The 136,768-nt window shown below is 41.1% G+C and overlaps 1 protein-coding gene across 11 annotated transcripts; it reads right to left on the reverse strand.

Annotated features, from left to right (window-relative positions):
- Positions 1–18,330: 18,330 nt before the first annotated feature.
- ZPLD1 (zona pellucida like domain containing 1) lies at positions 18,331–121,573 on the reverse strand. 11 transcript variants are annotated; one of them, XM_084508628.1, is made up of 15 exons: positions 121,476–121,573; positions 49,031–49,099; positions 48,745–48,861; positions 44,081–44,186; positions 41,400–41,489; positions 40,714–40,827; positions 34,377–34,597; positions 31,511–31,692; positions 30,780–30,852; positions 28,038–28,135; positions 27,275–27,355; positions 26,263–26,434; positions 24,779–24,887; positions 21,980–22,009; positions 18,331–20,146 (listed from the first exon to the last, which is right to left on the reverse strand). In XM_084508628.1, exons 5-15 carry the CDS (start codon positions 41,428–41,430, stop codon positions 19,971–19,973), a joined length of 1,287 nt encoding a protein of 428 aa, XP_084364754.1. In that variant the 5' UTR covers positions 41,431–41,489; positions 44,081–44,186; positions 48,745–48,861; positions 49,031–49,099; positions 121,476–121,573; the 3' UTR covers positions 18,331–19,970. The 11 variants fall into 11 exon arrangements, with proteins under 11 accessions (XP_084364754.1, XP_084364747.1, XP_084364756.1 ...); XM_084508621.1 differs by lacking the exons at positions 41,400–41,489; positions 44,081–44,186 and adding exons at positions 73,434–73,543; positions 104,651–104,851 and having other exon boundaries at positions 48,745–48,858; positions 121,476–121,570; XM_084508630.1 differs by lacking the exons at positions 41,400–41,489; positions 44,081–44,186 and adding exons at positions 73,434–73,543; positions 104,651–104,851 and having other exon boundaries at positions 121,476–121,570.
- Positions 121,574–136,768: the final 15,195 nt, after the last annotated feature.

The raw sequence follows: 136,768 nt of genomic DNA on the forward strand, positions 1-136,768 counted from the left end.
AAGCTTGCTGATGCAAACTGGATTGGTTAGCTAGCTCAGTCTGCCATGGAAATACACATTGTTGGTCCTTGATAAAAGAGAAAAAACTTACCTGACTTCTGCATGAAGCCTAGGTGAGGCTGGCTACCAGGCAGGAGAGAAGTATCTTGCTGATACCATGCACACATGGCCTTACCTCAGCCAGGGAGGGCAGCCTCTGATTCAGCTCCATAGGTGAGGCAGGCGGTTCCTCAGGGAAGGCAATGGAAGCTCTGAGGAACATTTTCAGCTTCATTCCCAGGGCCCAGCACTGGAGAGTGAGTTAGGAAAGAGCCAGGCTGACTCTTCTGAAAGGCACATTACAGGTAGGGCTGTAGAGACAGAGCATTCTTGCTGTTCTCAGTGCAGCCTGAGAGCACTAGTCTCTTACAGGGGACTGCAGTGACTCCCAAAAGCTCCCACGCAAGCCTAAGTCACCTTGCTCCTCACCTTCCCTACCCTTGCCTACAGGAAACCTGGGGAGGGACTGTTTGTCAGGGAGTGGAGTGATAGGACAAGGGGCAATGGCTTTAAACTAAAAGGGGGGGATTTAGATTAGATATAAGGGAGAAATGCTTCCCTGTGAGGGCAGTGAGGCACTGGCATGAGCTGCCCAGAGAAGCTGTGGATGCTCCATCTCTGGAGGTGTTCAAGGCCAGGCTAGATGGGGCTTTGGGCAACCTGGGCTGGTGGGAGGTGTCCCTGCCCGTGGCAGGGACATGACATTGGAACTGGGTGGTCTGTAAGGTCCATTCCAACCCAAACCACTCTATGATGCAAATCTTATCATCTTTGTATTGTGGTATAGGCTCACATTTCAGGGTTTGGAGTTATGAAGCATTATCTTGCTGCTTGGTTTGTCATTCTCCTCCTGATCCAAAACCAGTGGAGCCTTTCTTCCAGCCCCAGTGCCACATGGATCAGACCCGCGCAGCCCCTGTGTGGCAACATCTGCCTAATTGCTTGGTTCTTTAAGCAAACTGTTATCAAAACGGAGTTCAAAAGGAAACAGAAAAGAATATTTGAAGGCAGGGGCAGTGCTATGGTACAGAAAAAGAGTGTGAATTTAAAAAGCACTGCAAGGTAGAAAGCAAGAGCTCCCTCAAGTGTTTCAGACAACCTTTGCAAGGAGATTTAAATACAAACAGCACTACTAAATATATGTCCAGCTTGGCTGAATGAGCACAGAAGCAACAAACCAGGTAAGAATAGAGGCAAAACTAGAATGAAACGTAGGACTAAACACCAAGAAAACAAAATTTCCCCAAACATATACTTGCTTTGCTCCTTGAATACTCCCCAGTAGAAATTAATGCCACGCTAACACTTGGTATATTTAAATGCAGATTTGGCAAAGCACCAGTAAATACTCTATTGGGAACAATTGTACAGTGGCAAAGCTATGGATGGTCTACAAGGACTTTTTCCAGTGCTAGACTTTGTGGTTTTAGAATACTAAATAGAAAAATGACAATCCTTCCTTTCTGTGAGATAAAAACCAAAGAACTCATGCCAAAATATTGTACCATATATGCAAATAGCTGAATACAAATTATGCTGTTATCCTTGTCTATACTCCCAAGGAGCCATAGCATCTTTTAAGCTCTTTCTTCTTCACATACAGTGGATGCAGCCGTCCGTGACAAATTTGTGTTTTCTTTTCTGAGAAGTAATATACCGTATTCCTCAGTGGCAGAGAAGTGAATGGAGCTGCCATTGAGGAAATTTAAATGTTTACACCCAGAGGGCAATTAAGTCAGTTTTATATGATAATGTTATAAATGAAATGCTAATAAGTACTGTAAATGGCCGTGTAATCACACCCCGTCATTTGCCAATTACTACAAAAAAAGAAACAGCCGAAAGCCAGCTGTAGATGACATACTACGTCAAATGAGCAAATGCAGGTACTGTACAATGTGAAGCCCTGACAGTGGCATTTTATAGCAGGAATTCAATTTTCTAAGCAATGTCTGATTTCACCTTTTATTATCATGTCAGCAGTAATAATAATTTGCACTGACACAAGCATTTTCTCACAAGGATCGCCAAGGGATTCATAAAGCTGAGGGTTGAGATTTCAAAGGAGCTGGAGGGCATACCTACATCAGCATCTGTACAGTGCTTACCAGGGCTCTGAGGCTGTGGGATGCAGCCGTGCTCTGGAAATCATTTAGATGACTTCTTGTGTGATTGCATCTGAGCGAGACATCCTTAAGCAGAATTTATTTGCTATACCCTTGTATATACATGTTTTGTGGACCATCCCTCCTTCCAAGACCTCAAGGGGGGAGGTTTAGATGGCTCATAATAGCTATAGAGACATACCTTAATTAAAGGCTCAGACCCCACTGAAATTCAGCAAAGTTTCAGGAAATTTCATTAAAGTTTTTCTGATCATAGATTAAAACAACTTAGGCTTCAGTTCTGTCAACCATCTTGTATGTGAAGCCTTCTCAAATGAGCCAGCCTCTGGGCATGAACGCCCTACCTCATGGAAAAGAGCACAAGCCAAACATCAAACTACAGGGATAGACTCTTGGCCCCATTACATACGTGGGTAAACAAAAAGTACAGCCCATATCTGACCTCTCTTCCATATCATGCCTCTAATGAAGAGTCAAGCAGAGTCCTGAGTCACTTTTTCTAGGACCAGTCAGGTGCTACAAAAGCTGAATATTGATTCAGTGACCAAGGATCACAATTTCACTGTCTTTTCACAATATCCATTACAGCTGATGCAGGAATTTGCCATGTTGCCAAACAATATTCTGGGAGGTGGGCAGCGAATTTACTGATTAGCTGACAAGAGCAAAAGTATCAAGGTTGACCAATGGTTAAATGAATGCATCTCACCATATCTATTTTAGCATGAGGTACTTTAGTAGAGCAGAAATTACTTTGTCAGTCCTAAAGCAACCCACATGTGAAGACATTTTGTCCCAAAGCCAGTACAATTGGCGGGAAACAACTGGCAGAGAAGGGAGAAACACCTCCCACATCGGTGCAGGATTACATAATTCCAGACAATTTTGCACCCAAAATGCAGATTCATGAGCCATAGCAATAAAGGCAGATTGGCACTAACACCACAAAATAACTGTCTTTTCATCATAACAAGAATCGGATCAGGCATTTTAAGGTAGTACTGCCTTCCTCAGGCAAAAACAGGGAAAACACACATCCCCCATTAGCATGCACAAAGTTTGAAAAATAATATCTCGGACACCCATTCTTTCAGCCTTCAAGCCCTCAGGAAATCACATTTTCAAAATCTGCTCTACCACTAAGACTACCGGGAACCTTCTAAGCCGAGTCCAAGTTTCTCACCTAACCATAAAACTCCAGGAAAAGAGATTTCTTAGCAACAAATACAAGTGGATGTATAGCAACACAGAGCTGGCAAAACTGCCCGTGGGTAGAGACCAGGAGTGAAAAGGAAGACTCATGTTCAGAGCTACCAGAAGATAGCAAATGAAACATGAATTTCAACACTATTCCTGAGAACTAAACCAATTTTATATTTTTATATTTTTTCACAAGCTAAAGGCCTTCAGATACTCAAGAGAGTTTTATACCTGAGAACCCAAGACAAAGCTGAAAGTACTATAACATTACATTTCTTAGGCTGAACTCAACTACAGTAATTCTGACTGTGCTTTGCTAGTCAGACACTGACTTTTCTACATCCTCTTCCTTTATGGGTATTGATCATGAGCACTGGCCAGAAGAGTACAATAAACATACATAATAAACAAATATAACTACTGTATAGGAGAAAATGACTTGATATTGATGGTAATTAGCTGGCAATTTCCATGCTTATATTTGGTTTGAGTAAGACCATGAAACATTTTCTGTTTCTATTGTGATAGATGAAGCATGACAAAGCAAGTCAAGAGCTTCACTTCTAACTCAATGCAAAAGGAAACAAATGGAAAAGTTCTGCAATCCACTGCACAAAGCACATTTATTTTTTGCACAGCTCAGTATAGTGTAGGGGGAAATAGCATTTAGCAAATATTTGAAAAACAGAAACTACAAATAATGTCAGAGGAGTTCACCTGTGTGCTGACACCAGGTGAGTAAGAAGTTGGTAGACACCAGCCACAATGACTCATCTATTTTAGCAATGATGTAATGAAACCCCCAGCCCTTGTAGTCTCAATGAGTAAGGAAAGTGTGAGCAGGCCTGTTGCAAACCAGACTTAAGTCTTAGATTGAATTTGACACCACGAGCAGGGAAAAGTGGGGAGTAAAAGGCTTAAAATCCACATTTGCGTTTTGTCTCCATTCACACACACACCCTAGACACAGCTGAAGGCTGTGCACGGTGCCTCAATTACACTGACAGGCCATGACTTGAATGCACATTTGATCTTTCATTTTTACCTCCTAACAAATAAAAGGAAATACCTTTCTTCAGTGGACTCCATAAATGTGCTTGCTACCGGTACTACATGAATCCATGAAATATTCAGATTTTCCTTTTTCCTTCCAAACCTGCTCAGCTTTAATTCACCACCTTCTCTCATCACCACGAAGAGCAATACAACCATCTAAAGAGAAAAACAAAAGCAAGTTCAGACAAGTACTTGGCAGACCAGGACACATGACCAACTAATCAGTATGCCTAATATGCTCTCAAGTGGCACACTGCTTATGTTTGTGGATCAAGCTCTGTTTAAAGAGCACAACTCCACAAAGCATTAGCAAAGACTTCTTTAGCAGCCTTTGGAGGCGCAGGGATTTTGGAAGGCACCACCTGGTGCTGCTCCTCAGAGCAGGTACTAGAAAAGAGAAAGTCTGCTGAGGAAAGGAGCTGCAGGCTGCATCCATATCTACCTGCCACAGCTCAGAGGAACACCAACAAGCGAGGTAGTGGTGGTGTCAGAAAACAACAAACAAGAAGTGAGAAAAAGCAAGGGCAAAATTTCCACTGTAGAGCTTTTGCTCACATTACCCTCAGCAACAGGTTTTTCAAATCCTTCATCTCACTGTAAAAGCAACCCTACTCAGGTTAGCAAGAGGAACTAAAAATTCACCAGCATTTCTCATACAGAGTTTAATAGGTCCATTACCCATGTCGCTCAAGCAGTATGTGGATTGGTTTTCTACTTGAAAGCTTTCCAATATCATCCTGCAGGAAATACTAGTAAAATTACAGAAATAAGCAAATCCCAAGGACTTCACACTAGCCGTGCATATTAGAAAAAACATGTTAAATAGGGTAACCAAAACTGCAGCACAGATATCAAACAGCAGATTTGCTTAAGCAACAGAAAACAAATAGGAGGAAGTCTCAAATGCATCGTGCATATGTATTAGCACAGCTAGAAAGGATGGTTTAACACTGCTCTCATGCAGACATGGGAACTGAACAGTAGTTTTTGTAACAGTGATCCTGTAGGAGGCCTTCCCATCTAAACTCAATTCACAAATTAATTCTGACATATTTACAAGATAGGGGAATTCCCCTTTGACCATTTTCCCCTACCTTTCACAGCCTCCAGCCAATGGGTATCCAAATCCACCTCAGGATTCAAAGGCTAAGCAAGCTCTTTTCAGTCAACACGTTGTCAGCAAGGCTTCTGAAAACTGAATTCAGTAAAATGGCTTGAGCCAATGGTGCAGGAGTGAGAAAAGGGTCTGGCTCAGCATTCAATGGCTTTTTCTGCAACATTAGCTGCAAGTAAAAGAAATAATAGCAATAACACTCAGTATTACTCTCAGAAGGAAATAAATATGGCTGGGCACATTCAAGGAACAGAACTGTTACATGAAGAAATGTTATTTCAACATATTGCTTTTACTTTTCAAAACAACTATTTTTAATGGAAAAATGCAGAAAAGTAAGATATGTGTAATATACATAAAATGCTTAACAGATATGTATTTTCAATGGTTGAAGAGCCATTCAAAATCATTTTCACATTTCCTGAACTAGTTCTAGAATAAGTGGAAAATACTTCATGCACTCCGAATACATCTATGCTCTGTAACACAATCTGCTCTAGGTCTATGTGTCAAAAGGAGTTATAAGGTGAGCAATTATAACTGAGCTGGTAGCTAAAGTACAAAAACATGCAAGACTACAGGGTTTTAGAAGGAGGGGAGAAATATATTGTTTTTATTAGAATGCATTAGGATCTCATTTGTCTAATTCCCGGTCTAATGATGCAGCCTCTTGGCAGAAAAATAGCTTTTATATTATTTAACTTGAGTCCTTTGAGGGTGGATTTTTTCAACTCAGAAAAACTTTGACATCAATTTGATTTTTTTCCTCTATTCAAATGAACAAGCACAAAGGATTGTTGTTGTTGTTTTTGGTTTTGTATGATTATTTTTACTGGGGAGAAGGATTTTGTCTGTCCTGTTTTGGGGAAAGGTTGTTTTTGTGAAATGGATCATAACTAACCTAAGTTACTTCTAATTGTAGCAGCTTATTTCCATGAAATTATTCCTGAGTGAAATGTAGCTTAATTTCAATGGAAAAATAACTGTGGAAATGCCTCATTTATTCCTATTGATTTGAAAAGCAGCCAAAAGATCATTGTCTTAAACCCACTGCATTTTATTTTTACGTAGAAGTTAGTTATTGACAAAAACAGCCTCAATTTTAAACTACTAAAAAGGTAATTTTAGGAAGACCTATTTAGCTTTTTTTGATTAAAAAAAAAAAAAAAAAATCATGACGTTGGGAAAGTCCAGATTTTATATGCTCAGCTTTTCATTATTTTGCCTGTAACCTATTTAATACATTTTCTCCGTGTTGTAGTTTCTCTCTACACAAAGCAATTTCTAGATCATGTTTTTCATCTCAAAATTAAGACAATTTAAAGTTAGCAGTAAAGGAACAAACTCATCTTTACACGGGGTTTGCAGAAGCAGGGAAGGCACATTGTTTAAGAGAGAAGAAAAGGGAAGAAAGCAGGGAATGGAAGAAAAGGTAAGGGAGAAGAAAACAATGAGGAGCAGGAAGGTGGGAGGAGCAGAGCTGGAAGCTGGCAGCTGAGGAACTTCTCCAAACCAGCAGCAGAAGACAGAAGCAATCTGAGCAGAAATGATGTGTCAAGTCCCAGACACACACACCACCACCTCTGTGCCCAACTCTAATGAGAGTTAGCGCAGTGTGACATGATCGCTTTTCTCACGTTTTGACTTATTAGTCAAACACGCTTCCTGTGCAATTTAACTAATTTCAAGCAGTTTTGTAGACTCACTCACTGGGAAATCTTTATACTTTCACATGTTTTGTTAGGTAGGTAGGGGCAGAGGTTAGATTAAAATTCCCATGAAGCACATGTTTTTGGAAGATACAGCTCTTCAGAAGAGCAATCCATTATGAAGCTTCTTATCAAGCTATTATGAGAAGTAGGTCACTGCAGCTCTGACTATTCAAATGTCACTCCTTACTTCCAAGTATCAATCACTGCCAGGTCTTGGCTAACATAAAAGGAATCTCTCTAGCACAGGGAAAAAAAAAAAAAAAAAAAAAAAAAAAAAAAAGCAATTTCCTAAGACATCAATGCTTTATCACAAAAGAAATAATGAATTTGATATATCTGCCAATAGATCATTGTTATAAGAAATAAGAAGAGTGAAGATATTTAAAAAAAAAAAACAACAACAACAACAAAAAAAAAAAAAACCTCTCCTGAGTTTCTCATAAGTTGATGTTTCAGGAGGTTAGTGAGCTTATGTCATTTATCCCTAGGATATTTCTATTTTTTCCTTCTACAATACATTAAGTCTGTGATGTCACTGAGGCTTTTTGTTCTCCTACTCTTCCCCTCTCACCATCTTACAAATAAAACAATATTCCTGTCTTCTCTCACATGGAAGGAGATGTTCCCTCTTTTGCAGGGAATGTCTGAAGATATTAACAGGTCTCCTCACTGTACTTTTTTTCCTGCCATTCTCACAGAGGGCATCAAGAATATGAGCAAAGTAGTGTGATTTGCAATAAACTTGTGGGTTATCTATGTCTTTCAAGGTCGAACAGACAAGCACAACACCAAACCAGAGATTATCACCCAATGTCCCCGAGGCTCTCTGCTTATATTTTAAGGAGTTCAGCTGTCTGTAGCTCCTTGCTCTGCACAGCCCAGTGACTGCTGTGGCGAGCTGCTTTGCAACAATCATATCTGATAACACAGTAGAAAACTGAGTTGACCCTCAGTGTCCGGGCATGTGCAGTAGCACTTCTCTTAATTGCTGAAAGTTCCTTACCATTCTGCCTCAAGCATCTCCTTGCTCCTGGAGGCACTCCACAACACCCTTTAGACTTGCAGTCTAAAAAGGCCAAATGCACTCTCTAATTGACCCTGAAACGAATAAGAAAGACAAGAACAAGAGTGTAGGAATTCTCTTTGTGTTTTTTTTTATTTCATCAGTGCTTTGCACTGAATTCTATTCCATTCTCTGTTTCAAGGTAAATAATGAATGCTTTTTACATCCTCTGACATGACTATACACAGCCCTTCCTATGCTGCTTGTCTTTGTGACCTCATGGGGATGAGCATGTATGTGGTGCCAGTATCCTTCACTGAACTGAGAATCAGCACTCTCGATATCTGCTCATGCTGCTCTTTAGCAACTGAACTGTAATACGAATGAAGAGCTGGTGATAGTCTCAGACAGTTAAACATCCACATTTAGTGCACTAGTGTGAGCAAGACATCTGCCACACAGCCTACAGGAGATGATCATCTTTATGGAGTGGAAAACAGAGACCAGGAAGAATATTCCAGCATGACTAAAATGTCACTAGAGGTCTAGGCTTAGGCACCTGCACATCATCCTTAGTCACTCCTTCAATTTGAGTACAAAGGGATTATTAGTCTGACAGTTTCAAGATTTCTTCAGCTTCCTCTAAAGTTAAGGGAGGTTTAGTAAATCATTTGAAAAAAGCGTTTGAATGTTTAGTAAACCATTTGAAACTTTAGTAAACCATTTGAAAAAGCATCGCACAAGAAAAAAAAATAAATGCAAAACAAAAGTGCTTAAATCCCATAGACAGTTAACTAAACTATTTGGTGGGTACAGGGGAGCCTTCTGAGAATGAAAGATCTTGCTTCACTTCTTTGTATAACTTCACTGGTCCTGAGTCTCACTCCCACCAGAACATAAAGCAGAGAAAACCAGCAGAGATTGGTTTTGGACACCAGGCAAGCTCCATCTGCAACAGAACAGTCAAGAAGCTGCTGCAACTACTAGATTTCTGACAGATTTCTTTTTAACCTAAGGCATGGCAGCAATTCTAAAACACTAACATAACACTGATGCTACATCCCACTTGGTCTCAGACAAGAAACCTGACTTCGGAAATCGTGGTCAGACCTGAGGCTCTGCAAGACAGATGCAGGGAGCACCTGGACCCAAAGATTTAGGTGTGAAACAAGGGAATTGCTGCTCTTGTTGTCCAAGTCTGTCAAAAACATGATCAAGCAGACCACAGGCCATTCTGTGCACATAAGCACATCAACAAGTCAAGTTTCTGTACTAACTAAAGGTACAAAGCAAACACCTTCACAGATTATTGATAGCAGATCAAAAAATCAAAACAATACAACTAAGTCATCATAAACCTGTATTCATTGAGGGAGATCTGCCAAGGAGCTCATACCTGCCACTTATCAGTATTTTGTTGGCAGTTACTTTCAGCAGCTCCAGCAGCAGCTTTCCTGCTGTTACTCCAAGCCAGAGTGATGCCTACCTTGAAAGAGTTTGCTCTAGGGGCCAATTTCAGAAGGATGGGCCTGAACGTGAACATATTCTGTGTAGACAGTCAAAATGGTGCTGTTCACTTCAAAAGGCTTCCTAAGATCGCCTCTTTTGAATGAAAGTACTTAATATAAAAGGAAGCACCTTTTTGCACTTGCTGCTGGCTTTTTAACTGCTCTGTCACTATCCCTGAAAAAGCAGTTTATTCCTCCTTGCCACCACCAAGGAGCTTATTATGCAGGTAATAAAGGGCATCTGCCTGGTCTTTGACCACTGGAAAAAAAAAAAAAAAAAAAAAATGTTGCCATGTCATAAGAGAAAAGATTCTCAAAATATTGCAGTACAACGTACAGTATTATAAAAGCAAAGTGTGATACTACTCTGCAGCACAAAGTCATTTTCTCAGAACTCATCTGGGTGATGTGAAATGGCCTTGTTCAATACTCTAATGATTGACAGACATGATATAAATTACCAAAAAATATATATAGCTGCAGGGCTCAGAATCCTCCCACCGCTCGTGGAATGAGCCAGTCCCAGTAGAAAATAGGCATTGAGTTGTTGTTGGACTGCAGGACAACAGTTCCACATCTTTCAACAGAAGCCAAGAGATAAAGTCAAGAATTTTAAGTCATCTCTTTATGTAGAGATACATAAATTCCTGATATGCCTAATTTTTACTTCATTTTCAGTGTGGATCTAATCTCTCTAATAGCCCATCTGCTAAAATCTGACTGTGGCTGTGTAGTCAATCATAATATTGCTAGCTTACTGTTGTCACACCTTCCTCTGTAGTCAGGAAAATAAACACGTAGACTTAGAGCACTGTTGTCCCTGGCTATAACCTACCTCTCTGACATGCCTGTAGCTGGAAAGTGCTGTAGCACATGCTTAAGGCAATTCTGGTCTGGATTCAGAAAAAGTATCTGGGCCTGATGCGTTTTCATCCTTCACTTCCAAAACCTCTCTTCATTCTCGCTCATTAATCTTAATGCTGATTCCTTCCCACTTTTCTGTCATGTTCTGATCCAGTGCTAAGCATTCACTCTCCTTGAGATATGTTTTTCAAGGAAGATCTGATTTATTCAAGTGTAATACAAGGTGTAATAGACATGTACTCAGGAAAGCAGGCAAGATGTCCTCATGTGGCTTCAGGAGGACTTCACACACTAGGCTATTTTTTTTTACAGCATTTCAGTTATCATCTGGTAGCTACCCCATGCCAGGTGTCCTACCCAGCCATGGGAGCTGAAGGCAGGCAGTCACCACAGCACGGCTCCCAAACAGCAACCTTATATCTTAGCTTTCCTTACAGACACTCAGCTGAGACATGCGCTACAATATGCAGAGTAATCCTAAAACCATCTCCTACTCACCCAAACCAGACTATGAAATCCCTTGTCTCTCCATGATTTTGAAGCAGCATAGCTTGTCGGATGACTGAGTGAACGAAGTGAGAACAAACTTCTCTGAGCTGCCCTTAAAATCTTCACAATTCATGTGTTTGCTGCACACCAGTCCTCCACATTCATCTTTCAGTAAAAGAATCCCTGACTAACTAAGTCACCAAGTTACAGTAAAATGTAAAATGCAGATAGACTTTAGTCCTAAAGCATGCTTTATAGTCTAGGAAAGCAGAAGAGGTGTTTCAGCCAAGCTCGAAGGATGTACAATTTTTTTTTCCAAAGAAAAACCTACCCAAAGACTACTTTGCAAACACTGGCTTTCATCGAGACACCTTCAGCAAATACATAGTCAAGGGACATCAAGCAACAATGAAATAATTCAGATTGCTGCTTATCATTTTCCTTCTTAGGTACTTTTCCAGCTGCTCCATAACTTCTTTAAAAACAGTGGAGAATCAGAAGCACTAGGGACACCAATAAGCTGTAGCACAACTTAGAGGGTAAAAAGCTTTAACAATGCTGCTGCAGATCTTGAAAGGTGAATAATAGAGAAGGAAAGAGGTTTCAGAGAACTTCTGAGATAGGAAACTGAAGTGTCAGAGGAAAGAGAATTATTAACAGAATGAAAAGAATGAGGAAAAGCAAGCATACAACTTGCACCGCAAAATTTACATGTCTCTGTAAAATACATGTTTCAATGTTTCATTCAGCCATTCAAACAGGATTCATTTGTGAGGCAACTATTTCAGAGGCTGCTCTTTTTTTACCATGTTGAATCCATGGCTATGGATACCATTAGCTATTCCGTTGTATATCCACTGCCTTGCAGTCATTACAGATGTATTTCTCACAGGGGAAAGCTATTTTGAGAGAGTACAAACAGCAGCAAGCCTCAGCTTCTTTGTCTGCAGGCAGGACAAGACAAGCGATCTCCATACCCACCTTAAAGGAGATTATTGGCAGCCCCAGCACACCTATAAGTGGAATTAAGCCAGTCAATCACAGAAACAGAAACAAGAAGCAGGATGTAAGAGTCTCTTCAGATTCTCTCCTCTGCAAAACTCATAAAACAATGAGAATAGCAAATAGCCTCTGCAGCATTAAAGGAAACCTTTACAAATCATATGAACAAACAGCTGAGGAAATACATAAGAGGGCTGTCTTCTGAGAACGCAAGTATCCTGCTTGCTTTATTTTGTTAAATGTAAAGGGCCTTCATGCTGGTTTTACATCCAGGTAAATCAAAGGATATTTCTGTGCAACTTTTTTGTGCAACTCAGTCCAGAACAGAATAGACAAAAATGATACTGAAACAAACTGAAATCAGTTTATTTTCAATTTTGAGGTAAATGCAAAAACATTAGCATAAGGTTGTGCTGTGGCTTAAATTTTAGTTACTTCATGCTCCTATTTCTTCCCTCCAGTATGATGACAACAGCAAATCCAGGTTCAATATATTGAGCATCAGGATTTATTTGCTGAAAACTTACCTGGAGGAGCAGTAAGTTTGAAATGTACCAAAATGAGAACTTATTTTCTAGACTGTTAGTCACTGTACGCTTTTGTTACCGTCAGTCTGCTCCCATGTGCCCCATCCTGGGTAAATAGAAATTGAGAAAGCAGCAGCCACCAGTTTGGCATGACCATTCCCCACCACTGAAGGGAGGGCACTGGCATTCAGACATAGAAGTACAGCAAAGGCAGAGCTGTCACAGCTCCCTTGTTGGCCATGACCCAGGGTTACACCAGGACTGCTGGACAGAAACAGCAGAGTGATGGCCAAGGCAGGCATCCACCCCCCCCATGGAGCAGCAAGAGCTAACTGTACCCATGGGAATACCTGAGGTTACAGTGCCAAGTAATCCTAGAGAAGCAGGCCAGGTCAGAATAATGTCAGATAGACACAGTGGGGCAAAGCCGCACTAGGAATAGTGCCAAGGATTAAACCTTTGGTTTGAGCAGACAGGGTTCATCAGCAAGGCTAAAAATTAAGGCACAGAGCACATGCTCTCTTGAATCTGTCGGTTCAACCCAGCTATGTGCACGAAGGGACTGATCCAGAAGCACTGTCTAAATTGTCAGGCCAGAGTCAACTGGTTGAACCACACAACCATTTCAAATCATCTCCCAACCTCATTTTTACAGTATCAGCATTCTGTCAGAACTGGATTTTTGATGTAATTTCCTGATTAAATAAACTTTTACTTCACAGCATCGTTGTCCCTATCATACATGAACAGTGGGACATGAAACTTAAACTGACAGCAAAATCTCTCTGAACAAATGGAGAAATTTTGGACTGCAAGGGCAGTCCAAAGCAATGACGGATGGGAAACAGACTTCAACCACAAGCTTCATAGCTACTTGCAGGTAGCAACCCTCAGGCCTTCTGTGTTGAATCCCAAGTGCTTTTTGGCATTTGAAGGAATCACACAAGAAACATGGAAATCATTTCTTAGCACAAGAAAAAGTTGGTGGTGACTGGGAATAGTAAATGTGGATTTACCAAGGGTAAAATTGTGCCTGACCATCCTGTAAAAATGACTAGATCTGTGATTGAGTGCCAAGCAGGTGTCATTTACTATTAGCAACTTTCCCAAATCATCTCCAACAGTATTCTTCTAATTAAGTTAGATTGTTGTGGTCTGGGTGGGTGAACAGCTTGCGGGGGAGGAGGGGTCTGTATAACCAGGAGCATGGCCAGCAGGCTGAGGAAAGCATTTTTCCCCTCACTACTAACCACTCGTTGGATCACATCTAGTATCAGTCCTCCCAATGGTAGGAAAACAACAGTTGACTGGAGCAAGCCCAGTTGATGGCCATGAAGATGGCCAGGGGCTGGAAAACTTGTCCTGGGGGGATATGCTGAGGGAATGAAGGTTGTTCTGCCTTGAGAGAAGCCTTTGGGGGACCTAATACATTTAAAGAGCTTGCAGATAACTGAAAAAAATGTTTGTTTGGTTGTTGTTGTTTTTTTTAAAAAAAAAAAAAAAAAGCAAAGGCAGAGCACCAGCATGAGTTCATAGCACTTTCTGTTCTACAAAGTAAAAATTAGAGTAGTGATTGAAACAGAGCCCTACTCCAATTGTGTCTGAGTTTTGTTTTTAAATCATTTAATATAAGAGCCAAGCCAAATCCACAGATTTGGCCTGATATACTAGAAACACCTTTATTAAGTGCAATTTATTTAATAAAAACTCCAGGAAGAGGTTCTTATCTGAGCTGTATACCAATGCAGTCCTCTGAAAGTATTGATAAAAGATTCTGCAGCTAGCAGTGCTGAAAATATTGAAATGTCACCAAAGCCTATTCCTACTGCAGAAGTTATCTGAACAAGAGGAAAGCACGTGAGTGCTTAAGATCTTACTCTGTCCACTTGTGATCTTGTTTCAGGCTCAGTATCAAAACAGGATGCTTTCTAGGATGGGACAGAACTTCCTAGGTTACACTACAGAGCCTGCCCTATGCAGTAACCACCTCAGGACAAGAACAGACACATGGTTGCCCCAAAAGCACCACAAAAAATGCAACCAAGTCTAATCACATCACACAGCCTTAGAATCCCAAGTGGCAGGGAATAAAGAGCCAGGTCTCTTCCCTGTACCCTGACACTTTGACACCTCAATCTGCAGGGGCTGCCTCTCTCCTGCCCTATTCCATAGCGCCACTGCCTCCTGCTTTCACGGCTCTGCCTTCCTTTATGGAAGGAAACACAATTACCCAGAGAGGAGATTACTCACTGATTTCCCACTAACTCATATACCTCTGTTGGTTTGTGTAATCAGCATTCCCATCAGGTCACGTCTGCAGTGTTTGCCTGTAGAACAAGCTACTCAGCAATGTCAATGGGTAGCAATACAACCGAACAGCAAAAGCATTACGCAGGCTATGTCCTTGCTTTGCCAAGTTATAAAGCACATACAAAGTGCTGCTGGAGTGGGCCACACAGCCTATAAGGCACCCATTACATGCCTCTGTCCACGCTAGTCACGGTGCTGGTCCATGCTTTGCAGGGAGGGAAGCCTTGCAGGCATTACTCCGTTGCATGACACCGACTCAGCCACTGCCATCCAGTAGCAGGGTTTAACACTGCAAACAAGATGCTACCCATGAGCATGCTGCGAACATTTATCCCAACACAGCACACAGCGTACACACCTGGTGAAGGTGCATACCTGTATGTGCCAAATGAAACAGCCAGTGCAGATCCCACACTCAACTTGTCCGCTTACATTCATTTGAAATCAGCATTTGAATCAACAGACTTATCCTCATTCACTGCAATTTGGAGAAGAAAAAAATCAGGAGTATCTGCTACATAAATTAACTTGTGAACACACTGATGAACCCAAATCACTGAATTTTACTTACTTCATAAGCCATGAAAAAAAAAAAAAAAAAAAAAAAAAAGCATTCTGAACAGTTTAAAAAGCACAAAAACTCTTCCTGTCTCTCAAAACAGCTGCTGGGTAGACAGATGTTACCACCCGCTAAGAATAATAAAGCAACTAAACGGAGACAGACATCAGTTTGAATTAAGAGACACAGGATTAAAGCCCTGGGTAGAAAACAGTCAGTACAGCAAGCATTGCCTTGCTCACCCTGAGCAGTACCTGTTAGTGGGTATCACCCAGCCTCTCCATCCTGTCTGGAAGCCTGGTGCGCTGTTGGCAGGAACACCAAGTCTCTTCCCATTAGTTCTCCAGTCCAGGGAAACTGGCTGAAAACATGCTGAAGGAAGCTTTTTCTTAAATGCTTATGCAAAATAAGCAAGTTTAATAAATGCACCTCAGAGACCTAAGTTTTGAGCATAAATAAACCAGTTAAGGATGGGCACCATTTAATGGCCGCTCAGGCTAGGATGCTGTACTTCTGGAACCGCTATCATGTCAATCCAAAGCACTGAAGATTTAATTTCCCCTTTTAGCTGTAAGTTGCAAGCAAAGTTTCAGAACATCTGAGCATTTCTTGGTCACAAGGACTGCTGTGGGTCCTGCTTTAGCAGAAAGTGCTTTCCACACTGTACCACAAGTCCAAAAGCAGAGGTTACAAAAGTAATATCAGCATTTCAAATCTGCCTGGCCAGCAACCCTCCTCAGTTTGCCAGCAATGACTAGCTTACCTTCTGCATGTGGAAAATCACTTAATGAAGAATATTCCTCCCTTACACTTTCAATTCCACCACCTCAAGGATCTGTTCCCAAATTGTACAAACATTCTCCTAAAGAATGGGAAAGACTGACTGTGTATCAAATGATCAGTCTAGTTACTAATAACTCTGCAGAGCTACTCTGCTGTGTCCCTTCTACCTCCATACCACCAGAAAAGTGATGATCTTTCTTCCTGAAATGTACTAGAAATGTCCAAGTGGCAAAATAAAGACTAGGTGTAACCTAAGGCAGGACCAGTTTGCCACACTTGCAACATTTCCTAGTTTATCACAATGCTTTTGCCTGTGTCTATTCCAGATGAAAGGAGGAGTAGCTTAACAGGATAAGGCTGCTGCTTCTGAAATATTGGTAGAGCCTAAGAGACACCAAAAGTAAGAAATATTGCCTGACAAATGAGGTGGAAAACCTGATTAACTTCCAGCTTACCTTGCCAAGACCTGTTAGTCAAGTATCAACTGAATTTATCCCAAGTACCAGTGTGCTTAGCTTCAGCTGGGTATTCCTTTCATTTCTTTCAAAGCCAGGAAGTATTTCCATGCTGGTACAGATTAAGTTCTACTGGATTTAAACCAAATTTAAACTCATTTGATGTCTGTTCTCTTTGCCCCATTTGGGTCACCAACCTAGGAACTGTTCAGTACATTGTGCTTACCTACAGAAACCTGGCCTCTGTGCAAAGTGCTTAAGCATGGGTGATGGGCACCACTAATGGATGGGGTTCTATTAGGGGAGATTATATATTTATTTTTTTTTTTTACTAATTTAGTTTCACTTAACCTGTGAGACCCACATTATGTATCTGAGTGGATTAGGCACCTGGATTAAAAATTCCTTCATATAGAGCACACTTTTTAATTCACTTCTCCATTTAAAACCCAATATCTCAAGAACCAGGAGTACATAATTTACACTTTCAAGCCACTTAGCCTCCCCTCTCACCTAATGTTCTGCCTTCGAATAAGTAAGATGCAGCCTTTGTGCACATCCACCCCGACTCTGCTTAAACTGTTTCTTGAAACTCAAAGGGGTAAGGTCATTGGCTGTGGTCTCCACATGCACCTCGATGCATTTATCTCAATGAGTTATGAAGATGCATCGTGTGATCATAAATCATTAAGATAAAGATGCATCTGCTCCTGCAGATGACTGCAGTAACCCTCCTCACTAACTCAACCGGTATGTGATCTCCTTTTGGTACCTAAAAGTTTCCACATGAGAAAAGTTAAACAACACAGGACGCCACCTAATCTGTTTCTTCACAGGAACAAACCACTCCAAAAATTTTACCTTACATAAGAAAAACACAGTTTGCATATTACATTATCAGGTAACGAAATTTTAGGAGCAAGCTAATGAAACACCTTTACAAGTTTTATGGACATCTTTGTTAATTACAGTAAGTTACTTCTATCTATATAAAAGCAACACAATTTATTTCCAGAAATAGGAACTGAAATAGGACAGGTGTGGTACTATACCAACAGCTTTTGTTTTTCAAATTTTTGCAGCAACATTTACTATTTTCCTGCAGTATTAAGCAAATTATGTAATATTTCTGTTAGAAAGGGGTCTCCCTCAGTCTAACCAATGCACAGCAGCTTCTAATCACTAGAAAGTTAATCTGGGCATGTTCACATTTGGAGGAGTCTTTTTAGAAGTACTAGGGACAGTAATTAACTGTTGAAAAAGCTCACTGAGGATGGTATCTAGTTCCATCACTGGAAACTTTCAACTAAAACTGCTTATTCAGAAGTATGAAATACATTTATAGAATTTGTGGTTGCTTATGAGTAAATTAAACCAGATTATCTGAGGTTTATTTCTATCCAGAGTTGGACATTAATCTCTAGAGTTCTGTCACTGCATTCTAAGGGCCAGTAGGCCTATATTAATTTATCCTTTATATTGAAAGCTCTTAACCAAACTGACTTTTCATGTCTGTAGAATGAGGTTACTGCATGCACATATAAACAATTTAAAAGAGGGGGGAAACCAATTCAGACAAAGCATTCATTCTGAAGTGTTTCAAATACTTTTATTAAACAATCATGTTTTACATGTCATCAGACCTAACCCCTGAAGTGCAAAAATGTTTCTGAGGTATTAAGACGGGAGGAAAACAGGTACAGTGTTGGTTGTTAGGGATACCAAACTAGAGCACAGTTGACTTTGCAAACAACAGGCCTTTATACAGCATTTGCAGGATCACAAAACTGAGAACAAGTCTCTATATATTTAGTCTTGAGAGCCAAGAAGCCCTGATCATTAGCCAGTTGTGTCACATTAATGAAAACACAGACATTGTTAACACAGGACGATGATCATAAATATTAATGAGGTGTTTCTAGGTCAATATGTACAGTACATGAAAAAATGAAATTCCAAATTAACTGCTGAATCTGTGACCAAAATCCCAACTGCCTATCCAGTCCAGCTTAATGTCAAATCTATTTTGGCCTCTCTAGTACTAGGATTTTTTCTATTCTACACAGCTGCACCTGTTTGAAGACACCTGGTAACTCACACTCACTTCAGTCAACAGTAAAGTACTGCTTCTGACCTGTTATTTTTCTAGTTGCTTTCTTCCCTTTATCCATACAATGAAGAAGCCTAATCCATGGGGAAAATCTGCTGAAGAAATAACCATTGATCTACTACTCTTCATGTAGACAGGAAAGTCAGAACTACAAAACTCACGGGACAAAACTGGACCTTACAAATTGGGGTGTTAGAGTTCTACTGCCAAATTAGGCTCGAAATATAATTTCAGATCCAGAAAGTTCTGGCACTGGTTGTTTGTATTTGCAGGGGCTAAACAAATACTTTCTCCCCTTGGAGCATTTCCCAGTGTTAAAATTTGACTGAAGACTGTGGTTGTGGAGGTTCTGAGCAAAATTAGCTTTCTTCTGAATATTAGGTTTAGAATTTGCTCATGTTCTCAGTGATTTTGTTGGAAAAAAAAGTTTCTCAACCTCAAAAACTGCCACATTGTTCCTGACCAACTGCAATTTACCCTACACTCAAAAGATAGCAGCCAAATTCTGTCCTGTTTTACTTCATGATATCAGCACAAATGAACTGAAGACATATATTAAGAAAATACTTTCAAATTAATAATAAACAAAATTCACTTGTTGTTCTAAGTCTCTCTGTGGTTCTTTTTAGCCACGGCAGATAATAAGTTCCTCCTGAGCTACAATTGTTTTTTCAAATCTGTGACAAAACATGACAAAATAGAAGTGATCCTCATCTTCGTAGGTGTATATGAATTAAGGAATGTTTCTGAATGTGTCAGGTTTTGTGTAAGAATGGCATACTTGGAAAGATTCTCACCTCAAGCATCTTCAGCTTGAAGAACTTACCAGGAAGCTGGAGACACAAGCTCTATTGTCAGCACACCCATGGGCATAATGTCACATAGTCTGATCACAAACACAATTGAGATTCTTATAATTTCCTAGGACTGTTACCAATACCACTGCTTCCTACCTACACAACATCTAACAAGTCTGCAGATAAAGAATAGCTGGAATAGCAGCTGGATACAGCTGGAATTATGCCTTTTTTTTTTTTTTTTTTCTTTTTTAGTGGCAACGTATTTCATGAACAAGAAAGGTAACCCCAAAGAAAAAGTGCAAGTAAATCACTTTTAGTTGAAAACTGGGTTTCGGATGCCACTCAACATTGAACTGTTGGGCCAATTTCTGTGCAGAAGTGTTAGGGACCGTACAAAAAAGAAAATGCTTGTGATTCCTAGAATGACCACGCCAGAAATCAGTGCACTGGTGACTGCATTCAGCTGGAAAGGAGCTCCATTCAGATGAGCTGCAAGAATAAAAATGCACAGGGAAGGTCTGGTTAGAATTTCTCAGCAGTGTCAAACGTCCATCTTTCCATTACAACATTATATATCAACAATAATTACAATGGAGGGACTAAAGCTGCTTCAGATCAAGTACCTGTCTGCTTCGATAAAATATAAGTATACTTTGAAAATAGTCATTAGTTCTTTCAATACGCATTGTGCTGGGGAATAAAGACAGTAAGAATACTTCATGCATAAACCCCTCACATTGGGTGACCAAACTTGACCTGTCCTATTTAAAGCAAGACAGTTACTGCCCAAAAACTATCAAGGTGAGGCATAAGGATTTATGGCCTAGGCAAATTAACAAAATGATTTCTTCCCTGATATCCTTAGCTACATCTCAATATGATGGATATAAAAATCCTTAACGGGCATATCTAGAATCAGATCTCAGATACTCTAAGCTTGTCTGCACACCTTTACAGGAGGCCCCTTAACATTTTTATCCAGTCTCAGAGAGAAGATACAACACATGTATTTACTATTTAGTGTAGCTCAAAAAGGCTGTTCATGGACCTAAGCCTGAACACTACAATGCACATATCCAGCCCGTACCATCTTTTACAGCAGAGGACAAAACATTTGAGTGGTAGGTACTACCCAAAGCACCAATCAGTGTTTGCCTGAGCTGTTTTCTTGCACTACCAGTGCTGGACAGTCCAGTGTAATTACAGGGCAGCTTCTAGGTGAGAAGCCACACTGCTCTTCCCAGAAGCAGCCTGCACATCACCAATCCCCCCCTCCTTAAAGCTGGAAAAATTCAGCTCTCTGTTGTTCAGGTGGCCATCTCCTTCTCAACCCTGTGATGCTTTCCGACCCTACCCATCATTCTCCCTACTACAGTAGTAATCCTACCTCACTACCTCTGTGCTCCCCTCTGGGAGAACAGGTACAGGAAGGCTGGTGCTGTGGAATGGTAAGAAGGCTGCTGTTTTCTTTGGATGGGAAGGAAAGGTAGCAGCCATTACAATACCAAGCTGTGTGCAGCAAATGGAAAAATTGCCTTTATTATTTTAATGACACCCATAGGTAGGAACAGACCAGTAAGTAGTTTTAGGGAAAACTTGTTTCCATGCCAGAAAGGAAAGGTAGCTGCTTCTAAAGGGTCTAAGTTGAGAAAAGAAGAGAACAAATAGCTACTAAAGTTCAGAGGAGACAGTAGGTTGATTGTGCCACTGGGTCCTGTTATGAGCAAGTAAGAAGTAGGATGGCCCAATGGACCACCTGGGTGCCCAAGCTTGAACAACCTTTCCTAGTCATTAGCTACTCCTCATTACCAGCAGAATAACATACAAGCTGAAACAAGTCTTCCAAGTGCCCAAAAGAGAATCACTGTAAAACTTAAAGACCAGATCTCTCCTGCAGCATATTTCAGAACAAGAGCTGAAGTGGGACTCCTCTGACTTTGAGCTGTGAACTGAACTGGACTACACCATAACAACAATTTTGCTGCACAACTCCCAGATGGCATGAGCAGATTTTACTACTTAAGTTTAATTTTGCTTCTGGCAGTTGCAATGTTTCTTCACCCTTGTATGTCATAGAAGCAGATTTTCATTTCAAAGCCAACTCAGGAATTAGAAGTTACTGTGTTGGTGGGGCTGGGTATACAAATTAAACTGAGCATTCTCGATTTACCAATTGCTTGTTTTCTTTATGGTGCGTCAGCATTTACTTATTTAAATGACAAAAAGAAAAAAAGAAAAATTCTAGCTCAGTGAATAGAGCTGAATCAAAATGGTTCACTCAAACCATCTCTTCATGCTTTCTCAGAATTCTGATCAACTTACCAAGCTGTGAATTGTTGGTTGGTGTTTCATCTGTATAAAATTAAAATAGAAAGCATTACATTTTTACAAACACCTAGTGATCACACACCCCTCCTCCCCACCATGCACACACAAGTCCTAGCTTCATTTTCAAAGTACATCAACTGTATTTGCAACACTGACTAGCTTCTTCTAGTATCTCTGGTAAAATGAGGATGACAACATGACTTTCATGAAGTTCCTTCATTTTTAAGGTGAGTGCACCAGTATGAAGTTACCTAGTATTCTGTGGAATATATATATATATATATATATATATATATATATATATATATATATATATATATATAATATTATAATATATATAAACCATCTTAGTGCAGGAACACTTCATTTAAAAAGATTTGCAGTTCTATTCTTTTCCTTTTAATACAAAGACAACCATGATATTATACACAAGTCCCTTCAACAATAACCATTTTACAAGAGTATCTGTATATGAAAAAAGGTTTAATGTGACTTTTTTTAACCTGACTTTTCCAAGGAAAACACAGTGACCTTAAATGTTTACCAAAAAATGCCCTTACCCAATGCACACATAGTTACATAGTGACATCATATTCAAGGAAACATTTATATTTTGTCCTCAATTTTATCTTTAAGTTACTTACATTGTCCATCTCAAAACTACATTTCTTGTCATTGTTTGTGCTTTTCTGGGGCAACCTGTAAGCACAGCTCTTGTATACATTTATACTGAGCAGCTGTCTTCTATGTTTAAGTGAGACAACTTTCAAAATCTGTGAAATTTCACCTACACAAGTAGATACCTGCTTTGTCTCTAAACACGGAGACCAAAATATTTTCTTCTGTGTATTCCTCCTACAATGATTTTTTAGATTAACAAACAAGCATGAAGCTTCTCTGAAACGGATACAATGTCAGAAATATGAGTTCAGAGATACACAGGAAAAGGGACATTATTCATTTGCAGTAGTGCTATTCAGTTCATAGTAGGGAAACTACGTAAAAAGTGCTGTTACCAGAACAACTGTGTGATGGGAAGACCTGGCTAACTACTTGAGGTGCCTACACAGACACTGACACACACAGGACCAGCCCCAGGACAGATGCAGCACAAACCCAAATGAGATGAGGAAAGTGAGGGGTTGCACATCTACGCAACTCCAGCCACATGATATAATACAGACAGACATACTACAGTCAGCAAGGTGCAGCAGGTTTTATGAGTGCTGTACAAACACATCTGTACTAAAGCTGGACCAGTGTCTGTCTTGAAAATACTATAAGCACCTTTGCATAGCTTCATGTCAGAGTAAGCCAGTACTGCCACCTATGGCACTCTTTGTCCACAAAGTCACTTCTCTTCAACTGAGTTGTTTTCTCATCACCTTCCTCCTTTTCTTTGACTACAGTATTCATAAATATCACATCATTAATACACTTACTGCTACAATGGTGAGGGACAGTGAAAGGAAGTATTAATTGCCTCTTTCTGCTCCAGAAGAAAAACTGAAGCTCAAGTCAGATTGACTTGACCAACAGCACTCAGGAAATTGGTGGCAGAGTTCAGAACTGAATCACTGTTTTTTGAAGTACTTTTATTATTTTTATATATATACATATATATATACATATATATATATATATATATTCACAGCATTTGAATCAAAGTATATTACTTAACAAGGGCTGCTCACATAGCAAGTTCTATATAGTTCCCATTCCTTGCTCAAGGCAGCATTTCTCTAGCATAGATGTTTAAGCAAAACTGTCATTTGTTTTCAGTAAGCATTCACGGATGCAAATTTGAAGTTAGTTCTTTTCACTTTTTGTTGACTAATCAGATGACAGCAAGGGTGTTCAATTGAGACCATGTATAATGCAGAAAAAAAAAAAAAAAAAAAAGTGACTTTGATTGCAAAAATAATGCTTGTAACTGAGAGTATTTGTTTTAAGATGTCTCTTGGTAGATGGTTCTCAGTCCTGGAGGATCGATTGGTCTTTGTACATGTGAGCAGAACCACTTTGCATGTAAAAAAATATTTTATTCTCAAATGTTTCAATTATTTTTCCTAGACAAGATTCAGTCCTGTTCTGAGGTTCCTAAATCTAAGACTGCTGAAATATGCAAAACAGAATTTCTTAAATATTTTTCATTTATTAAGTTATCAACAGCAGTCAAATAATTTTCAGAGACTACAGATTGTGTTTTTTTTGTGTGTTTTGGGTTGTTTTTTATTTGCTTTACTTTTGGCAATTAAAACAGAAATCCATGACTCTGGATCTAAAAGAGTAGATTTTAGTCTCTTACAACTTGTGATATATTTGTCCTACTACCTTCTTATAGCTGAAGGCTAAGTATAGCATGTATTAACATTACTCAACACAAATAGAAACACATGTGAAACTGGAAGAAATGGTGAATAGAAAGTGACAGTGAATATCTATTAGCTGTCCAAATTAAATTGTGATTGTGAACACAGTACCATAAATTCCAATATCTTCAGTGAAATCTGAAAAAAGTCAACCAACTGAGTTTGGGCTTTTAAAATGGGTGTACATGTGTAATAGTATCTCACAGAGATTTTCATGGGGTCAAGAGGAATCATGTGAGCTGAGCAGAAATATTAGTTCAAAATTTCTAACAAAGACTTCAATAGTTGAGGAAAAAATACCCAAATTCATGGAGAAACCACCCTTTCTCTAAGTCATTGGAAATTTTAAGTTAAGTGTAAAAACATTTCCCCAGGTGTTTGAGATTCTTGCAGTACACAGAAAAAGTTTGCTTGTTCCTACCACTCCTCGTAATGATGGGTCCAGCAGTGATTACAGCATTGCCAGTGGTGCTCTGAGGACTCCAAGTTGTTCTCCTACCAGTGTCTCTTCTTTCTCTGTTACTGCAAATCTGAACAGTTAATCAAAACAATCACTGTTTCAGAGTGGAATAGAATTATTGCCCTTCTGTGCTTCCTTTTTTAATGGAAGCTCTTTTATAAGCAATACTACAACTTCAATTTTATTTCTTAGTATGCATTAAATTACTCTGCAATAAAAACTGCTGCAACATTCCCTAAAAGTATATCTTGTAAATGCCTAGCTTCCCGTTGCATTTTGCCTCACTTCATTTACAGAACTACATTGCTGTTGTGTACAAGATCCATCTCCTATTATATTAAATTTTCAGTAGTTAATTTCCCAAAGCTTTGTTTACAGTCACTTTTCCCAACAAATGTGTTTTGCTTGAATAGGGATAGACAACATGCTACAGTCCCTATTCCAGTGAGCTTCTTAAGTTAAATTTCATACTTTTCCATGGAGTTCTAAACAGCGATGACACACAAAAACAATCCTCAGCGCTACCATCTGGAATCCACCTTTAATTAACATCTCTAACGTATCTACCTTAATCTTGTGCACACAAGAATAAGAGCATTTCTTCAATTTCAACTTCATGTGAAAGAACTTCAAAACCCTCAGAACATGCACATCCATAAAAACAATAAATTATTTAAACAAAATTAAGTATAACATAAAGCATGAAAAGAAAGAAGTATACAGAATTGTGAAGTGCTATCAGTTCAAAGTGGAAAGCCATTCAGCAGGAAAGCTACACTGCATTTTGAAGACTTCAAAGAATATTGCATTTATATGCATATTCAAGTGTTTCAGTTTCCCAGACATACTTCTTGTTCTTTATGCTCCCAAAATGAAATAACATTTGAATTTACACATCTTCATTAACTTCAGCAAAAAAGCAGTTTCCAAACTATAAGGGAAGGTGATAATAAACAAAAGAGGAAGTTATAATTCCCCCACCCCCGTCGGAAACACTTTCAAATTTTCTTTGTCAGGGTAAGTGTGCTTACTATAGCTTTAAGTTTTCAATTTATACTATTCTAAGATATTTATATTCCATCCACTATGATTACGAGTACTTTGTTTCTTAGACACTACATTAAGATTATCAGCTCTGAAGCTGTCTAAGAGTCATTACTTCTAATAATGAGTTAAGGATCAGAAGGCAAAAAGATCACTTCTTGCGTGTTCAAAAACCTGTGCTTTGCAGGTCTGGTATTATTCTACCTTTAGGTGACAACATGCATTTCCTTATTCATCAGTTGGTTTACGTTCTTTCAGACACACAAAGAACATCCTTTCTCCTGACTCTACAAGTCGTCTTCATTACGTCATCCAAATATCCAATACATTTGGATGCAGAATGATTCCGGTTTGACTTATATCCAGATAATTAGCAGCAACTTCTATCCACTGACACTTACTGGCACAAGAAAGGGACAGTCATCTGCTCTGCACAGCTTTGTCACGCAGTGAAGGAAGACTGTAGACATCTTCTGGTTTTTGTGCTTCACAAAGCGGAATACCTCAAAAGAAAACCTTCCCATTTGGCTCTTGCCATTTTCAATTATAGTTGTCTGTGGGTCTTTGTCGCAACTAGATTTTGTTGAAAAATAAAAATAAAATAAAAATAGGGTGAGCAGATGTATGACTAGCTTTTTAAAGCTCTCAGTTAAGAATAAGATAACTTAGGCAGCAGTTCAGTGTTTTAGGTCCTTGAAAAGACCACAATGCCATGATGTCCAACATGTGCAGCCACAATCTCCCTGCCAGGCTGCACAGTCCTGCACTCGTTGCTACAAAAACACTATGATTTGCAACATCTCAGCTATATCCAAAATACCATTTAACTCCAGTGGCCCCCAAAACTTCAGTGCTGAAACAAAAAGTAATCATGTGTGCTAACCAGCACAGACGGGTAACTCAAAATGAAGACAGCCTCTCTCCAAGCAACCATCATGGATGAGACTTGGTATGAGATACTGCCAAGATACTGATATGTTTTACAGAGTTCCAATTCAAGTATGTATTATTACCAGGACTAGCAGGAGCATCTAGAAATCTTTAATCATTTGCTTAACTCCTTGCCTGAACTACAGACCATGATGTTTTATATCATTGTCATTGACCACAAGGGTATCTTTATTAAAATAAAGGCCAGTTTAACCATTCAGTTTTAGTGTTTCTGATCTCTAGTATGGCCATTTTGGATGTATGCTTCTCCACCATAATTCTCATGACTTTGAGCTTGATTCTATATTTACGCTCACAAACAAGACAAGACCTGGCATGTTATACATGTAAATACAGCCCCCAGGCCAAATGCTAACATTACTTAGAGTTTTCAGGCAGTTTTAGAACACTACTAACAGGGAAATTTATACCCGTGTTTTTTAAAAGAAGTAACCACAAATACTGGATTTGCATAGGATGTACCTGAGAAAAAGATCATATCGAAGATCGTCACCAGGATTACCAGATGGCGTGGTGTAACAGTAGTCCATCAAGACATTCCACCTGTACAGGAGGCAAAGTGATAGATGAAGAAGTGAACTGGCAACATAAGAGTAGGGGTGGAGAGTAAGGGGGATAAGATGAAAGGACAGTACAGGCAAATGTATAAATTAACAATGCAGGCCATTACACTGAAGCTGAGTTACTGTGTTTAAAAGCTAAAGTACTGGGTTCCAACTATACCACTTGTTTCTTCCCAGCTTAAAGAACTAAACAGCACACACCATAGCAGCAGAACTTTATAACTCAAATCATTTGGTTTCATGTGAGACAAAAAAAATGCCAATCCATATGTTGCATACCTCTTCTCAGAAGTGATGGCCACATATACCTAGAAGCCAAAACCTTCCCACTTTTAAAAGCCCAGGAGTTTCTCATTTGTTCCTCATTTTACCCTTTCTTAAAAACAACAGCATAGGATGTAAAGCATGATTCAGAAAGAACTTTCATTATGATGACAGCAGCAAGATATGCACTCAACATCAAGGACTTGATAACCTCCAGCTGAGGGCAATGAGCTCAAACATTAAACATCCTTCTAACACCCCCCCCCCCAAAAAAAAAAAAAAAAAAAAAAAAAAAAAAAAAAAAAAAAGGAAGAAGACTGATGCTTCTAAATCAGAATAATTTAGAAACCCAAGAGCTGAATAGCCAACAGGATAAGAAATAACATCCATTATGGTACCTGCCATCAAGGTTGGTTGCTCTCACAGCTGCATATATTTTAGTTTTCAAAGGTAAACCTGTACTTGGGATAAGGAGCTGCTGGCTGTAGGTTGAGTCCTGAAAAACAAACATTGCCTCAACGTACAAGAAATCCCACTGTGACAATTCAGGTGTACCCATCTGCATTCACAAACTGAACTCACATCTAGTTTCTGACTCATATAGGACAACTATTTACTTAGTCCTTCTTCTGGGAGGAGATAGAAAGCAGTTCCAGAGCATTTGCCTACAAGTCTGTCTGTAAAGATCAACAACACTTGACTTGTCTTACCATATGCAACTATTTGGGGGAACCTATTTATCATTTTATGAAGTGGCTAGATCGGTAATCAAAGAAAAGGTATCATTTATGAACATGTTTTCAAGTTAACACCTTAATGTCTCCCAGTGAATACAAGCGAACAGTGACTGCTGTAGTTTTCTTTAAAAAAAGAGCTTAACTAGGTTGTCACAGTGCAGTCTTGCCCAGGAAAGGTTCTTACTATTATTTGGTTTAGTGGAGATAGCAATGCCTCCAGGCATTATTCATCTTAAGCTTTAGACATATTCCAATATCCAAAATGTAGTTTTCATGGAATTTGTTTTGTTGCAGGTTTTACATAACAAATATTTTCATTTAAATTCTAGTATTCCAAAAATTCTGTTTCAAGAAATTTGTATGTAAAAAAAAAAAAAATAATTCACATATATAACTACATAAATATAGCTGTTTTGTTAGTTTCTTTGTTCACAGGATGAATCATTAACGTCACTTGAGCAATGACCCACAGATGCCATGAAACAAATACAGAGTGACAGATGCTAATTTAGCGTATCAAAACTCACTCACAGGTAATATCTATGTCAAATAAGTTACTAATCCAGAAAGCACGGGGATTCAGCATGTTGAGACCTCCTGTGAGAGGTCAAAGCACTTGATACATAAGAAAAATTTTGTTAAGTGAAATTTTGACAGTGCCACAATAATACCAGGTTCATTGTGGCAGGCAAGAGCAGGAGCTGACAGTAATGAGAAAGATTAAGTACATAAATCAAGTGATTTTTCCAAGGGATTGATGCCGAAATTCACAGCTTGCCAAATGCATACTCTTTTCATTACTGGAGGACTTGGGAGCCACGCATGCACACACAGACCAGCTCCCTGACATGCACAGAGCAAGTCTTAGCAGATCCATTCAAATGAGATCATTTCTTAAAACAGCATAAATATCCTGCATTGTAAGATCCTTTAGGATGCTAAACTGGTATGTTTGCCTTCTTTAAATTCAGTTATACATGTACATTTCTCTGTTACCTAACTCTGTCAAACTTTGCAAGCTAATAAAAAATTTTCCACACTAAGTTCCTCGTTCCATCAGTTTTAGAGGATGAAAGCCTAACTTTCCAGGTGATAACTGAGAAACAAATGCACTCTCACTACAAGCATTAATAGCATTTTTAGCTGAGCGATTGCGAAATTAAGCCGTGAAAGGCAGCAACAAAGAAGTGGTGGTCAACTCCTGTGTTTAGAGAAGTTTAGGAACTTTTCCCATCCCCATCCTTTTGGTCACAGGATTATTTAAAAATGAGAGAAGTATAATCTTCATTTTAACAGATTACAGGTTGTTATTCAGAGTTGTTCTGTCAAACAAACATGATTTTTTAAAGAATGCCTTTGGAAAATGTCCTGTTACAATATTTATAGCTCATTATGTTCAAAGTTTAAAGCATTGACTTTTAAATCAGTTGCATGAATTATAACTCAGCGTCATGATGGCATGAATAATAATGCAAAAAATCAGAATCATAATTTACAAAAATGTTGCTTGATAGATTGAAAAATGATATTTAAATCAGGTATTTAAAATGTATGAATAAAATTTTTAATCAACACGAAAAAATCATTTCAGGGACTAACGTTGTTGTTAAGTAGAGGTCCACACATTTTTCACATTTTACTGTCACCTTCCATATTTATATAGCAAAAGCTTATACAATAATGCATATCCAAGTTAAATTATCTAAAAGGTATGATAGAAGTGTTAGTTGAAAGCTGTTAAAATTATTAACCCTTAAAATCTTGAAAGTTCATACACCAAGATAACAAGTACTGTGGGCTTTAGGTTTGGAACAAATCCACATGCCTTACAACAATTAGGTGATCAAAACGCTTACAAGGTTTGAACATAAAAACACCCCAGCAAAAAATGCTACAGTTTATTTCTAAGGGAATAGATCTATATATATTTATTTTTATCACAGAATTCTACAGACCATCTGCATCAGTACAATGCATCTATTCACATATATACATAGATGCATATGGATATTAGAAATATGCACATAAACATAATAAATGCAAACAAGTATGCACTCTGGAGTATGATTATTATTACTACAACTGATTATTTGCATTGCAGTAGAATCTAAAAAGCCAGAGCTGCAAGCTGAGGGACTGTATAAATACAGAATAATGACTCTGTTTGTCCTCAAAGACCAGTCATATAAATACAAGACAAGAGGTACATGCAAACAAAAAGGACAAGGGAATGTAGATGAAAACTGCCCAGAAGGTGGTCTTGGTCCAATTCTTGGGAGAAATAGGGGAGTAATAACACCAAATGAAGCAAAGTCTACATTTTGCTGTGCTAATCCAGCTTGCACTCACAGAACAGAAATGGATTTAGTCTATTTAGGTCGTGTTACTGTGTTTTATACTCACATTGTAAAGCAACAAGTTCAAAGTACTGATAAATGTACCATTGTTCTCTCTTACAGAAATAGCAGCTGATGACCTACAACAGAACCAGAAATCATTGTGAAGATCAAAGAATACAGTTTGTCTTTCCACACTTCTGTGTTCTTTTTTTTTTTTTTTATCATTAAAAATCTCAGTGAGCTATATCACAAGGAGTTAATTTACACATTTGTGTTATAAACTTCAGAAATAGAAATTTATAGTGGAAACACTGTCAGAACCTTAACTATATGGAAAATAATAGATACTGTTGAACACATGAATCAGAAAAATAATTAGCAGAGAGGCCAAGTGACAAAAAGGAACCCACTTTTTGTGATATATAGGGTCTACTCATGAAAATATTTCCTCTATATTCACATGCTTACAAACTATTTCATGAAGAATTTTTATGTTTGTTGCTACCATTTTGTCATCAAAAAACACAATTTTAAGGCAACTTCTGCATCAACTAAGACAAAAGCAGGTCTTCATTAATGTATATTATCTTACAGAGTTACATTACTGAAGTTTTTCTGCTTTGTGCCACCTCTTCTTTCCCTTCACTGTTTTACAAAGTCAAGTATTGCTATTGTTGACTGTACTGCTATAGCATGCATATATTCAGGTGTGCACATCTGTATATGTATGCATATGCACACATGTGGGCTTATGCAGACATGGGAATGAAACATAGGAATGAAAAGCACACTTACGAAGCAAGCTGGGTATTGTTAACCAGGTATTCCAGTGGATAGCTACAGCTAAATTTATACAGAAGCCCAGGTAAATAGCTGATAATCGTTGGTGGGTCTGGTGTATCTATATAGCCCGAAACATTACCTATCTGTATCACTGAGGTATTCCCATAAGCATTGATACCTCGAGCTGAAGACACCTATTGAGGGAGATAGAAAAGAAATATTACCAGAAAGTTGAGCGTGGAACAAGAGATATGCCAAAGAATACTGATGCCTTAGACCATCATTTACCCAGAAATACCTTCAGGAAGATCTTTCAAAAATGAATTTGGTTTATTAACACCATGTTGCCTGTGTTCTGTTTCTCACCTCCCCGAGATCAAGCATATACAATTCACAGGGGATACCGCTGATCCTAAAACATGGGCTCAAGCAACATTTCAATATAAAACTAATGAATCCAGGTGCATATTCCCAATGAATTCACATGACTTATTGGGAAAAGCTGAAGGAACTTTTCTATTATGGTTAAATAGCATAAAATAAGCTTCTGTATGCAACCATGAAGTTGATACACAAACAATTTTATTTACAGAAACAATACCTAGTCACTCAATCTTTATTTTTGACAAAGCCAATTTACTTTATAAGCAGATACAAACCAAGCAGCTGAACTTTGCATCTGTGTTTTTGCCTACATTATACATCCCTAAATGATAAACTAAGGAAAAAAAAAGAAACACACTGCCAGAAATGCAAGTTAGATATTTAATGTAAAATCAGATAATGCCTCATTTGAGGATGCCAATACAACTCTAATTCAGTCCCTGGACATGTGTTCTGGTGCATTGCTCAGGCTCACAAACTGCTGAGCCAGTAAAAACAAATAGCTCTCCAGAAAGCCGACCCTTTCCTCCTGGTAGCAACCTGCCCCACTCTATCTAATCTGGATGAAGGGATGGTTTGTGAGAACAGTAAATAAATATGTCCCAAATTACTTTCTCATTAGGCACAAACACAATAAAGCCAGATAAACATGGCACTGGACTTCAGCTGTAGCATTGTATTAACTTCTGCACTATATCAACAAAACAAACACTTTCCACAGTTTTATAGCATGCAATTTCTTTAAAAGCCATTTCATCACTTAGAGGAGTCACCCTGAGGTGCACATGAGCTGCAACATTTTGTAGTAGCACAGGATATGCAGCAGGTATATTGATTGTTTAGCTACAGGAAAGTCTGGTGGAAGATATACAACCATGCACTTTGCCAATGGCATGTGGCTAGCCATTCCCTAAATTGCAGGAAAATACTTAATATCAGATTACTAGGATCTGTCCCTTGCCTAAGAAGCACAGTGTAGAGCACAGGAGCAACTAGCGACTGCTGTTTTGCTTTCTTCCCACCCCATCCCTTCAAAACAAAAAGTTTTGTTTCACACATTGTAGACCTGTGTTTTATCTGAGTTCTGCCTAAAATGCTACCTTCCCTTTGTACTACACCATCATAAGAACTTCCTGCTCCTTCACTGTCTTCTTGGCACAGCATACAAAAAATTAGACGAGGTGAGGGGAAATTCTTGTCAGATTTTTAGTAGCTAATACTTGATCTCCATATCCCGTGCAGCCTTGTGGGAGCCTCAATCTGTATTTAATTGGACTGATCACACAACAAGCTCTTACAGTTGTAATCAAACAGCAAGCTCCCGAAGGTTATGACCAACTCCACAGGAAGAGCAAAAGGTTCCTTCCTGCCAAGCTCTCCTACCTCAAGTCATGGTAGCTTTTCAGAGAGGCTGGGAAAAGAATCTTGAGCTCACTGAACTGCTTTTTGTTCAAATAGCAAACAGTTCAAAATAAAACTCAGCCTGAGGCAAACAGGTCAGAGAGCATATTGAACAATTCAGCACGATTTGAAAAAATTATTAGTACCTGAAAGCAGCAGGGTTGTTATGAAAACTGACAGGTAACTAAGTATGAGTATGAATTCCGGATATCATATGAACCTCAAAAAGAATACATTTTTGCATATTTTTATAAGTCATTCATAAATAGTTTGATACAGTGATCAAAGATTGAAGCTGAATGCATAAGTCTGAACTTCAGTCCCACGTCTTGCTTTTTTCCTCATGAGCTAAGCACAAAGGTAATATTTTTTGTTCTGTAGGTGTTTGGTTTTTTGGTTTTGTTTTTTTGGGTGGTTTTGTTGGTTTTTTTTGTTTTATTTTGTTTTGTTTTTGGGGGGTCAAACATTCATTCAAATTTTGCTTGAAAACCTTGGTTTGTTGCCAGGCAGTTCTAAATATAGCTGTGATTTTACACAGAAAGTACTACTTGCAAAGATGCCTACTGTTAGCTTCCTCTCTTGGGGTTGGGTCCTCTGGCTGGAATATTCCCCCTGTGACTTTCAGCCTGAAATCCCTGCCTTATCACAGAGTATATAGTATCACTCAGCAAGTCCTCTCCCATGAGAGTGCAGAAGTACCCATTCTATAACTCTCACCTGATCAACCAACTCTTAAAAATATTTTTCTTTCATTTCACAAGTAGGTATTTGAAAAGTTTCAGCAAAACAAGATGCACTCAAAGGTTTTAAGAATGGCTTGCAAAAATCCCCTTTTCCACTGAAAAAACTACTGCAATAAAAAAGTGTCTGATGTAATCACAGGGCAAGCCTGTCCCACCACATTTTCTAATTAGAAATCAAAATAAATTATTGACTTTGTTTTTCTTGTGAAGAAAATATAATGTACACATTATATTGCTAACTAGGAAAGACAACTTAAGCATTATCTGTAAAATATACAATGCTGTCAGGGCTTTCGCTTGATCCTATGCATAAACATCCATGCTACCATTTCACTTAGATCTCATCTTACCACTAAAGTGTTTCCACAGGATTCCAAAGTACTCAGATTGATGATGAAAATGACCACTGCTGGAAAGGTGTTGTTGTTGATGAACCCCCTGCAGTGAGCATCCCCATGTTTCCCATTCAGAGCTAGATCTGTTTCAGAATAACCAGAGAAAAGAACTGTGCAAAAATTTATCTTCATAGTAATGGTCTGCACTCCACAGAAAACATTGATATCTCGTTCAGCTGCACAAAAATAAGACAGGAAAAGAAATAAGAAGATGCATTTCAACAAATATAAGTATTGCAGCAATTAGTCTTGTGTTGTACCTTCTGATCAAATCGATTTTTAGTCCCCAGTCACAGCAAAATATTAGAATATAAGGGGTTAAAGTTGCGTTATTCTGAAAAAATAATATATTTGAATCTACTCACTAAAGAAAAACAAGAAATAATACAGTAAACATACTCTACCATGCAACAAAAATAGTACTCCAAAATTCCCCAACAAGTCATTCAGTACTACATCCATAAACCAAAGCACTGCAAAGGACTGGAAAACAGCAAGTAGTTATTTATTTGGAGTTTGATTAAACAGCCCTTTTCTGAAACAGTAATTCCCAGCAATTTTGAGAAAGTTGGGAGGCTGAGTTCTGCCCTCCAGCCTGCTCCAGATGACATCTGGCATGGAAGTCATGTGCACTTGAGGTTGTCTGGAGTCCACTTTGTACCAGACCAGTCTCAGGCTGTGCAGAAGACAATGACTGAAACCACAAGGTGTCCTGCAATCTGTCATTCTGTACATTACAACAATTTAAAAGGACCTAGAAAATAGCAACTGTTACAAGTTGTGATCAGTTTTTGAACAGCAGCAAAAAACCTCCTTGGGATGAATTTGACCCTTTATCTTAAAATTCTGAAGACTTTTATGTATTTGAGTAGAAAAGAATCAGGTTAGGATATAGGAAAAAGTAATAGTTTGAGTCCAGAGCTAGCTATTATATAACTTTTCTATAAGCAAGCTCTTCTCCTTGCATTTACAGAATCACAGAATCACAGAATTTTCTAGGTTGGAAGAGACCTCAAGGTCATCGAGTCCAACCTCCAACCTAACGCTAACAGCCCTCCACTAAACCATATCCCTAAGCTGTACATCTAAGCGTCTTTTGAAGACTTCCAGGGATGGTGACTCCACCACTTCCCTGGGCAGCCTGTTCCAATGCCTCACAACCCTTTCTGTAAAGAAGTTCTTCCTAACATCTAACCTAAAACTCCCCTGGCTCAACTTAAGCCCATTCCCCCTCGTCCTGTCACCAGGCACGTGGGAGAACAGGCCAACCCCCACCTCTCTACAGCCTCCTTTAAGGTATCTGTAAAGAGCAATAAGGTCACCCCTGAGCCTCCTCTTCTCCAGGCTGAACAAGCCCAGCTCCCTCAGCCGCTCCTCGTAGGACTTGTTCTCCAGGCCCCTCACCAGCTTCGTCGCCCTTCTCTGCACCCGCTCAAGCACCTCGATGTCCTTCTTGTAGCGAGGGGCCCAAAACTGAGCACAGTACTCGAGGTGCGGCCTCACCAGAGCTGAGTACAGGGGGACGATCACCTCCCTAGCCCTGCTGGTCACACTGTTCCTAATACAAGCCAGGATGCCGTTGGCCTTCTTGGCCACCTGAGCACACTGCTGGCTCATATTCAGCCGACTGTCCACCATCACTCCCAGGTCCTTCTCTGCCTGGCAGCTTTCCAACCATTCCTCTCCCAGCCTGTAGCTCTGCTTGGGGTTATTGCGCCCCAGGTGCAGGACCCGGCACTTGGCCTTGTTAAACTTCATGCAGTTGACCTCAGCCCATCGGTGCAGCCTATCCAGATCCTCCTGCAGAGCTTTCCTACCCTCAAGCAGATCGACACACGCACCTAACTTGGTGTCATCTGCGAACTTACTGAGGGTGCACTCGATGCCCTCGTCCAGATCATCGATGAAGATATTAAAGAGGACCGGCCCCAGCACCGAGCCCTGGGGGACGCCACTAGTGACTGGCCTCCAACTGGACTTGGCTCCATTCACCACGACTCTTTGGGCCCGGCTATCCAGCCAGTTTCTAACCCAACGAAGCGTGCGCCAGTCCAAGCCAAGAGCAGCCAGTTTCTTGAGGAGAATGCTGTGGGAATTTAGATGATGGGAAAGGGGGGAATCATTTATTTTTTCACCCTAGTGTTCTGCGAAAAGGTGTACTGCATCATGTTCAACACAGACATTACTCCTTTATAATAACAACTCATTTATTACACCTGCTTAAAGATTAAGTGCTATTAAAAATTGTAAAAACAACTTCAGTCAATACCATACCATTAAGCCTGCTGAAATGAATTGTTTCACTGCACTGACACAACAGAGAGGAAATGAAATCTCTATTACAATGAACTAGCTCTTCCCCCGTGGTACAGGAGCACAAGCAGTTTAATTTCGACAGCTTTAATTGTGGCTTTAAAGCCAAAACAATCAAGTACAGGAAATAACAGGCTAAACTCTGGCCTTAGCTAATGTGGTGATAAATGTTACTTGCTGGGTGTAAATTTGGGCAGAAAGATACTGGAGGCAAGAACTTAAGTTGAAGTGACGCAGCATGATATTCTCTTGGTTTGTACGTATACTTATTTCCAATAAAATAGTGTACAAAGATCAAGATGCACACTTTGGTATCCACTAGTAGAGGGTTGTTATAACCCACTTAATGGGTATGCTAAGGTAGAGGGAATAGTACAAAAAAGGTAAATAACAAAGAACATGCTTTTACGCTTGCTCAAAGCAATGAACAGATTGTAATAAATCGCAGGATGTAATATAAACTAGCTCACTTAATTTTATAACTCACTTCAAGCCTTTTAAAGAACAGGGTGTTACTTTTCCTGTTAAAGTACCTTTACCACTTGGCAAAATTCTCACTTGACACTAATGAAATGAGAACTCTACAGCACAAAAGCAACCTTAGCACTATACAGGAGAATAAGCTGCTTTCTCAGACTGAAGTATTGCTCATGCTTTACAAGGAAGCATTATTATCACATTTATTCACTCTGCATCTCAAGCATGGTATTTGTTCAGAAGTGAATCTGAAACTAGATGCAAACAGATCTAATGTCTCTTAAGATTATCAACACACAGCAAATTTCTTCTGAATTTAGGAAGTTAAACATTATCCCTATCTATGTACATTTAAACAAAAATTAGCTTCATTCCCACAGTAAAAGCTTCTGGTTTTCTGAGTCAACATCACATGCGAAACAGAGCATAGCTCATGAGGTACGCAGATACTGCAGTAACAGACACCGTCGAGTCACGGGTGGACTCCTGGCAACACAAGCCAAATGCTGACAGCTCTGCTGCCTGGTACCCCTCCGTGTACTGCCAAGATTTGCCATAGAGAAGACAGAAATACCTGCAGAGGATAAGAGTTTGCCAGAACACTGTTGACAAAAGTCATTTCACCAGAAGTATTTTATAGGACACTTATAGGTCAAAACCAGCCTCTCTGCACAAGCCTCCTCTTGATCAAGTTCCTGCTTCAGTGGTGAATTAAAATGCACAGTGCGTGAGAAGTGGCAGTATATTCTGGAGATGAACTAGCTTTACTAAGTTTCGGTATGCACTTACGGCAAGAGCCCCTGCATCAAAGCTGTGTTTCCCATCTGAAGACAGCTGTACTGATGTGGCTGTACATGCCAAAAGCCTTCTAAAAGCTATGCTCTACTGCAATGCAGAACTAAAGCTTTTCATCCAGTCAACTCTCTGAAGGATGGCAGGATTTGACCTTATTACATACTGTAGAATATGCCTGCCTTTCACTACAAAAAGTCGAAGTACTTTCCATCTACCAAACACATTTTTTTTCTTCAATCCTTTTAATTATCTCGTACTTACACTGCAAAACCTGCAAGCTGCAGGAAGAGCCCTGTCTGATTATTTATCAATCTACTTATGCAGCATCATCCCTATGCAAAAAGTCACCTAAGCAATAAATGATAAAAGCACAAACAAATGAAAAATGGATGAGCTCTAAGGGTCCTTCAGGAAGGCTTAATTCCTCATCTTCGCTGAAGACAAGCTTCCTAAACTTCTGTTCCTCACAGTCTTAAGTAAAAGAGCAAACAAGTTCAAAACAACAACAAAAAAATCAATGGCTTCTGTGGACTTGCACACCACAGGCCTCATCTGCAAAGTCCACTCTCACCCTACATTTGGAACTTCAGCTGACAAAAACATTTCTAATGGGGAACAAATAAGGAACAGAAGAGAAAATTCTATCTATAAGCAGGCCCTGCAGGCAATATCTGAATCTCAGAGATGCTTGTTTGAAACATTCTCCTTTTTGACCCCCTCTTTCCCTGCTCCCTGTTGCATTCGACCTCAGAAGGCAGTGAGGCCTGCACATACAAAAGCCACAGGCTAAGCCACACACCAGGGAAGTGACCCCAAGTGACCAAGAGCAAGTCCCCTCTCTCAGCAGAGGCTCTCACCCATCCTCTGGGCTTCTTGAACCCATAAAAAAAAGAGTTCCAGCACGCTCCACTAAACCCTGTATGTTACTTAGCAGTCCCTCCTGAACACCGAAAATACCTGCCAGATTTGAGGACAACAGGGTTTTTTGTTTTCTGGGTTTTTACCTGTAACTCAAATGAATGGCTAATATAAGCAGAGTTTTTTCTTCAGCCCTAAGAGTTTTGATTAAATTCCAACCTTTGAATCTGTGCTGTCTGAGATCACAAACAAGAAAGAGCAGAACTCAACTCTCAGCTGCAATGTGCAGAACAGCATGATTAGAATTGACTTTAAAAAAATCTGTGTACTTGTAGCCTAAACAGATGTGCCCCTGACTCCCTGAGATTCATCAGGCATGGAATCTGATATAACCATTATTATGAGACAGAACTGCAAGTGGCCCCTAAATCTCCAAATAAGAGCTGGATTTAATTCATGGGTATCACATAGCAAATATAAAACCTTGGCACAGGCTTAGTGCAAAAAGGTGACCAGAGAAGCTTTTGCAGAGCACAGAAAGAATCTAAGCTTCCCTCTAGTGGTTGCAATCCTCTAAAGAAGCCTGAAACAAGGGAAAAAAGTTGCTTGAAAATCTATGTAAGGCAGATCTGAGGCAGGTGGGTCCAATTCACCCACAATTTTGAGGCAAGTCTGCAAAGCTCTAAGAACAGAAATATAGAAGTAGCTCATGAAATAGTCAGCTAAACAATGGTTTGTTTTTTGTTTTTTGTTTTTTTTTTTACCACACAGAAAAAAAAAAGAAAAAAAAAAAAAACTATTTGATCCTTTTCACATCTTGTATTTCTTTATTTTTCATATTCACAACAATCAAGGGAAAGATTTAAACCCACTGTTGGTCTTCATGTCAGCAAACCACCTAGCAGTGTGATGTAATAGGAAGCTGAAAACATGTATGCTTTCTATCATCTTAAATTGAATAAAAAGGGATGATCCTTCCTGAAGTAAAATCAGCACTATAATTATTTGAAAACAACACTGAAAGGCATTACAGCATAATACTAAACTGAGAGATCATCATAACACCATTTGATTCAATCACTATCTCAGAAACACAAGACGTGAATCAGTCAAAATCAGCCTCGTATTGTTATTATTCTGTCCAAGAAACAATGGAGGCAGGAAGGATAAGCCATATAACAGACTAAAAACATTCTTTAGCTAAGTAAACTTATATACATATTGCTAAGATCAAAATGTAATTTTATTTCTGACTGTATTAACAGCTCCAGACGTCTGATGTCCCCAGAAAAACTTAATTCCCATTTTCTTAAGGCATGAATGTAGGTCATCCATAGCTAAGTCTCATTGCTTCACCTGCTCTTAACCAAGAGCTTAATGTTGAAATGAGGCACTGAATTTTACCATCAACTTTATTTTGTTCAAAAATTGGCATATATTCCTGTATTTCAATAAAAGTACATAAGTAACTCATACAGGCAAAACATGAAAGAAAACCCAGTTAGAAATGTCAAACTCTTAACCCTATAAAGAACATTCAAAACACCATGACCTCTGATAAAATTATTGGACAGGACAGAGCCCTGGAAAAAGCATGTCAAACCCAGCTCATGTGAGAGGAGTTGTATTTGTTAATACTAGGCTGAATTTGACCCATTGTGCAATTAAAAAGAGAGTAAAACATAACAGTAGAGCAATTTTATTGTCACTCAGATAGTTAACACTCTCTTAATGTGAAGCCCTACCCCCAGGCTTCAGACAGATTTAAAGCTCTGTATTTAAAAATAAGCACTGCTTTGAACCAAGACAATAAAGAAGCCATTTAGAAAAAAGTCTATTAAACACTTACCAGGAAACCTGCTATGGAGGTTAGCATCACAGTTGTATCCATTGAACTGAGCAGTCACCGAAAGCACTTTAATCGTCAGCAGGAGCAGAAACCATACCTGTTCCATTGCAAAACCTAGCAAAACATTAGGTGGTTATTACACACATCTGCTCATTGCATTCAAGATGCTTACTGCAGACATTTAACTACTAGGGAGGTGATGGCCTCCAGCAAAGGAATCTGGAATAAAGCTCACAAATGTATGGGAAAGAGGCCACAGGCAGCTGGGCCCATTTCTCTACTTCTGAATAATGAATAATTTCTATTAACTTCTACAGATTTTAGTCATAACTTGTGGCAAAAGAGATACTAAAGGATGGTATAAAAAGGAAAACCTTCCCTAAAATATATTGATAGATTAGAAAAGTGCTTACGTATTTAAATGCAGGGTGTTTTTTAAAAAAAAAAAAATTCAATGTAAAAAAGCCATTGAGAAAGATAAATTAAACAGAACAATAGTTTTATTTCAGCCAAGTCCTTGAAAACTGTATGGATAAATGGCTTGTTGAACACTTCTCAGGCTCAAGGTCTTCGAATGAAATCAGTCCATATCTAATTGCCAAAAATCTGTTCTATGAAGCATGCATACAATTGTATTGAGCTCATGTACAGAGTTGGCATAGAAATTACATCTACTTGAATCATACCTGACAACCAGACTAGAAGGTCAGAATGCATGAATTTTTAATGTCTCGAGTAATTACTCTTCCTGGGAGGAAACCTCCAAGGTGTAATACCTATGATATTTAGCAAAATGAAAAAAACATCTGATTCACACATCTGTCAAAAATATCCCAGAATATCAAATATCAAGGATTTTGTCCACAAACCTAAGTCTTATTGCTTGGTTGTTTTTTTTTGCTTTTCTTTTTTTCTTAAATGATCATAAAATCCATGCTGGTCTGGAACTCAGATTCACCAATACTCTTTTCATACACAGGAACTAAGCAATTCTGAGAGAGTTTTAGGAGGTTTGCTTCCTCTAACACCACAGCTAGGGACACCAATCACCACCTTTCTCCAAAAGGACGAAGAACATTCATCAACTCCACAGACAAAACACCACCTCCACGCAGGCATGGAAAAAGCTGGCTCAGGGAAAGAATATTTGAGACAAACCCCAGCTCTTGTAAATGGATCATTTGTGCAAGTACAGTGGCCTGAGCTAAAGCCTACTCATATTAATGCAAAGGCTTCCCCTAATTTTCAAACTGGGTTCCTGGAAAATAAACCTGGGATTTAAGTCCTGCATTGAGAAAGGGACCCACGCACAACACTCCCAAATGTTCCTTGGCAGCAAACAAACCAGCAAGAACAAAGCAGTGAGTCACAATCTATCTAAGGAAGCCAAAGAGATGTCCGTATATCACCAGGGGAGTCTAGCCATTCATTCCTACACAGTTCTGCTTGGGAGTACCTGGGATTTAAAAAAAAAAAAAAAAAAAAAAAAAAAAGGAAAACACCAGGGCCTTTGTAAGCATGCATGCTGCCACTGAGACTTGGCCTTTCTATATCCCATCCAACTGGAACTATTCTCTTCTTTATAAGTCAGGTGCAACTTCTGCTATCCTATCCAAAAGCAATTTCACTATGTAACACCTGCACTACTTCCCGATCCAAGTGTGACCTATAGCAACCTCCTTTTAGTTTCAGGGGGATAAAAAGCTAAATGAAATGACTCTTTGACCCTCTGTTCTTTTTCAGTTAGACTTCTGTGGAGGTTAACAGCACACACAGCTAATGCTGATGAAGAATTAGGAGTAAAAAAGAAATTAAAATTCTGAACTGGTTTGCTATGAAACCTCTGCATTTTTATGAACTCCTTACCCTTTCCTCAGAATAAGTTGTGTTGTTTTGTTTTTTTAACCCAAGAAGATTCAAACTATTTTGAAAGAAATGTTTTTAGTTTGGAAAACTGACATTTCTCCAGTGTACTGGAGCCTCACCTCTGCATGTACAACAGATACTTGGATAAAGTGGTTATTACTGTTCTGTTCTATGTGAGCTAGTTTCTGATGTCTGTTACAACAGTATAAATCAAGGGCAATTTACTAAGATCTAAATCTGACTTCAATTTTCTAACTGCTACAGTATTTTTTGCTACCAAAAAAAAAAAAAAAAAAAAAAGCCATTTGAAAAAAATTTAATGAAAGATGACACTGACAAAGCTGTAGCTTAGCTATTATTTTAGATGAAAAGCAGAGCTTATAAGTAAATTCTAAAATTTTAATTATTAAACTTGACTGCTGCTGTGTTTCAGAGGAAGGAGAGATGATTGCTAAGGACCAAAACTGAATTAAGACATTAAGTATTTATAGCATTAGTTCTCTAGCTGCATTCAGAGCAAGTCAGATTTTAACACCGCCGCTTACGTCTAACTTGCTCCCCAACTACTCACTCATCTGCAGATGGATCATCATGCAGATTCTACACCACCAGTTGGGCTGACTCCTGCTGATTTCAGTTAAATAAGTAGTAATGTGCCTTTACTATTATTATTGTTATTTCTTGTGAGAGAATGCAGGACTAGAAAAACACCCAAGAAGTCAACTTCACCTATCCATTTACTTCAGTATGAATCAAGGTAGATGTGTTTGCTCATTCTACTTGCTCTTAAATGTCTCTAGCAATTTCTCAATCAAAAATGCTAAATTTCATCTGAATAAAAAATCATAAAGTTTCATCAAAATGGTATTTCTTGTCTGTACACACATGAAATGAAAAAACCTCCACAAGAAAAAGTAAAACAAGTGTCAGGAATAGGGCAGTTTACAATCCATCAGTCAACATGCCTATGTGAAAGATTCACGTTTGCCCTTTTTTAATTCCTCTTATAAAGGCACGGAGTTCTTGGAGCCATTTTTGAGGTATACAATTCTAGGTGCTTTCCAAAACAGCATGCTTCTCTGGTCCAGCAAGCAGCAGTCATATTTGGCTCTTAAAAAGACATTTTCATGATCCCAAAGACACCAACACACACAGCAAGGGAAAAGTGATCCTTCCTACGGAACTCCTAGCTGAAAAACATACTCTAGGTTTCAATTAATGTACCCAAAGTACTCTTCTGTTTTCTTCAGACTTCATTCTCCACTTTTCTCTGCTGAGCATCATCAAGGATCTTCCGTGCTTACATGATTTACTATGTTTTATGGCATTCAATATAGTGCCTGGACTCACCAAAATCTCCAAACCACCTAAGAAAATCCTTTCATAGTCCCTTAAATGATTTCACTTCCAAATGTTTCTGCCTCCACCCATCCACCTAAGAATATCTTCAAAACAAGGATTAATATTTTTTATTTAGCAAGTGAACAGTTGTTTTCATTACCTTGGGGATGGAGGTAAAGTCTGTGTGCAGGACTTCAATCAACACCAAAAGAAATTCACATGACAACTCTCTCAAGTATTCACAGTAGAACAGATTTAAAGGACAACTACAGACAAAAAGACAGGGATTTCAAGAGTTACCAAACATAGTTCATTAAATTATTTCAGAGATTGAGAGATTGTGGATCATGTAGATTTCTAAAACCACCAGTGCTGTGGAAAAATTGCCCAATGTATTTGGGTTTCAATGTAATAAAATGACACTAAGCTTTCAGAATGCTGAAGTAGCCAGAGTATGAGTCTCTGATGAACTGAAGATTATATATACATGTGTGTGTGTGTATATATTTATATTTGCACAGTCATAATTGCAAGTCTTGCTGTTCTGTGTTGTGTATCACTGAAGAGTAAAAAGAGGTAATAGTTTCAATATGCATTACTCAATTCAATTATTTTACAAAGTCCTTGTCTCTACTTTCACACAAGTTGCCATGTTAGAAAATCTTCACAAAATTTTAAAGTAAAGATGTCTACAATTCGAAGAAAATCTATTTTGCATTCAATTTAGAAATTCTGTGGAATGGTGACCTGCCTAAATTCCAACTTCATTCCTCTTTCATTACCTGACATTTCATTCTCTTGTTTATTCATCCTCTTCAGAATGATCTTCAAAAATTTTCCATTGTCAACAGCATTTACTACTGATTCAGCCCTTCATTTTTTTACTGAAATTCATTTGTAAGCTAGTTCTGACCTGAGCACATTATTTATTTCAAATATTCATCGTATATAACAACAGTTTATAACCTACTGCTAGTTCTTAATTTTCCATTTATGGGGTGTGGCAGTGCTGCAAAATAATATGGTGATATTTATGCCTCTTGACAGAGTAAGTCTTTCAAAAAGAATAGTTAATGGGAATAATGAAAAATCCTGAAAGAAAATTATAGATGTGATAAGTGCATAATAAAGCTAGTGGAAGAAGAGTTCCATTTACAAGTATTTTCATACAGATCTAGTAACTGCCTAAATGGTTTCTAGCAACATACATTAGGTCTCTACAAGTAATGGAATAGAAAAATTATTGCTTTTACTCAAAAATATTTTTAAGTTATATTGTTGAATGCATTCTATTTCTCATAGTCATCTCAAGACAGATGAGTTCCTTGTCTTTTTGGTTCATGTCCATCTTGCTGCTGCACTTGCTTCTGCATCTCAGTGTAACCAAGGATTTGTTGTAACAGTGTATGCTAAAGTACATTATTTTAATTATTATGAATATTTTGAGGTGTTAAAATCTCAATGACATTGTAGTGTAGTCTGAATAGAAACTCACTACATATTTACAAGGTATAAATAGAAACAGCGATCAAATGAAGAATATGCCTACATTAAATATTTCCAAGAGACTCATACAAAGTAGCACAATACCTTCCAAGGAGATATGAGACTAGAAGCGAAACAGTTAAAGCATTTTAAAATAACTGTTTTTGAACAAGGCATACACTGAGTTAGTAGATCCACTTGTTGAAAACATGGATCAAACTGTTGACCTGTTATTCTGTGCCAAGCATGAGAGTTACTCTAGTTGTTTCCTACATCCACTAGTGAAATACAAATGAGTTACCTTTCTCCCACCCCATTCCATACTGTTTTTATTGTAGCTATGCTTAAAAAACAGTTTGATTTTACTTAAATATAACCAGAACACACAGGTTTTTTCCTCCCACACAGATCATCTGAATAGGCTACTTAGATCTTCATTCCTGCATTTCAAAGATATTGCTAAAACTCCTTCAGACATTTGTTTCAACAACCTAAGGCCTTTGAGAACACTAGTGTTTTCCAAGTAATGCTCATTGTATCATATAAGAAAAGTACCTAAATATTAAACATCTGATAGGCAAGCTAAAAAAAATCAAAATTTGTTTGAAATGTTTGATGCCATGATTTTTGGATTCTTCAATAAGATGTGGAAAAAATAAATAAATAAATAAATAAAAGTTTCAGATATAAAAATTCAAAAAAAAAAGAAATCACACCCTGAGCCACACAGGAAAGATTTCTATGCTATTCTCCCAACCTGCAAGAATAATCATTGTTTCCCACAGGACATTCACACGGATATGAAGTGCAGATCGCCATCACTGAGAGCAGATTTGAGAGGAGAATTGGTCTGAAGCAAGTTATTAATGGTCATATCTTCAGACAGGAATTTAAAAAAAATCAAATTAAATTTAAAAATTCTCTTCTCACTTTCAGACTCTTTACATTGTCTACTGCATAAGAAAAAAAAATGACATCAAAAGGAGACTGAGAAAGAAAGCAAATTCAGTACAGGATTTGAAGACTATTGCTGTCATCTCAAAAAAAGATAATTTTAACCCAGATATGGAAGCCCTTGACAAAACAAGACCTCCTTTTCATTATTAAAATTCAAAATCTAATATTTTGCACTTTGCTCTACACTTCTCCTTAATTTTGTGAGTTCGAAGTTAGATTCTTAGTGCAACTTTGCACAGAGTTAGATTCAACATGAAAATCCAAGAATATAACTGAAAACGTACTTCCTATTAAAGTCACTGCATATCTGACTAGTATCATAAAATTGAAGTCATTTTGGATTTCTCACTTTGGTCACAGCACATTATGAACAAGAAGTTCCATAGTCAAAACAGACTGATTACAAAACAAGGACCATCACATTACCACCAGGCACACAGCACTCACCTACAGACTGGTAACAGAAGTATCTGCAATGAACACAATGACTACAGAGTTTGAGTCATTGGTTAATTACTCTGAATATTGAGAAAAATTGACTGATTTTGTTCTTGCACCTGTTCCACATTGTGCTCCTCTTTCACTTTTAGCAGAGATGCTGCAATTTGAAAATCAGTAAGAGACTAAAGCAAGCCCAGGATCATCTCAGACAAATACACAAGCAATGGTTGAGCAGGGTCCCCAGTATGGGCAAACAGAGACCAGCCTAAATCCTGGAATGAACAGGTTGTTTCTAGGCTAAAAGACATTCAGCACATGCACGTTCAGGCTACCCATTTCCTTTTCAGACCACTGATCATTATGGGGGTTCCATCAGCTAGCAAATTTACAGAGACCATCAAATCATTTGATATAGGCCACTGAAGAGTCATCGCATGATAATGGCCTTCAGTTGCCTCTAACCATGGTCTGGATTCAAGAAACACCGATCTACAGATGAAACACTCTTAATCCTATTGCCTGCCCCCAGAGCCTTGCAGTCACATGGGCAAATGAAGATCTAAATGAGTATCATTCTACTTAATTACTCTTTTTACGCTTTTGAAGAGAGCAATATAAATATAAATCTTCAGTAAATAATGCTTGATGTCACTAGCAAGTAGATTATACTGCAGCCATCTGTTTGCTGCTTGAAAAGTTACCATTAAAATAAGACTTCACCGACAAAAAGCAGCAACAGTTTATGCTATCGGGATGACTTCACTTTCCTGACTTTTAGAAACAGAAATTGTGCAGTAAAGCTGTAGAATACTGCTGTAGCATGGTGCAGCCTTATCAGATCCTTAAAAGTTAAGCAAATACAGGGTAAATAATGCTGCTAATATCTTGATCTAAGCAAGTATAGAGAACCACGAGTTTCATAAGCACTTGAAATCAGAGAGCACTTATTGTTCTGAAGCTTACATTTAAAAAGAAAATACTTTTTATTATGAAAGATTTGCTTATGGATGTTCTTTTCACTGCATTTTGAGTCCCTCTCTTAGCCATTTTCGACTTACAGCTAGGTTTGAAATAATTCTCAAGCCAGCGTCTAAATCAAGCCTGAGGGATACCGCTCAAGACCTAGCTGAAAGAAAACAAAACATCACACACTAATAAAAAAAACTTCTTTGATCAAAAGCACACAAGCAGGGCCAATAGTCCCTTCTGCTGCTGCTCTTAGACCATGATAAAGTTTCCTCTCACAGTACACACAGCAATTAGAATAACTATGTCTATTTGGATCGTATCAGTTCATCAGCTTAACTGAAGACTTGATTTCAAATCCCTGCTATTTTTACTCAAGAATATATCGTCATTATTAATACTTTAAAAAATAATGAAAGGTGGTGCAATTATCACATCCAGTCTGCTTTGTGACTGGAGACAATGTCATTTCCAATCAGCAAACCCATTTCATTATATTGCAGTGGGAACCAGATAAGTCTCGCTTATCAAAATTTTCTTCCATCAATGTAATGATTGTGGGAACAGGCACACTGACACCACAACTTGGATAACATTGTCTCCCTCAAGCAATTGATTGTTTTCCTCCTGAAAGCAAAGCGAGCGGGTTTGACATACATTGGAAACCTCAGCACTACAAGGGGTTTTTAACCTTCCTCCCCTCACATTAATAGTGTGGGTCTGGTCTGGGTACATTTAGGTAAAAGATAAATTGAGAAAAACATCTTCTCATATTGGATGCTAATTTGCCTTCTTGTTTTCATTAGCTGTTCCCTAAAGACCTCTTTCCCAACCAACTTCATCTGAGACTTTCCAGTGAGATTAAACTTGTCAGGCAAGTGTTAAAGCGACAACTTTTTTTTTGTAAATTACAAATAATTTGACATTTACCAATATTTTAAAAAGTTCTAGTTGGCTGACATGGTGGGCACTTACCCAAATCCCCTGTAGCTGTTGAGTCAGCTGTACTCCATCTATCCTGTGCTCCTGCATGTGATCAAGTGTTCAACTTCTCTGCCCTGTAGAACTTTTTCAGAAAACACTCTGAGCCTGCTGGTGGGGGAAAAGAGACACTCATTATGAAAATTCTTTTTAAAATAGGTCTGGATTTTAGATGGGAAAATTTGACAGGTCTCAGAATACTTTACAAGTCTGTTCATCACCAGACTGAAACCTGAGCAGGATCTTTATGGTGGCTTTTTTCAGTCCTTTTTTTTCTTACAGCCTTTTGATCTGCTTCTCTCCACTTGTATGAAGATCTCCAGAGGTCCATGTGGGGCAAACAATCAACCTGAAGAAATTATTCTGTCATCAGCTTGTTGAGGGAAAACCTTGTCTGCTTAAAAAGAGGGGTGGGAGGAAGGAGACAGATGGAAGCAGTGAGATAGGATCAGTAACTAAGCTGCAAGGTTATCAATGTCCCGTTGTGTGTTGTGAGAAGTGCCTAGTTTTTTTCAATTCTAGGCTAAATTCATAGTACCGAACAAAACAAAAGCAAAAAGAGCGACATTTCACACTGAGATGAAAATGTGATATGGGGGTGTCATTATGAATACAGGTGTCAACAGAATGATAATTACAAACAGTACATCAATGCACACAAAGCCAACTGCATACAAAGGCAAGATCAAGCTGCTAGAAACAGAACCTGCTTCATAACATCTACTCCCCGATCTCTGAGACTTAGAGGGGGGGCAGAGGGAGGTGTTTAACTCCCTTCTGTTGCATTAGTTTTCTTCTCCCTCCTGCCTCCTTTTGCTCCCTCCTCCCTTCAGTTTTTGTTACAGCCTTCTCTGCCTGGAAGATTTCATTACACCTTTAGTCAGGTAAAACCATAGTCTATAGGTTTTGGCACCACAGAGAAAGCTTTGGAGATGCCTGGACTTTTTGGTGCTTAGCATGGTTTTTGGAACAGAGAAGCCCTCCCTTTGCCATGCCTTCACTTAGGCCAACTCCTGGTAGACATCAAAGTAATTCTGAGCACATCTGTGGCAACCCTGGCCAGCCCCAAAGAGTAGCCATAGTGGTGGCCTAACACATTGGCTTCCCTGCCCTACAGAAATGCGCTACCAAGGCAGCAAAGCAGGAAAGCAGATTTCCCCTTGAGCAGCAAACCCCCTCACGCACAATCCTCATCCTCTGTGCACTTGAGAATGGCAGATCACTCCTGGCTGCTCCAAACCCAGCGGGGAGAGCCCAGTGCTGCTCCCTAACCAAGCAGACAGAAGTTTCTAGTCTTTTTTTCAGACATACTCTATAACATTAGCAGTGGTTTGGCTATGAGCGGACTCAAAAAAAAAAAAATAAATCCAACCTTACAATATAAATAGCGCAATATAGCAAGGACTAGAACAGCCTTGGACTAAGAAAAAGATAAACCAAGGGATGTGCATCAATGGCATGTCTTTTACTTCATATTAAGTGTTTAGACAGGTTTGATACCTCATCTCACACATCCACAATGAAGTATCTCAATGTAATATCACTTTCACAAACAAGAGTGCTATAGCACGGTCTTACCCTTGAGTAGATTTCTGAAACAAGAATCTCAGTTTAAGACAGCTATAAAATCAAAAGTTATCCCTTGCCTTTTGGCCTTCAGATGAGTTTATTAAAAACATCAAATCATCTTACGACACCCTCTGCAATTTCTCTCCATTTCCACTGTCAGCCACTACAACTTCCACTACATTTTGGTTGCTTCCCTACACAGGGATGCACACACAAACAAGTCCTTGCCAGCATCACAGCTGTCATCTGATCTTTCTCTTGCTGCAGATGATGTTCTTCAATAAAGAGACAACAAAGAAGACTGCAGGACAGGTCCTTACAAACTTAGACTCACCCCAGAAGCCAGTCATGTCAGCTGCTATGCACAGAGGAATGGTGGCTACATGCTCTGGGGAAACTTACCTTATTTATCTACTCTCAAATTGAAATAAAAAGAAATCCCTGTATTCATTAACATGAGGAAAAAAAATGAATGAATATTTCACCACTAATCCCTAAAGGGATGTGTCCAGACTACTCGATTCTCTGATCTCACACAGTTCACTTGTAGAGAAATTATTTTTGCTCTGTAAAACATCCAATATTATTGCAAGCTTTCTTCAAAATGATTCCCAACAGCTATTCTGGCCAGAGCAAATAAAACAAATCTATGAATTTATCAGGTAAAAAGCAAAGTGTAGCTTTCCAAATGTACCTCATTACAACTATAATACACTTGTTCGCTTAAAAATTCCGAATCCGTCCCTATTCCACAAATCTTTTTGTCTAGCTCACTATTTGTTTTATGTATTATTTGATATTAGAAGAGATGATTCTTTTAAGCAATGATTTTAGAGAATTTTTGAACAGAGCCTGATTACAAGTTGTAGTAACTAATATCTAAGGAGCTTTCTCTTTCCTTGTATAGAGATGTGGAGAAAAACAGTTTTCCACCACTCTCCTTTGGATTTGGAAAGCCCCACTCACTCAAAATTTGTTGCTGATACCCACAATGGAAAAACTTAGTAGAAGAAAACAAATTCCAAAGGGACAGGTCCAAAGACTCTTAACCAGTCCATATGTAAGCTAAATTCTGCTGCTGATTTGCCCATGATATAACTTGAAGAGCCTGCCAGATTTGCATTTCTCTTAGGCAAATGAATAATAATATTTATTATTAATCAGCAAAATAAATAATCTTTCCTTTAACTACTGATATCAGAATTATCCTCTTCTATAGAGCTATGGAGATATCCTATATTTTCTTTTGCCAGACTTACATCAACATTAAAACTTCACCATTAATAAGGAATTCCACAAAACTCAAATAGACTGCTAACTTATTAAGCATGAGGAGAAATAAGACTATTCCAAAACAAGATATTCTTCAATTCTATAATTCACATGGAATTCCCACGCACATTTAAGAAATTAAAGGTATTGCCCTCCTAAGGGAAACTCAGCCTTTTCAGGAACAAGTTCAGGAAGTGCGCAGTGATAGCTGGAGGGTCCATGTAATGAATTCTGCAACCTACAAGGCTTTCTAGAGGGAACAAGTCAGCCAAAACATATTTCCATTGTTTAGGATCAGAGGAACTCTTACACATGATTAGCTTATCTACTCACGTATCTTGTCTGCAATATACCTCAAAACCAAATGTTTCAAAAACCTTCAGGAAAAGTACATGATTAAAAGCATAACTTCTGCTGACACACAATCGAACCCTTCCCACAAAATAACCTGACAGAAGTCAGTTTATACTTGGGATATAGACATATACTTGTAGGCACTCTCATGCATTTCCTCTGTAGACCATATCAGTATCTGTTTACAGCTATTACATCCCCTCTAATCTACCTCTTCTCCACCCAGGCCCAAACCAGTACTTTCACCTCTCCTTATGATGAAACTGCATAGGCCTATGAACATATTCTGCCCCTCCTCCAGGTGTTTTGTTTTTCTCATTTTAAATGCAAACAAAAATCTACACACCTTTCTAGCTGTTTCTCAGTATAAAGCCCCTTGGTGTAAGACATTCAGGAAACAAATCGGGTAATAGTGTGAAAGATCAGATTTAATTCAGAACCCAGCTAACAGACAAGCAGTTTACTACACATTCATACTGTACATAGAAACACCTCATGTAGCTACAAGGAAAAAATAATTCAGAAGAATCGATACTGTATGAGAAATTCTTCACAAGATGTAGTCAAATACACTTACAGAAACACAAGGCTTAAAAAGCCTTGTCTACTTATATTATTGGCATCTAGAGAGAATGTGTACAGGTTTTAAATAACCAAACAATATTCAGCCTGAGAACTAACCAGTTCCCTTTCTGTCTTGCTAAAGCAACTGTAATTTAAGTCTCTGAAATGCAAACTGTTAGCAGAACAGGGAGCACATGTGAGGAAAAAATGATCATGAAATTACATTTGCACTGAAACATCTCACAGACCCCAAATCCAGTTTATGCAGAGCTTTACCAAAGGCAAAAACATGACCTGAACAGATTGTAAATAACCCTGGCATGAGTCTCATCTGGGTAAAGACCATAGAACTAGGATACATAAATCCCTGTTAGTCATACCAATGCACAACATCATACATCAAAGGACCGACGTGTTTCAGTATCAGCAGAGGTAAACTTAAATAAGAAATGGTTGTAGTAACAAATCGTGAATTGGGATTAATAAAAACATGAGACTACAGTCAGCTTCTCCAGCTTTCTGGAAAACTGACTGCTTGGTAGCAGGAAATAAGTGTTGTAGAAAAGCATTAAAAACAGTCAATTTCTTGCATTAAAATATTTTGTTTCATAATTTCTCTGCCTTTGTTTTAGATCTGCAGGCCCCCTACAAGGGGAATCAATCTACACCATGTCATATGTGAACTTCAATTTACTGGGGAGTTTTTGGAAAATATTTTTCATATTAGCTGTAACAGAGATGAAACCCACTATGGAAATAAATTTAGAATTAAACTTCTTGGATTACATAGAGAATTTTGATTTCCCCACCCCACCCCCCAAAGCGAACAAAAGTAAAAATAATTGTTACCATGTTCCATCTCATCTTTAGTCATAGAAATTTATACTGTCTAAACAATTTGCAGTTTGTTTTGAAGACCATGGCAGTTTCAACATTTCTAAATATGTACATGCTTTTTACTGTTATACTAACTCTAAGCATCACACTCTACTATCTCTAACCACAAGACACTCCTTTTTGAGCCCATTTCCACCCTCTAGAAAAACCCAGAGCCTATATTCCTTTCCTCTGACAACTAGATTATATTTAATATCTTTCACTACTTCAACCATTTCTCTTCTACTGAGGCTTGCAGATTTTCAAATGAGAAAGGCTATTTTCAACCTGAAAGCAAAATCAATCTGGCTCTCTTGCTTTACAGCATTGCCCTTCCTTGTTTCTCTGCTATTCGTTTCTTCAACTAAATGCAGATGTCACCGGCCTTTCTTTAGCAAAAGGAAATAAGTGTCCCATTAAGTACTTAGAGGAGTGGACAGATTCTCCCATTCAGCTGGTTCCCTACACACTTGCTGGTGCTGAACAGCAAATCTTGTATTTCTGAGAAAGGGCCATCACAGAGAGGTTATTTTCCTCTAAGTGGTTTCCTTATTTCACCTGTTCTCAAGTTTAGTGTTAAGTTGCTGAAAGATTGCCTCATTCATATGATTGGGAGCCTGTTAGACTCCAGAGCATAAAGTGAGTGAGGCAATAATTATTTGTTTGAAAAACACAGGTAGTCTAGCTTGCATTGCAAAGAAACATGCCTGAGTTTTCCATTATTCCAGAGGCAAACCCTGAAGCCTATTTCCTTTTCAGAGACTGAGTCCATGCTCACAGTGGTGGAAAATTACACAGACAGCCCCAGTTGCTTCTCATGTTCAATAACAGTCTGAAAAGAGATGAAGCAAATGGGGGTGTTTGTCCAAATACATTCTGCTGCTGACTTCATGTGTGCACACACCTGGGTTTCTCTAAGGAGGAAAGCCATCTCTGCATAAGGTAGGATGAGAGTTTAATGTCCTTTAGCATACCAGCAAACCTCCACAAGCCTTCTGGCTATCCCTTCCCCTGGTGTGAGAGAGTTTTTCTGTTTTGGAGTTTGGTTGACATGGTGCTAAGAGCTTCTCTTGGGATTCTTTTTTCAAGTGTGGGTGTTTTTATTTTGCTTTTTTTGTTTGTTTGTTTGTTTTGTGTTTTTTTTTTAGAGCTCCTTTTATTTAAGAACACAGCAAGTAAGCAAGTGCAATAGCACAATGAGCACAGAGCTTCCATGTTTATTCAGGCCACACACAGACTTACGACCACCTTCCATGAGCTTCTTCCTCCGTCAATACAGTGCCTGTTTTATTTACTAGGTTGATTTTCTAGCATTTAATGTGAAGTAACTCCAAAGCCCAAACAGCATCAGGTGTCAAGAAACCAATCATGGAGAGAGAACAAGCAAGAAGAGATCATAAAAGATATGCCATATAAGAATCCTGACCTGCTCCTCCTAGGCCGTACTCAGTATCAGAATATGGAGCCGCAGACTGTCCCCCTAGGAAAAAAATGAAGCTCACTACATGACCTCTATGAACTGGATTTAAGATGCATGTTCATTATTTTGCAGAGGGGATGTTCAACAGGATCAATATGCCATTGAGATAAAAGAATAGTATAAATTGTCCTGAGAGTTGGTTAGAATATTCTTTACTGTCAGCCAGGGAATTAAAAACAGAGCAGGAGGCATATTAAAACTGTGCTTTTATAAGCTTAATCAGTAGGCTGGAAAATGAGTTTCACAAAGAGATAATGAGCTTCCAAATCATAATTTGCCAAGGGTGCATCGATTTCACTGGTCTTCACATCATTTATGAGCATCCAGCACAAGAGTACCTTCCTGCCCCAGGCCCCCACCAGGCAGAGGCCTGAGCCCAAAGGACTCCACCTACACAAGTAGGAGTTACCGATTTAATGGCTACGTGAGGAAAAAAAGGTCATGAATTTAGATCCATTTGAGATGGATATTTTATGCTCTTTGCTGAAACTGGAAATATGAGTGTTTTCACATCCTATTGAATAAACATTTGTTTCCCCTTTGGGGCATCTTCAAAGATAGCGTTATTTAATAGTTAAAATCACAAAATTAGTCATGCCTCCATGGCTTTACCAACCTCACCGTCACTACACTTTTTACCCCTAACCCCCAGTAATAGTTATAGTACTTATCAAGTACATGGGAGAGCAGATTGAAGGTCCATCCTCTAGCTCAGGGGAGCCTATCTCCCCTTAGGAACAGCTGTATTAAGTCAATGAATAGAACTTACTCCTGGTTTAGTGACAACAGTGTGACCCACCTCACCTGAACCCATCACACAGACTCTAATATTGGTTAGGACAAATGAGAACAACCCAGCTTAGCTGTAGATCAGTACCTAAAGCACTGCTCGGAGAAATAAGTTAAAATCCCTCAGACTAAGAAATGCATTGAATTTGATCTTCTCTATCTTAGTCAAGCAGCCAGGCCGCCGGAGTACCAGGGAGGAGTTACTGCAGAGGCAGGCATGTAAAACCTCTTATACAGTGCATCACAGGAGTGACATGGCAAACAATAAAAGGTCTTTCATTCAGGTTTGCATTTGATTTCTTTCATCACAGCACACAAGAGGCATACACACACCTACATTCTTGTTACACTGAATCAGCCTTGTTTCTCCCCCTCCCTCCCGCCATCACCCATCTGTAAGTGTCCTATGCTGAAAGGACCAACAGCATTTTTCAGGGGGAAAGTTGCAATCACAGGGAACGGTCCCGTAATCTGATACCCCTATCTTCTTGTCATTTCTCTACATATCCTATTTGCAGTTTGCAGTGAAATGTACAAAAAATTAACATTAACTCCTTCCTACATATTCTGCCTTCTAACGCCTTCATCTTATTCAGTTGCATCCCGCTCTTGCTGGTGAGTTAGGCTGATTCAGTACTAATTCTTTGATGTTCTGTTATCTCACGTCCTTGTTTAACAGGCATAACTTCTTTTCTTAAGAATTATCCTCACCCCTCAACCTGGTTGCAATCCAGAAAATTGTTTGCCATTGCAAAACTTAGGCAAAAAAATGTAGTTTACCTTTAGGAGTTATTTATCTTCTGCTAGGGAATAAACAAATGGCCTAGGTTGGGGCAGCTGAACAGGTGAGTGAAGTTGCTTTTTTTTTTTTCATATTTATTATCGCACTTAAAAATTCATTATCCTTTCTCTCCCCTCTGAGAAAAGGAGCAGTCATATAGGGGCAGGGGTTCTGGGATATGCATACAACTTCTCTTCCATCCATTCAGTCACATCTCCACACAAGTCAGATGTGCTTTCTTGAGCCTACACCTTAAGAGTGAGGATGGCTACACTTCATCTTACTACTTAGTAAAATAAGATCGGGTATGCAGGACTACACATGATCAGGGAAAATGACTGCAATAAACCCTGCTACTCACTCCGCTCTTTGTATTGTTTGAGCATGTATTTTCAATAGCGAAGTCTGTCACGCACAACAAGAAGCTCAGAGAAGCTATAGCTTTTTTCCTTCTTTCTTCACTTAGAAGAACATGCCCATCCCCAGTCCTTAGCAGGTATATCTGGACTTCTGTGACTACTTACCCCTTTGAAATGCCATTTGCAGAAATACTCATGATTTTGCCACTTCTGTTATTACAAGTGTCTAAAAACACCACCTCAGGACTTAGGAAAACATACTGGTGGTACAGCACTGGTGATAAAGACCTGGGTTTTATTTGTATTTTTTTCCGTCTTTTCCTCCATGCAAAACTAGTGAGAAGAGCTACAAAGTTCTGAACTTCGTTTTCATTTTCTGGAAACAGCAGGAAATGAATGCTTGCAAATCTTCATTAGTCTGTACATTAGGGAAAGATACTGTAGGCTAAATGTCAGGATTACCTCCTATATACAATAGCAACAGATCAAAGTAAATGCTACCATTCTAAATGAAAACATTACAAAAACCGTCGTGATTACAGCTACTACTTTTAAATAATCCATAAAATCAAGAAGTGAGAAAAATGTATCCTTGAGAATTACAGCTCCAGTTGATCTATTTCTTCCCTCACTGTTAAGTCCACTGCATTATTTATGCATTTAAGTGCTCTAATCAAGACAACTGCTCAGAAGTCATTTTAAATAAGAGTGCAGTACTAAATGTAGTGGTAACATAACAGCAATTTGCAGCCCATGGTGATGTACAACAGCATAAAAAACTGCTGGATTGAGGGCACATTACATGGTTACAGCTGAGAAAGTTATTTTGTGGTGTAAAAAAAAAAAAAAAAAAAAAAAAAAAAAAGGAGGCATTTTCCTTCGAATAAATTGTTACAGACTGTCCCCTCCCTTTATACTTGATTCTAGGACCCATGCAAGCCATGCTGCACATCAACTGTAGTTCAAAGGCTTCTTATGCAAAATGAAATCCTGTTTAACTTATGCTCATTTCCAGCATGCAGCCCTACCTGTGGGGAGCTGAGGCGCTACAGCAGGGGACAGCATGCATTTTGAAATGATTAGTTGAGAATCATGCAAATATATGGCAAAACACATATAAAGCACTACTCTGTTGTGGCTACACAACTCCAATACTCAATCTACCTAGCTTAAAGTTTACAACTCGAGCAGATGTTTCTGCACCGTCACAGTTCTGAGAGCAGAGGTGGCTGCTACAATGCAGGGCTAGCCACAGACTCACATTTGTTACCAGCTACGATGACAACAATTCCTTCCAAAACAAGGCTTTTTAGGCAAACTCCTGGATTTCTGAGTTGCCCAGACAGTGAACAGTAGTATTATAGTCTTTATAAAACATATAAGTTAAATTATTCTTTCCAACATAAAGTACACAAAATGAATACTAAATATTCAGTATTATGTCACAGTGATGTTACACATTATTTGAAGTAGTATTTAAATCAATAACAGGTTATTTCTTCAAATGGAAAAAAAAAAAAAAAAAAGTAACAGATCCTTTTTTAATCTACTTGGCTGGAAAATATTGCCAGGTTTTTGTTGCATTTTCAACCCACTATTAGTATTACTCAAAATTTAAGTTTAAATGAAAAGGAGAAGTGATAGCAAAGCCACATTCAACAGAAGTTTTATTTCTTGCTCTACACAAGCTCACATTTTAGTTGGAGAGTTGTCTTTATTGTGTCAGAAGGCACCTGTTCTTTTCCCTTTTCACTTCTTTGAGCAGTAAAACAAATTAGATTCAAAGGGACCAAGACATTAATATGGTCATTGAGAATACCGCAAAATATTAAACAAACCACTAAATGTATCAAGGTTTTGTTTTCAAATACATCTGAAGTAGTTTCTTCATAATCTGACTTCCATAAAAATTTTTGAACTTAGTTTCCATTTCAAATCAGGGAGAAGAAAAATCACTTGGCTAAAATAAGTGCTTTTTCCTGTGAAATGGAGAAAGCCATTTCTCAGCCAACTGGCTCTATTAGATTTCTCTGAAATCAAGCCACTAGGAGATAGGAAAGCCATGTAAGTAATGTAAAAATGAATGCATTGAACATGCCAGATAAATTAGAATACAGAAGGAGGTTTAAAATTAGAATACAGAGAAGAACATAAACAACAATGGTCACAAAAATCAGCAGTGTTACTCCTGAATAAAATGCATGTGTCACTTCAGAAGCATCCTTGTAACAAAGAGATGCAGACCTACCACGAGCATAAATACTGTAGACAGAGCTAGAGAGTTCATATCACCAGATTCCAGAGGTACTGAAGCTGAAGATCATGTGTTTTTAGAAGTACACCATACTTGCATAAAATCTCTCTAAAACAGAACTTCAGCCTTGTCTTTATAAACCTGTAGTTTACACCAGCACCCAGTAAGGAAGACCATGAAGGCCTACTGTTTTACGCTTCATGGAAGTAAACATTTCTTCCATATAGTCCAAATAATTTTTGACTTTACTTCCAAACAGGAGTAATTATTATTGTTTTTTATTATTATATGCAAGAAGCTCCTGTCTCTAGATCAAGGCATGCTATTTGTAACAAATACATTTGGAAAAACAACCATGCTTTGGAATTTAATGTCTACTTTAACACCAGACAGTAAAAGTGGAGATAAAAATAATTTATGGAAGGAATACAGAACAGTATGCACAAGTTTTACAAAGAGACTCAGATTTGTTTTATTTTCTTAAATATCAGCCTTTCCAATCTTCTCTCAGATTATTTCTATTTTTCTTCAGCTAAAAGAATCTAGTTAAATCTCTCCGTAAAATCCACTGTTATATACTGTTCCTACTGTAATAATGTCACATTTGTAACAAATACCACACAAACACCAAGAGTGTGTCTCAGACTTCACAATCATATCTGAAGTATGGTATGTTATATAAACATGGGTATACAGACAAGACAGCTGGTAAAGCAATGAGAACTCCCTCCCCCCCCCACCCCACCCCCCATAGGCCATGCACACACAGCAGTTTTTGGCCGTGCTTTCAGGGGCCATTTTCTTGTAGGAAATGAGCTGATTTTGACTCTGAACCAGCCCTAGACCCAGCCCCTTGCTACCAGCCCTCACTGCTGTGCTGATGCACCTCATCAGGGAACCAGGGAGCTTTTCTGCTGTTTATTTTTAAACCTGATCAACTTTCTGCAGACTGACTACGTTAATATTTTGGCAAGAGAAATGCCTTTGACTATGCTTTGACTAATAGCAATGACTATGAGCAGTCCAGCCAAGGCTTGTGCAGACCTTTAGGCAAAGGAGTGTTCCAACAGGGAGAACATCAAGGTAGTATTAGAAACATTTGCTATTCTTTCCTGGTATGAGACGAAGAAAAAGAATGGGGGCATTTGTTGGAGATTTAACCAAGACATCATGGGCTGCAAGCAAAAGACAACATTCTCAACACTAAATGAGAAAGGAAGCTACAAAAGCTAAGGTCAAGAACAACCTTGGCAAAGAGCACAAAGCCAGTGCACAAAAGAAGGTAGCAGCAACTCAATATAGAAAACAAGCAATGCTATATTCCCATCTAAAACCATGTTTTTAGCACCCTAAGGGTATACAAGGGGAACATGAATGCACTCAGAAAGTCTACAGAAAATAATGCAGCCTGCACTTCTGGAAGGCCACACCAAGCATAAGGACAAGAGCAGTCTCATCTACATGCATAGCTAGGAAAAGCACAAAGATTTCACAGAAAGACCAGTAGTATAGACATGTTGCCTTGAGATAATCATGTTCATATCATAGAATGGTTTGTGTTGGAATGGACCTTAAAGACCATCTAACTCCAACCTGGCCTTCCCTGAGCCCCTTCAGGCATGAGATCAATACACCTGTGTATGCATATGTTTTTGGAAGTAGTTACTCCCAGTATTCACTCATTTCTATGTGTACTAATGTTTTTATATATGGTAATTTAGGTTGTTTCGTCTTTGTATTTCAAAAATCCATGTTAATTCTTACCACAAGAGGACTCTCAGCTAAGTCAATATCACAACTGCTCATATTGGACTTCAGTAAGGTTCCATAAGGTGTCATTCAAGAAAGTCCCTGAACTATGCACAGAGAAGAACGAAACTGGCTATCAGCATAAATATCCAGATCTGATTTACAAACCACAGCTTTGGAAGAAGGACAGCTGACCTTGGGGGCAGATTCTTTTCACAGTAGAGATGGTTGTTCAAGGATATGAGGCAGCATGCAGTTAATGATGCCAACAGACCTAGCTTTCAAAAACAGTTTCATGGGAGTTCATTTATGAACTTAAGTTAGTATGGTAAATTTATTACAAACTCTTGAATCTAAAATACATCTATAGGAGGAGTAATTAGTCCAGACAATTTTTGCTTGCCCTAAAGAAAAGGCCTAACAACCTTAGTATTTCAAATTATTTAGTTTGTGTCTAAACATTTATACTGGGAAAAATCAGGTGGGACTTGAGCCTATTTCTACATGTGTACATACGTAGTCGTGGTCTTCACTAACTAGTTGATAAAGCCAAGTTAGTGGTTGTACTAGATAGTTACATGGTACTTTATATTTACACAGTTTAATCATGGTTACCTTTAAGCAATTTGGGACAAAAATTCTCTTGGACTAGATCCAGCCTAAGGCCTTTTAAGAACAGCCAACCTACCACAGTGTTACTACTTATGACCTGTATGCCAGTCTTGCACAGACCAGGACAGAAGGATGGGTATTTAGGAGTGAACATATGAGGGTCAGGAACAACTTTTTATCTACAAGCAACAGTAGTATAGGGAAGCTGGCAAGATAATTCAATGCCCTGACAAAGTGGGGAGCAGGCATGAAGTTGGGTATAGGTGGTTGCGTTGGGTCTGTCTGAGCTGGAGTCACCTTTTCCCTGCAGCAGCCCGCACAGTGCTGTACTCTGCACTCGTAGCTGGAACAGCACTGATATCACTCCAGTGTTGTGTCTATTGCTGCATAGTGCTGGCACAGCATCAGGACTCCTTCCAAGCCCCCAAGAGCCAGCAGGCTGGGGGTGGGCAAGTGATGGGGAGGGGACATTGCTGGGGCAGCTGACCTAAACCAACCAAAGGGATATTCCATAACACCTGATGTCACACTCAGCAATAAAAGGGGGGGCTCTCATGGGGGAGGGGGCTGTTCCTCCTGAACAACCACTACGCGTTTGAGGCCCTGCTTCCCAGGACGTGGCCGAACACCGCTCGCTGATGGGAAGTAGAGAATAATTTTTTCTCTCTCTGTGCTTCCGCGCGGACTGATTGCTTCTTTTGACTCTGTTTTTTCCTCCCATTCCCTTTCCCTTTAATTAAACCTTTCTTATCTCAAACCTCGAGTTCTCTGTGTTGTATTTTCTCCCCCTTCCTCTTTGAGGAGAGGGGGAGTGAGAGAGCGGTTGTGGTGGAGCTCGGCTGCCCACCTGAGTAAAACCACCACAGTGGTTAAACAATATCATGACTACTTTCCTCAGAAGTTCACATTTCTCAATACTTTCAATAGCTCATATTTTACATGCTGAGACTCTCCTTAGAACAAACAAACTTTGTAAACACGTTGACATTACCATGGAAAATTCTGGCTGATAAATGGATGCCTAAGAGGTCAGAAAATACACATCCTGCCAACAAATACCTGCTTTTAATTTATGCAGGAACGTAAAATCCACATGGTCACGCTCCTTGTAGTAACAGAATTTCTGAGGAACTTTATCAGTGCATCACGTCACACCTGATGTACACCATTTACCCCTTTTTGCTCACTGCTATAGCCACTCAGTTGCATTGCCATAACTTTCAGTGCTGTTCCTCTCTGACCAATTCAATTTAAATACATAAGCCAAGGCAGACAGCCTGCCTTTGTTTTTCACACAGTAAGTACCACAGGCTACCCTACTCTCCTAACCAAACCAGGACCAGCCCAGGTCAACACTGCTGTGCTCCATACCCACTTCCTTATTTTGTGCCACCACTAGAACGAGCATCTTCCTTCTAACAAAACAACAAAATTTAAAAGAAAGACTCCAGAAGATCTAAAGAACATCCAGCTAGGAACCAAGTTGTAGTGTTAGGAAAACATCACATGGCTTGTATACTACCACTTTGGTTGCCACACAAAAGCTTTTACTAGCTGTCTTCCATCAGCACAGTTTCCCTTCCCACAACAATACACCTCACGCAAGCACTCCTCCTCCATTAAGGAGATGCATAAAGGAGGCTTCAGTGAAGTCCAAGATGGCATATTAATATGGTCAACATCAATAAAATTCCTAGAATTTCTTCTTAATCATAAAAGCACAATGGAAAAAAATAAAAAAGCTTTTCACAAGTTCAAACATATTTTTCAAGGTCATAGTTGCTTTGAGCTGTCACAGGGCTAGGCAACTGAAGCCGTGCCCAGCCTTCTTTCAGCTCTTGAAACCCCATGCAACATGAAGATCCCAGCCAAACCATCGGTTCATGGCCTCTGTAGCTGAGTTGTTCACACCGCTGCCTTCTCTCACACCCTTTCACAAAGAGAAACATTGCACATGCTTTGTGGGTTTCCACATGTTGTATTGTTTCAGATATCTTGCTGGTTTACCTTGCTGGAATCCACGTTCATCATAACTGGCACCAAGACTCATAGCCAAATTTACCACAACATTAGTGCATTTAAGGTAAATTAAGAAGCATTAACTGGGGGAAGTTGGCAAGGACTGTCAGGGATATTAGTGCTCTCAGGATCCTGGCATTTGGGAGCAGGACATCAGTTTTCTTCCTGTCAATCACAGGTCTGGACCTGCCTTTTCAACAGTGCCAAGAAAGCAGCAGACTGCTGCTGGTTTCCTATCAGCACTCACAGCAGCCACATGATGGACAGCCTGCCACCAACATGTGAAGATCTGCTGACAGAGAACAGAGAAGCTTGCAAGGTCCTGAAATTAAACCATTAATTTCTTAAATGTAAAGTGTACCATCTTCACATTGTGATTAATGTTTACTTTTATCAATTATCCAAAAGTCTTGCTTAATAAAGAATTAGCTACCCTTAACTTAGATTATTTTGTAATCAGGAATATCCCTACTTATTATTTCATTCTGGAATGATATAAACATCAGTACAAAGACTCCCTGGCATGTGATTAATTTACCTAGTTACAACACAAGCCCCCTACCCCATCATCCACTCTTTCCAGCTGCCGGGCATCCATGCCAGAGCCCTGGAAGCACCTCCAGAGGGAGGAGTTAAAAAGGGATGCTGTGCTATGCCTGTGTCAGGAATTCCTGCCAAAAAGTCTCTTCTCTAGAGGAATCGCTAAAGGCCTTTAGGAAAGAGTCAATATGGGTGAAATAAAGGCAGCTGGGGTAAAGACACCCGCCCCCCCCCCAAAAAATAAAAAAATAAAAAAATAAAATATATATATATATATATACACACATATATATATATATTTAAAAGTACCAAAAGGCAGAGGGGCAACAACCACCATGAGTTTTTAATGAATGACTGGAAAAAAAAAAAAAGAAAAAAAGAAAAAAAAAAGAGTTCATGGTATCATAGCATGAATTCTATTCCTGGCATCTCCACCCCACTCAGAAACAGCACCTCTGTAGTCCATTTCTAGACTGTCATTCAGCCTCAGAAAAGCATAAATTTTATTCCTAACTTCAAATCAATATTGAAGCCCAGAAGGGACTTCTGTAATTTTCATCCTGACCTTCTGTATGACAGACCAACAAGCTTCCCCAGCCCTTTCTGTAGCAGGCTTCAGCAGCAGTACTTTTATTATTTTGTTTAGAAACTTATCTGGTCTTGATTTGAAAGCAATAAAAGGATGCTGTTTCTAATCCTGATCAATCAGCCATGACCAGGCTTGTCAGTAACACAAGACTGAATATTGCCAACTCCAGGCAGTAAAATAAAATAACAGCAAAGAAGTAGACAAAAATTTGTATTCTGTGATTGGAAGAGATAGTACACTTAAAAGGCAGGTTGAAAAATAGCAAAAAGATTTCCCTGGGACTCTTAGGTTGCTTTCAAAGAGCAATTATTGGAAGTTTTTTTTAGGGCAGTATCTTAGCGCCGGTAGGGGAAAAAAAAAAAAAAAAAAAAAAAAAAAAAAAAACACACCATAATCAGAGTCTTGAAGCCATGGTCAAAAAATGCATTTATCTACATATTCCCTATAACATTTGGGAATTTATTCACATTATCTATATGGCATGTATAGTAAAGCAAGTGTCCATGCATAAATTCTTTCACCATCCTCTCTAAATTAGACCTGCAGTCTCTTAAAATAGCTATCCCAATCAGTGTAATGCTGATACAAACACTCCAGTGATCAAGGTAGAATTTGTAATTAGATGAATGCTGACAGACAACACTTAGTCACGTTATTAGTCATTTAAGTAGCTCTCTGGTGCAAGTACCAGAGCAGCAACCAGAGTAACAGCACAGCAGCTGAGCGTTACACAAGACACCGTGGTAGAAGACCAATTGTAGGAAAATATTTTGGTGGGAGTGAGCAACAGGCTGGCCAAAAAAAGTGAAATCGGTTGGCATCAAGTAAGAGGGAGACGGGAACATACAAGGTAAAGCAGTGGGAGATATTTTTGGATTTCAAGACTGCAGTTAGTGCAACAAAGCTCAGTTTAGGAGTATTGGCCACTCTAAAAATGCCATGTTCTGTTTGGATCAGCTTTCCTTTGAGAAACCAAGAAGCTTCAGCAGAAGTCCTACCCTACCATTTTTGGTTCTGCCTCTACAATCTGACAGTGACTCTGAATTGTTACAGAAGCTCTTAATATGCAGTTTTATTTAAACTTCCTGTCCAAACCAAAGCACTGAATTTTTCAAACAGTTGAAAAACTGATTACAAAACTGATTGGTCTTTACAGTTAAGAATAAGGAGATTGAATATTACCTGCTAGAACTAGCAGCATCCACTTATTCCTTTTTTTTTTTTTTTCCTAGTGCTAACTGTTGAACACTTCTGCTCCATGAAGGAGATAAGAATTAGGGCAAATATGAAAGGAAAGCAAATTCAGAGTTGATTTTCATCTTGGCTCCTTGATCTCTAAAGACTTTCTTTTTCTTTAAAACCGAAAGCCTTTGTATTTCATTACAGAATGCCAAGCTCTTTGAGGCTCAAACGACCTAAATGTTATGAATTAATATCCTAAATTGATATACTTTCTTTTATCCAGAAATAGCATCTGAAAATGAAAACCTTTCTGTATTTGTTACTGATTAAACCCCATTAACTTCCAGCAACAATTGTTCTCTCCACCACAAAGACTACAAGAAAAGGATACGTCTAAAAAGTACAAAGCAAAGCCTACCTTAAGCCTCAAAAGTAACTCTGTAAACCTCCAAATAGTTGTATAAACATGCCTCATTTACAATGCTATATCTCTTGTCCCCTTGTAAACCTTGGTTAAAAAAACTTCCTTATGATGAAAATACATTTTACACTGGAAACCTCCCAAGAGAAGACTGATTCTTAATCCAGTTTTGTAGAACAGGATCTCCAAATGCCACTAGTGCTGCAAACACGATACTGCTTGTGCCATTAACAGCACTAACTCCAGACAGAATTATCACAGATACAGTAACTGGAAAGGTACTATTACTCCACGTTTAAATTCCTGGAACCAGAATCATTTTCAGGCATATGAGACACATTTAAGTCCAAGCCCTGCACGTGTAGTTTCCTTGCGTGATGTATTTCATTTTTTTTTTAAAAAAAAAAAAAAAGAACAACCACATTATGGTCAATGAGATTGTATTTCTTAATGACTTACAGTAATAAAATAATTGTAAGCAGCTAATTATATAATTTGGTTAGCTATATATGATTATACTCTGTAAATTTGCATCAAGTAGAAACTGATATGAAGAAGCTTCCATAATACACGATTTATGTCATGGATGGCAGGCACTGCTCTCAAACTGTTTCCAGAGTTATTGGTTCTGGTTATTTCAAAGAATAAGTGTGGGATATTCAGAGAAACACCATCCTGCCAACATCAGGTGACACAGGACTTGAAGCAACTTGAACAGGGAAAAGATCACTGAAGCAGTGAAGTACAGAAGCATGCAGCCAAGTATTAAACTTCTACTGACTAGCAGAAGAGCGTCTGGTTTGGCAGCTCTGCACTCCGCATCACCAAACCGTGGATTTTGCTCCTCATCTCTACCTCTACACGCTTTTCACAGTCTTAACACTTTTGTAATGTTGTTTGGTGGTGTTGTGAGAACAAGCATGTGTGTATTCAGCTGCACTGAGCAGGAGACTCATAACCCAAGTGTGAGGATTTGAAATGCTATTCCCACTTTGTGATTACAGCACACAGCTACAAAACTAACCATGGAGCAAACACCCACCCCAGAAGAAAAATGGCCATCTTGTATCATCAGAATAAAGTTAACAAAACGCACTAAATGGACGTAATACTTTCCCATACGTCAGTATGCTTACAGCATGTTCTCAACAGGAGGATCCACTGTACTGTTCTAATAGGGCTTTTGTTATGGCTGCTATTACAGTGCCTTCCTCCCAGCCTGCACATGCAGCACAGGCAGCAAGATTGATGAGACAGCTCTCTTCAAATAAGAAAACAACAGCAGTGCCACACACCAGCAACCGCACAGCCTTTTTGTAGTCTAAGAGTCTTGCCTTAACTATCTGCTGCAACATGTGAAGGCTGCCACTATTACATATGCAGTGCTAGGCTTTCCCCCCAAGAGATTTGCTCCCTTAGGAGCAAAAACTAAACCACAATGCTGTTCATCCAGAAGTTAGGTGGCAAAAGGTGTTGATGTAACACCTCCTGGGGGTGCTCAATATTTCACTACTTAACACCTGCATTTCCTCTGCAAGAATCCACAGAGAAACTGACAGCTTGCTTCCTCTCCTTTTCCCTACTCCGAAACACAGAAGACAAAGCCAACTTTTACAAGGTCTTTCCCTTGGGCTTTAGGGCCTTGTTTTCTGCAAAAGATGCTTGGGTAAAGAGGGCAATACCTCCCCTCAGAGCTCTGCCACAGGTAGGTTCTCACAGCTGTCCTGCTCTCCCTGAGAGTCTCACCACAATTCCGTGCAAGTCAAGAGCAAGTCAAAGCAGATGGACACAGCATATTGCTGGAATATCCTAATCCCACAGAGAATCAAAACTGGGAAGGTAACTACTGGGCTTACCCCCACCCAGACAGACACACATGCCCTGAACTATCAGGCCTGAGACACACACCAGTGCATCATTTCCCATTAGTTAATCATAAGCAGGACACTGGTTTTCCACTTGCAAAGGAAAAAATCAAAACCTAAAAAACACCAAGATATTTTGACCCCACCTGTGATCTTCAAGCCATAGCCATGCTGAGTGCTTGGCTAGGTTGTGATGATCATGCCTCATCCCAAAGCACACTGCTCAGGAGCACTGACTTACAAAAACATTTGAAAACTAAATTTCTGCCTTTGTGCTTGGCCAGGAAGGATTTCCAAAGACAACATTTCAAAGCAAAATTAGAGAAATTCAGATTACGGCATGTCTGCTGTATACGTACTCCCCATTACAAGTATTTCTCTGTAAAATCTAGTTACAAGGGGAAAAGAGACATTCTGTTTCTCATGTATGTCATTAAATTCAATAATCAACAAATTTGAAAGAATCCAGCACATCATTTGTCCCATCCACTCCCTGAACCAGCTCTGATGATTGTATGCTGTGCTTTGTCTAGCCCAGATTTGAACATCTCCCCTGATTAACCTCCATATGTTCAGGCAGTCCCAATCTCTTTGCGGGAGAAAAATGCATTAATCACTGATTACATTCTGCCTACAGACAGTATCAGTCTCCCCTGGCAAGCTAAATATTGATGCTCATCACTTTTGGCTACTAAGAGCAGTGCTTTGGTATTTCTTGATGCTTCATTTGCTCTGAATTTGTTCTGCTGGGTAAAGAGATGAAAAAAGTCAGAGCATGCTAATTAAGAGCTAACTTCTGTCCTTGAATACATAGGCACATCTCTACTAAAGTCAATGAGAGCTGTACTACTTAGGCATCAGCAGACTTAAGGTTTAATTAATGTCAGAGTAGGATGAGTATTACTGGACCAGTAAGGGAACTCAAGGTGCATTGGGAATAAGCATAAGACCAAATACCTTCAATTCAACAAAAGTAGAGTCAACATTTGAAAATCCCAGCTGTGGAATGGGTTCTTCTAACAAAAGAGACTAAGCTTTGAGGTCAAATTTTGATTTTTTTTTTTTACTCAGGAAAATAAACACACACTACAGGCTGATATTTTAGGAGCCAGGAAAATTTGCAAGACCTCTCAGCTTCCAAAATCAGTATATTAATCAGATACGCAGAAAGTACAATGCTACAAAATTAGAAAGGTGGAAGCTGAATGAATGTTGATCATAGATAGGGCCTTCATTTCTTTCTTTGCACTAGGATTTAGGCTTCATGTGCTATGTATGGCTATAATCCCTGAGTGAATAAATCAAATGTAATAAAGAGAAGGAGAATTCAAGCAAATGAGAGCTACTCAAGCCTATCTATGACATTAAAGGAGTGTAGCAAGTTCTCATTGACCTCCTTTAAATGGCATCTATTTAATTGCTTAGGGAGCCCTAGACGAGGTCTGAGCCATGAAATAGGTGATGGTATGTCAGGAATTGTGCTCTTCTGAGAATGAACCCCATATATTTATTTTATCCATATCATCGTACAGCAAGAAAGTCATAGATAGGAACTTGCAAATAGCTGGTGTTCAGCTTAAATGTCACAAATTCCAGATGATAAACTAAAACATTTAGGCAAAGTATCATCTTCAGTTTTGAAGTCTTCTGGCAAAAGACAACAGTAGCTAAGCAGTAGGATAGTTTGAGTTACTTCATTTTTTTAATTATTTTTTTTAAAGCATAATTGAGGATAGCAACTCTTCATTTAAGAACGTTGAGCTATTTGCAAAGGAAAATGGAAGCAGAATAGATGTTTTAAGGGTTGTTCAGATTTGAATTACCATAGAACTCCTACAGTAGCTTTGGATTAATAAATACAATGAAATATTTAGGCAGCAGTCAATCATCTTCCTGTGACCAAAGAAAGCAACTGCTGTGTGTCACGCTAATAAACTGTCCTGTAACCTATACAAACAAAAAGTGACCGCAGCACAATGCTCCAGTTCAACTTCTTGCACAGCCTTAAGGGCACTTGAAAGCCACGGGATTCTGGCACTAAGGACAAGAACAGAAAGACAGATGTAGGGCTCTAATTCTCAGCTTCTCCCTCTCCTATGGGCATTCAGTCACCACCACACACATGCACCACACCCAGATACACTCCCTTACACTCCCCTACTTGTGTAGCCACACCTGCATTAGCTTCAATGTCCAAGTAGTCCAAGAGATCCATCTTTCTCAATGTTATGCCAGAAATAACACTGGACTACATAACATGTAACTGCACCCTGCTGATAGACCGATGATCAGCTTCACAGGTAGTATTGTTCCTGTACTTTGCTGCTAGCATTGTTTGGAAAAACATCAGAGAAGGTACAAAGCAACATGCTCACTGGGAGAACCAGACAAGATAATGCTTACATCTCCTTTGCACTATACTAGTTGCTGTTGCTGCTGCCTACAATGGTACATCCACTTGGCACAAAAAATAAATGGGCATTCCTAGAAACTCTGCATTATTGATGAAACATTTGTTTAACAAGTTTCTTCGGGACTGTCAAAACTGATGACTTCAAGTAATGTGCTCACTTCCGAGGCATTATGTATTGATAAAAGCATAAACAGATAATAGAATTTAGAGTGGATTTTCTCTGCAATTTGATGACCCAAGCTAATGCTTAAAAAGGTTATTTGAATTATTCTAGTTTCATTCCTGGAAGAAATATCCATTTTGGCAGTTTTTCTGGCCTGGAAAGGTGGGGCAAGAAAAAAAAGGACAGAAATAGACCTGTCTATTTGTGGAAGCACATGGAAAAAACTACGTCAGTATAACATATGATGAAGTACATAAAATAAGTTGCCTATATGGAAAGCAATTTTGGATTCAGACCACTTCTAGAAATGCAAGAAGTTCTTAAAACACTTTATAACAGCGGCAATCAGAACTAGAAGGCTGAGTCTAAATTAGCACCTATATTGGAAAAGCTATACTGGTATACCCAAAGTGATAGTACATCAGTGATGTTCTGGCAGTAAAATTCTGTAGGAAGACAACACTTTATGGGGGAGTTCTCAAAAGGCCTAAAGGAAGTTGCCGATCCTTCCAAATTCCAATGGCAGTTGATATTCCTGAGATGTTAAATGTGTACAAGATATTACATGTTCTTTAGCTAAATGCTAGCCTTTTTGGTGCTGGGTAGCAGATGCGAAGTAATGCTGTGACCCAGGAGGACTCCCAGAGGGTCTTGGCCTAGTTTTCAAATCCTCAGCCACAACAAAAAAAGAGTTTCACTTGCCACATTTAAGTATAACCTAGCCTGAATGTAAAATGCAACAAGTGGCTTTCTCTCAGTTATTTTCAGGTCTGCTGGGAGACCAGTTAGACATAAACTCAGAACTGAAATAATCCCAAATTAGTCTGATATTCAACAGTTACAGTGAACTGATACACATTCAGAGGAAATGAAAGAAGTGTTCATATCATTGCACACCCAAATCCAAGGGTCCTGAACTCAGTCAGGATTGCTTTATTCGTTCTGGCTTTGACTCATTCCCAGAAAAAGTTTTTGTTTTTTTATTTTTCAGGCCTGACTACTTTCTCTCCTGTTTTGCAGGAATTAAAGCCCAAGCCTCACAGATTCAACTCTTCAAGTATTCATTTTGTTTATCATACAGGACTGCCTATACTCCTACAGCAGCTCTGCCAACCTCAGATGTGGCAATGTTTTTTTCCAGCTTGGGCCTCAATCCCCATCCCTCCTTTCAGAAGGGAGATGTCCAGGATACTAGCAGTGAAGGAAGATTTGTTCCCCAGTGGAAGACTGCCCTTGTTACACACAAGTCAGGAAAAAGGCTCATTTCTTTATTTCTTTTCTTCTGTGAATCCATAAAGAAACCAACCTCCCTTTGTCCATCTGTAACAAGAAACTACCATCCTAAAAGCAACAAGAGACAATATGAGGTCGCTATTATAGTACAGATATTCAAAATTTGTTTTCTAAGTCTAACAAGTAGGCTGCTTAACATATTTAGTTCAAAAACATACCTGGTATTTTTGACCTCAAAAGAAACCAAATAGAAATACACCATGATCACTGTATTTGCTCCAAACAAATATCCTTTTGTTCCCCTAGCCAGTGGCTAATTGCCAATTTGTTTCATGAACAAAACCTGACACAAAAAAAAAAAAAAAAATAGAATCCAGCTATTAAGTGTAGAGGGTTACAAAAGAATGCAGGTAGTATTAAGCTTAAGGAAGAGCTGCTATGCTAGCATCAATGCACTAAACACAATCTCATCTTCTCTATCTTCTGATCTGATTTATTTTTTTTTCCTACTAGATTATTTCCCTCAAGGGCAAACGTATTCCAAACATTTAAGGGCTCTTACAAAAAGCCAGCACTGATCTCTGTGCTTGAATAATATCCCAAATGGACCCTCTTTGGTAACATGATAACAAAATCAGCGCTTCAGTCAAAAGAGAAGAGTCTTTCTCCTTCTCTGTTCTTTCCTTTTTGTGCATTGATATAAAGATCAGAGTCATCTGAATGAATGAGATTTAGAATTCTGATGAAAACAATAAGATACTAAACACTTTCTGGCCCTCCCAAATTTGTATTCAACCTCTCCCTTTGTTAAAGCTGTAATCATACTCCCATCGGTATTCAAGGGATTTATGCAAACAAGGTCTCTTCTGTCAAAAATCATAGCAATTTAATGCAGTCACAGGCTGCTTGGTTGTGTAGATTACTGGCAGCAAAGAAGATGCAACTTAGTATTCTGATGCATGTCAGCTCTCTTATACAGATCAGATGGTCTTAGTAGCATTATCTCAGCCATTCTAGCATAAAATACTGAATCTATATACAACCAAACCAGAAAAATAAAGGAAAATAACAGAAGAGGTTACTTGAAGCTAGGGTCATCGGGAAATTCAAAAATGAAGCTAAACCACAGCCTTTTGCTTAACTGTAAATGCAGCCTTAGTTTGCCTCAAATTCTCTGGCCATGGAATGTCACCCACTTGCACAGACAGACTTAAATGAAAAAAAAGCCTGCCATCTTTACCTGCGGTGTGAATGCTAGCTACTCCTTATGCACACTACACATCCCTTTTATGCAGAGAAGTCACATCTCCCAGAAACAGAACTTAACTCTTCAGATCTAGCAGTAGAAATAAGAAGTAAAAATCAACACTTAAAGCTGTAGTGCTCTCTGGCTGACATTCTCATTGTGTGCAATACGGCAGCTTCTCCATCATTGGGGGCATATCCTGCCTCCCTTGGGAAAGTTGTGCTGCTGGTTTCAGTGGACAAAATCCAATCACTTAAAATAAAATGAGCAAGATTTAGGCATGACTTACTCCAGACCCCCCTTAAATTATTGATTATTAATAGACAAATCTAGCCATGTTAAAGAAATTCTACCATCACTTGCACCGCAGATTATGTCATCTGTGCTCACTGCCACTCCTCTCAAGAATGACAAATGGGTCTGTCTTGCTGGCTAAACACCTCCTTCCAGAACCAGTTTGATGCTGTGAGTGAGGAAAGAGAAAGAGTTGGTTAAAAGCTGTGATGAAATACATGCAACAGAGACTGGTATCTGTGATGCTGTTACACCTCCACCCACTTTCTCCCCAGGTAACCAATGACACTGGGCAGGAAAACCATTACATTATCAGGACACTTTCTAATTGGCTATATTCTGGATGCAGTTTCTGATGTAAAATATATGGGTCAGATAAAAAATGCCATTCCAAACGTATGCTCAAATTGAGACTGCACATCTGCAAGGTGCTTGGGAGTATGCTGCAATTTCTGCAACTCCCTTGAGTAAAGGAATGATGAGTTAAAATCTGACTGAATATTTTATATATTTTTAAGCCTGAAAATACACCCAACACCTGCTTTGACCTCTTTTGCATTTGCTTTCTAAAGTGTTTCTGCTGCTGAATTATACTAGCAGAAATGCTTGAAACAATTTCCAAGGTGCTCATTTGCTAAAAATGAGTGTTACAAAGAGAATTATTAATGCCAAGGTGCCTGTATAAAATTATTTAAGCTGCATGCACATCCAAGTGACTGAAATAATATCAAATTATTACCCCCAAATACTACTCATCTTCACAATTCAAATAGCGCATGGATGCCAACAGAACGAGGTTTATGTTCTATGTATTAATATAAAATATTTACTGAGTAACCACTACAAGAAATCAAGAGTTACTCATGGATTTTCCACAAGCAAGGAAAAAAGCTATTTGCAGGATAAATCATTGATTGTGAATTATTTACTCAGCTCTAGTACTATAATAGCTGCTTGCAAATGAAGACATTGAGGTACACAGCAGAGAGTACAAAGGGCTCATTCTGCCAAGTGAATTGGGACCAAATACTTAAGAAAACTAGCATTCAAATCTGACGAGGCCAGAAAAACAAACAAAAAAGAGACGTTCTATTCCTTACTTCATTCCACTCCTTTTCTCCTCTCCCCTCATGCATGCAACATGCATAATCTAAATATTTCGTCACCCTGCAAAAACGTGCCTTATGCATGCAAACCTCATTACAGAAAGTCATAGAAGTGGATAAATAAGATGATGCTTTTATCCTTTTTTTCAGGCTGGTTTACAGCTCCTTAGAGCAATGATCACTTTTGCATGTAGTAACCACAGGTTTAAATACTATGAACCCCGTACTGGCTGTCCCATAAACTGATGTCATCTAAATAAAGCCGCTTGCTCAACACATCCTATAATGCTGGGTAACAGTGGCTGTCCAGAGTTCTGCTGGTCTCAGCCAACACAGCTGTTACTAGGACCAACTGTACAAAAATACCTACTTCAAAGAGAACTAACGTTTCGCCCATTTTGCCCTCTTTAAATGCCTTATCCAGGATTATACAACACTGAATCAGATCCTACAAGCTTGCATTCTCTTTGCAAATGGTAAAAGAAGTCAGGAGCTCTCTCAAGTGCCCTCACACTGCATCTCTACACCTCCTCCACAGGGCCCTGACACTGCAGTACTCATCTACTTGACCTCAGTTTAGCTGCAGAAGTTTTAGTGTTTTTAACTTTCAGTCTTAATTAGGGAGACAAAAAAAGTTTGCTTAGATGTTCGAGTGAGCTTCAGTGGTGAATAAGATGTTAAAGAGTAGGTGATGGACTCGAACAGCATCTCTGATCTCCATCACTCTACCAGCACTCCTTTCAAATTGCTCGCTGGCCTGCCCCACTATTAACCCCCCCTACATATCGAGAATTAGCTCTTTATTCTCAGACTTTGCTCCCTCTCTCAAAGGGCTCCTTCCTCTCAATCTTTACCCAAGAACCCTCAACTGCCTTTTATGAATGTGCATAACAAAATCCTTTTGAAAGCTGAAATAAATGATCTCCATTGGTTAGAATACAGAGAAGCTCCTATTTTGACCACTTAGCACTTTGAAAGTGTTAGCACGGATGTAATGCTGCTTACTGCAGTCTTATGACTTAAGTGGTATTAGAAGCATATCCAAGTGAGCTCTAGAGCCTCAAATCTCTCTAGATAAAAGCAAGCTCTTTGTCCTTAGAGTCCTGCTACAGCAGCACTATGTGGCTAGATCCCTACCTCTCCAGTCTGTTTCACTTAATACACCTCAGCAATTTTTAATTGAGAATTAGCTTCTATTCCTCCTGTCCTGGGACATATTCTGTCAAAGATGTGTGACAAGGGAAACACAAGTCAAAAACCCTTTTCAGTATTAATCCTCCAGGTTATACAGAAACACAGGAAATCAGGAAGAAAGTTTACTGAAACCTCCAAAAATTGAAAGCCAGGAAATTGTACAAATCTGACAAAGTAACAAAGCACAGCATGACCTTTGTTAATACTGGCAACCTCCATGTTTGTCGGGAAAAAAAAGCAAGTGCCTGAAGAACGATTCCTTCCACAGCCATAGGGCGCACCTGTGAGGAGTAAAACAAACTAGAAGCATGAGGCAGATACAGGGTGTTCAGTAAGCCAGGAGTGAACTTTAACTCTGTTACAATTGTTTTCTTCCAAATAGAGTTAACTAATTCAGTGCCTAAGGACAAAACCTTATTCTCGGCTCCTGTACATCACAAAATGTCACAACATTTGGCTGTCGCCTATCAAGCAGGAGCCAAATACCATGACTTCTCGCAGGGCAATATTAAAAGACAGTATGGGTGCTTAGTTATAAAACTGGCAAATGTCTTCTCTTGTTTTGCTCAAAGTCACCCTGTCAAAGCAGCATGCAGGTAAGAGGCTGAATAGAAAAACGGGTGCAGTGAAAGTAAGAAAAATATGCAGGACTGTCAGGCAGATGGGATACGTGTCTGATAAAAATTGATCTCCTTATATTTCCTTTATTCATTGTGCTATTTTCACAAAAAGATATAAAACGTGTAAGACAGAAAAGCTCTTTGCCATCTTATACTCCATTAGAAAACATTTCACTGATCATTAAAATGCAGGCACAAAACAACATGATGAAAACCTCACTTCAGCAAAAAACAAGATGAACTGAAATCGTAGTTTCTTACTTTAAAGACTCAGTGTTTGCCCTGGATCTCAGCAGTACATCACATCCGAAAGCGGCAACTCCATTAGCAACCCTGATTATACTTAGCACTACATCTCAGACTTCGGTTCAGCTTGGACTAGGTGGGAAGCGTTGGGTTTATTGAGCCAACAGGACTTCTTCCTACCATCCATAAATCTTCTGCAGACATCTTCCATCCAGGTATTGACCAAGCACAGTCTGTCACATTTGATGAGACAGGAGGCCATAGAAGTAGAACTACTTAATCTGATCTGAGAGCGATCAGCCTTCCTACAGCATGACACAGCGTTACGGTAAAGCTGTGCTGTGGAGCACTGCATTCAGGCTCAGTAATCAAGTAAAACTGTCATTCAGGATTTACTATACTCCTGTGCATACTTATCCATTATCTGTAACAAAGCCTGAACTTATTAAATTACTTCATATCTTCAGTTTTATTCTATTGTTTATTACACAGCAATGCGAAGGATTGCAGAAAGAGTCATTTTCTGCTAATGCAGAACAAGAAACATTATTAGATTAAGGACAGAACATTACCCTTGAAGCTTTTCTCCCAGCTTTGCGCTGCTGCAGAACACGTACTTTATATGCTTCTCCCTGATGCCTCCTGCTGCAGATTTAAAGAACCACAGCAAATTACTCCCATCACTCCACTACCACTGAGGGAAAGGCACCGAGAAGTAAATATGTTAATTTTGGTAACAAACCAGAAAAGTACACTGGTGTCACATTCCTTCCATCTGCAGAGAACAAAAGGAAAGTTGGTTGCCGCCATACATCTATGAGACAGGCAGCAATGTACTATGATAAAAGGGCGTTTGCAAAAAGAAAGAAAAAAAAAACTGTCAATAGCTAAGGGATGAACAGACGAAAAAATATATTTAAGAGGAGGCCCCAGAACTCCTTTTTCAATGTTTCAGAGACGATGCACAAGGGGACAGAGGCACTGGAGCCCAGAAGTTTCTGCTTTCAGGCCTCCCTTACCCATCTCACATCAGCAGAAGCCCCTGGTGAAGGCGATGAGTTTGCTGGCTTTTGTCCATAAGTTCCTCTTCTGGTTGTGCTTCAGCATCACTCCTAGCTGGCTGCTTGCACATAGGAGTGCAGGAGCACACAGAGCATGGACCACAGTGCACAAACATGACAAAAAACCCTGCTGAGGGCCTGATCTCCTCTGCCTCCTGCAGTCACATCAAGAAAGCAAGAAGTTATGATACTTTAATTCTCTTCTTCCCTCACCTTAATACAGTAAGACAAAAGGGAGCAAAGCAGGAGAAGGGCAGAGAAGCCCAGCCAGGCCCACTTTTCAAGTAGTCATCAGCAAGGTGATCTCTCTCAAACACCGCTAAACTATGCTCTCCTTTGGGAGCTCTGTCCATAGCTTTGTGATGGGAGGAAACAGATCCATATGAAGGCACCAATGATTTCCCCCTCATTTAACCCGATCACTTGGTGATGCCTACATGCAAGGCTATTGAAATAATCTTTTCACTCCATGTTCGCACATGCTGTTACTGACTTATTATTCAGAAGCCTCCTGGTCAGACAGCATTACAAACTGCACTGGTTGCCAACCACATGTGGAGTGCCTAGTGTCTGTGAAGAACAGATACAAGGTATAATAAAATGCTACAGAAGTAAGAATGACTTTTCAACCTTAACTAAGCTTTTTCTGACTTCTGCTCGCTTCGTTTTATCAAACAATGAGGAAGTTCTGCAGTGAAAACCTTCTCCAACCTCATGGTTGTAATAATTGGTCCTCAGCTTAAGAAAAAGGGTACCAATTGAACATTGTCAGGACACATACAAACAAAAGCTGCCTTTCTTTCTTGAAGAAGCAAGTCAGTCTACCATAACTAGCTTACTTCCTTTCTTACTCCTCTGGCTGACAGCCACCAGCCTGGCAAACACAGTAGCACCCAATACTTCTGAAGCCAAAGAAACACTTCTTCACCCAAGGCCTTTGTTCACTCAAGACCAAATGCTACAAATGCATGTTGTGCGAATCATGAAGCTCTCTACATTGTGATTAATGAGTGGCAATTTTCAAGTCAGCATTGCAGACTCTTGGGCCTTCCAAAAGCATTAAGCAAATAAAAGCCAAGCCTAGCTCACAAGCTTTCTGTTCCTAACTCCACATTTCAAAGAAAAGTACAGAAAGATGACAGAGCAAGGGGAAGAAAGCAAGCTCCTTCCAGCAGACACCCACAGACATATTCATGCCAGCAAGGGGATAAGGTACCATTCTTCACTCATCTTCCTTGAAAAAGCAGCATCATGTGTAACACAGCTCAGCAGCCGTAGCACAACAATCCCAGCTACTGGCAGTTTTTTGTTTGTTTTGTGTTTGTTTTTTTTCCTTTTTTTTAATAAGCTGAGTGTCTTCAGTCAGGTTGCTGAGAGCTAACAGACCCACTCTTTAGCTCCCAGCAAATTTAATACTCAAACAGCTGGCCAAAACACACATACTTGCAAAAACATTACCAACTGCAGAAACAGCCCTTGGAGGCTATAATCAGATGTATCCCCTGCCTCCCCTCCAAGCCTACGCTGGAGCTGGGCATCACAAGGGAAGGGAAAAGAAAAGCCTTCTTCCTCTTACTGCCTCAAACTCGAGAACTGGGGAGTACCACAGTGCAGCTGTGACTCAGCTCATTGCCTCTTCAGCCTGACACTGCTCCAGCAAACTCTGCTTGGGCCCCAGAGATGTTATGAAGACTTGGATAATATCTTATCCTGAAGTTGTGGCTTCTGTAGGCAGAAGAGGAGGTTTTTTTTTGAGGGATGAAGGATCCAAACGTAAACTTAGCCAACACTATAAGCACAGCCTACATCACTGCATCTTATCACCTTTGGTGCTGACTGCTCTATCAAAGTATGAGAACATTGAAAGCACCCAACAGTGCTCTTAGGAGACTGACAACATTCTTGACCAGCCCTTGTTACCAAAGGTGAGCTCAGTGAATAAAGTCCATAATTCCAAGAGACCCTAACAGAATAAAGCTATTCCTGGACTTTAATGCAGACCTTACATTGTTTAAAAAGCAAAAACAAAGTACAAGTTACTTGCAGCTCCTAGATTAGCAACATGAAGAACATGAGAAGGTGAAAACTGAAAGGAACAGAGCCTCTGACAGATGGCAGCAAAATCCAACTGCTACAGATTGCTCACTGTAACGTGCAAGAAAAGAGCTGGGGCGGTCTGAAGTAACAGACAGGAAAGGGGAAGGAGTTGCTGTGCACGCTATCAATATGCTGCAAACCCAAGATGAAATATGGGCACTGTCTACTCTACCATCTTCTGGATTTTTCTGATTATACCATATGTTGGAAATGCACATCTGCTCTCTGCACCAAATGGATACTGCCTACCTGAAAAGCAAATTTGAGGGATCCACATGGTAGAAACTGATTAACAAGGAGCTCGGTGCATGAATTTGTTAGTTCAGTGCCACATGCCTGACTCACACTGTCATATGGTGCAACATTCTTTCCCTCCATTGCTGCAAGCCTGGAAATTGAACATCCATTTAGTGCTAACAGCAACAGCATTTCCACCAAGAAACTCCCGAGACAAATGAACACTTTGCACTGAAATACTGGGCTTTTAGAAAAAGCACTTCTTCCATTTTACTGGGTTATTCATATCTCAGGATCATTTGTATTTAAAAGGAAAAAAAAACAGGAACAGCCAACAATCTTTCAGACAAAACTCTGCTACCATTCCACAGCCAAAGGTAAATGCATTGATCTGTAATGGGCTGCTGATCAATTCTTGACAAACTGATATTCTCATGACAGATTCACAGCATACACAGTTGACAATTTATAGCACCAAAAGACACATGCAAATATATACATAGAAATAAACACTCGAGGTAGAACTTCTGGCCTAGAAAGCTTCCACATAAAATCCTTTTCAAGTATTGTTTTGTCACAAATAGGATGCCTGCCTCCCTAATGTACAATTGATGCAGAAGTGGCTATTTCAGCAGATGTCTATTGTAGTCTAGATTTCCCTGCCTAAAATACAGCTAATTTTAATTCAGGAAAGAGGAATTGTGCCAATCCTGTATGAACTGTACAATTTTTTTTTGTTGTTGTTTGTTGGTTTTTGTTTGTATGGTTGTTTTTTTGTTGTTGTTTTTGTTTGTTTCATTTATTCCTGACATAATTCCTTAAGCTCAGAGTCTCAGGAAACTACCTGGGGAAAAAAAAAAAAAAAAAAAAAAGATACTTCTACAGAAGTATCATTCCTTCCCTGAAATTTCCAGAAAATACTAATTTGCTTAAACTCACAGTTTAATAAAATTAGCTACAATTATGCTATTACTTTCAGGTCTAGTTAATTCCGGACAGGAAATGTTGAAGTGTTTCTTGTTTTCTAACCATCTATAGTTGTTTCTAACGAACATCTAGATAAATACATGTAGAAGCACTCTTCGCAGTCCTGAATGCTGTATGCAATATTTAATTCTAGGAAGCTCTCTGGACAGCATTAACAGGCAAAACAGCCTCTCTTTCTGCTCTAACCACCTTCTGATAAAAAAGCTGGGTTGAAAATAATCCCTCATAATGGAAAGCTACCTTGAAGTCTAGAGATGAACACTCAATTAAAGAAATGGAAAAAAAAAAATGTGTAAAAACTACTAGTTCCGTAGACAACCATGGAAAAGCACCTCTCAGTAGTCTGAGTCACACTTTGTAGACTATAACGCAGATGGCCTTCAAGGTATAGCACAAAAATATTGGCTTGACATTTAAAGAGCCAATAAAACAAGTTTTGCTATGCAAAAGCTCTCTTGAAAATCAGCTAGCTAGAAACAGAACAGGGCAGAGGGAGAGAAAAGAGTCAGCGGGAGTTGCCAAAGCTCTAAACGCACAGTCACAGCAGCACCATATTAACCTAGTTTTACATAGATCTAATTCCATTTCTGTACCATAATAGACCTGAAAAAATGCTAAGACTTGGACCTGGAAAATCACGCAACTTTCAAAAGCATTTCTTCCTAGGATGTTATGCCTACATGAAGATGAATCGCAGAATGGCTGAGGTTGGAAGGGACCTCTGAAAGTCCTCTAATCACAAGATCACAGAATTGAGGTCCCTTCCAACCCCTACAATTCTGTGATTCTGTGATCCAGTCCAACCCCATGCCGAGCAGGACCATCTACAGCACGGTGCGCAGGATGACACCCAGGCAGGTTTTGAATATCTTCAGAGCAGGTGACTCCACAACCTCTCTGGCCAACCTGCTCCAGTTCTCTGTCACCCCACAGTGAAGAAGTGCCCCCTCATATTTAGCCAGAACCTCCTGTGCTTCAGTTTGTGCCCAGTGCCTCTTGTCCTGTTGTTGGGCACAACTGAAAGGAGACTGTCTCCATACTCTCAACACCCTCCCCTCAGATATTGATATAAATTAGAATCCTAGATTCATTAAGGTTGGAAACAATCTCCAAGATCATCTGATCCAACCATCCCCATACTACCAATGTCACCCACTAAAAGATGCCCCTAAGCACCAGGTCCAGCCTCTCCTTGAACACCCCCAGGGACGGTGACTCCACCACCTCCTTGGGCAACCTGTTCCAGTGCCTGACTGCTCTTTCTGAGAAGAAATGTCTCCTATCTTCCAAGCTAAATCTTCTCTGGCACAACTTGAGGTCATTCCCTCTAGTCCTATCACTAGTTATCTGTGAGGAGAGGCCGACCCCCAGCTCCCCACACCTTCCTTTTCAGGCAGTTGCAGAGAGCAGTAAGGTCTCCCCTGAGCCTCCTCTTCTCCAGACTAAACGCCCCCAGTGCCCTCAGCCACTCCCAACAGGACTTGTGTTCCAGGCCCCTCACCAGCTTCATAGCCCTGCTCTGGACACACTCCAGGGCCTCCATGTCCTTCTTGTAGCGAGGGGCCCAAAGCTGAACACAACACTCGAGGTGCAGCCTTACCAGAGCAGAGTACAGGTGGACAATCACCTCCCTGCTCCTGCTGGCCACACTATTCCTGACACAAGCCAGGATGCCATTGGCCTTCTTGGCCACCGGGGCACACTGCCAGCTCCTGTTCAGGCAAGCATGAAGTACTAAGACTAGTAACAATATATATATATATATATATATATTATTTTATTTTTTTAATCTACAGGCTTTTTTTTCTATTTTATGATTACCTCACTATTTTGTCTTGCTACCATGAATGTTTCTGAGTATCAGCTCCAGGAAGATACATCAGTATCTTTGTCATTTAAGTGTAATACATCTTTTTTAAAAATTGAATTAAAACTTCTCATCCAAATACCAGTGACAGCACATGTGTGAGTGTGTATAGATTCATAGACGTTACCGATTGCAAAAAGTTTTACGTAATCCTAAAACACATGATTTTCTTTTAGAGTTACAGATTATCCTAAGGGACAACATGAGCCAGTCCAATTACTTCTTATGAGTAAATGGTCTGCTGATTCCAAACCTATTTCCTCTTTATGACTCATTCACAAACCAAACCCATTCCTTGCCGATATGTATTCGCTGTCTACAAATTATTCAGTGAATAATTTATATGGAGGAAATTCACCCTAAGGGTTTGTCCGCAAGCTTGTTTGCTTTTACTGATCCCTACCTATTATCCAATGTGTTTGAGCAGGCTCCCAAGGCACACAACATTATTTCTACTCCCTAAGTGAATGAGTGAAAGTAAGCTGCTATTTCAATAGAGGAAAAACAAATCATGAGCCAGGAATAGGCAATTTTGTTTCCTAGTGAAATGTGATCTTTGCCTAGCTGTTTAGAAGCTGACAGTATTCCCCCAGAAAGCACATCAAGGAGTGTGACCAAACTCACTAACCACAGCAGCAGGGCGAGCAGGGCCCTTCATCAAAAGGCAAATCCCATCTCAGATGCACACAGCAGGAATGAGGCCAAATCGCAACAGCAGCGAGAAGCCTCCTCATTTCAAACCTGGCTGAAGCACCGAGAAAGGGGGGTAGAAATTGTCAGGTTCTCAAAATGGTTCCCCTCATTTCAGAAGCCCAGCACCACCTTCCAGGCTGCCCACCTCTCCTGCAGACAGCAAGACCATACGCTTTGCACACATTTGTTAAGCAGTTCCCTGGCTGTTTTGTGTTTTTTGTTTTGTTTTTTTCTGTGTTACCCACTGCCATGCAGAGTGAACCAGCAGAACCCCTCCCAAATACACACATGACATTCTCTAAAAATGCATGGCTGTTTTTGAAGACACTGCATTCACAGAACTTGAATATTCCTCCGGTTCACTAGTTTATTGTTCCTTCTGTATCTCAGCTTGGGTAGAGAAGTAGGAGGACCTATAGGCCTTGGGAAAGAAGCAGAGAGCACGATGCTTAAAACCAGGACTCAACTGAAATTCGGGTACTTGTTCATGAAGACACTGTTCTGATCGATTTGGCAGATACACCAAAGGCCTGACCCTGCCTTGTTGTGAGCCTAAGCCCAGACAGCAGCCAGCACTTGGTTATTCTGATGCAGTATCAGCAACTCCCACAGCATGCTGCATTAAGACCAAGACATGGGGTACATGGCAGGATTACGCCCACAGGTTAAAAAATAAAAAATCACCACTCAGGGAACACCATTCCCATTAATAGACGTCACAACCTTCCTTAGCTTTTGGTCCAAAACCAGACTGTGTTACACAATTCTTTTTTTTTTTTCTTTTTTTTTCTTTTTTTTTTTTTTAATGAAAAGCAATCATCTGATGACTTATATGCTATACACAGGCACCACCAGTGAAATAGCTGCATATTTGTTGGTAGCTTTTTTCTCCTTTCCTTCGTGTGTGCACATAATAGAAATTTTTACACTGGAATTATGTAATGATAGCAATATTGACCCCCCTTTTTCAGCCTACAGAAGATTAACAGTCTCTTGAGGGTTATATTGACCCTGGCTTCACTCTCACCAATATTTACCTCTCGGGTCAATGAATCTTGATGCTGAATACAACAGAAGTCAATACCTGCTTATTATTGTTAGAATAAGAATTATTGAGAAGGTTTATGAACACAAGGTTGGTGCCTGCCAACACTACAGCAGTTAAGGCATCTGTCAATGTTTCCATTATATCTGTCTTTTTTTCCAGGCCTTCATAACTCACTAGAAAAACCTGTCTCAAGTAACAACAAAAAATGCTGTCTGAAGACTCAATAATCAAGCCTGTTCTTATAAAATATTTCTGACAAGCATATTTTAAGATTTTGGACAGACATATGCCAATATTCAGAAGTTTTATAAATTCAAGTGCATAAACTCGGACTTTGCATCAGATTAACAGACTGGGGGGGTGTTCTGTTTTCAAGTTTTTTGGGTTTTTTTTTTGCAAGTTTTAGAACTTGATTCAAGCTTCCTTGCATTTCTTTGTCAAGAGCTGATCCTCCAAGGTATGCAGTATGTTCGGTCCTCTGTTCCTTTTTTTTTTTTTTTTTTTTTTAATGAATGTTAGTGTAGAAAATGAGCTCCGGAGCTCAGCTGTTGACGGGTTTCCAGTTAGAGACATGGTAGAAGACTAGCAAGGTAAAACCTCTACAATAAGGACACCAGCAGTGCCCAAAATCCATCCATAAATTCAAATTCTGAGGTACGAAGAAATGACAGTAAGGTTTTAAGAGTATATTGTGGAAGAAAGCATCAGGGAAGGAGTATAGCACTTCAACCCTGAAAATAAACGTGTTGGAAACCCGCAGCTTTGACACAATCTGTGGCAAACACAACACATCTCAGTTACACAGAGTGGGGCTGCCCATCCTTACTGCTCACGCTAGCGAGACCTGTCCTCACACAGGTAAGGAACACTAACACAAATTCATACTTGTTCAGTTTTATTCCACTAGTAAATCCCAGGAACGTCTCAAAGCTATGAACAACACTGAATTTCTATTAGACACCCTACTTGCATGCATTGGTTGAATGCAAGTTCAGGCAAACATCAATATTCAGGACCCTCCCACCTTATCCACCCCATAGGTACATTCATCTCCACTTCATCCAGTAACACCTTCCCCTTCACCCACAATTTGTGTTAATAGCTCTCAGTCAGATGACCAAGAAACTCTGCTTCGCAGCTGAGCTTTCATAAGCATTAAGATGTATAAGGCATTGAAGCTTTGGGCAAAAATCTCCAGCATAAATTTAAGAGGACCATCTTAAGCACCTTCCAGTTGTCTGCTTTCTAACTGCCTTAAGAAGCAGGGAACTGTACTGGGTCTGGCTGGGATGGAGTTAATTTTCCCTGCAGCAGCCCACACAGTGCTGTGCTCTGCACTTGTAGCTGGAACAGCAGTGGTATCACACCAGTGTTGTGCCTGCTGCTGAGCAGTACTGGCACCACATCAGGACTCCCTCTAACCCCCGAAGAGCCAGCAGGCTGGGGTGGGCAAGAGGTGGGGAGGGAACATCACCAGGGCAGCTGACCTAAGCCAACCAAAGGGACATTCCACGCCATGTGAAGACACACTCAGCAATAGAAAGGAAGGGGGGGCTCTCGTTGGGAAAACACCTGTCCTCCCAAACACCGGCTACGTGCATTGAGGCCCTGCTTCAAGGACGTGGTCAAGCACGGCTCGTTTTTGGGAAGTAGAGGGTAAATTCTTTCCTCTGCATTTCCACATGGCCTTTGCTTGTGTTGTTGTGTTTTGTTTTTTGTTTTGTTTTGTTTGTTTGTTGTTGTTTTTTCCCTTTCCCCTTTAGTTAAATTATTTAATTTATAATAATTCTCCCGTAATTATTTTTCCTTTAATTAAATTATCCTTTTCTCAGCCCATGTGTTGCTTCTTTCCTTTTCTTCTTTCCCTCCTCTTCTGAGAAGGGGGAGTGAGAGAGTGGTTGTGGTGGAGTTCAGCTGCCTAGCAAGGTAAAACCACCACATAATCTACACAGGGTTAGGCCTACACGATTTTATCATGTTCTGATCAGTAAAGCACACTGTTGTGAACACACATTTTCCACCAAGTCCAACACCCTTCTGGAGTTATGATGCTTCTCTAAGGACTGACGTCTGCCTTTTTGTTTAATAACCTGCCTACTCTTCAATCTTCTGCTGTAGACAAAGGGGTGTTTGTTTGTTATAGTTAAGCGTAAAAACTCAGAATAGATTTTTCTAGTCAGTTAACCATATTCTTGAGGGAAAACATAAGGTAGTATAATTATTAAAGAGCACTCTCAGTAATACTCACATCTTTATCACGTCAACCCTTTGCCAAAAAAAAATAAGATTTATAGTAAAAGCCACTTACATTTCTTCTTTGCAGAACAAAGCCATCTGCCTCAAATATACTATCAGCCCCTACTAGATGAATTCACACGTACTTTAAAGCCCCGGAGTAACCATTAGAATGGAAATTGGACACCGCTTGTCATTTGCAAAGCTTTCTTAACTGGAGAAGCTTCCCATTTGTTCAATTAAATGTTTGTATGTGCAATACACTTTATGAAATTTATCCCAAAACAGTGAGGACTGAAATAATGCTGGAGGCAGATGGCACAGCTGTTCCGCTTAGAGAGCTATCCTCAGCAATATATGAAATGATGGACAGGACTACGAAGCAAGAGCAAAAGTACAGTCCTATGAAGATCATCGTCCATGGATATTAGCAATGGGCAAAACATTTCAACTCCAGTTTTCTCTCCCCTGTTGTGCATAGCTGCCCGACTCATTTGGGTTTGTCCAATTAGACCATACTGATTTAATTCGGGAAGCCATGTAAGGTTTACCTTAAGAGAATCCCTCCCTCTGCTTTAAAAGCTAAGGGAGTCTGAAAACCTGTCTGTCACATTGCAACAAGGCAGCACGTATCTGTTAGGGCTGATGAGGCAGGATGCATTCATAAGAGACAGACACCATTAGGAACAGAGCAAGTTCAAGCTGCCGCTTATTTGCATGCCTCACGCAGAACAGAAATCATTGCGCTGTGTTCCAGATGCTGCAAACCTCAAGATGCACATCTAGGGCTCATAATTAAGACTGGCAGACCTTTTCATAGAGGAAGAGGGAAAAAAGCCAAGCCATCCTAGCCAGCCTGCATCCACTGAGATTTCTGGGGTGCTGGCCTGTTCTACCATCTCAGTTTCAGGAAGGTCACCTTTTCAAAAAAGGGTGTGCGAGGATATTCCCCTGCAGATTGACAGTTTAAAATGACTTAATGAGAGCACACCTTTCTGTACAGCACTGAGACTAAGGCTGCGGATTCAGTAAACTGAATGAGCAAAGTAATCAAACGTATTTAAAAATAATTTCCAGCCCTCATGAAAAAAAAAAAAGAACAGAGAATAAATGGAAAAAGATTTAACAAACAGAAATAGGATGGTAGGAAAGGTTTTCATCCACAAAAGCAATATTGCACTGGAAAACAAGGAATGAGGATTACTCCATACAAAGCTCTTAAAAGGTTTCACTTGGGTATCTAGCAAACTGTTTAGGACAATAAGGTAGATTCCCAGTCCCACATCAATAGCATTGATACCTCAGGACTGTAGTTACCTCTTGTGTAGATCTAACAAAAGATCGACAGCCAAAAATACAAAAGTTAGTAGCCCGAAATCATTTTAAAGAAGCAGAGAGGCCACAAGACAGGTCTCGCCTCCTTCCTTTCCTCCCCGTGCACCCAGCCATTTCTTTGCCCTTTGATCCCGCAGCCTATGCACAGAGGCCTTTACAGCTGGAGCTCTGCTGGGAACTCACTCCGTGGCAGCTCAAAACTAAGAGGTGGAAAAGTCTTTTGCACAAACTCCCAGTGAGGTGAAGAAAGTTCTCTGTGGTGCCGTGCGACAAACCGCAAGGGGAGAGAGAATGCTGAAACCCTGAAAACCAGACCCCAGTTCACCAGAACATCCATAAATACCTGCCATGTTTAAAAAGGTTTGGATGGAGACTATTATGCCTAATGCCTTAAGAATTATTAGAGGCAAGAAAAAAAAAAAAATACTGCCAGTGCACGAATAAGGGAGGTGAAAGGGGACTTAAATAAATCCTTTGCTAGGCAGAGTGCCATTCATTTCCCATGACAGTGAAGGGGCACCAGGTCACACATTCAGTGCTGTATTACTTAAAACATTTTCCGTCCTTGCTGTTTCAGTATAAATGCTTCCCTCCCCAGCCAGCTCTTACCCACTGGTAATGCTATAAAAGACATGCCCTCGGGGACAAGTTTCTAATAACGTTCTAAACTTGCTTTCCAAGCACTTACAACAATTGCAAGAGCAATTTTAAAATAATAAAAGAAGTAAATTCATAGGACTCAACCTCTTCTTTATTTGCAAGGAACTCGGGTTGTGCAGGAATTACTGCAAAGTAAGTCACCACAGAAGAAATATCTTGAGTTTCTAACTCACGTTTTCTCATCAGTCATAAGCACACATTGTTATAAACAGCACAATGCATGGAAACTGCAGAAATTAACAGAAGCAATTGTCCTACTTTACTGGTTTTGTGCCCTGGCTTCATTTCAGCTACACCTTAACAGCCAATATCCACAGATTATGTCCAATAAATCTAAATACATAGAGAAGCTAATCTTTTTTTTTCTTTTTTTTTTCAAAAGACAACTATGGAAATTATCATAGGGGTGTAAGTGAAGAGCTAAACCAGAAGAAATTCAGCTTCTGCAGAATAGCTCTACAAAGCATCGGTGGAAGGCAGGCTTAAAAGTCTGCAGAATCAGGGGGAATCGCCGTACCATCTAAGCACCACTTCCGTAAGAGTAGTTCTTCTATATTTCTTCCCGACATCCATCCCCACAGCCTTCTCTCTCTTCATGAGACAAGATTTGGAAGCCAGTTACAGCCACAAATACAGCACCCTGATATTGGCAGCTGCCCACTTTCAAACACTCGTCTTCCTCTACCCAGACAAAACATCCCTCACAGGGCTTCACCGGCTTTGGGTCCCTCAGTATGTGCCCAATATTCACCAGCTCCTACTTTTGGGGAATGAGGGAAAATCAGCTCACGGCTACACAACCGCGACCCAGTAACTCAGTTCTACCCTCCTGAATAGCAAAAAAAAAAAAAAAAAAAAAAAAAAAAAAATCCACTTCCATTTATTTCTTTTTATTATCAAGAATTAAATGAAAGGTTCAGTTCCTTCAAAGAGGACTGGAATAAGCCTTCCATCACGGAAACCGTAGCTATCAGAAACAAACTAAAAATGGTAGTTTCTTATTCCCCTCCCCCAGGGAGGTTCCTGTTCCCTACTGGAGCCTAACACCCACCCGCTCCCCCACCCCCAGTCCCCCATCCCCATACCCTCCCGGTCCCCCAAGCTACAGCAGAGGCCTCAGAGCCTCACCCCACAGAATGACCAGATCCCAGCACTATGGCTGAGCTCTTCAGTGTCACCAGGCCAAGCTGTGGCCTTCACAATGATCACTTATCTACACCTCCAGGGCTGTTAGATAAAAGGGAAATAGCCAGCTAATGTCACCACAAGACCTCTCCCAATTATTTCTTCAATGGTCTTGGGAAGCCAGAGAGGTCCCATTTGACTAGTACTGTCTCTCACAGTATCTTTCTGGACAAAATGCCTAGAATATGGTTACATAAAAACAAGATAAAATGGGTGAACAATTGGTTGATAGGCTGGGCCCTGAGGGTTCTTCTAAATGGGGTTACGTCAGGCTGGCCACCTATTGCCAGTGAGATTCCCCAGGGCTCCATTTTGGGCCCAGTCCTCTTCAATGTTCTCATAAGTGATTTGGACAAAGGACTTGAAGGTTTTTTGAGCAAGTTTGTGGACAATACCAAATTGGGTGGAGCTGTTGACTCCACTGAGAGTGGTGAAGCCTTGAAGAGAGATCTGGACAAATTGGAGAGCTGGGAATTCACCAACAATACGAACTTTAACAAGAGCTAGCATCATATTCTGCACCTGGGAAGCGGCAATCCTGGCTATACATACAGACTGAGGGACGAGATGCTGGAGAGCAGCCCCACAGAAAGGGATCTGGGGGTTTTGATCAATAGCAAACTGAACATGAGCCAGCAGTGTGCCTTGGCAGCCCAGTGGGACAACCGTATCCTGGGGTGCATCAAGAACAGCATTGCTGGCTGGTTATGGGAAGGGATTGTCCCACTCTGCTCCAGGGCAGCCTCACCCTGAGTACTATGTGCAGTCTGGGGCACCACAGTACAAGAAAGACATTAAAACTGTCAGTGTGTGACCAAAGGAGGGTAACAAAAACGGTAAAGGGTCTAGAGGGTGTAGTGGGTTTATATGGCAAGCTTTTAGTAGTGGGGTCTGCAGCGTTGGCTTCTGTGAGACAAATCCAGAGCTGCCCCTTGTTAGATAAGGGCCAGTTCCAGACTGCTCCAAAGAGACCTGCTGCAGGCCAGAGCCCAGCCAATAATTGACACTGCTTGTGCCTCTGTGAGAAGGGATTTAAGAAAGGAAAAAAAAAAAAACTTCTCTAACTTGTTAGTAATAAGGCAATAAATTTCTCTAATCTCTGTATGTTGAGCCCATTTTGCCCATGGCAATAACTGTTCAGTTATCTCCCTGTCCTTAGACTCAACCCTTGAGCCCTTTCATCATATTTTCTTCCTCTTTGCCATTGTTTGCATTGTGGTGGGGTTCAGCTGCCCACCTGAGTAAAACTACCACAGAGGGGAAGATGTATGAGGAGCAGTTGAAATGACTTCATTTGTTCAGCCTGGAAACGAGGAGACTGAGGGGAGAACTCATCATGGTCTACAGCTTCCTCACAAGGGGGAGCAGAGGGGCAGGCACTGATCTCTTCTCTCAGATGACCAGCAACAGGACCCCAGGGAACACCTTGAAGCTGTGACAGGGAAGGGTCAAGCTGGATATGAGGAAAACATTCTTCCCCGAGAGAGTGGTCAGGCACTGGAACAGGCTCCCCAAGGCAGTGGTCAAAGCACCAAGCCTACTGGAGTTCAAGAAGCATTCAAGAAGCAAGGGGGTATCTGGGGACCCAGGAGTTGGAATTCATTACCCTTCTGGGGCCCGTCCAACCCGAATATTCTACAATTCTATGAAATAACGAATATAGCTCTGCTTTGCACCCATCTTCTGATACCAGAATCAGCAGCAGATGAATGCTACAACTGGCAAATGACACCATGTTGGGGGGAAGTGTCAATCTGCCAGAGGGCAGGAAGGCCCTACAGAGGGACCTGGCAGGCTGGGTCAATGGGCAGAGGCCAGTGGGATGAGTGCCGGGTCCTGCACTTCAGCCACAACAACCCCATGCAACGCTATGGGAAGAGCGGCAAAGGATCTGGGGGTGCTGGTCAACTCTTGCCTGAACATGAGCCAGCAGTGTGCCCAGGTGGCCAAGAAGGCCAGCGGCATCCTGGCTTGTGTCAGGAATAGTGTGACAGCAGAGCCAGGGAGGTGATTGTCCCCTCGTACTCTGCTCTGGTGAGGTCACACCTTGAGTGCTGTGTTCAGCTTTAATCCCTCACTACAAGGACATCAAGGCCCTGGAGTGTGCCCAGAGCAGGGCTACGAAGCTGGTGAAGGGCCTGGAGCACAAGACCTGTGAGGAGTGGCTGAAGGCACTGGGGGTGTTTAGTCTGGAGAAGAGGAGGCTTAGGGGAGACCTCATTGCTCCCTACAACTACCTGAAAGGAAGATATAACAAGCTGGGGGTCGGCCTCGTCTCACCAGTAACCAGCAATAGGACTAGAGGGAATGGCCTTAAGTCATGCCAGAGGAGATTTAGCTTGGAAGTTAGGAGACCTTTCTTCTCAGAAAGAGTGGCTAGACATTGGAACAGGTTGCCCAAGGAGCTGGTGGAGTCACCATCTCTGGAGGTGTTTAAGGAGAGATTGAACGTGGTTCTTAGGGGTGTGTTCCAGTGGGTGATAGCGGTGATAGGTGGGTGGTTGGACCAGATCATCTTGGAGTTGTTTCTGTGATCCTAACTATGGGGAACAAACAAGTACCAAGTTGTTTAAAAGGCCATATTACTCCATAGGAACTTCTAAGGAACTAAGGAAATGCTCCTTTCTACTAACAGAAGACAGCTCAATTGCTTGTTGTCAGACTACTTCACCTTCTGGAGGGATCCTTGTAACTGGGGCCTTCGGCTTTTGATTACTGCCTCTATTACGCGGCTACTTCCTAGTTCACACCCCAATACAGCAGTTACAGGTGATGCATCTGGCACACTTCCAGTAATATTTAGAAGTTATTTTACCAAAAGCTTAAGATGTAGTTTTTTCCAGGTTTCAATGTCTGGCCCCCAAAGCATCTTGCTTATACTGGAAAGTGTTGAGCACCTTTGAGAGAGTCCCTACACCAGATCTCAGTGTATCAGCTCTGCCACTTCCACAGAATACTCAACTCCCCATTGCAACTAAGTTGTTTTCCATTAAAGTAGAAGAATATCCAAAAGTAGGGTTAGGTCTGCACAGAATTTTAAAACCATTAGGTTGCCAGCAATACTATGGTAGCACATTAAAAGGGGATAAGCTTGGATTATTTGTTACACCCCAGAAGTGAGAAGCAACTCTTCACTGCAAACTGGAAGTCTACAACTTTCATTATCCAGTGTTTACCCTTGACTATATTATGCTATAGCCAAGTAGGAAGTTGGGGACCACTACAATCTACCAGCAGATGAAATGTCAAAACCTTGGCCTTCTCATGAACGATCATCTCATTCCTTGAACAATGAAGCCACATCAATTTTGCATGTTTCCTCAAGCATTTTACTTTATTGCAAGAATAACAGTTCCATTATTTCAAACTACATGGAGTATTTTTCATCACCCATAATAAAATGGCTGCCAGAAGGTAACATAGGCCATGATCAGGACAGGAAACAGAAAAATGCTTAAGTCGCTATCTATAAGGAAACCCCAAATTAATTTAGAATATATACCCTTACATCAGAACCCAGAGAGGATTTTCTTTAAAATATATTGAAGTCCACGCATCGATTTCATGTGACCATGAGACATTAATATAAAGATAGGACAATACATGTCTACTTAAACCCTTTAGTTAGAAGTGAGAAATTTTATCAGCATCACTGAGGTGGAGCTATGCTCAAAAAAGAGAAACTCAGTGCACTAAACTACTAGAAACTAATTTGACCAGCACTATCAAAAACTTTGCTCTGAACACCACAAAAATGTGAGAGCAAAACTGATGGTGTGTGACCCACACTGGTTTGCCTCTGACCCCATTCTTCACCTCTTCTTTCACTAATCCTGATTTTAATTATCTACAAATTTGTACTCACTCAAGGCTAACACTTAATTTATCTACAGAAATTCAAATCATCCCATGTTAAAATTAAGTTTCTAAAAAGGACAGGTCTGTCAGCCTTAATGAGATCATTATTATTCATATTAAGCGTGGTTGAAAACGCATTAATAGCAAAATGCTTCCTTTCAAGAGAACCCAAAAGATACAAAGCACCACTTGCAGTTAAGCTGGCAGTTTGGGACCAGCTTGTCATATAAAACATCTTCCAGACCTATAGAATCCTGCTCTAAAGGACATTAAATGCATCCCAGCTACATTTCCTGACACAAAACAGAAGAACAGAAGACTTGAGGCTTTGCTCCCAACCTGAGAAGGTGAAGGTACTTGGAAGGACTCATAACAGTGAAAAATTCTCATGCCATACATCTTCTTCGCATTGAACGATAATCATGCCACATTTTAAGAATTTGATCTGGAGGTGGCAGGTAAACAGGCCTACATTACTCAGTGACAGAGTTCACAATTCACTTAAGGGATGCTCTGAAACACATTGCAGAAGATGGGAAGTGCCTATGATCGGAAGGCATGGAAACGTACTCTAGTAATGAAAATGACACCTATGTATTAAGCTCCTAAGAAGTCTGAGCAGCTAACTGGAAAATTGGACTAATATTCTTAAGGAACTTCAGATATTCAGGACTAGGAGAATCACTGAATCATTAAGGTTGGAAAAGATCTTCAAGATCATCTGGTCCAACCTGGAGCGGATCACCAAGAGATCATTTAATTCAATGTGCTTTCCAAGATGGAGCAAGCAGTCATTGTTCAGATCCTGAGAGAAGTAAGCAGATCTGCTGTTCCTAAATAGGTCTGTTTGGCTCCTCCGGTCTGTGGCTCTTCTCAGGAACCAGAAAAGGTTCCTCTCCCACAGCTTATACAAGTGCTTCTTGGTCGATCACTACAAACACGTATTATTCTTTTCCTCTGTGCAAGAGGCTTCTCAAGAACTCTTCTTCCCCCTGTAAGGGATGTTCCAGCAATTCGTTGCTGGAACAGCAGTCAGCCACCAGTCCTTGACATGACGAGAAACAGGGGAGCATGACCATGCTCCTCACTGCCCGCCATCTTGGTTCCAACTTCTACCCTGAGGTGCAGGCAGCCACGGGGCTGGGAGGCAGCAGCCATCACCCACCGAGGAGTGCTACGGCTCCAGCCGCCCCTTTTTGACACCTCCAGACCCCACTTGGCTGCCCCGCAGCCCGAGCTCCCTCTTTGCGTGGGCTTTTAACAGCGACTGGGGGCCGCGACGAGCCCACCGCCACCCCAAAATGGCGGCGGCGCGTTCCTTGTCGGGCAGCGCCCCCTGGCGCCCGCCCCGCCCCGCCCCGCTCCCGCTTTCCCGCCGGCCGGGCCGGGCTGAGGCAGGGAAACCGCAGCCTGGAGGCCCTTGGGTTTATGCTCAAAATGGAGGGCTCAAAGTTACCCCCAGTGCTGGAGCAAACACGGGGTCCCTCATAGAGATGTTCACAGTCCACACAGCTGGGGACGTTCAGCCAGCAGCGCTGGGTGGCTGGGGGGAAGCAGACCTGGCAGGCAGGGGCAGATTGTGCTGGTGTCCAAGTGTACTTATAACAGGTTTAAAATGATCAAAGATGGAGTTAATGCTTGAAATCATCAAGACAGCTCACCAAAATACTGTAACAGTAGGATCATAGGTGTCTGGTGTCAGTCTTGCCTGGTGTGTAGTCTATCCTTGAAGACCTCCAATTGCAGACTGCAATTGCTCAGAGAGCAAGAATCCTTCTCATGCTTTCCATCCTAATCACCACCAATTTCTCCTGCCACCTTACCGAAATCTCTGCTGCAATTCAGATCCATCAAGTCTCATCTATTCACCACAGAGACGGAACAGAATGTTTCCCTCCTCTGCGATAGCCTCTTACAGACTTGAGTGCTTTCTCTGACTCTTCAGGGGATGATGTTTTCTGACCAAAATACTGTCAATTCACTGTCCTCTGTCACAGATCATGCTTTCCACATTGAACCTTCCCTTGTGCTCTCCCTGAGATGCAACATCTAACCCGGAGTGCTCTGTGCAGAACGCCATATACTCCAGCAGTACAAGTACAAACGCTTCAGTTATCTGATGGATTATGGTCTGTTACTATACCCTCCAGTAAAATATTTGCCTCCTTCCCTTATAGAGTAGCACTACCAACTCATATGTTGGTTTTGATCCATCATCATATCCTATATCCTTTTCTGCAGAATGGATTAGGGTTATACCCACTGAGTTATTCCCCCATCCTGCTTATGTGCAATACATAATACCTGCTCAAGTGAAGTACCTCATACTTTTTCTGCCAAATTTTATTCTGCTTCTTTCCTTCCATCCCAGTTCTCTGTCACACACACACACCGTTCTGATTTCTCAAGCTAGCCTGAACTTCCCACTTACCTCCAGTTCTCCTGAGCCCAAGAAATGTTAACATTCAGCAGCAGATATAGCAACCATCTTAGCTGTCTTTTTAGCTCACACTGTCTCCATAACCCACCCTCCAAGAAGTTACTCTATTTCCATGGCAAATAAACATTCTGAAATTAGTTTCCATGCATCCCTGTGCCCATTCGTATTGCTGTTTCCATTTAAGACACTTCACTGGCTCAAAATCAATGCTGTCTTGACTGAGAGATGATCTATATCATCTCTTCATAGAATCATAGAATATCCTGAGTTGGAAGGGACCCTTGATGCCCTTCTTCAACCCTATACCTTAGTTTTACAATGTTCCTGTACATAGACAGTAGGAGTCATCCTGCAGTCTGGAAATGGTGAATACTCACAAGTCTTACTGGCTTAGTAGAAATTTTAATGGCAGCAGTGCCAATGCTCCTTTTCATTGTCCTGGGCCTCACTCAACCTGCTGCCAACATCTCCTAGTGCTCCACACTTTCTGGTCCAATGAAAATTGGTAGTACTGTTCTTCCCACTCCCCAGCACACAAATACTACAGACCTACAGAGCAGAGCACTATGGAAACAATTTCACTTAAACAAGCATTCTTGATCATGTCCCAGGCTGCAGAAATATCATCTATACATTCCATGTGCACTGTGGCACACCTGCTGTCATCTGCATCTTCGCAAGATGCCATGCTAGCTTGTTTTCTCAAGCCAAGCTAGCATGGGAAACGCTTTCTCAATGAGAAACGGCTTGAGTCAAGCTAATGCACCACAGGAGCAACAGGCACATGACCCCGAGCAGTTACCATGAGTACCAGGGCTCCAATATAAGAAGTTGGCTAAATTTCTCTAAAATTCAAGTCCAATAACTGAAATAAAATCAGTGTTGTTTTGGAAGCATTTCTGAAACAATCTGTCAAAGTTCAGTCACTTAAAACTCAATGCCCTGCTCAATCCATAGCCAGTCATTCATTTCCCTTTCTTCCTCACCTGTTAGCTGCTTTCAAAGGACTGAGCTCCGAGAATTAAACTCTTAGCATTTTGAACGACCAGTTTCGGTGCAGTTCCATTTGCATTACCTAAGGCAGCCCAGAGCTTACAACAATCACAGGATGTGAAAGAGCCAAACTTCCTCTGCATAAGGATCCTTATGAACTATATTCTTCTTCCAAAAGAAGTGCTCAATCACCAGCCAACGTGTAATGCTTACTGGGACCTGCCTTTTTTGTTGACCTACAAGTATTTAAGTTATTATCAAAACTAAGATTCAAATCCAAATATTCCTTGTGCCAAGAAGCTGTCACCACTGGGGATAGTTATTCTCTCCTACTCTTAAGTATTTAAAGCAAAATAAGACATGGCCAACCATGATGCCACAGGTGACACCTTGCAACATCCTTTAACCAACAGGAACTTACCTGAGACAGTCCTTACTTCAAATCTCTACCCAAGTCAAACCTAGATGTTTAAACCCTACACATCTCATATGACAGCTGTTTTGTATTGAGATCCACTCTTCACTCCCACACCCCAGTACTTGGACAACCGCAAGCATCAAACCAACTTGCATCAGGAAAATTCCTAGCAGCAGCGCTTCTGAAATTCACCACTTAAAAAAAAAGATCACCACATTTTCATAAAGCTGTTTAACTGTTTTGACTTCACAGTGCTGCAAAATGTTAGGAGCCATGTGAAGCTTTTTGTTAAAGCAAATAAATCACTTGGGGGAAAAAAAAAAGTGAAGGGGGGAACCCTCAGCTGACCTTCTAGCACTCTAGATTTTAACAAGAGGTTTGGTAATTACAAATCAAAGCACTCATCCTACTGACCCTTACATTAATAGCCAACTCAATTTTTGAGCTCATTTTCAAGCCAGCAAGTACTACAGCCATGACTTCGGGGTATCTGGCTGCACACAGGTACATGGATCTGTGTATTACTGTTCAATATGCTCAATAAACCACGTTATATAGAATACTGCCTTTGTTTAATTTTTATGGTGATTTTGAGAAACCAGTAGTACGAACACAACTGCAGACATAAAACTGGTATACTGGCATGAGTTCTGAAACGAGTATAAGTACATGGTTTAATTGCACATCTTCCAGAGGTTATGTACTACCACCTGCATGTGTATTAAAGAGATATAATAAAAATGCTGCTGAAGAGGAGTTGCTTTGCATGGGCAATAGCCTTTTTTCATAGCAGTCTTACTTTGATTGATGTCAGAACACCAGATCCATTGCTGTGGGTGCTTTCACTAACAGTTTAATAACTGCTGATTTTATTCGGTATATTATATACAGTAAATGGTCTCTTAAACCTGCTATAATGATTACATTCACCCACTGTAATAAATAATCATAACAGACACCTGGAGCTAGATCCTGGCACAGAAGCCAACCGTGCAAAGCAGGCTTGTAACTGGCTTCAGCAGCTGGCTGAAGACTTTCGCAGGATAAACTGACATCTCTAGAAGTGACGGGAATTCAGAGCAGATGCCTGCCTCCCACCCTGTAACACATCTGGGAACAGTCATTGAGGCTCAGCACATTGAGAGCCCTACAGCTCTTGCAACACATCCTTTAGCCACAGCAACTACAGCCCTTGGCACTGGGTGGTGGAGCGACCATCAGGACATGACTTCAGCTCCTCCTCCCACATGAAGGCTCCTGAACTCATTTCAAGGGAAAAAGTGCTAACTATGAGCTTAGATCATTTTTTCTAACAGGTATCAGGGAACCTCTCTTGCTTTTCAGAAAGCATCCCTTGGCCTGAGCTGAGAACAAGTGCATTCATCTCAGATTTAAGTTTCATGGGAAACCACACCGCAGCTCAGGGTCCCTTGCCAGTGTTCACAGATGAGCAGTAACAGGACACCCAGAGGGTGTCACCTGAAAACATAGTAGCATGCACTCATTACCAGGGGCCTTTCTACCCCCACCTTAAAGCCATCCACTTTCTTCCAAAGCATCTTCCCCCCACCATGCCTCAATGCCAGGTGTCAAACTCGAACACAGGCCACAAGGGTCCTTGGGACGACTTGCAGCACAACTCCAACAAAATCCTCCAGCAGCTTCCAGCTGCAGCTGGGGATGCTCTGCCTTTGGTGCTCTTCTGCTGCCATCTGCAGGGTCTGCCTCAGCTGCAGCACTCTGCCTGCTTTTGCTCTTCGCTGCTGGCAGCCAGCAGACCCAGCCCTGTGGCATATGCTGAAATACACCGATAGTCACGCCTTGTGCTCCTGACCCATCTCAGGAAATAGGGACACTTCTGAGCTGACACTAAAGAGGCTTAGGTTTTCAGCAGAAAAAGACACCAACATAAGTCTAAGTCCTTGCAAAGTGTTCAGTTTTACATTGTGTGAGAAAGCAAAGACGCTCTGTCAGTCCCTTATCCCACACCTACACTGAAAGCAAGTTGTGGGACGAAGAACACTTACCCACATAGACTACACAGAAGCAGGGGGAATCACTGCCTCCAAAAATTAAAGAGTATTACGGTGCCTAGGAGAAGTTGCATCATTTTATTTACATCAGTAATGCTTTCAGCTGCACAAGCTATAATAAAGGTTGGAATACAAAAATAATCAGATTTTTTGCTTCACTGCACAGGCAGATCATCCTTACAGACAAAGAAGTGTTTTTCACACACAGCTCTCCACACTTTATACAGATGCACTACATTTTGAGGCATTCATTTTCTTTCTTTACCTTTCACCAAAGCATCAACTAATGCAGCAATCAGAATGCCAGATGAGAACAAAGAGGTCTGAGCTAGAGGAGAAGATGCAAATGTAACAAATCTTTGTTCAGTTAGAGGACTTCAAAGGTACTAGTTTCTTGTTACAAAATAAATTGGATATTGAGTTTATGCCTGTGAAGAGCAGATATGCTAGAAAACACTGCTCATTCAGTCAAGGGTCTACTTTCATATCTTATACCGTCTCCCTATTCTTTCCCTCAGACAGATCCTTTTCCTAACCCCAGACTGACAGGCATTATCATGCTCGTACACCAGCAAAGCTGACTCCATCCTGCCTCTCAAGCATCCATCTGCACACAAAAGGCAGTGAGAGCACATTGTCTGTTCTCCACAAAGCTGCTGCAGCGAGCCCTCCATCAAGCAGCCCAGACAGGGAGGCTGATTTCCCTGTTTGCCAGTTACCATCACTTCTTAGTCTACCATTTGAATACTTTTGTTCCAAGAGCTATTGCTTTTTCCATGCGTAAAGACAACCTGTTTCTTTCCAGGCAACATCCAAAGCTCTCTGGGAATCAGCTAGGAAATTTTATTTTTTTTTTTGTGACTAATTGTGAAAATACTGAAAATGTAACTTGGCCCAAGTCCGCTTTGGCCAGCCATAGCTTTTCAGGTACTTCTGAGACACCACCATTTCCTAATCTCATTACAGAGATAAGTGTCCACAGATGTTCACGTTAAAAAGGTTTCTCCCATATTATGCAGGTACAACTCAAAGTTAGTTTTTCACCACTCACCCCAGCACAACTTCAAGAACAGGGATGAAGGTCCTCAGTCTAAAGAGAAAGCACATTTAGAAGTATTCCCTGTAGCCCAAAACAGTGAAGAACAAATGACCATTAAGCTTTTTTTCATCTTCACCACCTGAGGGCATTCTCACATCACCTGTCTCCACGGGTAGCATCACCAGAAAGCATCTGTGTCCATTTTAATAAGCTTACAAAAAAAAAAAAAAGCCATTACTTTATGAAAGAAAAAAAAAAAATCAATTGAGCTCTGGAAAAGCCTTTGAAGGACGACACTCAATGCAATTTTTAGAAGCACCAATGTTACGACATTTGGTTTATGTACTTTTGAAAACCTAAACGTGTCCTGACCAGTCCCCTGCAATGCTGTTGCAGGCATTCGTTGTTGAGCATGACCACGTGCAAGAAACCACTGCAAGCAGAAAACCCAGAGCTCCACTCACACTCCAGAGCAGACACGAGGCAGAGACAGAAGGAGAGTTCAACTCTGCTTCATTTCCCAGGTTTCTCTTCCAGGGTAAGGAAGCTACCAAGCCTAGCCACCAAGATCCTGAAACAACACAGGGCTCTGTTTGGAAAACAGAAGAGCATCGTCTGTGGAAGTCATTATTCCCAATTAACTCAGACTTCTCTGGCCCAGCTACAGGGATGACTCAGATGTTCACAAAGTAGCTGCTTAGCTGTAGCACATTTAAGATAAAGTCAGGGCCAGTTTCAACTTTCCTTAATGTGCCAGGATGTCATTTGTGGTGATCAGGGTCATCAACAAGTTGAGTCACTGCTGAAGCAGGGCCAGATGCCTCTGGAGGAAATAACCTCTGAGTCAAGGGTGCGATGGACAGGCATGGCAGGCATGCTTGGCACCCACGCACTTGTACAATTTGCTCATGTTTGAGTCAGCAGCACACAGTCACAAACATCTCTTATTGCAAAGATTGTTTTGCACTTACCGAGCACTACTAACAACTTTCTTCCAGTTATCCCAAGATATTAACACCTCCCATGCTGTGGGAGAGTGAGGATATGGACATTTATGGAAGGATGTTATGGAAGATGAGCAGTAGTATTCCACACATGCCCCAGAAACCAAATACAAGACAGAACATCACTTGCTCCACCTTCCTCATTTGATACTTATACTACCCAATATTACCATTAAAGATCACAGATAAATGGATAAACTAATTGTTAGCACTGCCATTGTTTGTTGCTGTTACATCTGTAGTACAGGGAACTTACTGTCTCCAAGGTGTACAGCATTTGTTGGATAAGGGTTTGCTTTCATATCTAACATGGCTGAGATGATCAGATTTGCTTTTGCAATTCCCTGGTGGAAGGTGGTAGATCGTGCTATAAGCAGTGAGACAAGCTAGAGCTTTGGGAACTGTGTCCTCTGACACCCGACCTGCAGTGCTGCTACCAAACAGATTCAAGTTGTAGGAAAGCATCTCAGATGCACAGGGTGGCCAAAGTCTCTGCTACTGAGCTTTGCAAATTAGAGAAGTAAACAAATATTAATAAAAGCTACTGCAGTATAATATTTACTCTGTCCTTGTTTGAAAAATCTAGTCTATTAGAGCTCTTGGTTTACTGAAAAAACTCTACTGTATGTTTAGAAGTACCAATGCTTCCGCAACATCTGTGACTGGTGATTCAATGGTGGCAGCATTTCCAAAAATGTACTCCCTTACACGAACAGCTCTTCCACCACAAAACACAGATGCCCACAGTGCCATTTCATCTTACCCGACCTGGTACCTGCTATCAAGCAAGCTAGTCATCACAGCTGTTTGGTGGTCCTTTTATTTTATTTCTGACATGCAGATGTTAATTCAAATAAGGACCCATGAGGGAGCAGATTGGTACACAAATGAGCAGCCCAGCAAGCCCCTACTTGCAGTATCTGTTGCAAACAGGCCACTAGAGGCCAGACTCTGCTCACTCAGTATCCCTGCATCACCTGAGATACACAAGACCCTCTAAGAGGCAGCACTTATTTCCCATGCATGATATAAAACAGGCAGCTCTGCATGTTACAAGATACCACCGACACTCACCTGATCCAGGCGAGTGAGAGCTCAACTGAGCTAAGAGAGAAACTTTTGCTCACCCTCACTGCTGCCCATCCCACCCCAGGTCCCAGCAGAGGTTCTGGGAAAGTCCTAACCCAAATCCTGCAGCTAAGACGTTGTTGTAAGCTCTGGGGTTGGAGCTGCTGTGCTGGGGGAAAGGGAGAGCACAACTGCTAACCCAAGAGGGAAGGGCTTACAGGGGGCCCAAGCACTGACAGGTTATGGGAGTAGCTTTCGGCAGCATGAAAACCCACAGCTGTGGCCTAGCTGCAGCAATGTGCCTGCTTGCTCAAGAGGAGTACATCAGGAAGGTCTTGTCATACACAGGATTAGCTGTATCTGTTGCCTGCAGCTGGACACCCTCCTCCAGGTACATGCCCCAGAGGAGCAAAAGCAAAGTGGACAAGGCCCAGGCTGGTGCCTTCCACCACGGGGACACAGCTATCTCTCTGTGCCTGGCCCAGGCAACAGCAACCACGTAAAGGACCACCAGCATAAGCTCTTTGTATAAAATCAAATTCTTTGCATTTCCCACACTCTTCTCACAGCCACAGACAGCAAAAATGCAGCCTGGACTTAGATAAAAGAATGCAGAAGAAAATGCAATCAGTTATATGGCAGAAGCTGAGAAAAAAAAAAAAAGACAAAAAAATAAAAAGATTAAAACCTGCTTTCCTTGTTTGGGAGGTAATCCTCACAAGAAAAGATGAGTGCTGAATAGAAGACAACACAGTGAAATGGTATCAGCCATCAACCTGCAATAAGGAATGACGCTGATTGTTTAATTAAGAAAGTGCTTATTAATCTAAGTCAAAATTTATTATTAGATCATAGATAAACTGCTGGCAACATCTTGCATCACAGTTGCATTTTGGTCCTGCTATCTCACATAAACCACTGAACATACAATGTAAGTTAATTAAGCACCAACTACACAGTTTTTCCACTTTGTTATGTTCTGTAACATTTCAATTAAAGATTATCTTGGGCATTTTAAAGCCACTATGTGGAGAACTCTAATCTTCGGTTTGATTAATAATATAATTCCTTTCCATGGTGTTTCTTCCAGCAGCATGCACTTACACTAGTTTTAAAAATACCCCAAAGTATTCCACAATGCTAGATCATGTAGCATGTTCTTATTACCAGAGTACGATAAACTATATTAAAGTTATTGCTATAGATCATGCGTAGTTCTCATTAAAAGTGTTGGAAGGGTTCAACTGATTAATTTCTACATAACAGAGCATTTGAACACTTAGGAAAACGTCAGAGACGTGAAATTTTGAGTCTTCTTTTAGGGAGGCTGAAAGAAAACCTGTTCCATGTCTGATGCCATCGTGTAATACAGTTACCAATTTCACTTTGTAACTTGAAAAAGCCCACACTAGCTTTGATAAACCTTATAAGTATTTGGGGAAAAATGGAACAGCAGCAAACTCATGCTTTTATTCACGAGCCAGACTGTAGCAGAGCTACGTGATGGGAACAATGAACACTGCTTGCAGAGCTTGTGGTGACCCTCTCAGAAGAGCACCCATCATGAAAACAGCCTCTCTCTCAGCTAACATTGCAAGGACAGAAAATGAAACTCAAAAACGTATTACCAGGTGAGGATGAGACAAGAACACAGCTAGTGCTTGAGGAAAGAGAAGAAATGTTGTCCCAAGCAGACAAATAAATCCTGGGCACCTCCACCACCAAACCAGTTTTCACAAAACTCTCCCTCCAGTTGTTTTCCAACAGCACTAATTCAGTCTGTGGCCAAGATCTACAAGACACCTGTTACCCCCTGTGGTGTTACCTGTTTTCATTTATTCTCAGGCCTTACCACTGAAGCGTAGTTCCCACGCTCTTTCCCTCAGGTAGGTATGTGTTTTGCATTTTACCGGGCAGCACTGCAAGCTTCTCCTCCAGCCCCACAGGCCAGATCCACCTTGCAAGGACATCAAGCAGCCAGCCAGAACAACTGCCAGAAAGCATCATGGAGTAGCAGGATTAACACCAGCCAGGCTGGCAGCAGTCTTGTGGCCTTTCAAAAAAAAAAAAAAAAAAAAAAAAAAAAGTGGTTGGAAACAGAAATGCTGACATACCAATAGGCCAATTCCTGCTCTTACCCCTGCCAGAGTGATTCTGAAGAATATTTATCAATATGGTGATAGGGCTTCATATATAAAAATATATAAAAGCATCAGGGTTGCAGTAGAAATAGCTTTAAAGGAATGCTTTGCTCTTGAAGTTAAGTGCTTTCTCCCCCCAAAACTAAAACTCACCCAGTCCCGTAGCAACACACTCTTGCCAGCCCTGATTTATTTATTTGGAAGGGAGGGGGGGTGCCAGGGCAGCAGGGGTGGATTTTTGCAGCAAGAAGAGCTTCACTGTCCTAAATTTACCAGAGCTCTGGCCTCTTTTAAAGTTTGAGGAAATACTAATTCACTTAATGAGAGGAATTGGATAACATTTCTAGTTGTAATAATTTTTTCCTGGAGCATTTGAGCTGATCACAGTTCTCTTCCATTTCTCATCCCAAAAAAAAACAGGGTTGAAGCTTCCATATATATTGAGTTCTGCCACAATGATTACAAAAATACTTTAAACACACACACAGTCTTTATCCTTAGTAAACTAGGTAGAAAACCAAGATACAATTTAAGGGCCTCTTTTCCTTCCTCCTTCTGAAGAAAAAAAGCAGTAGTATTTAACAGGTTTTTCTCTTTCCTCAAAGAGGTAGGCCTGAGCTTAACTACATTAAACACTTCGGTATATTCACTTCACAGCACATACATAGTGCTTCATATTTTAAATCTCTTACATTTCATTTTACATCCCAGTCTTTCCTTCAATGCATAGCTTCGTAGAAAATATTCTGAAGAGCCCAGAACATGCAGTGCTGCCACATTTGGTGGCAGTTAGCTGTCACTTGCTAGAACCAATGCCATTGAGAAATTAGAGTGAAAAGGTGAGGTAACAGTTTAGAAAAAAAATCAACCAGCTCATTTGTTCTTTTCACAACCAAGGTAATTTTTTCCTGTGGTATCAAAAGTTATAGACTCTATTTGCCTTTAAAAGATGGGTTTCTGTTTGTCTGCCAACACCTGCTCACTACAGCTCCAGTACAGACACATCATCATCAGGAAGACTGTCTGCCATCATGGCCTCAAATGATTAAGATCACTAATGACAGGTCCCATTCTTCACTCACAGAGCGAGACAAAAGCCTCTAAAAATATGTATTAAAGAGCTCATTGTTCCAGCCAGAAGAACAGAGAAGGCAGAGCTACAATTAAAGACAGAGTAACCTACCAGCCAGGAGTCTCACCTTTTCCCTAGCTCCAACAGAGTTAAGCAGAAGAACCTGTTCTGCTCTCCTCAGTCACATTATTTACTTTCTCATTTTCCTTTTCTATCCCATTCACCCTTCCAGCACACTCAGGAAAAGAATTATCTGCTTAACAGCTTTGCATTGAGTCCTACCACAACAGCGAGCTCTCTAGGTAATGGTGAGTTCAATAGGTATACAGCCCTGCTTTAACAACACAGGCAGTCTCCTGTTCAAAATTACAGGAGAAAAAGACAGAACAGCACACACTATTTTTGCTTCCTTTTTGTCTACACATCTGTAAGAACCACCATAGAAAAAAAAAAGCTTTCTTTGAAAAAAAAAAAAAAAAAAATGATCTAGTAAGCCACATACAGAGTAGGTATATGTATATAGTGCTCTTTGTATTTAATCATCTATAGAGAAAGAACAAGCAAGTTTCTTCCATTTTTGGACAGAAGCTGTAGAAAAGGATATATCATAGAAAGGCCAAGGGCCTGCATTTGTACCCTGCAGCACTAACTTCAATCAGTCTGAATTTGCTGGGTCTGCAGTAGAGGCAGGGAGCTTTTTCAGGAAACTGCACTAGAACCTACACAAGAATGAAGTTTAGTGACATGCCATGGATTTTCAGCTAGATGAAAAAACAGTCAAGTAACTACATTTTACTAGGGAATGTAGATGCCCAAGAATCTCTTTGCATTACGTAATTTTGTACCATATCTACTCCAAACATGACCCACACTAAACATTTTAACCAAGAGCAACCAAGGTGAAAGAAGACACCAAATCAGATTAAAGGTTCCTTGTCACCTAAACACTTAATTTTACAAGTTCACAAGAGCTCTAAAGTCATAGCCATAATTCTTGTCATTATTTACTTAAACACATGCCTGCCTTTCGACAGCTAGCATTGCATGCTTAACAAGGCATTTTGTTCCTAGTAAATGACTTCCTGCTTGCAGGTATAGGTATCAGAACACCTAAGACTTAGCTTCAGTGTTTGAAGACTTACCAGTTTTATCATCAGTTTTGCACTTGATAGTTTCACTCCTCTTCCATCTGAGTTTTGTGGTTGTTTTTTCTTTTTTTTTTTTTTTTACGTGTAAACTGTCTTTGCAAAGAAGTAGAGCTGTGCATGTGCACAAACTTCTCTGTGTACAGAAACGTATGTAAGCATGCATAGCTCATCTGTAGGTTTCCACAAGTGTGCAATCACACAGTGTCTTGTGTTTTCAGAAGGCTGTATCATCTGTTTCTCACAATCTGAAACACTGCTGGGAGAAATGCCTTCTTTTTGTGCATTTTATATTTCTTGCCAAGTTCGCCATTTTATCTGGATGTACAGAACTTCAAAGAGGAACTCCCCTGAACAGACTCTGCTTTTTATTCTTGGCAGGTTATTTCAAATGGGGGTTAATAAGCTATTAGTTCCATTGATTAAAGCTATACTACCTAGGCTTTATTTACTTGAGCTTCAGGGGAAATTTTGCAAAATTCTTTTAATCAGTCTTGTCTGTGTAACAGGATCCCACTTCAATTAGTATTAGATAGTATCTCTACCATCTGTACCCAGGTTTCCATTCTTCCAGAATACCAGTAGTATTGCTTTAAAATTACTTTTATTTTCTGCAGCCTCGATTATTAAACTCAGAATCAGACACGCAGTTTTCTTCAATTGCCCAGCAGTCACTGCAGCCGGTTTTACTAAAAATCTTCTATGGAGAGGTACTCCTTCTCAGAGTCCTCATGAAAGCATCTTTACAGACTCCTTTTATTTAAAAAATGTGATCAGTGATGTTTGATCAGAAAATGAAATTCCCAAGCCATTAATTACAACTCCCAATGCCTTCTATAAAATGGGGGTAGTGTCCCAGTGCATCCAGGCAAGTGAAGCAACTGCATTGGGGCATTTGAGAGTTTTGAGGGATTGAAAGCAGAAATACGCAGAAAGATACTGAGGAACAGCAAGTATTCTTCAAAGATATTTTAATACAAGGCAAGCTAAATGAAGTGGCCACATGATGCCAGCATTGTCTGGGAAATGAGAAGGCTCTCTAGTCCCAAAAGAAGTGCACATGGGTTTTTCTTCTAATCAGATTTCTTTTAACATGCACACATCTGCCATCCCAGCTCCAATCCTGCTGTAACTTTTTGATCCAACTTCTTGCAGCCTGTGTAGTCTACCCCCTGACAAGTGCGTAGCCCCCCTTTTACACTTAAGTACTACAGGGTCTCGTCAAGCCTGTGCTTAATGAGCAGAGCACAGCCTGTTACTGAGCAGAGCACTTCCAGCCCATGCCACAGCTAGTTTCTCCTTTCCACAACAAGCATCAGTTTGATCTTTCTGCTTTTACACAAGGAATTCCCACAGCATTGCCACCTCACCTCTTTTTTAGCATAATGCTGAATGGATGTTCAGTGTTTTACTGCCAACCGTTACAAATTTTGATCTGGATCATAAGAAATGAGAATAATAGGGGTGTTTATTCCTCTAAAATTAAGTTCCTCCAAAAATATTTCCCCCTGCCCTAAAATCCTATTTCAGAAATATCTTTGAAGTAATGTCTAAGATCCTTGCTCCCTTCCATGAGATCCCCTATTCATCTGTGAGATGTACGCATAACCCTGTGATTTTCCCTTCAGTGCTGAAAGCCTTCAGAGAAAGCAAGAGAAGAACTGATGAAGGCATATCAGGAAGAGCTGCAGCCATGGTCAAGGCACTTGGAAAAGCCAGATGGAAAGTGTGACCAGCAAGCCTTGTACTCCAGCAGATGAACTGCATATGCGGTATGGTTTTTAAGGAAGCAGCCAGCTGCTTGTATAACAAACTACACGTTCTGCTTTGCTAACCCACTGACTGGGCCACTAAGTCTCAACAGCTTCTAGCAAAACTAGATCTTCCAGCATCAGCTATTTAGTCTCCCTGCTAAGAGACATTGACCTGAAGAACTCAGGAGGGGTTGCTAGACTGATCAAAGGACTTGCTAAGGTCTTTTTCCTTTTTTTTTTAAATATGGAAAAAGACCAAACATTCACCTCTTTAAAGTACTGGTTATCATTTTAAGAACGTTCTTCCCGAGGCATTTTGTGTGCTCCTATGCCCACACTTGTACATAGGAGCCTTTCACCTGGAAATGGTATATTTCACATTTTTGTATGAGTGCTTTCAAGATGCATGCCAATTGGCAGACCAGCTACACAACTTGCCCTACTCAAACCAAGCCTTGCTCCAGGGTCTGAGCTGTCACCAAGCTCCAAACAACCACACTTGTCTGCCTTCCCTCTCCCCACAGCAGGATCCTGCTTTGTCTGCCTCCATCCCTCACCATGGCATACTGAAACAACAGCAGTACAAACACCAGCTCCTTCCAGGAGGAAAATACTAGCAAGTTTAATTCAGAAAAACAGCACTTCCAAGCATTATATTTTAGAGTACAAATATGTAACACCCAAGTCTGGCATAAAGCAACCACCATCTTACACAAGAAGCAATATTTCCCTCAGAAAAATCTTCAGCAGAAATTAGATGGAGTCTCCACACAGATGGATCTAGCACCCCAGCACTCCTGTCTCTCTGTACCAAGCAAGATGTTTTCTACTGCTCACAGCCCTGCTGACCCCAAGCCACACAGCCTGGTACGCCATGAGTTCATCATGCCAGACCAAACTCAGGGGCCCGTGACTGTGGAGACTGCACAGGTATTCCCCATCAGTGCAGTGGGAGGATGAAGCCCTCATGGAATGATAGAGCAGCTGAAAAATATTTACTTCCTTTTCCTTTCCTCAATACATGCCCTAGTGCCACAGCAGAAGAGGCTGTTTGAAAGAGGAAAATACTGGAGAAAGCTGGCCACCACTAGTCTGATACCCACAAGCTGTTCCCTCATCCTGCAAGGGCAAAAGGCACCTGCCTGAGTAAAGAGAGCCTCAATCCAGCTGGTTCACATTCAGCATAACCACCAATGACCCAGCTGCAGCACTGATGCCATAATACCACAGCTTATCTTTGCTACTCCTTAAAAAATAGTGCAAGCAGCACATTATCTTCAGGTTTTTTTTTTTTATTCAAATATATATATTCTTTCTCAAGGGTGGAATAAGCCCATGTTAGAGCACTGATCCATCTGAATTCAGATAGGATCTCTACATATCACAGTCCTTTTCCACAAGCTGAGCATACAAGAGAGGAACTGGGGCCAGTGATGAGGCAAGAGAAGGCCAATCCTGGGTACCCTACACCTTACAGGCTTATCCTACACACCAAGGCCCTTTCCCAGCCATCCCAACAGCAGTGCCAGAGTACAGCAGCACAGCTGCTCCATCAGCCAGAAGGACAGGAGCACAGTGATGCCCCCATCCTGCTCATCATCCCCTGCAGGCACCAGCTTGCAGCAGGGACTGACACAGCCCTCGGAGGCCCCAGGTGCTGAAGCACCAGACTACCCATCACCTTCCCCCAAGAAAGCAACCTCATCACCTCTCTCCAGCCTCTCTTCAGCCATTTCTCAAAGAAACAAGCTAGCTTGCCTTTCTAAGGCTAATATTGCAGTGCTGCAACAGGCAAGTGTACTTGCCTACAGATGAGCTGCACCCAGCTTGGAGGCAGATCCCACATCTCCTGGACAGCCCAGACATACATTTATGCCAGAGAATGGTGCAACAAAGCTGAGGGACCTCAGTGTTCCTTGGCTGCTGCTCATCATTCCTCCAAACCAAAGTACATACATTGGCTCCTCCTCAAACTTTTTTTTTTTTTTATATCAAAGAACAACACTGAACTTAAGCATATTAAACCCCCTCTACCACAGAGGCATCATCTGTGAAATCAGGGAAAACACTTCCAGGAGCTGCTGGGAAGACCATCAGTTTGTTCACAACACAGAAATCCAGCACAACTTTATTTATTGCCATTACAAATCAAGCACTCGTGCTATTTAATTTACCCAGACATTTTTGGTTCCATATTTCAAGCATTTGAAACAACTTCAGTTTTTAACCAAGCCTTTAAAATGTCATCGGGAGGACTGGTTCTCAGCAAGGCTAGATGATCCTGTTCCTCACAAGTCTGAAGAAGGGACATAATTAAAGTGTCTGTGAAGAGTATTACAATCACTTGAAGCTTATTGTCTAGGACTCAGTACCACATAAATGAAGTTGCAAGTATGGAAAAGAGTTTTTGCATCAGAAGTTGGAGTATAGGTCATAACACAGAAGTGTCAGCACCTGCCTTTTATTCATGTAATGAAGAGCAGAAAGCATATCTTAATTTGAATATCTTTGAAAAAGTTGCATGCTTTTTTGGTTAGAAAAAGTTTGATTAAAAGTCACAACAACAAAAAAAATTACTCTTTTATGAACTGAAATTCAGTTACTCCTTGTATGAAACTTTTTTCTAAAAATCCCAGAAATGCAAAGAGTAAAAAAAAATTCCAGATAATTTTTTCTCACCACATTTACTAACCCCAACCATTGAAGCAGATAAATGACAAGCAGAGACTGAGGAGGTTTAATTCACCAATCTACTCCTTGAAAAAGGAAATAAATGAAGAGTTCTCGGTCTTCCCTGGATATTAGATGGAACTTCACAAGCCAAAGAAATGCTGATCCTCACTACTAAGTGGTTCACTCTTGCTTCAAGAGGGGAAATTTTAACAAAAAATATTTACAAAGCATTTTTCTTATCTACACCCTTAGTAATTAATTTCAAGCATCCTTATCTAGACTACAGTAGAGCTTTCAACAGCACTGAAACAGAGAACACTTGAAATTGAGATATTTCCTAATAGTTATTCTGGTCCAGATAGCTACATGTTATGCTTAAGGTTATGATAAGTATCTCATCTACTACACACAAGCATTTATGAAATGTACATATTTTCATACAGCTATGTGGCAGATGGCTATTTGCTCATAAAACATGACTAGATTGGCACTGGAAGAGAGAACTGTCCCTTACCATATCACTGTATTGCTTCAGTTTCCTGGCAAAGACAGCTAATAAAATATCAGCCAAAGATGGCTTGCTGAGTTTCTGAAAACAACTTTTTCTCTCATTAGTGACTTGGCAGACCCTTACAAATGATGCCAAAGGAATGTAGAGATATCAGGATCCTTATGCAATTCCAGGACATAATTCACATAGCTTGCAGACTGCTGGGACCACACTGTTCATGAATCGTTCAGCACAGCCAGGTCCCAGACCCGTACTGCCAAGCAGTGACAGTGTCTAAGCGTGGAGGTGGCCTCTCCGTCCTGCCCAAATCCCACCTGGGAAGCAGGTGACATCAACTGCAAAGCAACAGCAGGCTTGACTGAGCTGCTGTGAGGCTGATGACCACCTCGTGTCCAGGCCAGGAGCTGAGCCCTCTTCCTCACATGCAACCCATCTCCAAGGGTCAGGGCTCACAAAGGCAGGGGAGAAGGGAAGTGGGAAACAACATCGTTCATAGAGGTTACATGTAGTTTTAAAACGTTGACTCATGGGGAGTTCCCTGTGCATGCAGGGAGCACAGTAAAACCACAGGACCATAAGAACACAAAGCCCCTTAAGTGCACAAATTTCTGGAAAGTGACTTACTGAAAGTCAGGTTATTGTGGATAACCCCTGAGAAGAGAACTGGGAGCAGCGTCACGCTCACTTGCCTTGCTCTTCCCTCCACCAGGGTACCTGTTTATGGCCATTATGCAACAGGACAGAGGTCAGATGAGCCTGTACAGCTCCTTTAGGTGTGCTCACCATAGCATTAACAGATACTTGCACAGAACAGAAGAGCTTCCAATCCTGACCTTCAGCCAAGCTCCCGGTGGCCAACCTGCACACAACACATGGACAGGGGAGCTTTAACCAGGTACAAGTAGGGTTACACAGGGCTCCAGATTTAAAACTGCTCCATCTCTCCCTGATATATCCAGACCACAAAAAAAAAGTTTCTGCCCTCATCACATGCCAGGTAGCACAGCCATGCACATAGCACGTCTCCTGCTCTGACTAGAGCTACCTACCCTTACAAGCTCATCCGCCACTAAATAAGGTGACTTATTTATATAAGGTGACTTCCAAAACCAGGACTAAATTCAGATAGTATTCTCATCATGGATGAGCAAGCACACACTGATTTGTCTTTAGATCCCTCAGCATCTTCAACCAGAAAAGCATTTCATATGGCATGCGTTAACATAGGGCATGTGTCCATTCAGGTGTGAAAAGACTGACATTTTTTGAGATGACTGGAGGCAGTATTGATTTCTCTGCCAGGAATCAATGTTTATGACTGGCAGTAGACCCAATCATTTTCAATTAACGACCTGACAATCCTGAAGTGTGACCCTGTTATGGCAGGCTCTGCTACAATTTGTTTACACAGGTGCATCTCCACCAACTACATTTTTGTGGCTGTGCCTGCTACAGTGCCATGTGGCCACAACTAATATCTCAAGTGCCACAAAAAGGAGCAAGACATCCAACAGCCATACCACCACAGCATCATATATGTGCACCATATGCTCATGCACACTCCTACCCACTAGCCAGGCAGCAGTCAAGCCTTGAAGATAGGGGCAACCCGAAGGACCTTCTCCATAGTCAACAGCAGTGGAACAAGCTGTAACCACTTTATGTGGGCATAAAGCTTTTTTTTCTTTAAGCCTCCAGAAACAATCCTGTCACTGTTTTAGAGCAGCACAAAGAGACACCTGAGCCAAGACAGCCCCAGGCATCTGCATGGCTCATGCCTGGCTGGGGCTTGAAAGCCATCCAGCTTTGTGCGTGCAGACCCACACCCCAGCACTGCCCCACTGGTGCAATGATGGTGCCTCCGGTGCCAGCACCGACTCACGCAAAGCCAGTCAAGACATCTCTGCATGCCTGGCCCCATCACGCCTGTAACTCTGCAGGCCTAGTCCTGCAGTAGGTGTAGGACATGCAGCAATTTGTGAACTATGATCTAGCTCTGAAGGATACGGCCACAATAAATCCATGTTTTATTGTCATGAGGTCTTCCAAACCATCACTGACATCCTTTTAAAATGTTAATTGCTGCCCCTTGGAACAGCAAAATCCTAAGAGCAACAGCTGTGGCAGCAGAGGAAAGATCCCTACACCAAGCAGCCATGGGCAAGCAGCTGCACAACATGCTGCCAGTGCATTTGCAAAGGGGCCTGCTCCTGGGGGAGAGAAAAAGAAGAAGCAGAAGCGCAGACTTGGTCAGGAAAAGGGAGAACAATGTTGGTCAAAACTGGAATTTCCATTTTCTTTTATCATAGTTGGACCAAAGCCAAAGGCCTTCCATGCACAGTGTACATCAGCCTAGTGAACCAGACAGCAAATTTTTTAAGAGCTTCCAGACCTATTCCATGCACACAGATAATCCATAGGCTAACTTTCATGCATAAAGTTCACAAAACATTTGAATTTGTTTAGTAAGGAAACAAGCAGCCCTGTGCTGAACACAGAATTTCCCGGCACAGCAGTGACATTATTATTTGTAAAAGCTTCTCTGTTTTGTATCTTTTTAGCCCAGGACCAAGTTATTCACAGAGCCTAGAAACATGCTCTACCAGTGAGTGGAGCTCTTTCTGCAGTACCAAAGCTAAAGCAAGCTCCAGCTGGGGTTGGAAGCAGACAGAACTCATTTCCCACATATGACAAGTATTTATTTTGCTCCTCCCTTTTCCACTATCTGTTCTGAAAAATACCAGTCTTCATTACAGAAGTTGTTCAGCTTTTTTAATGGATTAAGTTAAAAAGCAGTTTAAGAGTAGCAATCCATTCTCAGTGTTTTTCAATGGTATGAATTGGTTGATATCAGTCTGCAAATAAAGGAGATTGGTGTTGGCTCCTTAAAAGCACTACACATTTAGTACCAGTATAAAACTGGATTCTGGCAAACTTGCCTATTTTTTCACATCAAGGAGGAACAGACAGTGTCTACGCATGCCACCCATGAAGGTAAAATAGATGTTTAAAAATATGGTATCACTTCAGATATGTGCAAAGTATGGGTCAAAAGCAGTTCAGAAGCCATCATTCACTCTTCACATCAGCAATATCTATGGAAGTGGTCACATTTCATAGCCCAAGAACTGAGAACACAAGTATTCTGAAGTCAAGCTACAGCATGCAAACGCTCAAATGCAACATTTTAAAGCCTCTGAAAGAATCCCAGTCATGGAAAGGGAAAGCAAATCACTGCAGTGCTATCACAGATAAAAATGCTACAAAACAACAGAATCAATGACTCAATATAAATCTACAAACAAGCTTTTCCTTTGCTTTAAAGTCTTCCCGTAACTACACTTATCTATCCAGACATCTCTTAAATACTACTTAAGAGGGGACAGAAGGTGTTAATCTGGAAAAAAAAAAAAAAAAATGGGCTGTTGAGGAAAGAGCATATTTATGCTTCAATTCCCATAACAATTCAAGGAAAAAAAATCGATAGGTCTATAGCTATACAGCATCTTAGGTCAACGGAGAGTTAAACAACAGGAATGGGTCATAGTTTATTTAATGAAAAAATGGGAGGAGAGTACTTGGATTACAGTCAGCTCATAGAGTCAAGACAACTTCCAGCTTTTCTTAAGAAATGAGGTCAAACTTTTTTCCTATCTGAAGAGCTGATAAAAAATATGGCTTTATTGTCTGGTTGCAGAAGACAGATTGACACAGGTCAGACAGACCTTTACTCCACTGTGATTCTGGGTAACCTGTGCTTGCCTCTCCCATCATCTCAGCCCATGCTGATCTTTCTGTCTCCACCATAAGGTGTTAGCAGAAAGCAGATTTTCAGGGCAATAGATACTTGAGGTTGGACGCACGTGAGATAAAGCAAAGCTTCCTTGGATAAAGAAGGCTTTCCTGAGTCATGTGGGTTTTCTTGGTAGAAGACTTGAGATTATATTTTTTTCAGATGTTGGAACAGGTTGCCTAGGGGGGTGCAGGAGTCACCACCCCGGGGATGTTTAAGGAAAGATTGGACCTGGTGCTTAGGGACATGGTTTAGTGGGTGACATGGGTGGTAGGGGGATGGTCGGACCAGATGATCTTAGAGGGCTTTTCCAGCCTTAATGATTTTATCTAGGCATCAGTATGCCCATCAAGTCACTACTTTGACCAGTCACCTTCAGAGCTCTGGGCTTTTTAAACTGCTTCAATGACATTGTGACAAGGAGGAGACAAAAGCAAACTCATGGACACAAGGATGGTAGGGAACAACCAGTGGAGAAATGAGGTCTCAGGGTTTGCTTCATCAGCCAGCTAAAGAGACAGGCTGGTAGCAGGATTTAATGAAGCTACGCTCCCTCCACCCCCCACAGAAAAATTCCCTGTCTGTATAGCTTAGTGAAAACCTACCCTTTAGGACAGCCTTATGGACTGTTAGACCCTATTGCCTTTACGGGTATTAGAGGTGGCTATAGCAGGGCATATAAGGATGTAAATACGCTACTATCGATGTCAGTAGAGATGCATCTCATTTAAGAGGCTATTGGTCTGGGTAGCTTCAAACAATCAGTGCTACAAAGTGAGAAGGGAAAGAAAAGGAGTTTAAGTTGTTCCTAAGAACACATGTATTTAGTTACATCTGATTTCTCCTGGGGGCATCAGAAAGTGTGGTATTCAGCCCTCTCAGATTGCTCTGCAGCTTCAACCAATACTGGATTCACACAGGCATTAAAATACTGGAATACACAGGCATTAAAAGAAACCCTGAACTCCACCCCATGTATCCCCCTGTAATCCACATCACAAACAAATAAAGGAGAGGGGGACAAGAAAGGGGTATAGAAATCACTCCCTTTACCAAGCAGACAGGACAGGAGCAAGGCAGCGCTTAGAGGGGTCTCCAGCACCCTGCCCCATGGCAGGCAGCCCCAGCAGGAGCACTAATCCCACAGGGCCCCCTCTCCTGCCTGCACCCCAAACACACCCTCCCTCATGCGATTCTTTGGGCACCTGTAGCTCCCAACCACTTATTACTTAAATAATTAGATATTATTACATTGCACTAATAAATTCCCTATGAAAAACACACACACAAATGCACAAGCAGGGCAACAGATTGCCAGCCCGGGCTGTTTTTGCCTTTCAGAGCTTGCCACCCGACGGGCTGGCTGTTCCTGGCAGGGCAGGAGGCGGCAGCAGTTACGGGAATCAGCGCTGGCAGAGCCATTACTTAACCCCTTGCCACTCACACCCTCCGCTGGCAGCCACCCTGGTCCCTCCCAGCGCCTGCCCTTTGACAACACAAAAAGGAAGAAAGCACCTCCAAAAGGAAAAAAAAAGAGACAGAAAAACCCCACAAGGCAGCAAACATGAAGGTTTCATGACCCCGAAGGTCCGTGCAGAGGGAATGTTTCAGAGTAAACACTCTGGGAAAAGCTCTTTAGCTGAATTGACAGCTGAGGAGATAGGAAGGGTCAGAGCATGAAAGAAGCATTTGAACCAGAGGTGCTGTTTCTCAGAGAGTGTCAACATGATTCTTTTTTTTTTTTTTTATTTTAACTCTTTCCATCTGTCCAAGGACCCAACCTTAACCAAACCCTGGCTGGCACCAAGATGTCAGTCATGATTTAGAAATACTGGTTTTGAAGTTCTTGGCTCGGGCACTGATTTCCTCCGTGACCTTGGGCAAGTCATTTAGTCCATGCTGCATTTCAGCCTCTAATCCACACAGCGAAGACGATGCCTCACGGGCAGGTGATGAAGTTATTAGTGATGGCACATCTCTGTAATGACAGGAGGCAGAGGGGTGATCAGGGAGATATGGAGATCCACCTCCAGCAGGATCCTGATTGCTTGGCTATTCCACCTGAGATCAAACCTCTCACAAATGAAGTGGCCACTCTCTAATTAGCAGCAATTTCTAATGATGTTTCTGCCTCTCACACTGAAATTGCATTTGTGATTGAACTATGGTTAGGGCAAAAACAGTGGACTGTGGGCTCACCCCTGCACAAAATAGTTCTCAAGCTGCCAGGGAGTGAATAGGCCCCATTCCAGCTCTTTGGTCTTTACCTTCCCAGCTCCAAGCTCACTTTTCATACCTGCCTCTCTCCTCTTCCATTCCTCTCCTGCTAGAAGAAACACAATGCTGCATTAAAAGAAGCCCTAATTATGGAGGGTGGTTAAACATGGAAGTCTGAAGGCTAGCAGGGAAACAGATGTTCTCCAGACTATTCTCAAGTCCCATCTCCTGTTCTAGCTGCACTTGTTCAAAATAATAGACAAGTGGCCATCATTGTGATTTTTCTGGGGTTTCCCAGCAGACCCCCAGCCTATTTCACAGCTGGAGCAGTGGCACTGCTGCCCTCACCCAAACCCCCAACTCAGTCACAGAGGAGGATGCTTTGGAGGGAGAATCAAGAAGCATCCCCAAGGACGTGGCTGATTTCTGACCCAACCACAGGACCACCCTTCAGCCATCCAGCCCCCCAGTGCCACAGCCATCCCCTCTATTTTAAATGAAATAGCTTGCAGTCGGTCCTGCTGAAAAGATTTTCAGACCTGGTCCACTTTGGGAACAGGTCATAATCTACAGTTGCTGTGTTCTTAGCTTTTATTTTTTTGGCTGTACATACTGCATGATTACTCAGTGTCCATGTACATAATCACCAAGGATGATTTACTGAAAGAGTTATGATAGATGAAGTCATAAATTGGGAAGAATCCGGTAAGTAGTTGTTAATTAATAACTCTGCTCAATAAGGTTTTTTTGCCCTTTACCCCCCCTTGAGCTAGAACCCTATAATTGCATTTGCTCTCCCTGCTTTTGTTAGTTTTAGAAAGCATCCCCAGTTCTGCTATAAATTTTAAGAAACAGAAGTCAGTGAAGAGATTCCTACCCTTCAGTCTGCAACAGAGTTCATCTGCCGTGCTGACAAAGCACCCCACTTGGGAACAAAATCTGCCGCAAGTTGCAGGATCATGACTAATTTAGCATCATTACTTCAATGATTGCATTGAATGAGGCAAGAAAACATTACACCAAAGTTACAGAAGACACACTGAAGTTAGTAGGGATGACTGAAAATGTTCCCAAGCACAAAAATGCCTTTCAGATTCCTAAATCCCAGCCTTCGGTTGACTTTATCACTGACAAAACAGTTGTGGGTCAGGTGGAAAGCCCACAATAGCATTTTGTGTTGTCACTTGGAAAGCCTAGTAACAAATCACACTAGAGTAATTTTAGAAACTATCACCAGAAAGATGAACACAGCATGTGAACTGCCAGTCTGTTCCCCGCCCCAGGCCCCCTCAAGAGAGTATCCACTTATATACATGATTTACATTGCTGTTTCTAGCAGACCTCATCATAAACCATAACACAGTTATCTCTGATTTTCCTGTCCCCTTGGACAGCATATCTTAAATTCTTTGGCCCAGCTTTTAGGAGCAGACAGTGATTTTGAATGCATTGTAGAGGAATACAAGCTGTTGAAGGAGCTGAGTAGCTGCTCCCAGGGAAAGGGCTCCCTCTAACTGGACTCAATCCAGGAGTCACTTTTGAGAGTCCTCCAGCAGCACAGTGCCACCTTATTTTGGAGGCCAACACATGCGTGCCTCCTTTGAGCTTCTTTTATTCAAAGAGTCAAAAAAAATCAAAAATTTAAACAGTACCCCACAGAGAGTTTGGCTTGTCGCATTCCTACAGCATTAGTCAGAAGGGAGGGGAGGAGTGCAAGAACTGAAACCAGGCAGCGCAGAAGGTGTTGCAACAACACGTGTGCTCATTTCAGTGCCCCAGGCCTGCCCTGGCTCCTGAAGGGCTCCTGCCTGCACCAGGACAACTATTTTGTGAGTATCGGTCAGGGGTGGTGCAACCAGCTTCCAGCCTGCGCTCCATGAAGAGGAAAGGAGGGAGGGAGAACAGGAACCAAGAAGACTGAGGTACCTCCAGAGGAGCAAAGCCAACATGCTCATGCTGGCACCACCATCAGGAGCCCAACGCAGGATGAACATCATTTCCAGTGTTGGCATAGGAAATCAGTGTGTTTCATACCAAAGCATCCTGACCCTGTCAAACAGCGGTGAATGCCCATATCCAGACCCTCCTGCCAACACATCGTTACTCCCAACAAGAGCTTTAAGAGAAGAGCTGTGGTTGGTAGCCCTCCTCTTCCCCAGGCCCCATTTACTGCTACCTGTGGCCCTGGATGGGAAAGCAAGATGCTTCTTCCTCCTGCCCCCAACTCCAGATCACAGGCAGGTGAAACAAGCCAAGTATGTGTCAGCAGTAAACAGAGGCGATTAGGAGCAGCACACCACAGGCAAGCACAGAGTAACCCTTCAAAGGCATGGGAACACCTCAGCAATTTAAACAAGATGCTAAACACAGCAGTGATTTCTCCAGAAACAGAGAACACAGGCAAAATAAACAGTTCTGCTGCTTTCTGTTGTGTTTATACCTTGGTTTGGATTTTAGACTGAGATCATATTCATAGGATAATGTACAAGGCCTCAGGCAAGAAAACAGCAGCAGCAGAGCTTACAGTGAAAATGGGAGGAGAGCGCCTGGGAGAGGGGAAGGAGTAGTCACCTCTGGAAGCTCAGGCACCAAATATTGTTCTCTTAAGCTATCACAAGTCCCACATACCAGGGCATTGGGTGAGAGAGTCACAGAAAGTCAAATTGATCACCTTCTGCTCACAAAAAAGCACAGAGCTTCCTCATAGCTGTAGCCAAATGAGGCAAGCAAATAGGTTTATCTTACACAGGTAATCGGCATACAGACCTCAGAGACACACTTGCAAGTCTGTGGATGTAAGGAGCCTGCAAATCAAAGGAATTTAGGGAATCAGTCCCATTCATACTCCTGTCTGTAAACTAGTAAGCTGACCAGCCTAACTTGCTGTCATGAGCCACAACTACAGAGATAGCCCATCTTCCCGAGGATTATACCACACATGAATTGAGTTACATTTAGGAGCATCCTCTTGTCTACAGAGAAAGCAAGTCCCAGGCTCCAAACACATCTTAGAACAAGACTTTTTGTCAGAAGGAAATAAAGCCATAATTGCCCAGTGATAGCAGTTATCTCTGTTCATAGCTACTAGCAGTTCAGCAGGAACAGGCAAACAGCAGAGGCACCTCAAATTAATTAGCAAATACTCCTTTGGAGACAATACTGATATAAACTCATTTACTACTTCATGGATGGCTTAGAGAAAACAAGGGCATTAAAGACATTGTAGTTAACTTAGCTGAAATGATCCACAAAGACACAGGAAAAAATAAAGCCTCACTGAACTATCACACACATCAGTAAGCAAGACAAGAGCACAAGAAGAGGCACCTGTTTCCCAGAGAATGCTCGTAAAAAACATGAAAGAAACATACCTTTTGGTACCATTGCTTTTGTCACCCACTAGCTTTCAGGCCAAGGGAGCAGTGTACTGTCCCTACCCCATTCCTCAAGAGAAAAAGGCAAAAACAAATTAAGTAGTTTCCAGGCTTTTTATACCCCACAGGTGGCACCTCAGTGCCCAGGTGAGCCTTGTTCACAGGGGATTTTCCCACATCCCTGCAAGCACCCACAGCTCCTTCCAGCCTCCTCAGCCCCACTGCTGCCTCCCTCTCCTGATGAAGCACAGCTGGCCTGCTTGGCACCATATGTCCCACTTCATTTAGTGAAACAGCAAGGTTTACTACTGATTTATTAGCACATCAGGATAAGAATAAAATAAGAGCAAAAAGACCCCAGAAAAACTCAGCTCTGCAGAAAAGTCTAATATGTTATTCAAGATGAGGCTGTTTCCTCTATATTCAGGGGCTTCTCCTTGGAACTTAGCTGGTGCTGGCTCAGTCCCGCGAGCTGTATCCCATTCTTCTGGTGTCACCAAAACCAGGCCCATTGACTCCAGTGGAAGCAGAACCCAGCTCCAAGTGTAACCAAAATTTACCATGCTTCTTGATAATACACAGTTATAGCCCAAACAGCACAAACCCTCTAGTCCACAATTAACTACTATTTCTGCCTCCTCCCATCTCTCGGGCTTCAAATTAATGGCCAGAGAAATTAGTGTGGCTTGGGGAAGAGCAGTCTGCTAGCAGTGATGTATACCCACAGACACGTGCTCGTGCACACACACTAAATGAACCGACAAGTCTTAGCATCAGGATGATAAATACCAAGACAATCAGCTATGACAAAGCAAGTTTATATCTTCCTGAAGAAATAAACAGGGCTTCCAGGCACTGTGTGTCATATCAGGTGTAGAAAACAAAGGTACTCGTGACTAAAGCTCATGTCCACTAACTGGAAAGCATTAATAGCCAGCCACACCTGAAAACTGGGTTGGATAATGAGACATAAAAAGTTACCTGCAGATTCTTCTACACTTCTGGCAAGTATCAAAGGTCTCATGATTTTTTACTATTTTTCTTAACACTGCCAAGTATCATGCAATTAAGAAAATCTGGACTCTCATTAAAACAAAATTAAGTTCCTGGAGCTCAGAAGTGCTTCAAAGAAGCTGTCTTGTAAGAATCAAAACCAAAGGCAAGTGAAACCTGACCATGTAAAAACATATAGGTTCAAGTCAGTGTCTAGGTTTTAGAAGCCCGGCTGTTAATTTGTGTGTGCGTGTTGATGTCAGAATTACAGGATTACGGTAGCACTGCGGGATACACACTCATCACTGGCAAAGTCCAGAACGAAACACAGACATGAGTGAGAAAGGGTATGTAACCCTGCCAAACAACAAGGCCAAAAATCATTACAAAGCCAGAATTTGTTTTCTAGCCTATAAGAATCATTCAGCTGCAGGAAAACTACCCTGGGAAGCGTAATAGTGAGAGGCCAGATCTGCTCCCACACTACTGCTGGGACGTCTTAGGCACGGGCGGAGGGAAGCTGCGGGCACACATCCCCTCAAATGGCCCGGCCAGCGACATCCCGAAATCCAGGGAAGGTCTGGGAACTGGGAACGGTGAAGCAGACGCACACAGAAGTGGCTGACAAAATGCCAAGGGCACTTTGATTTCACTTCCAATATGAGTTTCTTCAGCTTGGCTGAAAGACTGATGCAGCCAGTCAAAAGGCAGCCGTGGAAACTCCCTGCTGGGTCATCTTGTCCGCACTCCTGGAGGCCAGCTCGGAGGAGGAGAGCGCTGCCCATCCACCAGTCACCCCTTGTATTTGTTTATCTAAATTATTTACTTTCATTTTTAAAATAAAGCTTCAAAGAGAGTCAATCAACCAACACACAATGCCAACTTAGCACTATTGATACTTTCTCTTTATGTTTGTCCAGTCTTCTGTGAAAAGCCATAACGAAGGAGCTCTCCCCCCGTGACCTTGCTCTCCAGCTGCCTACAGCTGCTTCATGCCTCAGAGTTTCCTTCAAGTATTTCATCATTCCCAGCTGCACACTCATTTGCTTCACAATGTTAATCATTTACCAGTGAACCATGACTTCAGCAGACACCTAGCTAAATGACAGTTTAGTTATTTGGGAGATAGGGAGGTTCTCGTCTTTGTGTATAACTTTCCAGGCCCCCAAACATCTCTTCAGCTCTGTCTTTTGGGTCAGCACACAGAGCTACTGCTTTCAGCAGCTTTAGGTTATCTGAGCCAGTGGAAATAGAATAACCTAAATAAAGCAGGATAATGCAACCCCTAAATACATTATGTCTTGCCAAAAAAAAAAAAAAAAAAAAGGTGTTGGAGATGCAGACTGTGAATGGACATGTTGCTGCCTTGTGAATTCCATCCATGAGTGATCATTAGCAACAGCACTGGTCAGCCCAGAGGTCTCAGTCCTATCCAGCCACCCTGCACAGGCAGGGAGGGCACGTCTGGGATTTTGGGGCATCCCAAGGCTGTGGCAGAGCATCTGCAACTCCTCTTCCCACTGCACTGTCAGATTTCAGGAAGCCCACAGCAGATGCAGAAATTTCCCTCATTTGGGGGAGTTAAGATCAATATGCCCTGTTCTTGCTCCAGGATGGGACCACAGTTGAGAAGTGTTTGCAGGCTGCAGTGTAGATCTGCCACCCAATTCACCTGGAGCAAGGACAGCAGCTGCTCCTTGGGGTGACAGCCAACAAAGAAACCCCCTGGGAGCACAGCACTGTACATGACAAGACTTCTGGGCACCATTACACTCATCTTATCATGTCTGTATTTCTCACAGGGTGCTTTGCTGGGGTCCCACAAGAGGGCTGAAGGAGAAGTAGTGGCCCCAAACTTGTGCACAGGGGGAAAGGCGCGTGGGGCTCAGCCCCACAGGCGCTGTCAGCCACAGGGCTCACCAGCATGATGTCACATAGCATGGGACCAAAATGTGGGAGAAGTCTCCCTTTCTCACACCTGCAGAAAAGCTGAGAGCAAAGCATCTGTCTCCCACCTGGAAGGGCAGCGAGGCAGCTTAGCAAGAGCTGGATTAATGCCCTGGTCCCAGCTGTAACTGAGGGATGCAGAAGGGAAAAATAAAGCAGGATCGCCACCCCCACATCCCTGTTTATTTTGGACAGCAGCGACATGACTGCAGTTTGTTTTCATTTCATTCCTCCACAGTGCGGAAAACTCCCAGCGCAGGGTGAAGTGTGAGGGTGTTTCCAAGCCTGTGGCTCGGTCCCCTCCAGGACAATGACATGTGGTGCCAGACGTTGCCCCAGCCACGCACAGATGGGAACCAGGGCTCAACTCACCAGCGGCTGTGGGGTGCCAGCACTGCCCACAGAGCCCTTCCTCGGCTCCAGTGCCTGGGCTGACACAAGGAAATGGGGGTCACTTGTGCAGCCAAGGTCTGACAGCTTGTGTGGTGCACAGCAATGCCTTTTCCACACACAGGTTTGGATGGGTTGGCACTGCTGCAGGGCAGAGATGGGATTTGGCTGAGCCCCCCAGCATCTGCGACAATCCCCTGCCAGAGCTTGCTTGCTCCAGGAAGGCACTGGCTGTGTTTTGCCCAATGCTGGATGCAAACAGAGTTCAGCAGTTAGCATCAGGCTTAATTACCAGCCTGACAAATCCCACACGCAGAGTCAGACCCAGGCTAGGAGGCAGAGAGATGCAGGACATTTATTTTTGTCACTGTAATCAAACCAGCAATACCCAGGGAAAGGCATTGTGCTAGTAAGCTAGTGCTTTTGAAAAATAAAATAAAATCTGGTCACTAACCCTGTGAGAAGCAGGGTTTCAAAATATGAACGTTTTTCAAGCTTGTCTCTAGAAGTTAATGAAGAAAGGGTGTTAGTGGTCTCAGAGTTGCAGAGACAAAAACTCTGCTTCTGAACACACACAAAAATTTTAAAGAAACTGGAGTATTGTTTGAGATTTTCTGACTCTGACCCTTTCTTCCACCCCCCAGCCCAAAATTAATAAACACCACTTGCAGTTGCTGTGCGAGCTGATGCGTTTTCCTCACACATCACAGATAAAATCTGCATGCTCAGAGGCTGGGGAATGCACAGTTAAGGGCAGCATCTTTTCTGCACTGCATTTTGGTAAATTCAATGAAACCATATTCTAAGGTAAATATTGTACTCGTGATTCCAGTTTATATATTCATGGTGGGTTAATAAATAGCTTCTGACATTTTAGTAAGCACTAAATCAGCAACAGGAGATAGTTACAGAGACAGGCATAACAACAACGCCGTGCTTATAAACATCTGCATCATGTTACCAAAATGACTTCATTGTGGTCTGGATCACTCTTTTTAAAGGGGATTAAGTGGGTGGGAATGCATTACTTTCCATTGCTGGTAGCAATGAGAAACACTACAGACTGTCAAATATAAAGCGCTATATTATGGCAAAGGTGGCAAACTGACAAAACACATAAAAGTCTTAGTCCAATAAACTCAAATCCTTTCCTTTTAATTTCTGAAGACAACTACAATAAATTGTTTTGTTTTGTTTTGCTTTGTGTGTGTTTTATTTTAGATTATCCAGACACTTAGACAGATTTTGAGCCATTGTTTAATTTCCAAAGATATCTACAATAATTGTGGGGTTTTGATTGTGTGTTTGTTTTTTAGATAATCCAGTTACTTAGACAAATTTTGAGCCACTGTTTATCTCCTGGAAGAACCAACTCAGCTGTGCTCCTTACTGAGGGTGGAGGCGTATGCTAGCAACTTACCACTTTTTTCAAACACAAAGGCTTACCTAAACTTCATGAAAGCAAAAATGCAAATCTCAGTAGACCACCTCAGACACTGTGGATACCAGTGCTTTCATCTGAAACCAAATAAAACTTGGGTTAAGTTTCAGTGGTCATTCTTGCCCTTATTCCCCCCTTCCTGATTCATTGTCCCCCTGTTCAGATGGAGACAGTGTGCATTTTCCTGTTTGGTCCAGATTTCCCAAATATTATTGTCCTTTCACAAATTACTTTCTTCTATGTGTTGTCTGCACCATTACTGATCACCACACCATAGACTGAGACTTGCTAGATTAGAAGATATTTTAACATGCTCTCTAGCTGTAGTTTTTATAATCTGTTAGGAGAACAGTTTGTACATTACTAGATTTTTCTCATCCTGGTCTTATTGAGGAATCTCCAGCTGCATAATCATCACTTATAAATACAAGCTAACAATAAACTCAGTGAAAAACATGTTCTGTCTTTGGGCTGTTCACAAATTTTTTGAATGGCACACCAACAATTCACATCGTGACCTGATTATCTAAATTGCCTGGTGCTGTTGCTGCTTCCTGATTGAATGCCACCAGTATGAATGGGAGCTGCTCATAGGCATGCTGTGAAGCACAGCCACTGGTACCAGACAGTTACCCAAATATGCACAAACAAGGAAATAGCATTACAAGAGGGCAGAGGGCAAGGCGCATGATCCTGCAGCATGTGAGTAACTCACTGATATCCTCTGCACGCCAGTGTAACTGTTCATCCACGGATAGCTGGTTTATTTTTTAAAGAGAGAAGCTGCACCCAGCATATGGTTGCTGCACATGGAGGCTGTAGTTGAGAGACAGCAGAACATCCTCGTTTGCCTGCATCCTTTCAAAATCCTCCACAGAGGGGCCAAGATGCACAAAATCCTGAAGGGACAAGGATATACAGATGTGCAAGATGAGCATACAGCTAGCACAGAACAGAGGAGCAGAGTGCTTGAGATGCACATTGTCGTGCACGATGCCGGAGCACACCCATGATTGCAAAGAGCAGCCACTCAGACAGACTCCCCATCCTCCTGTTCAGCCCATGCTCTCCATCAAACCCAGCAGAGATTCATCAGAGGGGAAAGCTACAAGATTCAGCTCTCCTCTGGCCTCCTGGCCTCCCAGAGCATGGTTTATTCCTCCCCCTGACCTGCCCTGCATCTTCATCACAACCCTGCCACCCTTCCCCACACAAGGCAGGAGATGGAAGCAGTCATTCTGCTGGCTCAGAGTGGTGAAAGGGCTATGGAGGGAGCAGACACAGGTCTTCATTCCTGCCCTCTCCACACAGAAATAGCTTGCACCGCATCAGCAACAAAAGGAAAAAAGAGAAAAGGGTCTGGGACTAAGGCACTATCTGGGATGCAGAGATGCTATCTGGATTCTGGCTGAGGCCTTCTGTTTATTTAGTTCATCAGATATTTGTGTTGTCTTTGGTTTGTTGTGTTTATCACCCCAAATAACATTCTAACTTACATTATTTGCAGTTACAAGTCTGATCACGCCCAGAGTAAGCTCTTTATTATTGGTGCCTGAGTGCAATAAAATTTTTTGTTAGCCAAAACCATAAACGCCATCCACCCAATCATTGCAAAGGGGAAACTACAGCTTTGTAAATGAGAACATAAAACAAACCAAAGAAAATGATCCTGTGCGTTGTAATAGCACCTTTAGCCTCTAGACTAGACAAGAATGTCCCTTCTAGGAGTCAGTAGGGAATGTGGCCTCTGTGGCAACCCCCAGCGTCTATCCCAAACCACAGACAGAGGACAGAGAGCTGGCTGGGAAGCACATCCAGAAGCTCTGGGTGAGGAGCTGCTTCCCCCTCCTCAATCCAAGTGTGAGGTGGTGATTTCAGAGCTGGAGCTGTGGCACAGATGTGGGAGCTGACCTGGTTTCGCAGAGACACCAAAACCTGTAGAGCCAAGGACACAGCCCTGCAAAGGCCTGCGTGACTGCCCGCAGCTCTCATACCACATTGGCATGCCTGACCTTGTGGAGGAAACAGTGCACATGCATTTGGAAAGGCTGGCTCTAGTGCCCCAGCACAGGCACTGGCAGCATGGCGCTTTGGGGAGCTCACGGCCCATTGCCAGGCAGGTTTGCGCTAACCAAGTGTGCTCTCTTCTCTTCCCACCTTTACCACAGCAGGCTGGTTTACCACTGAGCTCTCCCTTTTCCCTCCCAGCAGTCCAAAATGCAACTGAGGAGCGTAAAAGTGGCTCGTCAGGTCACTAGATACCATCAGAAACTATGAGATCGTTTGAATGTGTCTATGACTCAATGCCTTGATATCTCTTACATCAGGGCATGTCGTGCAAGAAAGCTTTCTGCAGGCTGGCTGCAAGTGTTAACAGAAAGCTGAGGAGAGATGCTGCCCAGCCACAAGTGGAGCGCATCCCCTCAGCTCTGTGGATGCTACAGCCCATGGGGACAGATCCCAACCTACAGCTACCAACATGCTCCAGATAAGCTGTGGTTACCTTTTGTTTTCTTTTTAAAGCAGATCCTTCTGGCTCAGCTGGATTGCAGAGGCAATATTTATGCCAATTCACCTGGCATAAGAGAGCAAGAGGCTGGGGCAATTAACTCCTCGATCTGTGTGTACTTTAGACCAAACAGTATGTTGTGCAATGGCTCGATAGCAAGAAAGATGAGAAGCCATGGCTAGAAATGCAGTAGAAGTACTGTAACATATCACCACTGTCCAGTGTTTATTTGCAACAAGCATAGAAAGCCCTACGCATGGAAGCGCTTGAAAACAGTTATAAATAGAATCTTGCTTCACCTGCTAACAGCTGGAAGCAAAAGAGGAAGGCTGTGTGTTTTACAGGAACTGCAATTAACTGAAATCGAGAGCCAAAAGGTCGCAGCCCCGTCTGATGGGTCGCACCGGGAGCAGGCCAGAGCCTCCATTTAGGGCAGCCATGGCAGTAGCTCACCCACCACATGGCTCTGGGCCATGGCGGCACACAGGGCCCCTGACCTGCCCAGGCATCTGTGAGGTGTCCGTGTGGTGGGCACGGGGTTCGTACGGACACGCCAAAACGCCTTTCCTTCCTCTGCTCCCTGTTTCAAGAGCTCGGGGTGCTTCATTTCACACACACCCAGATCATTGCACAATGGCTGCATTGTCTCAACAGCAACCAACACAGTGAAATCAGTTTGATGTGATTATAGGTGGAAGTTGAAGGCTTAGAGGATCTTGTGATGAACAGTAGAGTTAGGTCAGTGTGAAACCGAAATCTCCACTGTGTTGTTGTAACCTTCACTGCAAGGCTTGCTCTGCAATTTAACTCCCAGGTGGGGCTGCAAAGCCCCAGAAGGGCACAAAGCAGCCTCATCCCGATAAGAGTGTTTTGCTCTGAGGGTGCCAATGGCAGAGCGCAGGCTGCCTCTGAAGAGCCAACTATGTGAGAGGCCAGACATGCCGAGATAACAAAGACAATGCATTCTCAGTAACGAGAGCTCTGTAGGGGAAAGGGATCTGTTTTCTCAGCCTGAATGATGATTCAGAAAAAGAGGGAGGGAGTTGTCAAAGGTGAGCAGTGTCCTGAGGTGGCCTGTACAGGCAGCAGGCCTGTAAAGGAGCGTTCCCTGCTCCCACCTGAGTAACCTCCCCACTGCAGCTACCACAGCTGCTGACACAAGTGGATGGTCCCTTGTGTGCCAGACTTGAAAGTCCACATGGTTTGATCCTACCTTCAAATTGTAGGGATTGAACATAGCTCTTCTGCTAACAACCCCAGCTATCATCAACGGTTTCAAGTCAAGGCTGAATTTTTGGTTTAGCATGTCACTTGAGCTAGGATTGAAACCATGCTTTTCTCTTCCTCCACCCTTCCTTCTACAGGTTGAACCCCCCATGACCCAGAATGTCAAACATAGTCAGACACCCTGGACAGAGATGTCAGTCAGACACACCAAACAAATCATTTTTTTCTGGGGAAGTGACTGACACTTCAGCAGCTTAAGGACGGATTTCACTCACGGATGTAGATTGTTTATGAAGGCAGGTTTTTCCTTTCTACCTTGGCAGGCTGTACTAAACAAAACAAAACAAGAATACTGAAATAAGGAAATCTTTTCTAGTAGGAAAGAACGTCTTACAGAGCTTGGCAGAAACACCATCTCCCACACTTGTGCATATGAGTCATGGTGTCACTCAGGAGATTACTTGGTACTTGCTGCCTTGTCTCCAAGTTTAAAGGAAGGCAGTGATGTGCTGTTCTGCACCTTAGATTCACAAATTCCCTTCTAATCTAATGGTTGACTAAGGCCACTTTCTGCCACCTTTCTCACAATATAGCTTACTCCTATTCCAGAAAAGATAGGAAATGAACACAAAGAGACAATAAAAGAACCTTGGGAGGTTTCCAGATTGCTTTAATTCATAATTTCATTGCTATAGTTGAGATATAAGTAATTTTCTTGTTTCCACTCCAGTTACTTTCAACCTCAATAATGCCAGAACACAATCTTGCACCTCTCAGACACCTCTGAAATAAAGTTACTGCACCTGAAGTTATTTTTATATATATATATAATTTTCACAACAGTTCAAATGATAATGCAGACATGGGTATCATATAATTGATATTAAATTCTCAGTAGCTTAGTTTTTGGAAGCAAAGTATAAACATTTCCAGCATGCACACTTAAAAGAAATATGCTTGCAAAGCGAGATTACTTCCTATGAGAAAGAAAAAAAAAAAAAAAGCTCCTCTTTAAATGACAAATTGCATTTCCTCTTCCCATCTCACAGTAGATGCTTATACATGGATGTCACGTACACACACAAACAAACATTCACATGTGTAAGATCCACCATAATCAAAAAAGGAAAGTGCTGTGAAAGGTCCCCATAGTAACTGGGCAGCATATCATGACGTAAATCAGTACATCTCAGGAAAGCTGCGAGCGTTGTTGTCTTGTTTTGCAATGCTAACCACATGCAGACACACAGACACCGAAGTGCTTTCATGTTACCTCAGTTCTCCTTCCATAAAGGGTGGTGGTAAAGCCCTCCCTGATGCCCATCAAAATACTGATGAGTTGAGAGCTGATGGCAGTTTTGAATAGCCAAGGAAACTGATGATTTGAAGAACTTAATTCCTCCCATTTTAAACAAATGCTTGTTTCCCTGGGAAAACTCATCAAAGCAATGAGATATTCTGAGAAACAAAAAGCCTTCCCCTTGCCATACCCTGTCCTCAGGACAAAAAGTTTCTTCTGGATTATAGCTACCCATCTTGACTCCTAGTATGGGCAACAAAAAGGGATATGAAATTCTGGGCACTCTTCGTGTCATCCTGAAGTCAATGTGTGAAATAGGTTAGATGCATCACTGAAAATGTGCCCTGAAAATGCCACTTTCTCCTTACTCACGGTAGAAGGAAGCTACCAGCATGAGCGCCCATGCAGACCTTGGAAGAGGACCATGACCTATCCCCATGGGACAAGGGAAGGAGGGAAGCACTGCTCTCTCGGCTGGCAGGAAACTTCTTTCCCAGCTCTAAATCCAGGGACTAGTTAACCCAGTGACACAAACAGGGTGGTCCTTCCCTCCAGCAGAGGTTTGAACAGCATCAGATTTTCACTTCGACGTACCTCCTGCCACAATCAATCTATAGCCAACCTCCAGGGTGGAGCAGGGAAAGGGTTTTTTTTCCCTGGCTCCTGCATCCTTCCTGTACAGGAACTACTCAGAAAAGCCCTCACCCTGTAAGCCAGGTTTATCACTATCTTCTCTTCCAACTCAGTGTCATAGTGGTGGCTTATTGCATCCTCGTACAAACCTGTCTCTCTCTTCCTTTGTGCACCAGCCACAGTAAAAGTTTCTCCTATTCATCTTCAAGTAGGGAGCTTCATATTTTGTGCTACTAAATTGCATCTGCTTCTACTGGGAAGTAATAAAGATGAGTGTTAAGGTCCAAAACCACCGGCTCTCTGGGGACAAACAGTACTTTTTCCTTCTGGACTAGCTAATAATCAGAGAAAGAAAAAAAGATCTGAGAGTCTTTTCCAACCGCTTTCCCCAAAACCAGCTGATTTCATTCCTCCCTGCGAAAAAAACATGGTCGGCATTTGTGGTTTTATGCTGAGGAACACGTTTGCCAGTTCTGCTTGATGCAACTCATGGCAATGTGAATAGCAGCTGCTGTTTTGTTTTGTTGCTTTTTTTCTGAAAAGTTAAAAGAAGTGTGAAAACCAAAACTATTTCATTCCAGTTACAAATGCGAGGAGTTTTGCAGTGTCATTCATTTTCCTAGGTAATATCCAAATATTTTTTCTTGCTGTGCTCCAGCCAATATCCATTTGAGCTTTCATATGAGGAAAAGAAAATAGATTTGAATTACGCAAAGCCAAAAAAACAAATCAACCACTATACAAGCTTAATGGTACACACAGACAATCTCCTACAATTATAATATGTACAGAAGTATTTAACCTGTACCATTATCCCCTGTTAAAAGGTAACAGGGTGCGAGAAAAGAACCACAATGAGATATTCATAGAGTTATATATCTGACAAGAGGTCAAATTAGGCCACAACACAGGCATCAGCAGCATAAAATAATGGGATTATTGTTGTACTAAAGAAAGACCCCTGTGTCTGATCCTCAACTAGATTAGCACTGCTTGACATACATCAAAGGAGGTACAAAGGAGTCATATCTGATAGGCAGCTCTAGAGATCCCAACCGCCTCCTCCTTTTTTCAGTTTACAAGAAAAACAACTGCATTTAGAGCAAGTTACCAATCTTTTTCTAGCCTACTTTTTTTTTTTTTTTCCAGCCCACACCAATCCTAATTCCATTACTTACAGCAGTGAAAGATGGCTAAAGTGGCTTTTGTTATACAGTCCAACATCCTGGGAAACCACCTTGCAAAATGAAAAGGACAAGGAAGACTTGCAAACAGACAAAGCACCACAAAATGAACTATTGGTACTGTAAACATACGTATTTCCTACCCAGCACTGGTGAGGTACACCTCTTGATAGGGCTGATGGCATTTGTAGATATAATATGGCAGCAAGCAGCTCTTCAAGGAGCACTCACAGCAAAGAAAACCTTGTTAACATCACATTGTTTACAGTCTCTATAATCCAGCAAAGGCCTTGAACAAGAGCTTTTTGAAGACAAGCATGCAAACTGTCCACCCCCCTCCAACATACATGCTCAAGAGGATGGCCAAACCTGGGCCACAGAAGGTGTTTTGTTCTTCTCTGAACTTCTGTCTCCTAAGACAGAGAAGTGAGAATAGCCCTTTGGATATTTCACTAGGAAAATAAATAAATAAATGGATGAATGAATGAATAAATAAATAAATAAGATGCAAATACATATTTCCCTGCTGAAAGTATTACGCTCATCTGTTTCCCTGTCTCCAGTGGCAAACTTCACATTGTGCTACAGAGCCTTCAGTATAGGCAACCGCTGTCTGAGACCTGTAGTTTCAGGTGGTCCTAGCATCATGGCCTTGCTCAAAAGAACTTTTGACTCACGTCTAAAAGGGAGATAGCCACTGCTGAGAGCCACACAGGTTTTGTACTACTATAGCTGCGCTGATACAGTTAAACTACCGCTGGTGTAGAAGCAGTTATGGAGGTAAAGCACAGTTACATGAGCCCTAGGCTACCAAACCACATGAAATGCACCTGTATGGTTCCTTTGCTGAATTATAAATCATAGGCTCCCAAGCCACCTGCATCTGAATCCTTAAAAAGGACTCTCAGAGTTTGGCTCACAGCTGCTGAAGCTGTAGAAGCAGGGCCCCGGAGACTTTTGAAATGAATTATTGAGAAGAATGAAAGGAAATAATTTGCAAATATTTTGCTGTCTGTAGCTCATTTGTGAGACAGTCTTGCTTCCTAAGAATGTGTTCAGCATTCAGCTCCTTCTACCATAGGGGTGTCAAAACAGCTTTTATCCTCAATTGATTGCAAACAGTTTTGTTCAACTATTTATAGTTCATTAAATTTGTTTTGTCAGGAAAGCATTACTTCTGCTTTTGTAATCTCTGACTGAGGCCCTTTGAAAGGAAAAATATGAATAATGATCAACAAATAACAGCACTCAGCGACTAGGGAAATAAATGCTTGCTGCCACACACAAATCCGGGCATTTATTTGAAAGACAGCTTGCTGAGCATGCAGGCGAGCAACACCTGACCCTCTGGGGGCAGCTACCTCTCCTTATGCTTGCCTACATAGCAGCTTCTGGGCACCCTATGAAGCCACGGAGCAGTCTGGTTTTCCCTAAGTCCCATATTAATATTCAGCTGGTCACTGGAGGCTCTGTCCCATCCATCCACCTGGCATGCAGCTGGACTTGCTGTAGGATGCTGATATGAGGACTTTCTGCCCTAGCTTGTGAGGCTGCTACATATTCCCTCCCTGAAACTCAGGTGGTGGCAACTTCCTGTCTGAAAGTGCATCCCCTGGACAGATCATCCTCACTGAGAAATTTCAGACTAGCAGCATAAAAATGCAGTTGTGCTGATAGAGGCAGGATTGGGTATTCTTATAAATGGAGATAGCTTACATGGTGAGGAGAAAAGGGAAGAAAAAAATTAGAGAAAAAAAAGTATTTAGCCCATTTTTTTAGTTTCCTAAAGAAAAGAGGTTGATGCAGCCATGGGCTTCTTCATGCATTTGTTCTCATCCATCCTCCCACTGCCCCATCACCAAACCGAGCCAAATTTCACCAATACTGAGATTTCAAAGGCAGCAATTTCCTAGAAGTTTCTCAAGCAGGCAGCTGGCAACAGGAGGGAGAGCTGCATCCACAGCCAAGGGAAAGGGCACAGAGGTTCACTCATGCAAGGTCTTCAAGGTCTTCAGGATGTCTCTCGAGCACAGAAGCCACGTCAGCCATCACCTGCTCTGTCCCAGGCATCAGTGAAGCAAACCACAAGGCACAGAGCTGTAAGAAACCAGGTTTCGCCCACTCCCGACTTGCGGAAGCGCTCGCTCTGGAAGTGGGTTACAGAGAAGCGCATCATGACCTGGTTGCACACTCACTGTACGTATGCCTGTGTCCGTAAGCAGGTAGACTGGGGCAGCAGCAGGAGCTGCCGAGAGCACACTGCCATGGGTTTGCACAGCTAGGTTTGCTCCGTGGCCAGAGAGCTCAGTTTCCTGCTCTAGCTGATGGAGCACTCAGCGAGAAGGATGCCCAGCCACTTCTAAGAAGGAAGCCACCCAACTGCATGATTGTCACATGCTGTACAATTGTTTTAATAAGAAGAAAAAGCACAAGGTGAGGGAAGAAGAAATACTTGCCAAAAAGAAGCATAACAAAAGCAAGCAAGTTTCTAGCACTTATTAAAACAGTCACTTCCATTCCACTGCTCTTCAGACCCATTAGATGTAAAGAGTCAGCCTAAGGAAGGGCAAGCCACGCCAGGCAGTCCTGGGGGAAAAAAAAAAAAAAAAAAAAAAAGAAAAAAAAAGTTTTACACAGAGCAAAGTTACTCTGGAAAATGTTTTGGAAGGGGCTGAGTGACCACCATACACAGCACACGCTTCATTGAGCTGGTTTTCCAAAAAAATCCCAAGTCACTGTTTAAAACCCCATGGGTTTTAAACCCCTGGGCCCTTTCCCAGTAGTTTTCATAAATCCTCTGAGTAACTTTGGCAGTTGGACACTGTTATGATGGAGTTGCATTGGGTTGTAAAAAAAAAAAAAAAGGGGGGGGGGCACGGAAGCAGGAAAATATTTGTTCTGCAGAAGCATTTTTGTTAGCTGGGGTTTGAGGGCTACAGCCTGGTGACAGCTGAGTGTCTAGAGGCTGGATCCATGCCTGGGAGAAGAATTCACTGCCAGGGATGGCCAAAAGGCTAACCGAGACAGTGGAAGGGCCTGAACATGCTCCTGGACATACCAAATCGTCAGGCAGTTCTTGAAGCCATGGGCAGTCCTTCATCCTTCCAGGGAACTGATCTACTTTCAGGTCAGTTTTCTGTGAAGAACATTAATTCTTGCTGCCACCAGGATGCTGAAGGGTGAGTGGATGCCGTAGATCACAGAGAAAATAGAATTGAGGGTAGGAACCCACCTCAGACTGAAACCACCACACATCACGCCCAGCAGCTGCAGCACAACGATCCACCTCAGAGTGTGGGAACCATATGATTTCTCTCCTCCCCATCCATCCCCTAAAAAAGCAGTGACTGGAAATCTGAGACAGAGGTACTCGTAGACATCAAGTGAAAGAATATCCATCCAATGTCAAAACTTAAATTTATTTAAAAAATAATTAAATTAAATAAATAAAAAGTTTCTTGAAAAATTAATGTCTATGGTAAGTCTGCACCATCCATATGGGTTTTCAAACCTGTTATAACATTTACACTGAAATAAAAGACCAGGGTCACTGGTAACACAGTACAGAAGACAAAGAGACCTGGGTAAAGCTAAGGGCACACCAATCCATTGTAACAACCCAATTAGTGAAAACCAAAGTATTCAGGTGTGGGGGGAGAGGGAGAA

Source organism: Aythya ferina (genome assembly GCF_964211825.1).
Source record: "Aythya ferina genome assembly, chromosome: 1".
Taxonomy (NCBI): Eukaryota; Metazoa; Chordata; class Aves; order Anseriformes; family Anatidae; genus Aythya; species Aythya ferina.

What these genes read in the sequence shown, in the direction of transcription:
- ZPLD1 (XM_084508620.1), bottom strand. Translation starts at nt 104,768, where the DNA reads ATGTCCTTGCAAGGTGGATCTGGCCTGTGGGGCTGGAGGAGAAGCTTG. An exon ending in GTGGGAACTACGCTTCAGTG is followed by an intron (nt 40,828 to 104,650) that starts GTAAGGCCTGAG and finishes ATGTTTTGCTAG; the next exon opens with GTTTTGCAATGGAACAGGTA. An exon ending in ACTGTCCCTTTCTTGTGCCA is followed by an intron (nt 24,888 to 26,262) that starts GTAAGTGTCAGT and finishes TTAACTGTTCAG; the next exon opens with ATTTGCAGTAACAGAGAAAG.